Source organism: Mastacembelus armatus, chromosome 6 (genome assembly GCF_900324485.2).
Source record: "Mastacembelus armatus chromosome 6, fMasArm1.2, whole genome shotgun sequence".
NCBI classification, from domain to species: Eukaryota; Metazoa; Chordata; class Actinopteri; order Synbranchiformes; family Mastacembelidae; genus Mastacembelus; species Mastacembelus armatus.
Window position 1 is genome coordinate 24,605,013 of NC_046638.1, and position 118,971 is coordinate 24,723,983.

At 40.9% G+C, this 118,971-nt stretch overlaps 2 protein-coding genes across 3 annotated transcripts; both read right to left on the reverse strand.

Moving 5' to 3' along the window:
* Positions 1–13,967: 13,967 nt before the first annotated feature.
* On the reverse strand, positions 13,968–33,322 carry sema3e (sema domain, immunoglobulin domain (Ig), short basic domain, secreted, (semaphorin) 3E). 2 transcript variants are annotated; one of them, XM_026312209.1, is made up of 17 exons: positions 32,499–33,322; positions 23,019–23,179; positions 22,649–22,708; positions 22,219–22,338; positions 20,682–20,775; positions 20,315–20,431; positions 19,707–19,849; positions 19,495–19,609; positions 18,871–18,940; positions 18,648–18,792; positions 18,080–18,305; positions 17,829–17,920; positions 17,394–17,435; positions 16,984–17,150; positions 16,593–16,660; positions 16,117–16,250; positions 13,968–16,034 (listed from the first exon to the last, which is right to left on the reverse strand). In XM_026312209.1, the coding sequence occupies exons 1-17, from the start codon at positions 32,617–32,619 to the stop codon at positions 15,534–15,536; spliced, it is 2,376 nt and encodes a 791-aa protein (XP_026167994.1). In that variant the 5' UTR covers positions 32,620–33,322; the 3' UTR covers positions 13,968–15,533. The 2 variants fall into 2 exon arrangements, with proteins under 2 accessions (XP_026167994.1, XP_026167993.1); XM_026312208.1 differs by having other exon boundaries at positions 16,593–16,663.
* Positions 33,323–52,699: 19,377 nt separating this feature from the next.
* On the reverse strand, positions 52,700–75,327 carry sema3ab (sema domain, immunoglobulin domain (Ig), short basic domain, secreted, (semaphorin) 3Ab). Its single transcript, XM_026310570.1, has 17 exons — positions 75,210–75,327; positions 67,611–67,771; positions 67,123–67,185; positions 65,350–65,469; positions 60,853–60,943; positions 60,049–60,168; positions 59,396–59,538; positions 58,071–58,185; positions 57,913–57,982; positions 57,672–57,816; positions 57,315–57,534; positions 57,085–57,176; positions 56,941–56,982; positions 56,134–56,291; positions 54,903–54,967; positions 54,175–54,320; positions 52,700–53,887 (listed from the first exon to the last, which is right to left on the reverse strand). The coding sequence occupies exons 1-17, from the start codon at positions 75,325–75,327 to the stop codon at positions 53,360–53,362; spliced, it is 2,397 nt and encodes a 798-aa protein (XP_026166355.1). The 3' UTR covers positions 52,700–53,359.
* Between the last annotated feature and the right edge of the window lie 43,644 nt (positions 75,328–118,971).

Below are 118,971 nucleotides of genomic sequence, written 5' to 3' on the forward strand. Positions count from 1 at the left end.
GAAATCCTTTAAGTAGTTTTGGATTGCTTATATCTACCTCACCTCAAATGAGGCTAAATAATTTAAATATTTTATTCCCATGTAAGTTGTATTTTATTTTATATATATATATATTGATATATATTATATATCAATCATATATATACATCAATATATATTTTATGTATTGTCTTGTGCAGTAGTCTCACATTGGTTTGAAATAGATCTTTTTACATATTGTGTGCCATTTGAATTGCATTAAGTTGTACAAAAGGTGCTATACAAATAAAATTAGATGTCCTAACATGTACATACTTACTAAGCCACAAACAATCACCACTATAGCTCAGTACATGCTGTGATGTGAGAAGAATAAATACAGTGGGTACAGAAAGTATTCAGACCCCTTTAAATTTTTCACTCTTTGTGTCATTGCAGCCATTTGCCAAAATCAAAAAAGTTCATTTTATTTCTCATTAATGTACACTCAGCACCCCATCTTGACAGAAAAAAACAGAAATGTAGAAATTTTTGCAAATTTATTAAAAAAGAAAAACTGAAATATCACATGGTCATAAAGTATTCAGACCCTGTGCTCAGTATTGAGTAGAAGCACCCTTTTGAGCTAGTACAGCCATGTGTCTTCTTGGGAATGATGCAACAAGTTTTTCACACCTGGATTTGGGGATCCTCTGCCATTCTTCCTTGCAGATCCTCTGCAGTTCTGTCAGGATGGATGGTGAACGTTGGTGGACAGCCATTTTCAGGTCTCTCCAGAGATGCTCAATTGGGTTTAGGTCAGGGCTCTGGCTGGGCCAGTCAAGAACGGACACAGAGCTGTTCCGAAGCCACTCCTTTGTTATTTTAGCAGTGTGCTTAGGGTCATTGTCCTGTTGAAAGGTGAACCTTCGGCCCAGTCTGAGGTCCTGAGCACTCTGGAAGAGGTTTTCTTCCAGGATATCTCTGTACTTGGCCGCATTCATCTTTCCTTCAATTGCAACCAGTCGTCCTGTCCCTGCAGCTGAAAAACACCCCCACAACATGATGCTCCCACCACCATGTTTCACTGTAGGGATTGTATTGGGCAGGTGATGAGCAGTGCCTGGTTTTCTCCACACATACCGCTTAGAATTAACGCCAAAAAGTTCAATCTTGGTCTCATCAGACCAGAGAATCTTATTTCTCATAGTCTGGGAGTCCTCATGTGTTTTTTTGGCAAACTCTATGCAGGCTTTCATGTGTCTTGCACTGAGGAGAGGCTTCCGTCGGGCCCCTCTGCCATAAAGCCCCGACTGGTGGAGGGCTGCAGTGATAGTTGACTTTGTGGAACTTTCTCCCATCTCCCTACTGCATCTCTGGAGCTCAGCCACAGTGATCTTTGGGTTCTTCTTTACCTCGCTCACCAAGGCTCTTCTCCCACGACTGCTCAGTTTGGCTGGACGGCCAGGTCTAGGAAGAGTTCTGGTCGTCCCAAACTTTTTCCATTTGAGGATTATGGAGGTCTCTGTTCTCTTAGGAACCTTGAGTGCTGCAGAAATTCTTTTGTAACCTTGGCCAGATCTGTGCCTTGCCACAATTCTGTCTCTGAGCTCCTTGGGCAGTTCCTTCAACCTCATGATTCTCATTTGCTCTGACATGCACTGTGAGCTGTAAGGTCTTATATAGACAGGTGTGTGCCTTTCCTAATCAAGTCCAATCAGTTTAATTAAACACAGCTGGACTCCAATGAAGGAGCAGAACCATCTCAAGGAGGATCAGAAGAAATGGACAGCATGTGAGTTAAATATGAGTGTCACTGCAAAGGGTCTGAATACTTATGACCATGTGATATTTCAGTTTTTCTTTTTTAATAAATTTGCAAAAATTTCTACATTTCTGGTTTTTTCTGTCAAGATGGGGTGCTGAGTGTACATTAATGAGAAATAAAATGAACTTTTTTGATTTTGGCAAATGGCTGAAATGACACAAAGAGTGAAAAATTTAAAGGGGTCTGAATACTTTCCGTACCCACTGTAACTGCAGGTAACTGGCACAAGGCAACAATCAAACAACTGTCTAAAAAAATCACAGTTTATCATTAAGGACTTTGATGTTGTTAAATTGTTTAGATCCTGCTCCACATGTTTGCCAGTCAACAATATTATGTAATATTGAAGGCAACAGGCAATCACCAGATGTGATACCATCATGTTCTTTTCATTTGAGCGCTCCCTGCCTGTCACTTTAAATGCACTGACTAGAATCACCACTGTCACCATGTTTTTCCTGCCATGTACTCAGCACTCAAACAGCTAAAGCATCGTAGCTTTAAAAGCATCACTCATTCTAATAGATACAGACCCCGAAATGAATTGTTTGCTCCCATGTGTATTGAGGAGTAAAAAGAATTCAAGCTGCTCATGGGGAACAGTTTGAAAAGCTTGAATATTAAAACATGTTTCGCCTGCGGGCTCCTTTCTCTGGCTTCAGTAAAATTCCAACACAGAAATGAGATACAATTGCTTTCAAAGATGTTTTTAATGTCATCTTTTATTATTCCTTCTCATTTAAGGAAACGTTGAGCAAGAATTTTGAGAGATGGGTGTATGTATATTTGCTGTAGAAGTCCTAACAGAGAAACAAATCCTGTGTTCGTTTACCAGGCGCGTGTGGTAATATTTTCTGCCCACAGTCAGCTCTTCAAATCACATGATTTCTTCAGTTTAGCAATGAACAGTTCTAAGAAAGAGCGTTACCATGTGAAATGACAATCCTCGGGGTGTGTGCGAAACATCTTGGTGCTTCCAGGTTACTCTTTACAGCAAATCAAATGCAAATTCTACCCAATTTATACTGTGGAGGTTAAACTGACACATGATCTCTATGTGAAGAAACCAATACTGTTTAAGGTTTGGAAAACAGGGTTCCCATGTGTTCTGGACAGGTCATCAATCTACCACCCATACAGATACAGATACAGTCACACATACGGGCCAGTTCATAAAGAGTTTAGTGCCTCTAACTTGTAAAGAGAACCACTCAGGTTTGAACCAAGGACCTACTTGTTTAGAAGCAGCAGTGTAAGCTTTCAATCCACCTATCCATACTTGGAGAAGCCCAGAGTTCATAAATGTTAACAATAACTGATTTCCATTAGCCAAATGTTAACAAAGACATTAGGTTATGTCCCATCTGACAGCTGATGAGACGCCTCTGTGGTTCCCTTTTCTGCAGGACTGCTTTCTGCTCACTCAGGCATATACCATAAGAAAGACATCATATTCATACACCATTTGTATTCTTCTCTGCACAGTTGTGCCTGATCTGTGCACCCACACAGCAATTTTTCTCTCACACTCTCTCTCTTTCTCTGTCTGGGTCTCTGGTACACAAACACCCTCAAACAAACAGAGCTCAGAAGCAGTACTTATCTCGCCCTCATTTTAATTAAACCGACACACTGGAGCATAATGCTGCATAGCAGTTTCAAGCTCCCTCAGCTGTAATTCTCACAGATGAGACAGCAGCTTTCACAACAGCAGTCACTTCCAATTGCTTTTTTAAAAAAGAAACTAGTTTGTAAAAACTCACACCTCTGGCGTTGACCCTTGAGGAAGGCAAAACAGTTTTTTCCCGGCATGGTTTTCAGTGGAGCAGAGCTGGAGTGCTATGGAGCAGTAACCTGCATGGAGCTGTATTGCTAACCACATAGGGCTCTAGGTCTCTGTGCCTGGGTTTGTTTGCCAGGATCACCATGTAACCTATACAGTAACCTGATCACACACTTTGCCAGTGTCATTAAATTTACATATCTGCCCAGAGGAGGAAAAATATGGACCGGCAATGTGGAACCAAAAGACTAGTGGAAAGCACCAAACAACAAACAGACAATGAACGTCGTCATTTCAGTTCGATAAACTGGACTGACTGTTAGCAAAGATGTTAGCCTGCATTTATCATAGGTCCTGTTCTTTATGCAGACAGACCCAAGGCAAACCTTTGTCACAGTTTCTAAACATTTCAGCACTGTAGTTGATGGGCAGATAACTTGACTGTGCTAAAGTGTGCATGTACACAGGTAGAGTTACCAAGACTTGCCAGTCTGCTGTGTGTATCTAGGTTTGTGCTTGTTTTCTCTCTTCCTTACTTAGCATTATGTTATACCACTGCACAAGTGAAGCCACCCTGCCTGTGTTCCTGACCACTGGCCACTGCTATCTGCCTCATTACAAATGTTCTTAAAGAGACAGCATCCATAACGCACAAGTACATCCTTATCATTATTTCTCCTGTTTGTATTTTGTTTTTTTACCACCAGACCTTTCTTGCTGCCATGTCATGGGAGAATTACTGGATAACAGTTCATACGCCCTAATCCTGCAAATCAATTAGCAGGAAATCACTGCTGATCAAGGACAGCTTGGCAGTGGAAAGAAGAATGGCAGAGAATAAATATGAGAGTGGGTAGGATGAAAAAACATCTACTGTAGTCTGCTAATGGAAATGAGGTCACTAAATTAATAAATACTATAAACATAAGAGAAATAAAGATTTGAGGACAGGAATAAAAGTTTCAGTGATGCTCAAAAAGAAGGAAATAAACACAGCAGAGCTGAGCATTTACTACAAGTGGTAAATGCCTTAAGTCAGAATTATTTTTTTACACATTCCCTGCAGCATATTTCCTTCATAGCGAAACAGTGGCTGTACCGCAAATACAGGTGATGGGGTTTTAGACTACCTGAGGACTCCCTCCTCACCAGTGTACAGTGTCAGAGGAAAACTTGACATTGTTTCTAAATCTTTAATATCAATACTGTTGTGCTGCACTATTTTCATGCCAGGTATAATTTTTATTTCAGTTCATTTAGGCTCTTCATGTATGAGTGTTCACACCACTCAAGTTAGCATATACAATTCAGAAATCCTTTTTGTTACTGCAAAATCAATACTTTTAAAGAAACATGAACAGAAACAAAGTTTGCTTTAGAGCCAGAATTTGTATTGGTGTTTCATGTTAGTGCTTTTAAATTTTGCCACTGCATTTATGTAGGTTTGGGCTCCATCATTTGAAAAGTCTGCAGTACCATACAACAAAAACAAAATCACGTTTTGGAAAGATGATAAAAAATCATAATAACCTGGCTAAATCTAAAATAGTGCACTTGTAATTGCTCAGTTTCTAGATGTCTTTGACTGTCTCTTCACACTCCTCTCTTGGCACTTGAAGCCTCCCAGTGTAAAAGAAATTATGACCTTGCATGTGTGAGTGTGGGTCTCAGTGATATGGAAGATGGGGATCACGGAGGATGATAGGTATCACTTTCTGGTGTGTTTTTCATCAGGCAAGTTATGCAGTATACTCTAATATCACCTTCACTGGCACCTGCTTGGCCTGGGGATGTGGATCAGCAAAGCAACTGTACCACCTGGTGTGTGTGTCGGTGTGTGCTCGTGTGTGTACACTGTACGCAACCTGCCCAGGGATAGTATCCATTCTCTCATCAAATATTCACCAGCAACCACAGGCTCCCAGCTGCCTGCTGCTATAATGGACACACATTGCAGTGTTGCTGCTGCATTCACTGAAAAAAGTGGCTCATAAAATGTTTGAACACTCGATTTTGTGCATCATTTTTTAGGTTTATGTAGTTTAGCTCCAAGTGGAACTGAACTGCACATACACCTGCACAGAACCAACGTCCCTCTTCAGTAATCGTCAGCTGGTTTAAGTAAACAAGTTAAAAAATCAGTTCCAACTCAGATACATGTAGTTGTCTGAACTGCATCCACAGTATCCTGCAGCTGTTTGTATAATATCCTGTCCTAAAGAGCAGCCGATGTTTGTTCATCATCATCTCATTGTTCACATATGCTTATAAAAAACATTTCCTTTTTACTAACAGGTATAATAGCTTGTACCCAGTGTTCAAACATGTAATTTGGTCATTTTAAGCTGCAGATGAATCAGTATTTTAAAATAGTAGAATTGAATGACCAGACATGGATTCATGTAAGATGTGTTGATAGTGCTGCTGAGACTACATGACTGGCGTGATGTTAACTGTTAATACCAAAAACCTACAAAACCTACATAATCTTTGACATAAAAACAGTCATGGCAGTAAAGAACAATGTAAAGGGAAGTCAAGACACAGCCTCACCTAAAGACATTGAAGCATTATTAATTCATATAAATATGGACAGGCTGCCTGAACGTCTGTTCATCTTCAGTGTCAAAGAACTTTACAGTGTAAAGAATCTACTGCCCTTGTAATAGTAATTTCACTGTAAGAATTAATTTCAGACATGTTCATCATGAAATGCTGTTAGACCTGACTCTGTGTTTTGTTTGAGGGACAGTGGGAGACTTTAATTTATGCAAACCTCCTTCACTACATAAAAACATAACCAATTTACAGTGATATTATTTGTAAATATGGCTATTTGATAAAGTCTACTATTCCCTGTTGAGGCTAATTCGGAAAATTTGTGTGCATTTGACAGACAGTCCTACCTCCTGTAGCAATTCATGTAGCAAGAAGAGCAGGGTGGTAATAGTGAAGGTGAGAGTTAATCAGTGATGTCTTACATTTGAGACAAATCTATTTTAATCACTTACAAAGCATTAGCTGACTTCAAGATGCTTTGGAGAACACTGCTGAAAGTGTCATAAAGGTCACACAATCTTCTTAATGCTTTTAATTAGATCATTTATATAAATCCCTGCTTTTCCTGTGGAAAAAAGACTTTCTTAGCTTTTGCAACATCTGTTGGCAAGTTACAGCCATAAGCAGTGTCTCTCATCTGTAACCCACAGCTGACTCAGCATTGGCTAAAATGTTTTCCTCATCTCTTACCCACTCTCTTCAGTGGGAAGCCTCCATATGTTTAATCTTAATCAAAATAAAATATCACTGGCATTATCTGGTTATTTTTTATTTCTTGTGACTAAGGTACAGTATTTGCCATTTATGAAATATTCAGTGATTATATCAAAATTTGAATAAAAGCAGATGAATTTTTAGTGCAGTACATGATTTTCCTTTTATAATTAATTTTGATTTTATAGATCCTCAGTGTATTTTCTAAGGAATTACCTTCCTGCAGACAGTAATATAAAGTATATAAAAACATCCAAACATTTTGAATATTTTACTATATTATATTATTATACTATATATTTTAACTATATTTCACATAAAGACAAAGTAAGAGATAAAATCAGAGTAGGTATATTTATTAGACAAGAAGAGGAAGGTAGTCCACTGCAACTGCCAAACACACCTACAGTATGTACTTAAAAATTCAAGGCATTGCATATTTAAGCACATTTCTTAAGCTATCTCCAGCTAAACAGTAGGTGCAGAGCACCCCTTGCTACTCCATTGCATATCTGAGAATAGAGCTTCAAATTTCATGCCTACGTTTATACAAGATTAAGCTCTTCCTATAACTTCTAGAGTCATTGCTGACTGCCAGAGCTTGTTGAACAGACTTGTCCAGCTGTTGGGGCTGCTACAATCCAAAGGTCAGAGTGATGTAATGAAAGAAATGCAGGGATAAAGAGATGGATTAGAGTGTACTTTAATGCATGCAAACACAGACAAATTTGCACGGATGGGTTTATTTTCAGATATTCTGCTGTAAATGCATTTCAAAAATAAAAACACATGACACTGATTTTTTTTTTAAGCTGGGATAAACAGCATTATTCATTTATAGCTGTCTGACATTGTTCACTTTCAACATATTTTAGGGCATCTGTGTTTGTCACTTGCATCATCAGGTACCTGTCCCACTTCTCCTGGCAGACGTAGAGTCCTACATTAGGCAACATATTTCAGAGGCCTGTTTGTATACATGAATATTCCACCAATGAATGTCACTAACCTTGTGCTCTCTCTCTCCCCTAGTTTGTGCTCTCTCCCTCTCTCTGTTCTCTCTGTACCTTCTGCAGGTGTCCCTGGTCCTGGAGCTGTATATTACTGATGTGCAGTTACTGGCCCCACCAACCTGCAGTGTCTATTTGTTGTTTATTGTTGCTGTTCTTTTCTCTCTGCTCTATCCACTCACCTCAACCGGTCGAGGCAGATGGCCGCCCAAACTGAGCCCGGTTCTGCTGGAGGTTTTTTCTTCCATTAAAGGGAGTTTTTCCTCTCCACTGTCATCAAGTGCTTTGTGGGATTTGTTGGGTTTTTAGTTTTAGTTTTGTAAAGTGCCTTGAGATGATTTGTATTGTGATTTGGCACTATACAAATAAAATTGAATTGAAATGAATTGAATTGAAATTGAAATCTCTGTTAGTAAATGATTTGATAACTGATCACCAAATTGACTTACTCTGTCTTACTGAAACCTGGTTACAGCAGGATGAATATGTCAGTCTGAATGAATCAACCACCCTCAGTTATAAAAATGATCATGTTCCTCGAAGCACAGGTCGAGGTGGAGGAGTAGTTGCAATCTTCCACTCAAACTTATTATTAAACTTTCATCCTCAGAACAATTATAACTCATTTGAGAGCCTCACTCTTAGTCTCTCACATCCAAACTGGAAAACACAAAAACCAGTTCTACTTGTCATTGTGTACCGTCCACCTGTTCCTTACTCAGAGTTTTTAACTGAATTCCCTGACTTCCTGTCTGATTTAGTGCTTAGATCAGATAAAGTCATTATAGTGGGAGATTTTAACATTCATGTAGATGTTGAAAATAACGGCCTCAGCATTGCATTTAATTCTATATTAGATTCAATTGGTTTCATTCAAAATGTTAATAAACCCACCCACTGTTTTAATCACACCCTTGATCTTGTTCTGACCTATGGCATCGAAATTGAACATCTAATAGTTTTCCCCCAAAATCCTGTTTTGTCAGATCATTCTTTAATAACTTTTGAATTTAAAATGATGGATCATGCAGCGTTTGGAAGAAAATTCCACTACAGCAGATGTTTATCCGACAACGCTGTTAATAAATTTAAGAAAATGATTCCATCTTTATTTACATCTATACCAAGTATAAACATAGTGGAGGGCAGCTGCTTCAATCCTACTCCCTACCAAATTGATCATGTTGTTGACAGCGCTGTAACCTCACTGCGTGAAATGCTTGATTCTGTAGCCCCTCTGAAAAAGAAGTTAGTGAATCAGAGAAGACTAGCCCCATGGTATAATTTACATATTCGTACCTTAAAGCAGGCATCACAAAGGCTGGAAAGGAAGTGGTGTTCCACAAACTTAGAGGAAATTTTTCTAGCCTGGAAAAACAGTCTACTAACATATAAAAAAGCTCTCCGTAAAGCCAGAACTGCATACTATTCATCACTAATAGAGGAAAATAAGAACAATCCCAGGTTTCTTTTCAGCACTGTAGCCATACTGACAAAAAGTCACAGCTCCGTTGAGCCCAGTGTTCCCTTAGCTCTCAGCAGTGATGAATTTATGAGTTTCTTTACAAATAAAATCACAACTATTAGAGATAAAATTCAGCAGATGCTTCCTATACCTGCAATAAATGAATCTTCTACTACAGTAGCTCTTGACTCATCTGTAGGACCTCAGTTATGTTCAGACTGCTTCTCTCCCATAGATCTCTCTGAATTTACATCAGTAGTTGCTTCATCTAAATCATCAACGTGTCTCTTAGACCCCATCCCGACTAGACTGCTTAAAGGCACCCTGCCATTAATGAACTCATCTTTATTAGCCTTTATCTCTAGTATCAGGCTACGTACCACAGGCCTTTAAGACTGCAGTAATCAACCCCTTACTCAAAAAGCCTAGTCTTGATCCAGGAGTCTTGGCTAATTATAGACCAATATCCAACCTGCCATTTTTTTCTAAAATCCTAGAAAAAGCTGTTGCTAAGCAGCTATCAGACCACTTACACAAGAATGTGTTAGGATTTTGCCAAGATCGTTCGGAGCTCATAAATACTGACAACGAGTGAGGTAGAGAACAATTAACGTTTATTGAAAATAACGAAGGATGGAATCTGGTGGAAGAGCTGGGAATAACTCCGACGGGATCTAGGCTGCTCCCTAGATTCCTCGGGAGCTAGTGTAATCATCTACCACAGCAAAAACTAAGGCGATCAGGGACACAGATGAATGGGGAGAACTAAAACACTTAACTTCCTTTAGCTGTGGTCTTCTTATTTTCGGACTCCTCGTCGCGGCGATCCAGGAGGTTCCCTGATTGTCCCTCATTCATAATAGTATAAACTCAAATCTTCAAGTCCAAACAGAACAGCTTCCTCAAATTCCAGCAGAACAACTCCACTGTCAAAAATCACAGTCACTGTCTCAGGTACAAAAATGACTTCCTCAATGTTTATTATTGCGGGGAGCGTTAATCCTCCTCTTCAGCATCCACATAAGGGAAGAATGGATATTAAGCTACTTATCTCCTTCTCCGGTCAGGAAACGGCACCCACAGCTACGTCGTAGTAATCCGTACTGAATTCCGGTGAGGTAGTTCCTCTCATCACACAGTTTGTACAGGTCAAAGGCAGATCTCTAGAAGAGACACATCTGTACTAGTGCAAACAGGGCTAACAGCACTTCGGGTTTTAAGGCGAGTTCAAAAATCTCAGAGCTTGAGTTCTATCAAGTGGCAGGAGAGTGTCAACACGAGGTTTAACCACAATCTGGCAAGGAGAACAGTGTCCTGGTCTGCTTAAAACATGCAGCGGGCAAGTGCAGTGAATCAACTAATTATTTAAGAATAGCAAACAGTCTAAAGTCAGCAGGGGGCAGTGTTGGACAAGTCACCTCCCGGAATCCTGACAGGAATGAACTATTTGAAGATTTCCAATCAGGATTTAGAGCACATCATAGTACAGAAACAGCACTGTTAAAAGTTACTAACGATCTTCTCTTAGCCTCGGATAATGGACTTGTTTCAATACTTGTCCTCCTAGACCTTAGTGCTGCATTCGACACCACTGACCACAACATCTTATACAGAGAGCATGTGACTGGTATCAGAGGAGCAGCGTTAAAATGATTTCAATCTTATTTATCGGTCAGATTGCAGTTTGTTCATGTCCATGATGAACCTTCCACACGAACAAAAGTTAGTTATGGAGTTCCACAAGGTTCTGTGCTAAGACCAATTCTGTTCATCCTGTACATGCTTCCTTTAGGCTATGTCATTAGGAAGCACTCTATTAATTACCACTGCTATGCAGATAACACTCAGTTGTATCTATCTATTAAACCTGTTAACACAAACCAGTTAACCAGACTTCAAGCCTGTCTAACTGACATAAAGGCCTGGATGACCAGTAACTTTTTACTTTTAAATTCAGAGAAAACAGAAGTCATTGTATTTGGGCCAAAAAAATCTCAGAAATATCTTTTCTAAAATTATAGCTACCTTGGAGTTATTTTTGACCAGGACATGTCCTTTAACTCTACAAATCTCTACAACTGCCTTCTTTCACCTGCGCAACATTTCCAAAATTAGGAACATCCTGTCTCAAAATGATGCAGAAAAACTAGTCCATGCATTTGTTACCTCAAGGCTAGATTACTGTAACTCATTACTATCTGGATGTCCCAATATCTTCGTAAAAAGCCTCCAGTTAATCCAGAATGCCGCAGCCAGAGTCCTGACAGGAACTAGCAAGAGAGATCATATTTCTACTATATTGGCTTCTCTTCATTGGCTCCCTGTAAAATACAGAATAGAATTTGAAATCCTTCTTCTCACATACAAATCCCTTCATAATCAAGCTCCTTCATACCTTAAAGGCGTCATAGTACCATATTATCTCAATAGACCACTTCGCTCTCAGAGTGCAGGTCTACTTGTGGTTCCCAGAGTTTCCAAAAGCAGAATGGGAGGCAGAGCCTTAGTTATCAAGCTCATTAGGGAATTGTTGGGTTTTTAGTTTTAGTTTTTGTAAAGTGCCTTGAGATGATTTGTATTGTGATTTGGCACTATACAAATATAATTGAATTGAATTTTACTTTTACTTTTCCTTCTCACTGCCTTACTCCCTTCAGACTTTCTCTCTCACTTTTCTTGCTGTCATTCTACCTTTCTCTGCATGCACACGCAGCCAAGGGAATAATGCTGAATGTATGAATTCATTTTTTTTTTCCATTGCATGGGTGTAACATATGGTTTTACCATATTAGGGACAAAAAACAAATAGACACATGCACAAAATGACATTCTGCAGTGGTCAGTCCAGCCTCTCTTGGTGCTGGTGGTTATTCTACTGAATAATGTACCTCAGTGACAGCTGTGTCAGCGAGATAACACATAATACATGTTGACATGCTGCTTGTGTGTACACTGTCATTGTGCCTTTATTATATCAAGCTCCTTTATGTATTTAGTATTGGTATTGTTTATTATGTGTACGTTGTCCCGATGTTTATTGGTAACAAATATAAATCTTACTTCAAAGCTGGAGTCCCTTTTGTCCTAAGCTGATATGGAACGTACAGCCTGTCCTGCCACTGATGATAGTTCCCCTTTGCTTATCAGTTTCCTTATCGATGTGGAGAGGATTGTATTTGATGTTTAACCTTCACTTTGTGCACTTTCATGTTGAGAATATCTAGATAAAAACAAAGGCCTATTTTGTCTGAACACATTAAAAATGATTATAAAATGGTCGTAGATTTAAATTGTATGGAAATATTAAAGCAGCCCAGCAGAGCAATATTAAGAGAGCCTAAATGAAGGCAATAATTTTTTTCTCAGACTTAATCTTTAGTGTACAGGTCAGGAAGAAAGAAAATATCAAGACGACATTCATGAAGCAAATACCTTAGCTTTGTATTTCACTGATAACACTAAATTAAAGTAGAAACCTAGGCACCCGCCTGGCCATATCTACAGGTTACCTTTCCACCTTTACACAGATCTAGTGATTAAAACAAATTAAAGACACATACATACAGTATAGCTTGATGTTGACACTGACAACATGTGCTACTATCAGTCAAAGCTTGTTTACTGTTTGCCCTTCAACACTCATTTTCCACTGCCTTAGAAACTGTCACTGTCTCTCTGACATTTCCACTTGTAATAAAGCATTCAGGTGCACTGAGTCCTGGTACAGCACTATGACGACAAGAAGGAGCCCTGTCGACTTCACACAGAGACAGAACCATGTGCAGCAGCATGATCATTGCAACATCATTTGGCTTTTTGATCCCCTTCTAGATCAGTGAATGGATTTATGGTGATTAATTTCATTATATCGACCATTTGAGCACTGAAATGCACCCTAACCCAGACTTAAGCTCTATTGTTGCATCTGTCCCAAAAGCTGCTTGGATGGCATCTATCTATGGAGTCAGAAGCTTCATCTACGAGAAACAACAGCCAGCTTTGGTTCCCAAAGTAAAAATAGCATTTGTGAGCTCAACTAACAGGACCAGTCCCATAGACTGGATTGTAATGTTTGAGCAGAGGGGTTCAGGGCAAAGTAACAGTGTTAAACCCTGACAGAGACAGGGAAGAGGGAGCTGTGATGAGGAGGGGAGCTGGATGGAGCCTGTTGCTATGGTAGCCATGTGGAATAAATCAGCAGCATGAATTCCTCTCTCAAATGCCTTCAGCACCCCACTGACTCAGGTGGACCTAGACAGAATATGAATGATTGTGGTGCACCAGTGAGCAGCTTACTGTACAGAAAGAATTATGGTTCATTTCATCAAGATTTAACTTCAGTTGGTCCATATAACATTTATTGTAAAAGCAGCATATCAACATTGGATATATGGTCTATATACAGTAACATACTGTAATGTAGTTGTAAGCAGATATATGTGTGTACTGTACATGTTAATTTTCACTCTTCAGAAACAAACTGTAATATAGTAAAATGTGTCTGTAACAAGACAAAATATCTCTGTTATTATTGCCATCAGATATAATACTTTACTACTATTGTAGCTACCTCAATTCACCAGCAATTCACACATTCCAGAGTTTTAGGAGACAACACAATTGTTTTTAATATTATATTTACTTGGCAGATTAAATAACAACAGGGCATTCAGAAATATGAAACTAGTTTATTTCGTTTTTTCTATGTATATTTGGTTTAATCTACATGACTGCATAAGGTTTTTATCTCTATCTTTCTTTTTACTATATTAGCTCAGACTCTAATATCAGTGTGTGTCTACACACAAAGTTTACACCAAGGAAGGATGGCAGGTATTTGTAAGCACAATAGCAGATACAACATTTTTAAAATCCTAGTTGATGAATCCTCAAGCAGAATTATGAGTGATGATGTAATAGGCAGAGACAGAAAGAAAAAAGAGACGAGATAAATAAGGCATAGCATGACAAAAGACATAATCCTTCACACTCTATTATTAATGTAACCACTACACTGATTTCACTGTAGCATCAGATTGCTTGATGTTTCTGTCAGGATTGACAGAATATTCATTAGGCGGACTCATCACTTTTGCTAGTGGCTTGCTTGGATGGTCAGCTGACATTTATCTTTCCTTTCTCTTCAGTGGGAAATGTGGTTACTGCATTGGCAGTAATTATGACTAACACTGGTCTGAACCATCCAAAGGGCTGGTTGGTGATGATGGGGGAATAGAAGGTGATAAACGAAGGGGACAAACACTAAGAGAAAGAGGAAGGAGTGGCCAGAAGTGAACAGTGAATAATGACTTTCTGAATACACAGTTATACTTACCAAATGTTCACACAAAGACCACTTTGAATATATAATACAATATACACTACATAGAATACTGTTAGAAAATTTATTCACAACCATAGATGTAAATGTAGACACGATAACATTAATATCCGCTGATATGACCACTTTTTATCTACTCCAACAAGTGCTTAAATTATGTTCAGAGGGCATAAATATAATTAAATGCAATCATATGTATGGTGGGTATAAGCACACACTGTATCATAAAGTTCCAAACACTTGTCACTGTACAAAAACAACACTGCATTTTCCAGTTTATGACATCTAAGTAACCAGAGAACTCAAAGTAGAAACCAAGAAAATAAGTTATCATTGTACCAATAAAATCCTATCAACATGGATATTTTCTCTCGTAACAGATACAATAAGAGTTTGTCATATTTTGCCATTTAGCCAGAAAGGTGGAGCAGAGGTTGAGTGCAGCTGATTTGGGCTGGGTCAGTCTACAGCAGCTTATATTTTATGTTCTGCCTCTTCAGATCAGAGGCAATGTCGCTTATTTAGTCCATCTCGACTCTGCTCTGCACAGACACTGACGTTTATCTGCACTACATAATCAGTTTATACCACATAAAGCCAAAACATTGCCTTTTCAAAATAAATGGAAACAAGTATTGAGTCATAAACTTTTATGACTCAATACTTGTACAACACTACAACAGTTTGACATTCTGCTACTGTTGTTCTTCTGTTGCTGCTCTTGTTGAAAGCAAAGTGAAAACCTTTTACATCTGAGTGAATCTGACCTTTATATATGTGTGTCTGTGTGTGTGTGTGTGTGTGTGTGCGTGTGTGTGTGTGTGTGCGTGTGGGTGTGTGTGTGTGTGTGTCTGTGTAGTAAATCTCTGTTCTCCTCAGGTGTCCAAGGTGTGCCTGGGTGCTCGGTGGGAGTTCTCCTCTGCCCTTCCTTTCACTCTCTTCTCGCCTACCGAAGGAACATACTTTCTTTTGGCCTTTTTACGTTTTTTATCAGAGCACCACACTCTCTCACAATACTCCTCAAATGTCTGGGCATCTCCATAGCCAATCAGCTGGAGAAACTCCTTATACCACAGCCTGGGTTGAGGCCCTGGAACAGAGGAGGGCACCAGAGACCTGGGGCTAATGCTGGGGCCTGGTGGGGAGCCCACAGAAGAGTGGCATAGAGCTATACTTTTCTCATCCTCCCCATCATTAGCTTTGTGGATCACTGAGTCCACCCTCTTCCCTGCAAGCACGTGTAGAGTGATGCGTAGTAATGTGTGCACATAACCATGTTCCACAGTCTGGCACACATACACACCAGCATCTGAGCTTCTCACACGTAAGAACAACAGCCCATGGGAGGTCATGATCACACGCTCATCACCCCGAACCTACATGGAAAGAAAAAAAAAGTGAAAGTGTATATATAGTTTTAGTTGAGAACATTTGCATGTATTTGTGCATCAGACTCACTTCATGTTTGTCTCTTTCTCTTTGTACGAACCAGACAACTTTGGCATGAAGTGATCGAGGCACACATTCCAGTAAAGTGCTGTTGCTCTCAACACCATAGACCAGCTTCTCCTCAGCTTTGTGCCACTGGTCACCTATGCACAAATACATCCATATCATAAAAGATAGTGAGACAGGAGAGAAACGGCTATGACCTTACATTGGCTGGAAAACACACTGTGCTACTACTATTTATTGCCACATTAGAGAGATATTAACCTTAACATTAACACTAACACTCAGAATGCAATTACACATGAACAAGAGTTTTTTCATATTTTATCTTGTGTGTGCATTTCTTGTATAAAGTGTTGACATACACCAGTATACAGACCCACAGTAGTACGTCTCACAACATATTGTGGTACCAGTAAATACACATTAGCATGTCCGTTCACACACATGCATCACATACAGTAGTCATTTAATACACTAACCTTCAATTTGAAACCCATTACACAGCTGGACGGCGTTGCCATGGCGAACATCCTGCCGCCTGAATCGTCTGCTGCAATGGGAGACAAGGAAGCAAAGAGAGAGTAATTTTGAACATGTGATGAACATGTAAGAGATGGCTGAAAGGAAAGGAAGCAAAGATAAGAAAGAGGAGAGGAGGTGATTACATGCAGGAATGTAGGCATTACATAACACCTAGTTGTCATGTCTCTTTGTGCCTGAGATAATGACTTCGGAAGTCTCAGAGCACTGTGACATTCAGGGTAAGATGCTGTGATGGTGCAGAAGTGGCGCAGGTGTGAACACCTGATATCACACATACACATCTGCAGGGGAAAGATGGGGTCTTCTCTCAAACGTGTGCGCTGTTACCTCTTCGTGTAGACTCCAGCTGGGTAGTATCTGGAGCAGGTGAGACCATCCCAGGCACAGTAGGGGTCTCTGGCCAGACAACAATCAGCACATTCAGAGCCATAGAGGTCACAGTGATGTAGTCTGACCTGGGCCACACCCATTTCCGACCCAACATACAACTGTTGCTGTTGTGCCAAAAACACAGACCGTTAATATCAAGATACTGTTTCATTGGAGTCACATTTCAAATGTATCCTTGATGTCTTTATCTCATCCAGCTCAGTCAGATATCCACAACTACAGTTCACCACAGTACATCTCAATTTGTCAGCACAAACTAATGCAAAGTGTTGCAATGTTATCATCTTGTGGTTAAACTACAGAACTGCAGGAATGAACAATAGTATGGGTTCAGATGCTCCACTTACCCTTTTAGATGATATTATGATCTCTCTTATTGGTACTGCCACCTGCAAACATGAAAAAAGTTTATTATTTTTCATAAATGACACTGAATTGGTGATTTATCATACGGTGTAAAAATAAAGTAAAAAGAGATGATTAAAATTCATGACTTCATGCTTCTATCCCTCCCTTAATTACAATAGCTGCCACTTTCAGACTAGTTGGAAATGTGACTGATCAAAATAAACTGATACAGAAAATCATAACTGTGCCCATGTGATGATTACACAGAAACAAATCAGCAAGCTGTGTTTTTGAAACAGTCCTTTTCATTGTGTTACAGCAGCAGTAATAGTCTACAGCATGAAGTGTACAGCAGAATTTTTGAATTTACAGATTTGTGCCTTACGTAGAGTAGTGTCCTTTGCTTTCACATTTTGTAGCTAAAATTGGACTACCTTGAATACTTGCAGCTCTTCCAGCAGCACCTCCTCCATAGTGTCTGTGTCTTTGTTGTAGATGGTGATAACTTTCAACACCACTGCGTCGTCTAGTGAAAAAAAAGCATTGATGTTACACATTTGCCTACACAAAGGTTTGTGCAGTAAAATACCTTATTTCTTTGAACTGGCTCGCTTGTTTGGTTACTACAATAAAGGGGGACTTTGTTTGGATGTTTTACAGTCTGTAGCCTATACTATGTGTCTACCTGTGCCAATGTACAGGACATGGTAGTGTCCATCCTGGGCTTGGACTCTGTCCACAGCGATCTGGGTTAGTTTTCTCCTGCCCGGCTCTGTCTGCAGCAGTACGGGTCTGTGGTGTTGGGGAAGGACTGGACGATACATTACAGGATGAGAACGCACAAACCGTAAAACCTCATCAGGAAACTCCTTAGAGCTTGAGAGGCCACCATCATTCACTTTACTGGCACACTGTTAGAGAGAGGGTGTGACACAAAAACAGAGAGAAGGAAGGAGCAGGGGCAGATACAGAACAGGCCCATTAATTGTGTAGCGGCACTATCTGCAGTGCTGCTACACAGTGTGCATACGTTAGTCTGGCTCACACTGTCCCCCATATGACCTGCTAAGGTAGCTACAACGGTGCTAACGCAGACCAGAGTTGCCTTACATGCTTTCAACAAAGCAAAACTGTAGGGCATGTAGGGCAACTCAAAGGACATCTGTTGTGGACACAGTCTAATGGGGAGTGATGTGAATGCATAATGTTGGTTCCTTCCATAAACATTACTTTACTGAGGCTTAAAGACTCACAGATCCAGGTCGAGGGTATGGGACTCTGTCCTCATAAGGTGTCCAGTGATGCTCGGGTCTCTCTCGGAAAGCAAATGGACCGTTAAAGGCCGCTCGAATGTCATCCATATTATAGACACACACAGCATAGCCTTTAAACACCGCACTGCAAGGGAAGGTTTGATTAAAGTGTTGATGGATAACAAAAGTGACTGAACAGTGAAATGCTGATGCCATTTCCCACCTTGTCGTGCTAAAGAGCCCAAAGATTTCTGGATTTTTCCCATCCCTGTTCTTGAGCACAAACACATCCTCTGAAACACAAAATGTAGAATTTAGCCTAAGTAAATAGAACATCCTAAACATCAGCATGTTGGTATTGTTACTGTCAGAAAATTAACATGCTCCATGTAGGTCTGGGCACTGTTGGACTGAAAATACAGGTAATTGTTTTGGAGCCCTGCTATTACTCCTGTAAGGTTGGAAAACTGGTTAAAAGGTTCATGATTGTGCAGCAGATGGTAGATCTTTTCCCAGCTGGTTAGAGGAGGGAATATCTTAGTACTGAGTGGTAAATAAGATATTCTGGTAGGGCCTGGGATGTACACACAGTGATTTCAGCCATTCTGTGCTCACTGGATGTGCATCCGAATTATGGTTTTGGTTTTTGCAGCTTTCTCAAATACAGTCTTCTATTTGCTGTAGGTGCCTGCCTTAGTTCGCTGGCTGCAACTATAAAAAGATTTTTTTATGTTGTCAGTGCATTTCTAGAAATAGGGTTGTAGCTGCAGATGTGCACTTCTGTCAAGCATAAAAACTAAAAGTTTAACAATAAATAATTACAAAAAAAATGTGCTTGTAATTCTACCGAGATCATCAAAGTGTGTATCAATGCCATTTTGTCCAGCCACAGAGCAGATCAGACGAGTTTTCAGGAAGGAGCTCCATCTGTTCACCAGCATCCTCTGTCCTCCTTGGTCATTCTGCGAGATGAAGGCACATATAGATCGTGACTTCACTGCCAGTACTTTGACTATATCATGAAGATATTAGACATTGCTAAAGCATTTGCTGTCTCACTGCGCAGACTCGTCCAATGCGGGTATAGATGGCCTTGTTCACTCCCTCTACATCCATTTCCCGCTCAGTGAAGAAGAAATAAACTTTGTCATCATCCCTGTCATCATTGTCAGGAATAACTGCTGACCCCACAAATTTAGGTTCTGTTGGAAGAAACATTTTTAATAAAGGGTCTGGAGTGAAACATAAAAAACAGTGATAGCAGGTAATGGAGGTAATGTAGTGATTAGGTCTGGCACAAGGAGTATCTCTGTTATAAATCCTTAATTTTAATTCTGTGAGCATTGTATATGTTGTATTCTGTTAAAAAGAAAGATGGAAAATACCTATGGATGTGAAGATATTGTATAAAGATTTTAAAAAATCTAAACAACACCAGGTGAGAGAAGTTACGTCTTGGCCATCGATGCATTTTCTTTAACTTTTAAGACCTAACTGAGCATCAGTCAACCTACTAGGTTTGGGAAGGAACATATGTACAAACCTTCATAAACCTTTAGAAATATATTTTTTAAAAACACATTAGGTGGTTTTGCTGGATATACTCTGTTTGATTGTCTTAATATTTAAAATGAGATATGAGATATTTTCCTGCAATGGGCACCAACCACTGAGTTGCTGCCTGTCGTCTCTTTCAGTGCGTGTGTAGCTCCGGTTGTTGAGTCGGCACAAAGCACCATCATTTTCCCAGTAGTCGGTAAACAGGCCAATGTATAGCTCTCCCCCTTGTGTACACACACAAAAAAAGCATAAATTCACTTTAAAACAATGCATATATTATTAAAGCTTCAACCCCTTTTTACTACGACTTTAATACTGACACGAGGCCACAAGATGGCGGTATTGACTCAACAAACTTAGCAAACCTCTGAGGCGTGGAATTGCATAGTATATATTCAGCCAACTGAAATAAAAAACATACAGCTGTGCTTTTGGCTCAGCTGGTGGTCAGGTAATAAATGAGCGGTGTCTTACTGGAGAGTGTGGAAGTGCAGGGACTGTTGGGGTCAAATGGACAGCGCCCTTTGCCACTCATAATACTGTCTTCTTGAAGAGCAAACAGCCTGTCCTGAGAACAACACCCACAGACATGCAGAATTATCTACACATAAATATGCATGAATATAAATGCCAGACACCTTCTTAAACTCTGTACTATTGCAAAGGTTTTAACAACATCCAGACAAACTCCAGGAGAGAGAGGATGAGGATAGAGGGATCGAGGGAAATGAAAGAGAGGGGGATAGAAATTGATGTATGAGAAGGAAAAAGGAAAAGAGATGAAACAAGGAGTGATGGATGGCCAGATGACAGAGTAGTGTCTGAATGTGTATCACCAAATCTATATTTTGCTCTTACATCTTAGTGAGTCCACTGTTGGTAGTTTTCTGAACTTGCAGGTGATCGTTATACATGTTATACATTCAAACATACTTAGTGCTGAGCTGCCTACAGAACCACGGCTCATATGTTATGGATCACCACACTGTTCATGGCTGTCACTGGCCGATCAGTGAGGATGTCATCTATTGATTGATGAGTAGCCATGTAACGCTGCTGTGCTGTGACTAGCACTCTGACTATATGCATATGACTATATCAAAATTCAATTTCTAGGTCAAACTCATCCATCATATAATGTGTTATATTATAACCAAATGGAAATGGGTGAAACAGGCTGGAACAATATTACTCTATTTGCAGAATGTGGACAGTGTCTATTAAATATGCATATGTGCATAAATATTTGATTTGTCAGATAATGGTTGACATGATAAATAATATTTCCTATCAGAGTTTATTATTATGTAAATATAATAAATGTCAATTGTAGACTTGATGTTAATCTCATACACACCAACTATGAAACTTATGTGAGTCAGACTCATTGAGAGATTGGCTAAAAATGGAGCAGCCAGTTATAGTGAATCCAGCTTTGCTCATTCTTTGCATGGTTTCTGTGTGGAAGGTGTTATTGGCCTGGTGGACCTACTGGACCAGTGTTGAAATACATGGCAGAAACCTTTCCCCCCTTCTCGCTTTTTAACTACATCCAGGACACACACACATCTAGGAATGTTTGACATCTGGGAGATATGTGTCATACTGTAAAAAAAGATGCTCACACTGATGTGTGCAAGCAATTTTGCATGCACACTCTTAGTCACACAAAGCAAACAAATCCCACCAGGGCAGCTGACATATATACATTTGAACTGACCCCACAGTATGAAGACAGAACATTAATCTTCCCTGACTTCGAAGCCCTTCCTGTAGCAAGCAGCACCTGGCATTTTCTCCCCATTTACCTGGACAGTAGTGGCATCATTTTTTAATAAAAACAACTCTGTCCCTCTGAGAATAACAAAACTCCACCCTCTCTTACTCAGTGTTTTTCCCATCACCACCTCACACCCCAACAACCACAGAACTATGATTTCTGGCTAAAGAAAACGTTTTTTTTTTAAAAAATCACTGTAAACCAAGCTCTAATTCAGTCCTTGGCACTCACCTTTCCCGTGTGTCCCACTCTGACCAGGCCACATATGGGATTAAATGCTCCTGTCCCACAGACCAGCAAATGGGTCTGGTTGTACTGCTGCAAAACCTTGATGTAGTTTGCACACTCGAGCTATTGGAGGAGATGCAGGGATGAGGCAAGAGGTTCAGTTAAGTGGGTCAGGGGTGAAGATGGAGGTTTGAGATGATGAAAATATTGTTATTAGCATCAGTGCTTAAGATTAAACAAAGGTTAATGAGATATGTAAAAAACAGTCCATATCTAACAATATCTATTCTGTAATGGATGTATAATCAATGAAGTATACTGTACATATAAGTGGCAAGTTAATCTAGATCTTTATCATCTATTCATTTGTACTTTGCCCTTGAAAATCAGCTCATTCTGTCAATGCCTTATAGAAAATCATATACTCCCTTACATTTCCCCTCCCCTTCATCAAACACTCCTCGATCTGAGATTCTGTACTGGCCCACTGGGTCTGAAAGAAAACATTTACACTCAGATTTACAATAGTGTTGTTTCACTTTAAAGAAATTTTGAATTTTTTTTTGCACATGAATAAAAAGGCTCCCCAACAATCATTTTTTATTCTAATGTAAAAATATGAGTAGTAGTTTACCCTGATCAAATTATCTTACAAGATTATTTTGCTGCTTAGTCAGGTTTGAATTCAAACCAAACCTTTAACTGAAGGTACTGCTTTATATTGAACACAGATGAAGACACACACTCATACCTAGTTTGGCTAAGTTCCCATTTCTGACAGTCAGGCATGAAGACAGGCCTACCTCTCTGTGGTGTGAATTAACATGGTCCAGGCTAAGGGAGAACAGAGTATTCTTAGCCCCAACATAAAGTCTCTCGTGGCCTTCATCTAGCAGCATGGTCTGGGGCTGAAGAGATGCTCCATGTCCCTGGAACACCCAGGTCCTGTTCAGTTGCCAAAGCTCTGCAGAGACAACAAACCATACACAAAAATTAGACAAAAAAATTATGGCAACACAATAGAACTCTGCAAAGCTCGATACAGTAGATAGTTTGGTTTTTATTTTACAATGAATTATCTTGCCTGCACTAACCAGCCCCTTCCTCAATGGATTTCTAACTGTTCCAGTAACCTGGTGTGAGTCACCACTGCTCCCATGACCAAGGGCACATTGCAGCATGTGTTTCTCATTCATGACTTCCCCAAGCAAATGGCAGAGAGCAGCAGCAAGGTTATCTTTCCATCTCATCTCTCCATCCCATGTGGCATCTATGCCTCCTCTCACTCTGTCCAGCTATGCTTATATGTGTCATTAGCTCTGTCATAAACCTACAGTGCATCTTGTTTTTATCGTCACTAAAAGCTCCTGTACTACAACAGAGCTCAAAGCCGATAGCCCAGGTAACAGTCCATACCAATTAACTGCTTTAAGGGATACTGCTAACCCTTGACATAGACAACAGAGAACACATTTGGGAAGCCATAAAGGCACTTGGCAAAAGCATGGATGGGACTATTAGGATATGAGTTCTGGGAAAGACGTTGTGATTAAGGGGAGGAGCATTTGATGTACACAATCTGGCCTATGGTCCTCTTTACTGGCAAGCAATTTTATCTGAGAGGAAACGGAACTGGTCCCTTTATCAGCCATTAGTTTGAGATCAGCTGCAACTCCCTATCAGTCTTGCTTTAGGTGGTTTGAAATGCTGCTTTAAAAAAGAAGCAGTGGACCATGACAGACATGTCATTTAATATAAACACAAACTCATCAGAATAACCACAGAACTTTGAAAATATCTTATTTGAATTCAGAGCCAGTAGTCTGCATGAACACATACATCCACATGTGCAAACACACCCAGTTTTACTTGATCGAACCTGACAGGCTGCTTCTCTATACCTGCTGTCTGTGAGCTTCTGGGAAGCAGGGTTAGGGGTGAAGGATTTAAAGTAAGTGTCGAAACCACAGGGGGGTACACTTCCTCAGGGCTGCACTCGTCTGAAAAACTTCATTAACACATGACTGGGTCGGACTGGGTGTCCTTGTAAAAGAAGAAAGGGGAATCTGTTATGTGTTAGCAAAGCTTTTGAAACCTGAGGCACATTTAAGCAAACAGGTTAAGGTTTGTGATAAAATTTATAACACTAGCCTCGCACTGTATTTTCGCCATTTGTTCTACTGTCATGCATGTTAGGCCATCCATGCCCTACTCTCCAGCAAACTCCCTTCAGACAAAAACAGGGGGAAAATGGCAATGCACACGTCTGTTATACTATGCCAAACTTTCAACTAGCTAAAATAATGCTGAAGTGTCTCTACATGCTGGAGTTGCATTGGGTAACTGTGTGATTTGTTTTTTTTAATCCGAGAATACTTGATCTCCAAGATAGATAGAGAGTGTTTATCTGATTGTTAAAGATTACTCATAGCAGCAGCATACACTCCATGGAAGGTTTAATTTGTTTAAAATAGGATTAGGTATCCATGGGTGATTGTGTCCATTTTGTTGCTATTAAGATTTCTATGTTGTAGACAAGTAACTGTTTAAGTAGGGTTAGATCTTGGGTAGTTAGGTGGTAGAGAGGGGATGTGGCAGTGGTGTTCTGCCAGGGCTCAGACATGCTTCCTGTAATTATCTAATCCACACACACACAGGCACACTGCCTCTCTCCCCCTCTATCTCATTACAATTCCCACTGAGTTAAGTTGAAATTGGATCAAGGACAGTCCCCTAATACATTCCAGTCCAACTTTATTACAAGTGTTAGGCTTGCTCTCAAACAATCAGCTCCTTCTTTGTGCGAAATCAGATCTGCAGCCACTTATTGAGATGACGGACTTAGATGTCTCTTTAAAGTGATGGAGTAAATAGACCATAAGCCAAACCCATTTTTCCATCTACCTTTCAGTCGACTTTGGTAATAATGATGAGTGGCAGCTGATTTATGTGGACAGAAGCACGCACAGAGACGCATTCAACTCTGTACAGATACATTTCACTTTGTAATTCTGTATATGTAGCCATTTAAATATGACATGTATAGTGTTCACCTCTGTACTGGAATGACTCCATGCATCTCATTTGACTGAACCAAACCTGGGAACAGAAACTCAAACCCCCATCCTAACTATAAGGAAGGAAGAACAAAAGAAAGAACCTCTCCTATGTCCAATATACAAATGCAATCAGGTTTATAATAATAGTTGTGGATTAATCCGTTTAACTACTCATGATTACAGGGATAATTGGTAGATCTCCTGATTACACTGACACACTAAGAGACACTCAGCATGCAGATCGGTTTTAAAAGAGTCCGCCTCTGTCATTATGTGCACCAGTCACAGACAGTCAGTCACTGAACACACTCAAGGAGAGAAACTGGGGATTTCTGCATTTTCCCCTTTCCTCCTTCTTTCTCCTCTGTTTTTTCACCGTCTGCAGTCAGTGAGGACTCCTTAGCCTTCAGCAAAAAGAGCTGAGAGAAGGAAGAGGAAGAGGAGGGTATTCCTCCATTAGTATTTGAGCCAGGGAGACACATGGCCCTACTTCAAAAGGAAAACACAGAGAAAAAGGACTCCCTCAAGACAGATACTTTCATCGGCTGTCTGAGGAGTGTTGAGAGATTTGGTGAAGTGAAATCAAGTGGAATGAAGTTTTTCATCTCCTCTTTATCCATGTATAAAAACACTGTTTAGCCATAGTGGGAAAGACAATATGTGTATAGTTTTGAAGTGTGTTCGTGCTTGTGCAGTAGCAGCCTACTTCTGATTATGGGTCTCTTAGCAGCTCACAAAAGATTATATAAAGCATTCCTCAGGAAACTTTAAAAGACATAGTACATTTTGTTATCCTTATTTGATCATTTGCCAGACCCAGATTTTATGTCAGAAATTAAGGTTACTGAGTGTTTGAACCTGTGCGGCAACAGAAAAAACACAATTATAGAAGTGATAGAAGTCAAGAATAAGGAGTTAGTCTCTTCTCCTAGTGCCTGAGAGAGACTGTGGAGTCCATGGGTCATGAGCTGAGAACTGGGGTGTTAGGCCATTATCGAAATATGGCCTCGTGTTCACAAATCTTCTTTTGTGTGAGGGAAATGATATCACAGAGCTAAACAAGAGCCACATGGAGATTATAGGAGGGAGAGAGACAGGGAGAGAGAGAGACAGAGAAAGAGAGAGACAGAGAGACAGACATAGGGGGAGAGAGAGAGAGAGAGAGAGAGAGAGAGCGAGAAACAGAGAGAAAGACAGCGGGACAGAGAGAGACAGAGAAAGAGAGAATGACAGAGAGACAGAGAGAGAGACAGATAGAGAGACAGACCATCCTTCTTTCTAATAACAGTGTATATGCCGATTGATGTTATGAAAATCAGTAGAATATCTGTCATGTTGTTGTCATGTCCGACCACACAAAGCTTTTCATTAAAAATGAAGATATTTCCAAATATAGACTAGTTCTGTGTTTGACTGACATTTAATCAGTCTGTCCCCATTCGTTTGAATAATGCAGCCAAAGTGAATTAGTTATCGATGTGTCTCATTGCCTCAGTAAGAAGCTGTAAAATATAAACTCATTTTCATTTGACCTGCTGTTTGCCAGCATCAGATGAACCAGCGACTTGTATTGTGTTATTCAAGATCAACAGTCTTGCTTCTTTTAACAAAACAATGGAAGAAAAGTAGTTTTTAACCTGCCAGCATACAATAAACAATATCTACTTGGTATTTCTTTGTCTTTGTTAGGCCCGAGATCTCTGTTTCCTGTCTGTCTTTTATTGTGGTCAGTTTCCTGTGTTCCATTTCTGTTCAGTGTTAGTCCCAGGTAGCCTTGTGTTTCGTTGTTCATTAGCCAGATTCCGTTCACCTGTGTTAATTAGTCTTTAGTTCCGTGTATATGTATCCCCTGTCTTCCTTTGTTCCCTGTCGGAGCATTGACAACGTATGCTCGTTGCATGTTCCTTATTTGGTGTGACATATGTACCTGTGTGTATGTGGCGAGTTCCCCAGCCTTTGTATCCCGTTTCTGTCCTGTCTGCCTGCCCACCGTGCAGCGGAGATTACTTTTTTGCCTGAGCCCTGGATGATCCAGGGAGAATAAAGTTTGTGTTCCGCACTTGGGTCCTCACCTCTCCTCCTTCAACACCACCACCGCATCATAACAGTCTTGAAGTGCTCAACCCCTTGTCCTCAGTTTTTCTTTCATTGTATTATTGCAACACACTCTCTGAAGACTCCAACCATCTTTGTGCCTTCTCTCTTTTTCCTGTGTCACAAACCAGCTCATCTCCTCTCCCTGGTCCCTTCACTGGAAAAAGGTCAAAAAGGATTAGAGTTTCACCAGCTGCCTTCCCTTCTGCACAGCTCATTAATGAACTGGAGAGCACACACACACAGACACAATGGAGAGAGAAGGATGGTGTGATGTATGAGAGAGAGAGATGTGTGAGGTGGTCTGGAGAGGGGGCTGAAAAAAACTTTTTTTTTTCCTTTGCTGACATATAAGGTGCGATTTATCTAATCATCACCATACCCTCCATTTTCCACTGGTTTGCTGTGACTGCCCTATGGCCGCAGCCTAATGTGGTAACGTTAATTATAGCTCTATGCACATGTAGGCACATTAGCTTTAAAAAATATAAAGATCTCTCCATTTAATTTCAGGTAGACACAACTTTAGGCTATATCGGTATTCCCCATCTCACCCTCAAAAGAAAGTCACCTACAGCAACATCAGTTCAAGGTTGTAAAATAAAAAGAAAGCTTTTTCTTGTCTGGAGAGGAAAGTCTAAAATTACATCCTAAAAGGGGGTTTCGTGCTGCTGTAATTGCTACCCTGAGTAATCCCTGCATTCTCACATGCATGTCCCTCAGCTCTGTTTGCTTAAATCTCACAAATTTACAGTGATGCAGAAGAAAAGAAAAAAGTTTATTTCTCAAATGCTAAAGGAACAATGGGGAAAGCAATGTGTCTGTTTAAACAGTATGAGCTGAAATATACAGTATGATGTTCAGAACAGCTTAACATCATAGGGTAACTGTATAACTGGATGAGGCAGACCTGAAATATTTATGTCTTTACTGAATGATTATGACTTCTATGTAAACATGCCCTTAACTGGATCGCACAGTGCCCGGTCATCGAATTATTGTGAAGTTCTGTTCCATGTGTTTGTTGTAGCTGCTCTCACGAACTTTTTTCTCAGATATGTTTTCACTAAAGAAAAGCCTTTCTGCAGTAATAACCTGCCAACTCATGTCATTTTTCAGGAATGTGAAAAACAACTTTTAGATTTTTTTCACTCAGCTATTTTTTTTACTATAAGTAGCAGTAACAGTACATCAGCTCTCTGATCAGGACGCAGATAATAGTTTCTGTGACTGCACATTACCACAACAATTCTGCACAGGTAGTGTGGGTGGGTTGAAATGTTAAGCTTCACTAAACCAGGAATGTGTAATTTGTCCAAAAACACTGCTGATGTGAACTGAGCTTGACTAAATCAATATGAACTGAATGTCCAGCTTCACCTTTAGATTTAAGCAGAGTTGGTAATGTGAGGGGGAGTCTATCAGCTCAAAGGGTTAAAAATGTTCCCTCCTCTAGATTGTCTCCAGATCTGTCTCTCCCTCACAGGTAGCTGGATTAAGATATTAGCCAGCAGCTATGCAGAAGGGAAATGACTTTGGTCTGACTAGGGCATCTCTCTTATGAAAACTGCTGCATCACACTCTCTGCACCTCAGGCCAAGAATGGTGACAATACTGTAGAGGCAACAAAAGAAGTGTGGCCACCTACCTCCAACCTGCTGTGACTCTGACACATGCTAGCTCTGTAACAGCTTCATTAGCAGCTGAATTGATGGCTTTTCTACAAGACGAGCCCATTTCACACCACAGGCCTGGAGATCTGAGAAGAGCTGATGCCAAGAGCCTTTGGCAGTGCAGATCCAAATATCATTTATCTGTTTCCAACGGTATAAAAAATAGTACAAAACAAACACTGCTCTAATTTCTGGTCTATAGTGATCATGTCTCCCTAGAGGACATTTCTATCTATAAAACCCAGGACTTATGGAGCTTGATTGGCCAAAAGTCCAGGCAGTTGAAATGTATTGCCATCTGTGCCTCCGTACTTTTAAGGCTAGACTTAAAAACTTCCTCTTTGACAAAGCATATAGTTAGGGCTGGCTTCAGGCAACCCTGAACCATCCCTTAGTTATGCTGCTATAGGCCTAGACTGCCCGAGGACCATCGGTGCACTGAGCTCCCCTACCCTAACCCGACCCACCCCCCCCTCCCTTTCCCTCCCCTCTCTTCCTCTCCTCCCACCTCATGTATATTCCACCATTGAATCTTACTAACCTTGTGCTCTCTCTCTCCCCTAGTTTGTGCTCTCTCCCTCTCTCTCTGTTCTCTCTGTACCTTCTGCAGGTGTCCCTGGTCCTGGAGCTGTATATAGCTGATGTGCAGTTACTGGCCCCACCAACTTGCAGTGTCTATTTGTTGTTTATTGTTGCTGTTCTTTTCTCTCTGCTCTATCCACTCACCCCAACCGGTCGAGGCAGATGGCCGCCCAAACTGAGCCCGGTTCTGCTGGAGGTTTTTTCTTCCGTTAAAGGGAGTTTTTCCTCTCCACTGTCGCCAAGTGCTTGCTCATAAGGGAATTGTTGGGTTTTTAGTTTTAGTTTTTGTAAAGTGCCTTGAGATGATTTGTATTGTGATTTGGCGCTATACAAATAAAATTGAATTGAATTGAATTGAATTGAATCTATGCATAGCCTATGTTTAAGGTCTTTGGAAGCCAGATGACAGGCTGACAGTCTGGAAGACTGGGGTCAGTTGTCTCAGTACAGACTCTGTGATTGTAATGCAATACTCCATGTGATTTGGCTTTTAGAGCTGGAGTTAATTGGGGGTGTAAGGAAATGAAAGGATGACTGGGATGAAAGTGAATCAAATGCATTTGGAAAAATTACTGTCTAGACAAGAAAATGAGACTAGATGTGAAAAAAGTTTAAATGATAATTTTACACGTGTGAAATGTGGCTAACATCAAAGCATGCAGAGATATACAATATACTGCCTGATAGTAACGTTGCCCTTGGTACCTGTGATAATGTGCCCACAGAATTAATTCCCAGAACTTACCAGAAAGTCGATCTGGTATTTTATAGAGATTTCTATTGATTCCATACTTGGTATCAGCTCATATGACCAGGAGCAAGTTAAAAATATTCTAATGCTGATATTATTAACATTTCTTTCCCATAAACATTTTCTTCTCTCAAATCAGAGAATCTAGTTACAGTAATATTTTCTTGTTAAAATTACTTCCCTCTCTGCCTGTGTTTAGGTTTGGCTCTGTGTGCGTGTATGATTGTATAAGTTTGAGTCAACTTAAGAGTGTGTGCAGATTCACTGGTAAAAGCCATGAGGCATATATTAAAGCTGAGATGTTTTTCATTCCATAATGATAGGATCCAACTTCAGCCTTTTCATAGCCAGCCAGAACACGTATCAGACGGGAGAGTGAGAGGTGCAGTGTAATCACTGTAGCAGCTTTGCCCTCAGGTGGCTAATGAATATGGTGAAATAAAAAAGTCATAATTGATGTGGCCTTAATGACTAAAGTAATCAACACCCACCTACTCACTTTTGTTGAAATATGGATTTTATGTTTTCTGAAGTAAATACTTCCAGCTTTTTCAGTTTCCTTCAGTGTCTTCTTTTTTCCAATCAGTTCTCACTGTAAAAGTATTGTACTGTACATAAAGGTCAGAAATAAAGTCATTACATACAATAAAACAGCAAACCCTCCTCACAGACAAAATTGATGACTCAAACCTGTCATCTTTCATAGCAAACTCGCTGCCGCATATTTATGAGTTATTGACCATCCAAATTCCACACCTATATTCAACCATGACTAACAGGCTTATGTAGAATCATCACCTTCTGTTGCTTTGGAGATCAAAGAAGCTGTGAGAAAAGGCAATGTTTACTCAAGAGTTTTGTCTACATAAAACTCTCATTATTGTCTAAGAGATACACAACAATCAGTCTGCATACCAGTGCATGCACATCCAGATCACACACTCCCACACACACATAAACAGGCACACATAAGTGCAGTGTTTTTTTTTAAGACACACACACACACACCTTCATCCATTCCCATGTCCAAAAAAACACTCCATATCTCTCCCACTATCATATGAAAGAAAGCCACATAGTGGATTCTCAGCCACCATGGCCAAGTGACCAAGACAAACTAAAGGAGACTCCTAAAATACCAACAATAAGTGTAGTGATGGAACGTAACTAAGTACATTAACTCAAGTATTGTATAATTTTCTTAGGTATCGCTATTGTACCTGAGTATTTCTGTTTTCTGCTACATCAAAATGCTATAGTTTCATTCACTACATTTATTTAGATTATTTATTAACATTTATTTGATTACTTTTTGGCATCAGATATGTAGTGCAGTATAATCAAAAAACTTTATTGATCCTCAGTAGAAAATACACAAGCTACCCAGCAATATATAAAGTCATTCTGGCAAAAATGTTAGTTAACATTAGGTTCACCTTTACCAGCTGCAACATGAAATACAGTAAATTAATACAATAATGCATGAATAAATCTGATCAAATAATATAAAATAATGTGAGATGTGCCACTGAGTATTTTTTGTTCTGGTGCTTTAAGTATATTTGGCTGCTAATACTTTATACTTGTACTTAAGCAAACATTTGAATGCAGACTTTTATTTGTAACAGAGTATTACTACACTATAGTACTTATACTTTAGGTTAAGTGAGGCAGTGAAAAAGCATGCATTTCAAAAAGCAAGAAGCCACTCTGAGGAATCCAACAGTGCATTGTGGCTTTTTCTCCAGGCCTAAAACATAAATCTTCAGTGACCATCTTATTACATTGTAATGATAACCTGCGGCTTCCTTGACTCACTCGCAGGAGATGGTGCTTCTCACACTTCACTATATTTACAGAACATTTTCTGCATTGTTTCATTCTTGGCTGTGTTATTTTGGACATATTTCTATTCACAGTCTACATGCAGTATATCTTGAGGAGAAATTTTTCTTCTGCAATGAATGTACAAGGCAAGGAATGCTAGTTCTGAATGAGACCATAACCTATAGAATGTCTTTGCTTTTAATTGTTGCAACACAATATCACTGCAAATCACTTTGTGGCCAAAGTAAATTGAAGGTAATAAGAGAAGCACTGACGAACACATTCTGTGTTTCTTACCTTTGTGGGAAAGCCGTATCCTCGGATAGATGCTGTGGGCTGTGTGAGTCATGTGCAGCAGAAGAAGATACAGCAGCATCATTGTCAGAACCACAGTCCTCATACACCTTGCTATCCTCATTGAAAGACATAAACCATGTTTACCGAAACAAAAAAACACGTGAGTCTGGTCACTATGAGCAGCAAAGTCTATGAAAAAGATAAAAAGTCAGATGGTCCTTGCTCTGTTCCTCCAAACACGGTTTCATAGTAATAGTCTCAGGTATAACAATCAAACAAGTATACTTAGAGGCAACAATCCATTTTCTGACAGTCCCTACAGTGTAAATCACCCAGATGTATCTGCAGCGTCTAAGCACTCTCTGCTTTCTACTATAGCAGAAAGCTGCATCCACCCACTGCCTCGGTGGACAGGATAGTGCTCTGGCTATTATCCTTGCTCGGTCTTAGTAACCAGGGAAAAAAGAAGTCCAATTGCTACATTCATGCTGCAGTGCCCGCTGCTTTCTCTCCATATGTCAGTCTGTCTGTTTGTTTGTTTGTCTGTCTGTATGCCCAAGCACACAGATCCAATTGTTATGATCTGATAAAAGAAAAGAAAATGAAAATAAAACAAAAATCAAGTCTATGAATCCCACAAAGGTGTTGGATTAAAAAAACACATAGAAGTCCTGTCCCTGGAGGCAGTTCTGTAGCTACTGTACTATATCTTCAGGCAACGTTCCTCCTGTTGGGTCCACTGGAGCCCGTCACTCTCTGGATGGGAGCCCAGGAAAAGGCAGAGAGAGGGGAGGAGTGGGAAGCCTCGTGCCTAGCGTGCGGTCTCTCTCCACTGGTGAAGAAAGTGAATTTGTAGGTCCCCACTCTGCTCACAGTCAGGGAGGAGCCAAACCTCAGCTCAAACCTCAGCCAGTCAGTTAAGACAGTTTCTAACACAACTACTGATCTGGGCAGAGGCCGCATGGTGTGGTGTGTGAGGGAAAACCTCTGTGTGAGTGGCTGGTAATATGAGTAATATGAGGAGGGGCTATCAGCTCAAAGGGCTGAAAATTACTAATGTTCCTTCCTCCAGATTGTCGAGATCTGTCTCTCCCTCATAGGCAGCTGATTAAAGTGTGCTGTGTCCCCAGACAGGCTCTGTAAAACTCTCCCTGGCTCTGCTCTAAGAAATACTGCCTCTCATGTCACTCTACGGACCACTCCTTGCTCTCCCCTCCTCCTTCACCACTTCCTTTTTGCTCTGTTTTCATGAGACTATTTGCATTCGTGACTGTGCTTGATGACATTTATTCAGCCATTGCCACTATTGTGGAAAATATTCGCTCTGAACTCATTGGCACGCAGATGTGTCTTTCTGCTCTTGTTTTGTCTGAGGGTCTACAATTTTCTGAATCTGATTAACAAACACAAACACACATGCAAGAAAAAAGTGTCCAAGATGGGACAGAGTTCAATATTGAATTTGTAGAAAATCCCACAGGCATCCAGTTACTTGAGCAGAGTGTTGACTGTCCTGTAAATTTCTCTTTACATCTGTTTCTCTGCATCTCTTCCCCATGAGTGTGGCGACACCAAGACGTCTGGGATCTGATGACACCAACTCCCACGCTGCACCTGTTCTTCGCCAGAACAGAAGGACTTTGTGTGAGGAGGTCTTGTAACATATACTGTTATTCCATTGCCTGGTGCAATTATAGCATCTCATCTATTGTTGAGATGGAAACAACTGTTCAACATCAGCCTTTTCAGTCTCTTTAGCCACTATGTCAGATTAATAGCCAATTCAGGGGACTAATGGACGCAGGCCAGTGGGCACAGTTTCCACCTGCTTACACGGGCCCCTCTGTGACTGAATGAGTCTCTACTACCTCACCCAGTCTAATAGCAGTAATCAGTCACAGATCTACCTCAGTCAAAAAACAGCAACAGCACCAATCCCCCATCCCTCCATTCATTTACTATCCCTCCCTCACTCTGTCCTTGCTTGTCTCCCTTTTTCTTGATTTGTGTTATGCTTTCAGCTTTTGATTCTTCCATTAGCATGATTCCAGCTGTGCTTGTACCGAGGACCCTCCCGTGCAGCACTTCTACACATCAGGAGTAACCAAGCAGCTATACATCCACTCTCTTTCCCCTTCCATTGAAATTCTGTCCTCTTATGAGTGCTTCCGGGAATCTACCAATACACTGAATTTTTATTCAGCATGTAATGCACTGCAGAGGTATTGGCTCTGCAGTACCTCAGGTCTGTGAATGCATCAAATTTCAGAGGGTAACATTCATGATCACAAAACTTGACACGTAGCTTCCTTCCTGCTGTTTCAGGAAGCCTGTGTCTGTGAAAAGACTGTTTCATTGAGTGCTGATCTCCAGCGTTTGTTTGAATAGGCCCTGTCCAAACGTCTGGCAGCATTCTTTTCATGTTCTCTGAACACAAAATATTTTCATTCATGTTAATGATGTGTCAATATCCGCCCTGCTCAGCAGAAACCTCTCTGACCTCCTGTTTGACCCACAGAAACAGCCATACATACTGTTACATCCACGCAGATAGCGCCTCTGACGGCAATGTGTTAAAGTGTAAGAGAGGAAGAGAGAAAAGGAAATAAAGAAGTAAAGAGATTAAAAGCAAGATATAATTAACTGGCATACATGCATTTATGCATGAAACTGTGCGTATATGTTAGTGTATGTCTAGCACTGACCACCTGCAGACCTGCTCCTCTAAAGAGAGGTCAGGCCTCTGGTGTCCCACAGCAACAGGAGCCGCGCTCTGAGGACCTGTTTACACAGGTGGCTATAACATGTCCAGGGGATACTGTCTCCATGGCACATGCATATACAGAGACATCAGTCACAATTTAAAGGCAGGTACCAGTGTTTGTTTTCTTGGTTTACAGCAGTGATTACACCATATATTATACCTGAGTGAGTTGGCTAGAAAATGTCACAAGACATACAAATGTTTATCCTGTTTCTGCAGCTTTGGTCACAGAGCTTATATTGCATTGTATGAGACGGGGTCACTGCTAGCCACAGACGATCATAGTGGGAGATGTTAGTACCAGAGGAGACGTAAGTCTACTTTGACTGAGAAGATGGGAATGTTATGGTGGGCTTAGCTGTGCTGCTATATTGGGGTATAGTATATTATTGTAAAAAAAAAAAAAAAAACTCTGTCCACACCTTTACACACACAAATCCACATAAGAGACATATGTCTCTCCATAAGTCTGTATATTATTGTTACACCCCACTATTTCCTAACATCTCTGCTGAGTGCTGCTAATTCTCAGGTGAGGCTCTAAGTAGGTGAATGTCTTGGATGAGTGTCCTTGGCAAAAAGCATAGTAAATACAAGTTCTCTTTGGTAAAATTAATGACAGAAACCCCAACGTGTCATCTCCTTTGGTTACAGAAATGCTTTTAAAGAAGCTATGTGGCCACCAGTTTGGCTCTCTTCACTTCCTGTGATTCAGCTCTCAGAACATATTTCTTTGTTATAGGGTTAGTAATGGGAAACCCAGCCCAGGCCTGCATTCTCCATCCACAGATGGTGAAGAATAGGATTGGGTTATGCCTCTATCTGGGGAAGTGACCATTTGCCCTCATGTGTATTCTCATCTGTCTTCATGGAATCTACAGGTGTGTGAGTGTATACACGCACATGCATGTGTATTATGTACCTGTGCTTACGGGCTTGCAGGTGATTTTTGTTTTTTGGTGCATGCGTGTGTGTGTGTGTGTTTGCATATGTGCAGGAGTTGAAAAAGCAGAAAGAGGAATCACCCGTTTATCCTTCTGTGCCTTATCATTCATCATGCTGGGCTGTTATTTATCTAGAAAAGCTTAAGATTGAAAAACCAAGCCACTTTGTCTTAAACATGCTTAGCTATAATCATTGTTAGCAGACAAAATAGAGCTAGATATAATAATAATGGTGACAAGAATAGACTAAACATCTGCCTTCAATGTCTACTTATGGCATCTTTTTTTCTAACTCACTGGTTTGTGATTTATGCCCACACAAAACTGTCAGACACATTTCATTCTGCACCAGAACCAGAAAACACAGTCACGGTGGGGAACCACAGTGTTGAACATTGCATTTATTCAGACAACATTTTGGAGTTTGCTTGAGGAAAATGTCTCCTCATTAAATTAACCTATCTGGAAAAACAACTATTCTCAGTGTGACTGTGGGTATCCACTACCCCTTGGTGTGTGAGCCCATGACATACACATGTTTATGCATACGCCTCTGGGCTTATGAAAGATGAATAATGACACATAAATTCAATCGGGGTGTTGATATCCTGGTGCAGGGCAGGACCACCATGTGCTGCAAATGCTGCGGTGCTTTCTATCTGCCTCCAGTTTCAGACACGGTGCTTTGAAGTGGCTCAGAAGCGGCACGAGTTCCCCAGAATCAAATATGGAACGATTGTCCGTAATCAATAAGGACCAGCTCTTGTGTTGAAATTCAGACATTAATTGCTCAACTAATCAGATAAATAAATGTCAAACCATACTAAAAAGAAATCCTTGTTTGATGTAGAAAGACATGAGCTAAGGACAAAATGGACTTAATTTAAACCAAATGCTTGAAAAAGTAGCATAAATCCACATGTGTGAAATAAGAGCATGAGTCAGAGTGCTGGGTGTTTCTGCAGTCTATCTTTCTTGGAAAATGATGTGTGTCTTGTTTCCTGCATTTTGTCCTTCTACAAATGTCAGAGACTTTTCAAACCAACACCTTATCCTTGTCTGAATTCAGGTTTTGCTTATCAAGAGGTGTGAGACAACCTTTCATTGCCTGCAGGTTTCGCTGCGCTTGAGTTGTACCCTTTGCTCACACACTGACACGAAGTTTGTGTTCCTCGTTGTCAAACAGGAGTAAGAAAGGGAGTGGAAGGTGAGAATTGGGCAGTAGCTATCAGGGCTAATGCTCTTTCCAGATGTGTTCTTTCTTCTGGCAGATGCATTTCTTAATGCTGTATTTCGGTGACTGCTGTACATGATGCTATCAGTGACCTGTGTCAAAACTGCATTAATCTGCAGATGTCATCAAGTTTCTCAGTAAGATTGATTAATAACTTCTGGCAGTGATTTTTACATCAGAATGAACCATTTTTTAGATATTTGTAGTGTAGACATGTAGACATGCAGTTGTACCCCTTTCACCCAAAGAAAGCTAGGATAGGCTCCAGCAGATCCCTGACCCTGGTTAGGAATAAGCAGGTATAGATAATGAATGGGTCATATACTTTTTAATAATAATCCATTTATATTCTATTTCTGATAAATGAGTATTTGTCATTTGTTAGATGGTGCTTTGTTCACAAAAACCAAATTAACCAATATTTTATTAAGTTTATTTTACACTGCAGCATAAATCCTAAACCCAAATTTGCCCTCAAATTTGAATTTGACTGTAAAATTTCAGGACCAAACATTTCTCCTGTATCACACTGCAGTTTTGCTTCAAGTCTTCTTTGAAGTTATGTTATTATTTCTTTTGCATTGACCATACATTAAATTTGGTAATGATTTCATGACATTTACAGTGTCTGTGTTAAATTAATTGTAAATTGAGTTACATTTAATTAATTTAATTGAGTTACACTATTAATTATAGTTAATTGTAATTAAATTTAGTTGAACTAATCACATTAGGCTGTGTTAAATTGATGAAATTTATTCATTTTATAAAAACAGATTGACTTGATTTAAACTAGTTAAATTCCAATCTTGGAAATATTACATCACAAGGTAAAAGTTAGATACCAAAACCTTGGAGTAGACAAAAAACAATCTTACAAAAAACAGATAAAAAAATTCAAATGTCACTTTAAAAAGTATATTCAGTAGGATGTAACAAATAATATATCATGTATTTATCTGTGTTTACTTTATTTTGGTGAAACTCTGTGGAAGGCTTCTGCTGTCATATGTGAAAACACAATTGATGTGTGAGCTGAGGGCAATGTAGACAGCTGGATTAATAAAAATAGGAACATGGTGGTTATGTGAGACACATCTCAAAAATATGACAAACACTTTCGGTGTGCACGCTGCTCAGGGGTATGAGTATTTACATGGACTTCAGTATGTGCCATAATCCAATTAAAATGTCTCTCCACAATCAATTCTTACCAATAACAGTAAGCTCAGTTACAGTTTCAGTCTGCCACCAATACCACTCAGGATGATGTCTGCATAGTCTGAATGTTTCATGCCTTCATAACCTCCACCGGCTTTGTTTGTCATTTGATGTGTCCATAATTACTGGACTTACTAGGCCACTAAAATCATGGCAAGATCCACTCGGACTCTGTGAAGACACCTGGGTGTAAACACTGGGGTTTTCAAACACTTCATGTCAACTGAGGATCACTTTTCCTAAAACAAAACAAGCTTGTTTTGAGTCATAGACCATAATCTGTGGCATCAGTGAATACTCATCAGCACAGTCTTGCACAACTAGCTTAGAAAATGTCAACCACTAATTGGATAAGCACAAAACAGATGTATTTTCCCGTATTACCCACAGGAAAAGTTAGTTAAAGGTTGAATTTTGACAGGAAAACACATGAACTAACATCAGCAATTTTTAAAAAAACACCTTCACTGCTAAATTCTTTTACATCATGTTTCAATAAATCAAAACACTGTGAGAATAATATGTGTGTGATCGTGAATGACCAAGACCATGGAAAAACTTGTGTTTATGTCTGTAATGTGCCACCTACATTTTAACAACCTGTGTGACGGGACGTGTTTGTGTTTTACTAAACTTTGGGCTATATTCATCTCCTGTTAGTTTTGTTGAGGTTTTATTGTTGTCATGAACTTTGTTTGCTTGAAGACAGACAAAACAAACAAAATAATTCAAATATGAATGTGCATGTGTTATTTGATACCAAGCAGTGCAAGGGCTGATCTGAGGTAAAAAAGATTTATTTTGATGGTGGACTGCAATCTTTATGATTTATAATCCTACATTAGGATGTTAGGAAGGGTTACACAAGTGTGCATATTTCCAAATGCTTTGTGGTAAATTAAAAATGCGGTTACCTATGTAGAAAGATTTGCAAATAGTTGTACTGCCATAGGGGCAGCACAGTGCAGTGTTGCCTCACAACTAGAAGGTTCATGTTTTGAAACCCAGCAGGGGCCTTTCTGTGTGGAGTTTGCATGTTCTCCCTGTGCTTGCGTGGGTTTTCTCCAGGTATTCTGGTTTCCTCCCACAGTCCAAAAACATGTATGTCAGGTTGATTGGTGACTCTAAATTGACCAAAGAGTGAGTGTGAGTGTGTGAGGTTGTTTGTCTCTATATGGCCCTGTGATGGACTGGTGACCTGTCCAGGGTGTACCCCTGCCTTTTGCCCAAAGTGAGCTGGGATAGGCTCCAGCAGATCCCTGTGACCCTGGTTAGGAATAAGCAGGTATAGATAATGGATGAATGCAACCACAGGGGGAATGCAACCACAGGGAGGCACAATCCAGTGTCTTCATGTGTTGGTACCAAGTCCGGGTAAATGCAGAGGGTTGTGTCAGGAAGGGCATCCGACGTAAAATCTAAGCCAAATCAAAAAACATGACTTCCATACGGGCTTGGTCGGGTTAACAATGACCACCACTGGTGCTGTTGACCTATAGGGTGCCAGTGGAAATTGGACTACTGTTGGTCGAAGAAGGAGAAGAGGAAGGCATGTTTGTAGGCAAAGAGAGAAGAGGAAGAGCAGGAGTGTAGGACTTAGAGTAGGGACTTTGAATGTAGGGACTTTGTCAAGTTGGCTGATATGATGGAGAGAAGAAAGGTGGATATCTTGTGTGTTCAGGAGACCAGGTGGAAAGGTAGCAAGGCCTATAGATTAGGAGCAGGGTTCAAGCTGTTTTATCATGGTGTGAATGGAAAGAGGAATGGAGTAGGAATTATCCTGAAGGAGAATTTTGCTAGGAATGTTCTGGAGGTGAAGCGAGTGTCAGATAGGGTGATGAGTCTGAAGCTAGAAGTTGAAGGTATGATGTTGAATGTTGTCAGTGGTTATGCCCCACAGGTAGGATGTGACTTAGAAGAGAAGGAGAAATTCTGGAGGGAGATGGATGAGGTGATCCAGGGTATCCCTAGTGGTGAGAGAGTGGTGATTGGGGCAGACTTCACCTGACATGTTGGTGAGGGAAACAGAGGTGACACGGAAGTGATGAGTAAGTTTGATATGCAGGACAGGAATGCAGAAGGACAGATGGTGGTAAACTTCCCAAAAAGGATAGAAATGGCTGTAGTGAACACATTTTTCCAGAAAAGAGAGGAGCATAGGGTGACATATAAGAGTGGAGACAGGAGCACAGAAGTTGATTACATCTTGTGCAGATGTTCCAACCTGAAAGAGATCACTGACTGCAAAGTAGTGGCTGGGGAGAGTGTAGCCAGACAGCATAGGATGGTGGTGTAGGATGACTCTGGTGGTTAGGAAGATGAAGAGGACAAGGGCAGAGAAGAGGACCAAGTGGTGGAAGTTGAAAAAGGAAGAATGTTGTGTGACTTTCAGGGAGGAGCTGAAACAGGCTCTGGGAGATCAGGATGTTCTTCCAGATGACTGGACAGCTACAGCTAAAGTGATCAGGGAGACAGGTAGGAGGGTACTTGGTGTGTCATCTGGAAAGAGGAAAGCAGATAAGGAGACTTGGTGGTGGAATGAGGAAGTTCAGGAGTGTGTTAAGAGGAAAAGGTTAGCTAAGAAGAAGTGGGACACTGAGAAGATAGAAGAGAACAGGGAGATGCAGTGTAAGGTGAAGGTAGAGGTGGCAAAGGCCAAACAAAGGGCGTATGAGGATTTGTATGATACGTTGGACACTAAGGAGGGAAAGGTGGATTTGTACAGGTTGGTGAGGCAGAGAGATAGAGATGGGAAGGATGTGCAGCAGGTTAGGGTGATTAAGGACAGGGATGGAAATGTGTTGACAGGTGCCACAAGTGTGATGGAAAGATGGAAGGAATACTTTGAAGAGTTGATGAATAAGGAAAATGTCAGAAGGCTGAGGTCAGAAGTGAGCATTTGTGAGCAGCAGTATGGTTTCATGCCAAGAAAGAGCACCACAGATACAATATTTGCATTGAGAATGCTGATGGAGAAGTACAGAGAAGGCCAGAAGGAGCTGCATTGTGTCTTTGTACATTTGGAAAATGCGTATGACAGGTGCTGAGAGAGGAGCTGTGGTTTTGTAAGAGGAAGTCTGGAGTGGCAGAGAAGTATGTTCGAGTGGTGCAGGACATGTATGAGAGTGGTGGTGAGGTGTGCTGTAGGGGTGACAGAGGAGTTGAAGGTGGAGGTGGGACTGCACCAAGGATCGGCTTTGAGCCCCTTCTTGTTTGCTGTGGTGATGGACAGGCTGACAGATGAGGTTAGACAGGAATCTCCATGGACCATGATGTTTGCAGATGACATTGTCATCTGTAGTGACAGCAGAGAGCACGTGGAGGAAAATATAGACAGGTGGAGGTTTGCTCTGGAAAAGGGAGGAATGAAGGTTATCCACAGTAAAACAGAGTACATGTGTGTAAATGAGAGGGACGCAAGTAGAATGGTGAGGTTACAGGGAGTAGAGGTGAAGAAGGTGGAGGATTTTAAGTACCTAGGCTCAACAGTCCAGAGCAACGGAGAGTGTGCAAAAGAAGTGAAGAGACATGTGCAAGCAGGTTGGAATGGGTGGAGGAAAGTGTCAGGGTGTGATGTGTGACAAAAGAGTGTCAGCAAGAATGAAAGGAAAGGTGGATAGGCAGAGCTGGAGGTAGCAGAGCTGAAGATGTTGAGGTTCTCTCTGGGAGTGATGAGGATGGATAGGATCAGGAATGATTACATCAGAGGGATAGCTCATGTTAGATGTTTTGGAGAAAAAGCCAGGGAAGCCAGATTGAGATGGTTTGGACATGTTCAGAGGAGGGACAGTGGTAAAAGGCTGCTGAGGTTGGAGCAGCCAGGAAGGAGGCCTAGAGGAAGACCAAAGAGGAGGTTCTTGGATGTAGTGAAGGAGGACATGAGGATAGTTGGTGTGGGTGAGGAGGATACAGAGGTTTAAATGGAGGAAGATGATTCGCTGTGGCGACCCCTGAAGGGAACAGCCAAAAGGAAAAGAAGAAGGTATAGATAATGGATGAATGGATGTATTGCCATACAAAGCACAGAATCGGGTCTTTCAAATAAATTTTAGTTGAGCTCGATCACCTCCAAATGAGGAGTCACTAATTTTTATTCATTTATTTATCCTTAATAATTTTTTATTATGCTAATATTCAATAAGCAGGGCAAAAGTATACAGAGAACCAAACCTGGACGTTTCAAGAACTGCAGCAAACTCTTGCTTTTCAGCATCACACGTGTAGAAGGAAGCCGTCGGGCAACAATCAGATACAAGAGGCTCCCTCGACATGTTCTCTGGATAAACTGACCTCTGGCCTTTGCTGCACAGGCCTTTGACCCATCTCGGGATCCTCTAAGGTCAAGCCTGAGGCCTCGCTGTCATGATTGCTCGTGAGTCGTGGTGTTGGGTCAGAGCTTTCCTCCACATAGAACACCCAGAGTCAAAACAAAACAGTTTTATTTATGCCAATAAAGATTATGTCTCTGGTTGATCGAAGTGTAGAAGACAGGGTGAAGTCCACAAGGTCGTGCTGAAGTTGGTCTCTATGAGGGTCGGGTTCGGTATCTGTATGGCGACCTTCATGGGAAGCAGGACAGTCCTGTTAACGCCCGCAGAGCAACGCCAGACGGAAAACCTCCTCCGATGTCCCTGATAGCGGCGCTGTCCGTACTGGGAGTAGGAATAGAAGAAACAAAAAGGAAGTAATTAGTCAATCTTTAGCGGGCTGCGGGTGATGCACCTGATCCTCCTTAGCTAGCGGCGGATTGGCGTCCTCGCGGCTCTTCCTGGTGCAGAGATTCGATTCGGTAGTTCTCCTAGTCTCTCCTTTGCTCCTTTTCTCCCTTCTGGTGAAATCCTCTTCTTCTGCTGAGGTGAAAAGATGCGGGGTGATGGCCGTGGTCTCCTGTTGAAAGCGACAGACAACCTGGCAGCTTGTTGCTGCCCAGGGTCCGCTATTTAACCCGTGAAAACTCTCAGGTGTAAAGCATTACCGTAATGAGTCAATTTTCATGAATGCAGTTCATCAACATCCTGTTTATCCCTCCAGAATAAAATTCTGGAGTTCTATTCTGGAACTTCACACTCGCTCACTCATCCGTTGTCTGATCCTATCTCATCAGCTCCTTTCAACTCTTTTGTGCCTTTATTTTCATTATTGTCTCTCATTACTTTAGTCTGATATCTTGTAGACTTTCATTTAAAAGTTAAAAGATAATTAGCCATCATCTAGTCTGAGCCTAATCTTTTGTAGTTTTACTCATACAATAATACTAATACATTCACTATCTACAGTGTCTGACCATGATGTCATGGATAAGCACTAACATTAATATTTAGATTCACTGAGACTCAGATGTGCTAATACAGGACTGCCTAGACGATTGCATGACACTGTATATAGATCACTGCCACAGAAAAAAACAATTCAGTGAGATTACAAACAGACTTTGGATGTTAGGACCACCATGGTGAAGTTTTAATTGGTGTTTGCCAGCGCACTCAATGAGTCAGGTGTGAAAAGTGAAGGAAGAAAAACATTTGATCTGATCTGAACTGTTCCAAAACAACTGAAACCATCCGATGTCTGGAGGGAAAAATGTGATAGACCACCTGACAAAAAAATCGCACAGGAGTGTTATTGCTATCGCTAGTTTGTGCATGTACGTACGCAGGTTTTGTAAGTGCTTCTTAGTTTTCCAGTTTCATTCGGTTCTGCTTTCTGTATTTTTTCCTTTTGCCCAGGTGATCCCAGGAGGAATAAATCCTTTGTGTTCTGCATTTGGGTCTTACCTCTCCTTTTTCTCTCCAGCACCACACCAACACATAACAGAATGCTTCCGCCACAGATGGACCCAGCAGAACCGCCGAGGAAGCTTTCCAGGAGGGGCAGTGTTCACAGTGTGTGTGTGTTCACTACTGTGTGTGTGCACTTCGGGTGGGTTAAATGCAGAGGGAAATTTTGAGTATGGGTCACCATACTTGACAAGAGTAGTCACTTTCACTTCAATTTCACTTTAAGGGAGAGTGTTGCTTTACCTGAGGTTCTCCCCGGACTACACTATAGCGCTCACTGCGTGTGGCAAGCAGCAGCGGTACATGCTGCACCTGTCGGTAGGCTGTCCACATCCTCGGCTCTCCCCGTTTCCCCGGACCGGGATGCCACTTGCCTCTTTCCGAGCTCTGACTCTTCCTTGATCTGGGACGCCAGTTGCCTCGGTTTCTTCCCCCTCAGTCTGACGCCTCTCTACCTCAGCCTGGGTCTCCTTCCTCCCAGCCTGACTACTCTTTCCCTCAGCCTGAACTTCCATTTCCTCAGCTTGAGGCTTCTTTCTCAGTCTGAATCTACTCTCTTTCAGTCCTTTGTGTTCTGCATTTGGGTCCTACCTCTCCTTCTCTCCAGCACCACACCAACACATAACACAGTCTTAGCTGCCATAATGTATGTATGCTGCAATCATGTTTGTTTTATAGCATAAAAAATATTTTTCATATAATTTGAATTTTTTTTTTTAAAATTACATTTTGTAATACATACATATATAGTTTTTTTCTTTTTTTGTGTCTTGAGATGAGTCTCTTTTGATTTGGCACTATACAAATAAATTGGCTATATATATATATATATATATATATATATATATATATATATATATATATATATATGATATTTATGATTTATTGGTGTAGTACTAAAAAAAAAAAAAGTGGTCTACAACATGAATAGCATACACGTAAGTTACACTATAATTACCCTATGCATTCGTGTTGTCATAAAAATACACATCGTAAAGGAGCTGAAGTCTTATATCGCTCATAACTCCAGTCTAAACCTCTTAAGCCATGCTGTCATTCATAGCAGAGGCACTAGAGGTTCCGGCCAACTCTACAGTTCACCACCAGCAGCACAGCTGCCACAGCTAAATACTGTCTTACTCCAGGTGAAGGGATGTGCCCCTGCATGCCAACGCAGCACTAACACACTACCAAAGCATATCTACAATGTTGTAATTTCCCCCCAGCCTTCAAAATTGGGTTTTCCTGACAATATACCCCCCACTCACAACCTTTCACCAGAGACCATGCCATGCATTTAGAGGCCTTTAATGAGTGACAGCTGGAGGGAAAAGAGTGCATCATTATCTCACGGCAATAGTTCTGTGACAGCACATACTCTTCTGTAAGGTGGCAGGATCAAGCTGTGGCACGAGTGTTATTTCTTGCTTGGTTAATAGACTGGATGCTGTCATGGGTCATTCTTTAGAGGAGTTTAGATGACTGGGTTATGTTGGGCTCCACTGTGGCTCTTAGGGTGATGCAGTTCTCTACCATCTCCAAGCTGGGTGGTTTGTCCTCTCAAAATATATAAAGTGCAGGGAAACTGTTTCTGTGGTTAGCATTATAATCAAAATAAATACACTCATAATATACTAAATATGTTTTTTGAAATGGCTGATAAGCCAATGTGTTGTCTCTCTAGGTGATCCAGAACAGACCAGTGATCTGTGCATGTGTGCCTTGAGCAGAACCCCGCTGGGGTTGGTGTAAGATAAATGACTATCTGTCATTTTATCTCTGCTCATATGTCAGTTTTTCCATCGAAGTGTAGTGTGGTGGTCTGGTCCTTTGGTTCAGTGTAGTGGTCCTTTGGTTCAGTGTAGTGGTCTGGTCCTGTTCATTCATCCATGGCCTGCCTGGAAGTCAACCGGGGTACGGGGGGGGCTGCTAATTTCCAGCAGGCTGACTGGGATGTTGAAACTGAACTGTGATTGAGGCCATCAGCCACTGGAGGGCACTAACTCTCTGCATTACAGAAATGGCTGCATTTCCAAAGAGCAATCCTGTCAAAGAGCTTTGTGCTGAAAAGGTCTGAAACCTTTACTTCATTTCATTGAGACTTTGTAATGACTTTAAAAAGTGTGTATTGTATGATGTAATTTTGTATGCATGAGTGTACCTATAAAAGTCTGACACTGTACTTACTGTAGTTTTATACACTGACATGTTAATAATAAAATTTATCAATGTGACATCGAGCTCAGGAGCAGGATCCCAAAACAAGGCGACAACTGGTGTTTTTTCATGTCTGTCTGGAGTAAGGCAGGGTTAGGGTAAGGAACAGACAGGCTTCTCTTTTTCCTTCTCAGCCACACACACATGCCCAGAAATAAAGTAAGCCCTCTCATACATATATAGGTGTTTATTTTCATAACAACTTTGGCTCATAACAAATGTCAGGAAGGGCACCTGCAACTTAATACTGTCCATATTCTTCTCTTCATACTAATATATCGACACAGTCTCATGTCTTGTTACGATGGTCTCAGTGAACATGAAAATAACATAATTATATAATTATATATAAATAATATTTTTATCAAAATTGCGCAATCACCCAGCCAAGTTACTCTCATATTGTGGGACGGGGTGGCTGGAGGCTGAAGTGGAACAGCTGCGGCACCTGTGTCGTGCTGACTATGCCAACAGGTTTGGACTGACATGTATGGACTACATTCAAAATGATGAATTGTTTCGGCATTGTTACAGCTGACACCTTGTGATACAACTTTTATTAACATACAGCACAAGCATAAACCCATATGCTTGTATAATATTCCATTATACTTGAGACTTATGTCCTATGTCCCCTCCCTTCCCCCCATTGTCAAAAGACCAGATCAGGTGCTGTTGCCTGACAGTATTAAAAAAAGTAGTAGTAGTAAAAAATTATCCTTTTCAGTCTTATAATTTGCTCTCCAGTGTAGAATATTAAGAAGTACACAGCAGTTAGAAGGAATGCATTTCAATAAGCTATGGGTGTGTTGTGTAGGTGAAATATGATGAGCTGTGATGCCACCAAGCAACAGATGAACTCCACCATAAAGCCGTTCAGACATCCAACAGTCCCTTTGCAAGTATCCAGACCTGCCCACGTCTCTCCAGCTCAGCTGCTCTGTCCAGTCTGAGAGTGGTTCTGGAAGATGGCCAGCAGCCTGAGTACAAAGCCCTCTTCATGGAGATGTTCACCTGCATTCCCAAAACCAAAGAGGACCTCAGTAAGAAAAGGCAGCCAGTTGGGCAGTGATTCACAGGGTTCTACCAAAGGATTACATTATTCTTCATCTTGGGACTTTTGTTCATTTGTGTTTGTGAAAGATGTTGAGGAGACACTTTGAGGTTGCTTTGCTATAAAATTATCCATGGGCTGCAGATGAAACAGGCACACTCTGTCCCTGTGTGTCTACTGCAGTCGTCTTATCTGCTGTCGTGTTCATGCACCTATGTTTCTGTCAGTCAGCACCTTTTATTATGTCCTTATCCAAAAGTTAGTGTGTATATAGCCTATTATAAACAGCTAAATCATTGCATTCGAAGGTTTACCAACATCATCTCGGGCCAGATCAGGCCCGCAAACGGGTTTAATCCGGCCCGCGAGATGATTTGAAGTTTAAATTAGCTGCAATGAAATGAAAGAAGAAATGAAAGAAATGACAGAAACTGCTGTTCTAAATGTGTCCACTGGGTGTCGCAATAGCAATTATGTTAAGCAGGCAAACTGTTTATACCGGGGCTGAGCAAGTAGGCATATACCTTTTAACTGGCCTGGAGCTAGCTGCCTTGTTGGTCCAGTCCGGCGCACTTGGGAATAGATTTTCCTCCATATGGCCCCTGACCTAAAATGAGTTTGACACCCCTGATCTAAACAGATGGTTTCTATCTGCTCTATCCACTCACCCCAACCGGTCGAAGCAGATGGCCGCCCAAACTGAGCCCGGTTATGCTGGAGGTTTTTTCTTCCGTTAAAGGGAGTTTTTCCTCTCCACTGTCGCCAAGTGCTTGCTCATAAGGGAATTGTTGGGTTTTTAGTTTTTAGTTTTAGTTTTTGTAAAGTGCCTTGAGATGAATTGTATTGTGATTTGGCGCTACACAAATAAAATTGAATTGTTTTGAATTGAAACTGAAAGATTGTGGACATAATTCAGATTTTTGTTACAAACAGTTGCATACAAATGTTTATACTGTGGCCTTGTGTCAGAAACGTGGCTAAAGTAGGAGTGGTTTACAATTTTTTCAATTCAATTCAATTTTATTTGTACAGCGCCAAATCACAATACAAATGGTCTCAAGGCACTTTACAAAGACAAAAAACCCAACAATTCCCTTATGAGCAAGCACTTGGCGACACTGGAGAGGAAAAACTCCCTTTAACGGAAGACAAAACCTCCAGCAGAACCTGGCAATGGGACATTTTTTTCATTTTACATTTCAGTTATGTGTAAGTCCATATCCAAATAATTAAAGGTCTTTATCAGGGGATTTTTTTTTTTTCTAAAAAATTGCATTTTGGAAACACTTTCTGATGCATTGGAAATACTGTACATCATACACTTGTAATTGGTAGAAAAGTCCTCAATTTTTTTCATTCTTCAATAAAACAACTTCTGGCAGGATCATTTGATAAACCAGTATTCAATTTTGAAACAATTTCATTTAAAATATACATACATGCATACACATACAACCAAATTAAGAATAACAAATATAAGAGTAAAGCAACAGCAAATAAATATTCAAAATAAAAAATCAATTTAAATTTACATTATATAGTCAAATTATATTTCGGAAATAATGTTAAACATGTCTCAACTAAGAATCTTATCCAATATAGAGGTCAGAGAAGTCAACCATTATTTTTATTACCTTTTTAATTTTTTTTTGCCCAACATTAATGTAATACTATATAGAACCAGTTGTATTTTGGACAGAAGATTAATGCTGGTAGTTTGGATCAGGTGACTCAGTGCTAATACAATGCATTATTAACCTTTCAATCCAACATAGGTTATGTAGATGCTTTTCATGAGAAATGTGGTCCTGAATACATACATACATAACATGTCTGGTCCTCTGCAGGGGCCAAAAGTCAGATATGGTACCCATGGGACAGCAGAAGTCAGGTCAAAAATTTGTGGTGAGTGTTTCCATTTTTTAAGTCATTTTTATCGTGGAAAAAATTAAACCAGAATTTAGCAGTTAAAATCACACTTCTAAGCCATTCAGAAAGGGTCGAGCCCACGAGGACTGTCCCAGTCATGGGGCCCCATCATGTATTAAAAACAGGTATATATGTGTGTGCGTTTTCCCAGCTGACTCTATCAACATTAGAACTTATAAATAATGTCTCCTTTGAGGCATCTGAGGCTGTTTGGACTTCAGCTCAGGAGCTCCCACAGCAGCAGCTCAACTGACTACACAGGACAAGGTCAAAGCACCCGTGAGACACATGCTGATTGACCTTTGACCTCAGATCAAAAATGACCAAATGTGAAAACAGAAGCTCTTTTGTGATAAAAAATCAGTTGTGATTTAAACTGCAGCTTCAGGACTGATGTACAGTATATATACAGTATCTCACAGAAGTGAGTACACCCCTCACATTTTAATAACCCTAATGCTCTTGGCCACCATGCTGCAGCTCAGTTTCTGGGCTTTGGCAGTCTTCTTATAGCCTAGGCCATCTTTATATAGAGCAACAATTCTATGTTTCAGATCCTCTGAGAGTTCTTTGCCTTGAGGTGCCATGTTGAACTTCCGGTGACCAGTATGAGAGACTGAGAGCAATAACACCAAATTTAACACACCTGCTCCACATTCACACCTGAGACCTTGTAACACTAACGAGTCACATGACACCAGGGAGGGCAAATGGCTAATTGGGCCCAATTTGGACATTTTCACTTAGGGGTGTACTCACTTTTGTTGCCAGTGGATTAGACATCAATGGCTGTGTGTTGAGTTATTTTGATGGGACAGCAGATTTATATTTTTATACAAGCTGTACACTCACTACTTTACATTGTAGCAAAGTGTCATGTCTTCAGTGTTGTCACATGAAAATATATAATAAACTATTTACACAAATGTGAGGGTGTACTCACTTTTGTGAGATACTGTATATCAGACAAAATGTTGATCATACAGAAACATGGAAAATGTGGAATTGTTTTATTAAACACATTTATTACGTGTCCATGGAAATGTGCTTATTTTTATTTCACCCACCAGAGGGAAGTAGCACAACACTTCATATTCTGTTGCAGGATCAAGTGAAACTAAGCTGTGTCACACTGATTTCTGATTGCAATTTGTTCGTTTCTGTTTTGTAGGTTCAGTTGGAGCACAGAAAGTTATTCTGTATATGCAAATACATTAGCACGATGTCAGTTATAACACATCATGTGCTATTCAGATCAGTGTCCTAAACACAACTTAGCTCCTTTGCAGCCTGATGCCCACCACAGTGCACTGCTTTGCATTTTACAAATTAAATGTGACCAACCCACTGTGATTATTTAATTATGCTCAGTTATGTTAATGACATCAGTTAATTAGATCATTAGTCCGTTTTTGATGTCAGTATGCAGCACTTACAGCATTAAATGAATCCCAGTGTTAAGGATAGGTCATATGAGTTCATTAATATGAAAATGTGCGCAGCAAAGTTCTCCAAAATTTAATCTCATCAACCTTTTTGTCCTCACCACACACTGTGATAGCAGCACATTCAAATAGATTAAATGAAACCAGTATTTTATGAAGAAACATTTATTAGATGAGCAGAATACATCACCACCATCATCATCAGGCCAGAAAGCAGCAGCACTTTCTTTCTTTACTTTCACCATATGTCCAAGACAGATACAGTGAGGCACTCTATTTTTCCTCTTTGTCATGGTGATCTTACACCCATCTCCAGTTTCTGCAAGCTCCACATCTCTGGTGTTCAACTTGTCTTGTTAGACTGAAATCTCTTCTTGATGCTAGCTCCAGCTGTTTCTCATCTTACTCAGTTATTACTTCCAAAAGCAGATGAAGCTTGCAAACTCACTAGACAAGGTTGTCTGACATGCAGATTTACACTGATGTTCTTGTTCTGGCCTGTGAGCACTGTAGTCCACAGTGAGACCCTGTTGGATCTTATTTATATCTTTTATGAATACCTAATTCTGGAATCATCAGTTATACCATTTAGAGTCCTAACAGAATTATGTTTATTATTATTATGTACATCCATGAAATAGATAGTATTGTGTACTGCATTAGCAAATAACATAGTAACAGTGATAACATCAGACTAGTATATCATCGCTATAGGAAAACAAGAACACCTTGATAGTATTCACATGCACTAGTACAGTGTCTTACTTGTCAAACATAGACCATAACATTTATATTTACATGATGTTCACAGTTACATTCCAGGTTTGTGTTTGTGTTCCCATAAGGTAATGATGGACAGATACATCGTGAAAATGAAGTTTTTACACAGCCTGTGAAGAATATGGATGTGAGGCAGTAAATGAAGAAGAATACAGTATGGGTACTGGGTTATTGCTCAGTGCATTTGATATATAATGCAATATTGACCAATATTAATAAATAACTTCTAGTCATATTACAGTATTTGTCATAATACAGTTATTTTAAAAAATTGGTCCTGTATTGTAGGTGAAATTATTCAAACCAAATGATGAAGTGTAAGAAAAAAAGCCTGCACATTAAAAAATATTTTCACAAAGCACATAACTATATATTAATAAATACACGTGGTGGAAACAAAGTACAGTATACAACACATAATTAAATCAGCATGGAAGAGCATTTTGTGCAATTAGATGTTGGCAGACATCCCTATAAAGTGACAGATGATGTTGGAAGGAATCTGATGATTCAAAACAGTTAAAAACAACACAGTAATAAAACCTTTGTTCAGGAAGCTTATCTAGGGCATAGACACGCAGACTAGTACAAAATCTCCATTTACAACTGCTATTGAATGACATTTTCTTAAATAAATTTTTTATCTGCAGAAAATAATGTAAAGCAACAAGGCAACTGTAACCATTCCCTTTAGTATGAGGAGATAAAACAGTTTACACATTTTAGCTACATAATTATCTTTATTGAGAAATTAAGTGTTACTCCCAGTTTCTTGCAATGCTCAGACATTGTTCTGTCTCTTGGTGACTTCTTTAATCATCTATAAGCCCCAAAAATGACCAAGCATCCCTTCCTATGCTCTTAATGAGCTTCACTCTTTCACTGCCAGTCCATTTATTCTCCAGTCTGTTTTATTACAATCCCATAGCATGTGAGAAATTATTGGATATTTTAGGTCTCTATTTAGTTTCACACTGACAAAGACACCTGACTAGCATGCCATGAGACAATCTCAACCAGGAGTCTGTCATGTCTATAGAGTGGGCATATATACATATATCCAGTATTTGTAGTGGCTGATGCTGCCCCTCTGCAGTGTTCAGGGCACAGAGGCCAGCTGAGATGAGATGCTCCAACAGTCTGGCTTGATATAACATCCTGTTTCCTGCCATCCTCTGTACAGGTGTACTGTAAACATGTTGCCCACTCACAGAGAATACTATCCATCTGTCCATTTTCTATACCCGCTTATTCCTTAACCAGGGTCACGGGGATCTGCTGGTCCCAGCTCTGTTTCGGGTGGAAGGCAGGGGTAGACCCTGGACAGGTCAGAGAATACCAGTTGGAGTCAAAACCTTTTTCCATTTTAAATTTTCTATCCAGTGAAAATGGATGAAATCTGTATCTCAGTATGAAGGAGAAAACTGGGTAAATTAATCAGGATTACAGAGAGGATGTGGTTTGAGGCTTGAGTGATAAAAGCCGAGCTTTATAGGTCAGACACTGCGGGGGGCCCTCTCCAGTTCATGGGTCCTGCGGTTGCGTCCCTTCTGCCTCTCTTGCAGGTGCTTCCACTTGGCTGCCGCCCCTTGACCATGCATGTGGGTGTGAGGGTTCGCCACAGTCTTCTGCTGCTGCTGGTGTATTTGTACTTGCTGCAGCAGGTGAGCTTTCTGCTTCCTGTGCTTCCTCTCCCTTTTCCATACCTGCTCGCAGAACTCGTCCATGCTGTTCAGAGTCGGGTGATTGACCAAAGACAGGAAGTCTCTGTACCACAGCTTGTGATTTGGAGATTCTCGGGGTAAAGAACGATCCTGGGCAGGGGGAATGGCAGCAACCTCTTCATTGCGATGTAGCAGATCCTCCAGACGCCCCGTGTCAATGACTTCTAAGTTCACTCTGAGGAGTGTCTGCATGAAGCCATGCTCAACTGACTGGCACAGATAGATCCCCGAATCCTTCTTGCTAAGTGTACGGATCAGCAGACCCTGGTCTGTGTGGATGAAATGCTCCTCTGGTTTGATCTACAGTGAGAAAATTCAAGGTGACAGAGAGACAGTGCAGGACACAGAGAGGAAGACAGAAAAGAAATTAGAAAATAAACTATTATGGTCTCAAGTATCCCAAAATTTTAATCAACTTTGCCTAATGGCTGTTTTAATAACATAAAACCCATTTTACTTGGGTCAAGTGTGGCATTAAATATTATGTTATCTAAAATAATTTTCATTATGAAACACCATATCATTATTTGCCTGCTGATTGTATATTTCAACAGAATAGATGACGTGTGTGCAGAGGTGGTGCCGACCTCCTGTTTGCGATCACCAGCTGAATGCTGATACTGCCAGTACGTCAGGGCTCTCTGGGACTTGGGACTACACTCAAGGAAAGTGCTGCTGTTCTCCACACCATACACGGTTTTATCCGTGAGAGTTGTCTGACCATTTAGTTCATCTAAATAAGAAATCAGAGAATTTAAACAGACATTAGTTAGCGTTTTCCATGCAGATATAGTTTTTGAGAAAATGTATTTTGCTGTTTGCCAGTTAAATAAAAAAGAAAAGAATAATTAAGTGAGCAAGACCAGTCCTGTTTTTTGACTCAATCAATTAACAGGGCAATAGAGTGCAGATAGAGTGTAGGGTTTGGCGACATAGAGGAGGCTTAGAGGAATCCTGGCCATGTTAATTATAAACTTCATTTGGATTTACTCTAATCTTCGCACCACCAGAAACAGATAAAGTACACAACACCACAACTAGCTTCTTTGATCTTTTGATAGCTTCACAAAGGCCAGCTTTGGGATATTTTCTATTTTGAGAGTAGAACTAAATCCTCAAAACAAAAGCTTCTTTTGTTGTTCAGTTGAAAATGGACAAAAATGAATGAAATCAAAATTCTAAATAAAAAAAAATATCAAACTGTGTAACAATTATGAAACATTAATATAAATCTGTTTCTACACATTGCCTCAATTATTATATGTAAGTTTGTAAAATGCTTTTTTAATCACACAAACAAATTATTTTGGTATACCATGATGTAGATCAGAACATTGTGTGAGTGGGTCTCCATTCCTGATATCTTGTCTCCTTGTTCTTCTGCAGAAATACAAATATGAAAATTTTCATGAGTCAGCACAGACACCAGCTTCTTTGTGTGTGTGTCTGTGTGTGTGAGAGAGAAATATGTGTGTACTGAGAGTTTGTGTGTGTGTAGATGTGTATTTCAATGTGGTGCAGTCAAAGTAGAGGCCACTACTGCATTGGCTGCCCATAGCATTGTGGAAAAGCTTTAATTACAGGGTGTACACCAAAGAGGTATTCAAACTTAATCAGTCACTCCAGCTTGTCATCTCTCTGGGTTGCAGATACAAAAGAGATTTTTGAGCCTCATGCTCAGTGTCAAACATAACCCTGAGAATATTTTCTGTAAACAGCAATTGAAAAAACTATGAAGACACCAAAGAAAACTGGTAGCTTTACCCCCTGTCCTCCCTGTTGCTCCAACGTCGTTGTGTTAATTAGAGGTAAGAGTTTGCTCTGGTTACCTTATTTTTGAATGTAAGACTCCAACTAACAACATGAACGTGATACTGTGCAGCCAGCATTCAAATCAATAAGCCCCATGGAGCTATGAGTGGGAGGTAGCACACAAAGCATACTGTTCAGTTCAGACCACTACCACACTACTCTCCAATCTCTAGCACCCCACTTCACCAAGACAGCCTCCAGACATCACTGGCATTGGTTCTTTATTTACAGTAAACATATGAGGCAGGTTATATTTCTAGCTTTCTACCCAACAGTATAGCTTTACTGTTTTTTGGCAAATATGCAAAGCCTGCACTAAAAGCATGCCCCTGGCCCAGCCCTAAGTTGAAGCCTGATTGCATATGTCCACCAAATAAATATGATTTGATTGTGTTCTGTATTTGCTGTGTCTTGCTACGTGGCTGTTAATCAAAACACAAATGTGCTTTTCTGTTAATATGTGCCAGCTGCAACTTGTTTTACCTTCCTACATATGAGATGTACTAACTGTGTTTCAGTTAGTACATCTCAATTCATTGAGCATCCAATTCAATGTATATACCTGGACAGGTAAATATAAATGTAAATATCTATTGCATTGTAGGCAAAACCTGTTCATTGTGTTTGAGATGCTGAATTGTTGCCATGCACTTGTATTGCTATGCACTAGCTTGTAAAACACAGTGGCAGGATGGCAGCAGGTCAAGTATGAAAGTGGAGTATGCATTAAGTACCTCTTAGCCATGGGAAAGTATCTGGAGCACTCAGTGCCATCCCAGGCACAATATGGATCCCTTGCCAGGCAGCATTCAGCACAGGCCTTCCCATAGACCTCACACCGATGCAAAGGCATCTGGGAAACACCAATGTCTGAGCCCAGGTACAGCTGTTGCTGTAGAGGAAGAAGAAAAGAAAATATTTAGTTTTCAAAACTAAGTACTTTATATCTTAGGAGGCACAGTTTAGATTTTAAGTCTGGATTGGTGGTGTGCTTTATGTAAAAAACTGCCTCAGTATTTGTTTGTCAGTGAAGCAAGAAATGTAAGTATAGCTTGGACAGACCCTCTTTCTACAGATGCTCAGCACCTTTCTACCTGTCAATTACCTCATTTAGTCTCTCCCTGTTATTTAGGCTGATGAGCTAACATTTGCTGAAAAGCAACAATTGGGATCTTTGTGTGATAACACATAGGCTCATCCCAAAGTGTTTAAAATGTGCAGACAAGGGTCTCTTTTTTCTGTCTTTCAGCCCTGCAGCAAAGTATGTCACCTCTCCCTTTCTGAGAGACAGGCTTTCCAAACACACACATGCAGAAAAAGAATGGTCATTTGTAACATATATCCACATTTCTCTGCACTAGAAACCAATGGGCTCATCTACTGCCTTCACAGCAATCATTCACCGCAGTATTATCATTATTCAGAATTATCTAGGTATAAGTTAGAGGTCTTTAGCTACAGTACTTTGTAGTTTTACAGCACCTGTGGTGTTGTTATAGTTCTATGTTATTTGTTCATGCAGTAAGAATTACAGTCAATACCTGTTTTGTTGAAAGCTCCATGGCTGTAATTGCTGTTGGATTCTGTAAAAAATAAAAACATCAGAAATAAGTGATTACAAGTGATAATGCCACTGATCTTAAACCTGGCCTTTCAAGTCATACAAAGATGAGAGAACAACATACTCTGAAGACAGTAATTTCCTCCAACAGGACTTCTTCGAGGTCATGCCAGGAGCCTCTGGGGATGGATACCACTTTCAAAATTGTCCCCATGTCTAGCACAATGGAAGCACACATTTCTTGAGTTATCGACACTAACATTTTCCTCATCTATTACTTCATAAAACACAAGTACAGTTGTTCAGTTTACTGTATAAATTGCTGGTGCCAGTGTATCATATGCTATTGTATACCTGTGCCTATGAATATGACATCATATTGGCCATCTTCTGCTTCTACTTTATCCACTACTATCTGGGTGAACTGGTAGTCCACATCTGTCTTGACTATGATTGGTTGATTGTTAATGGGGTAGACAGGGTTGAACATGGCCGGATGGCTTCTGGCAAAGGTAACCACTTCATCAGGAAGGTCCTTTGTTGTATCAAATCCTCCAAATGTCTTGCTTGGGCACTGCAGAAACAAAAAGAAAGATGTGTTGTAACAGTCACATTGTATGACATTGTACTGTAAGAATGTTTTAAGACCCCCCTGACTCATCCCAGTTCATCCCACACTACCAATACATTTTAAAGGCACAATGTACTCACTGTTCCAGATCGAGGGTAGGGTACACGTCCCTGGAATGGGACCCACTGATAATTGGGCCCATCTCTATGAGCATAAGGACCCAGAAAGACTCTCCTGATGTCTGTCATGCTGTACATGCACACAGCTGAACCTTTGAAGATGTTGCTAATGGGCAGAGATAATGAGTCACATAAGAAAAGAGCAAGTTCTAATTGTAAAAATACAATTAGGGCCAAACTATTTAATTATCATCCGGGATACCTGGAAGTGGTAAAAACTGCGTAGATGATTGGGCTCTTGGGATCCTTTGTGCTCATAAGAAAAACATCCTCTAAAAACAAACGTATTGTAAAAATATTGTTCATTGAAAAGGGAGAATTCCATCTTCACAAAACATAATTTAGAGAGGAATCACTCACGCAGTTCATCAAAGTGTGTCTCTATTCCATTACTGCCTGGCACAGAACAAATAAGTCGAGCCTTCAAGAAGGTGGTCCACTTATTTACCAGACTCCTGTGACCTCCCAGGTCATTCTGTTGGACAGAGAGATTCAGCAGAGAAGCTCATTTATCAGGAAATTACAGGCATATGGGACATTGGACTTGTAGGTCTTGTAAATTAAGAAGCGTTAATGGGAGAACTGCATTGCCTAATTCAATACTCTACTGTTGAGGTGAAGAGCTTTCTTTCTGGTTAGATGTAGAACATGAAAGCTCCATACCCTCTGCATGCTAATAGATGTGAAAAGTGAGTCCTTCATAGTTCTGCTAATACCCCTTTAGTGAATGAGAAGAAACAGCCATACATAGTTTATGGAGACAGATTAAGAGTTATGTAAAATACATAGTTTCTATGGTGAAATGGTGTGGTGAAATGTTCAATTTGGGAATCTTTCGCTCTTAATCATTAAACAACCCTCTTGATTAATCAATACATATGTATTCTAAAATCCATTTTCCATTGCGAATACCAAGTTTAAGATGTTGTGACAGGACTTTGTGTCTCCAAAATACTGTATGGTCCAGTAAACATCCTGTGTTTTTCCGTGTGGCTCATAAAAACTTATTTCATTTGGTGTTGATTTATGACAGTAAATTACAATGTGTCCAAATATGCACAGGCTCAAATTAATGCTGTATCTTGCATAATAAATGGTTTGTTTTGTGTTGATGATAGCATATTCCTGACATTCTGGGTAATCAGGCTGTCATGAAGGAGCCATGATGTCCAGCTAAACGGGTGGTTAAGGCTTGACATCAGTCACTGATCTGCAGTCAGTTTGGTGAATTCCTGCTTAATTAATATGAATAGGATATGAAAGCTGATACCAGGCCAATGGTTTAATATAACCATCCCAGGGAGCTGGAGTTTATTGCCAATCCAATCAGTGCCAAAGCCTGGCATTAGGATAACAGTGCTGCCATTGACAGTGTCTGTGCCTCTCAGGTTGTGGTGACATTTAGGATTTCTCTCAGGTTTCTGTCTTTGGGGGCGATTGTACCGTGAACAACAAAGCCTACTCCTCACTGGGCTAAAAATAATCAGAGATAGTTAGAGATAACAGCACCAGAAAGCTGCCATTATGAAAGCCACTCAGACACTCGTCAAGTGCTTCTCCACATAGGGATTCTATATCACATAATGTCACTGTAAAAGTGTGCATGTCACTGTGTCACTCCTTTAGTGTGTTCCTTTATGGGATCTGGTTTGTGTGACTTTATGTTCATGTGTGTGTATGCATACTTTGCAGAGCTGTCCAATGCGAGCATGTGTGGCTTTCCCAACATGCTCTCCATCTATAGCACTCTCTCTGAAGAACAGGTAGATTTTATCATCTTCTGGGTTGTCACTCTCAGGAATCAGATGAACACCCACAAACCTTGGATCTGCAGAACATACAGAGACATAAAGGGAAAGTCTTACACAGTATATACCAGGGCAGCTGATAAGGGAAATGTAAACAGACCAAACAGGCCAGAACTAGCTTTATGATAATGATTTTGATATGAACGTTAACTGGAGACGAGTAAAATGTGACAATTAAATTCTAATATATAAAGTATGAAACCAAAAGATAAAAGTGAACAGTTTTATCTTAATTTAAACTGGGAAAAGCTTTAGGTTACTGTTACTCATTGAGTCAAAGCAGATAGATTAGCTAGCTTGTTGAGTTTATTGTTTGACAGACAAGAACAGTTGTATGTTATCTGTGTAAAAGTTAAAAGCTATGTTCCAACTACTAATTAAAAGCTAGAGTATTCAAACTGAGGTTAGATTTCAGTATAAACTAAATTGAGATTTATGAGTCAACTTTCAAAAATCTTTTGAGCCACTTCTGTATTTTTTAAAACTATTCATAAATATGAGCAAAGAGTTATTTCCTTCTTCTCTCTCACCATTTAGCCACCTGGAGTCATGTTGCTCCGTCCTGATTGGGTGATGCAGGCCCAGAGTTCGAAAAATGGCAAAGTCCCTGCCCATGAAGTCAGCTGATGTTCCAGCATACAGTTCTCCATCTGTGAGTACAAGGAATAAACTGCATTAGCATACTAATGTAGTAACACTGGAATAGTCTGCTGTATTTTTTCCTGGCCATGCAGGTGTGAAGGTCTAAGGAATTGAGCCTTAGTAGTACAAGTAGCCCTGGAGTCCTGAGAGAACATCAGGGGTGTGAAATTGACATTTACACAGTAGGTAGGACTAAGAAGGGAGGAATGAATGGACAGAACAGAGGTGTGAGACAGGGGGAGTACATGTAAAGAGGTGAAAAGGGGAAAGGAGATGGGGGGTGATGGGCTGGAAAATAGCCATCTGCTAGGTTAAACGATGTGATCTAACACAATGGGACTAGCAATAATTGGGGGCAGAAAGGATAGACAAGTTCAGTCATGCTTTATTTGGCAAACATTTGGAAATGCAGTGCAAAAAAAAAAAAACTCAAAGGGTCATCTGTCATGCCATTTAAAAGAGGTGTATTCAGATTGAAATAGATTTTACAGTCTTGCCAATGAGGGGTTCTCTATGTGTAAATACAAACTGCAGAGCGGATCCACTTGTAATGACTAACAAGAATGTCCTGTTCTGTTATTCGCATTTACTTTCTACCCTATATATTTACTGAAATGAAAGAGCAAGGCATAGGGTGTTTCAGGGCTCTAACTAACAGAAGAACAGCACAGTGTCTCTGGTTGTGTACTCACCAAATAGCATGGAGGCAGTGAGCAACTTGGGATCATATGGACTCTTCCCCCGACCATTTTCTATGTGAGGCTCCAGTCTGAACACACTGTCCTGAATGTAGACAGTCAACAAAAAGGAGTTGTAGATTGTTGCGACCCACAGTATTGTATTTACTAGTATTGTATTCTCCTTTGTTAAGGGGACACAGAAATGAGAAATAGTTGTTTTATTAAGCACATAAAACTGCAGAGAGTATGTTGACACTCAGGAAATCTATTAAATTAAATTAGTCATCTAATGAAAGAAAAACATTTATACATGGAGAAAAATGCCATTTGCTTCTCTTTTACTCAGATGGACACAAACACACTACGGTGTGTAGAGTAGCAGTACATATAGCACTTGCATATTAGACCAATCTGCAGTTCCTGAAGAAAATGAGTGACTGCTGGGAACTGCTGCTGTTCGTTCTTAGACCTTATGATACATGAATTAAGCCCCATGATTTCACCCAAACACCCCCCCCCCCCACCCATCTTTTGTACCCGCTTGTTCCTGAAAGCCAGGGTCACGGGGATCTGCTGGAGCCTATCCCAGCTCTCTCTCGGGTGAAAGGCAGGGGTACACCCTGGACAGGTCACCAATCCATCACAGGGCCGATTTCACCCAAACACTTCAAATGTAAAACTATGATCTTTAAAAAGCTCCTGTAACATAAATTTACAGAAATTTGCAACTAATACCATAAACAATAGCAGCCATCCCTTAGGAAGATGCACAGTTTAATGTTTAAATAATCTGTATAGATTTGAGACAAGTTACATGCTATAATAATGAAGATAGTGGCACCACATGGATCTATCTCATAGAGTTCATTCTGCCAGTACTCACTCACTTCTTCTTCTTCTTTTCCTTTTGGCTGCTCCCTTCAGAGGTCACCTCAGCGAATCATCTGCCTCTATTTAAACCTATCCTCTGTATCCTTCACACCCACAACAACTATCCTCATGTCCTCCTTCACTACATCCAAGAACCTCTTCTTTGGTCTTCCTCTATGCCTCCTTCCTGGCAGCTCTAACCTCAGCATCCTTTTACCAATGTATTTTCTGTCCCTCCTCTGAACATGTCCAAACCATCCCATTCTGGCTGCCCTGGCTTTTTCTCCAAAACATCTAACATGAGCTGTCCCTCTGATGGACTCATTCCTGATCCTATCCATCCTCATCACTCCCAAAGAGAACCTCAACATCTTCAGCTCTGCTACCTCCAGCTCTGCCTCCTGTCTTTTTCTCAGTGCCACTGTCTCCAAACCATACAACATTGCTGGTCTCACCACTGTCTTGTACACCTTTCCTTTCATTCTTGCTGACACTCTTTTGTCACACATCACACCTGACACTTTCCTCCACCCATTCCAACCTGATTGCACACGTCTCTTCATTTCTTTTCCACACACTCCATTGCTCTGGACTGTTGAGCCTAGGTCCTTAAAATCCTCCACCTTCTTCACCTCTGCTCCCTGTAATCTCACCATTCTACTTGAGCCCCTCTCATTTACACACATGTACTCTGTTTTACTGTGGATAACCTTCATTCCTCTCCTTTCCAGAGCAAACCTCCACCTCCACTTGAGCCCTGCTCTCACTACAGATGACAATGTCATCTGCAAACTTCCACATAGAGTTCCTGTCTGACCTCATCTGTCAGCCTGTCCATCACCACAGCAAACAAGAAGGGGCTCAAAGCCGATCCTTGGTGCAGTCCCATCTCCACCTTGAACTCCTCTGTCACCCCTACAGCACACCTCACCACTGTCTTACAACTCTCATACATGTCCTGCACCACTCGAACATACTTCTCTGCCACTCCAGACTTCTTCATACAAAACCACAGCTCCTCTCTCTGCACCTGTCATACGCTTTTTCCAAATCTACAAAGACACAATGCAGCTCCTTCTGGCCTTCTCTGTACTTCTCCATCAGTATTCTCAAAGCAAATATTGCATCTGTGGTACTCTTTCTTGGTATGAAACCATATTGCTGCTCACAAATGCTCACTTCTGACCTTCTGGCCCTTGTTCTTAAAAATGGGCACCAGTACACTTCTCCTCCATTTCCCAGGCATCCTCTCACTCTCCAAGATCTTGTTAAGTAGCCCAGTCAAAAACTCTAATGCCACCTCTCCTAAACACTTTCCAGACCTCCACAGGTATGTCGTCAGGACCAACTGCCTTTCCACTCTTCATCCTCTTCAACACCTTCCTCACTTCATCCTTACTGATCTTTGCTACTTCCTGCTCCACAACAGTCACCTCTTCTACCCTGTGCTCTCTAACATTTTCCTTATTCATCAACTCGTCAAAGTATTCCTTCCATATTTCCATCACAATTGTGGCACCTGTCATCGCATTTCCATCCGTCCTTAATCACCCTAATCTGTTGCACATTGTTAGAATAAGGGCATTGTAAATCGCTGACTGTGTTATGAGAATTGTCATTTTGCAGACAGATTTATGTAAAGGGTGCAACCAGGCATGTCACAGTTAACGATGTTCCCTGTTTCTCTGTGCAAATCACCAAGACATGTGAATATATGGATGTGAACTCTGTATGAACTTTGAAGATAGCCTATGTTTCAACTCTCCCCTATTGTGTAAAGTGAGACAGTGCCTGGAAGTCATGTAACCACCTCCAGATATAAATTAAAGTGTCCTGGGTGAGACTCGCGCTGCAGCCGGGGATAGCACCGAGTGTGCATCTCCTAAAGTCACGAGCTCAACCTAGAACAAAGAAAAGATCTCTGTGTAGATGTTTGATTAGAACCAACACACATCCTTCCCATCTCTGTCTCGCCAACCTGTACAAGTCCACCTCTCCCTCCTTAGTGTCCAACCTATCATACAAATCCTCATATGCCCTTTGTTTGGCCTTTGCCACCTCAACCTTGACCTTACGCTGCATCTCCCTGTACTCCTCTCTGTTCTCTTCTGTCCTCTCAGTGTCCCACTTCTTCTTAGCTAACCTTTTCCTCTTAACACACTCCTGAACTTCCTCATTCCTCCTTATCTGCTTTCCTCTTTCCAGATGACACACCAAGTACCTGTCTCCCTGATCACTTTAGCTGTAGCTGTCCAGTCATCTGGAAGAACCTCCTGACCTCCCTGAGCCTGTTTCAGCTCCTCCCTGAAAACCACACAGCACTCTTCCTTTTTTAACTTCCACCACTTGGCCCCCTGCTCTGCCCTTGCCCTCTTCATCTTCTTCACCACCAGAGTCATCCTACACACCACCATCCTATGCTGTCTGGCTACACTCTCCCCGACCACTACTTTGCAGTCACTGACCTCTTTCAGGTTGGAACGTCTGCACAAGATGTAATCAACTTCTGTGCTCCTGTCTCCACTCTTATATGTCACCCTATGCTCCTCTCTTTTCTGGAAAAATGTGTTCACTACAGCCATTTCCATCCTTTTTGCGAAGTCTACCACCATCTGTCCTTCTGCATTCCTGTCCTGCATAGCAAATTTACCAATCACTTCCTCGTCATCTCTGTTTCCCTCACCAACATGTCCATTAAAGTCTGTCCCAATCACCACTCTCTCACCACTAGGCTCTCACCACTACCCTGGATCACCTCATCCATCTCCCTCCAGAATTTCTCCTTCTCTTCTAACTCACATCTTACCTGTGGGGCATAACCACTAACAACATTCAACATCACACTTTCAACTTTCAGCTTCAGACACATCACCCTATTCCTCTTTCCATCCACACCATGATAAAACAGCTTGAACCCTGCTCCTAATCTATAGGCCTTGCTACCTTTCCACCTGGTCTCCTGAACACACAAGATATCCACCTTTCTACTCTCCATCATATGAGCCAACTCTCTAGTTTGCCCTGACAAAGTCCCTACATTCAAAGTCCCTACTCTAAGTCCTACACTCCTGCCCTTCCTCTTCTCTCTTTGCCTACAAACACGACTTCCTCCTCTCCTTCTTGGACCAACAGTAGTCCAATTTCCACTGGCACCCTGTAGGTCAACAGCACCAGTGGTGGTCATTGTTAACCCAAGCCGCGACCAATCCCGTATGGAAGTCATATTTGTGATTTGCATGTTTGATTTGACTTAAATTTTACGTCGGGTGCCCTTCCTGACACAACCCTCTGCATTTACCCGGACTTGGGACCAGCACATGAAGACATGAAGGATTGTGCCCCCCTGTGGTTGCATTTCAGGTATCACTCACTACAGTTTAAATTTGAAATCCTGTGCTCTATAAACTCTTATGTTTATTTTGCACTTCATTTCTTTAACTAAAACCATTTTTTTTCTTTGGGCTGCTTAACAACTCGCTTTTTAGGAAGTGAATACACTCACACCTGAATGGACCCTTCACATCTATAAATACTTTCATAATGATATGAAACTTAGTACAACTTTTAACTCGCAATGTAAACATGCATTACAGTGCAAAAGCAAGTGGAGGCGAAAAATAAATGAGTATGTGCCTATACCTCTGGTTTCTTGCCCACCTCCAGGTAGGAACACACAGGGTGGAAGGCTCCGGTCCCACACACATAGAGATGGGTCTGGTTGAAGGGCTGCAACACCTTGATGAAATTGGAGCATTCCCTCTGATAGAAAAAGATGACCCAGAATGAGCAACTCACCCACACAAAACCATTTTAAACCATTGGTGTGGTTGTGCACAAACGTCTGAGTCAGTAAAAATAAAATAAACAGGTTTAATCACTCAGGGCACAGAGGAACATGAAATTTGTGAGTAGCAAAGTTCTGTGATGATAACAGAAAGCAATGCTTTGTTTTCTGCTGTATGTCTCCAGGGAATGTCCAAGCAGTGTGCTGTGTAATAATTCTGGAAATAATAATAACCAGGCCATGCATAGGAGGAAATAACAGAAGAGTCAACAAAAGTCAACTATAATGAGCATATAACAGCAACAATGCATCACAAAAAGTGATGTTCTTGTTTCTGTCCTATTTGGTAAACGTGTGTGTGGCAACACACACCATCATATGGTATATTTCTATATGTTCTAAACAGATGAGACCTCAAATAAAGCTGAATGTGTTTACAACAGGAAAAAAAATCTGAAAAATATAATGCCAACAAAATTTACTGATTAGCTAAGTTAGTTTGGTTTTACTAAATCATTAGCAGAGACACCAGCCTCTGTTTGTGTCAGCCGTTATTTGAGCAGCTCTTTGTCCTTGGACCTACATGGTCTGTACCAGCAGGTTTCTCTGAGTGGTGAATAATATTGTTACAAGCAGTAACACATTATTATTTGTGTCTGATCTCTGTGGTGCCTGGTCGTATGCAGATGTCTTTAAAATAGCAGCCATGCTTATAATTCAGGCATCAAATATTACTCACATTGCTTGTTACAAGAACAAAAACATCTGTATGACAACAACAGCTGCAATTTATTTTTTTCTAGTGGATAGATGGTCAGACCTTTTACACTCATCTATTTCCTTTTCTCAGCTTCATCTCTTTAAATGTGTGCTCACGGTACATCAGGGGGCATTAATGGACTTCTTCTTCATCTCTATATACCGCTATTTAATTATATCTTCTCACATCCATGCCACAGTGTTTACAAAAAAAAAGCCTTCATGAGGACTTCACGGTGCTTCCAAAGAAAAGTAGATAGGGAGAAGAGCTTGTCCAGACATGAACTTGCTCTTGTCTACTTGAGCTTGTCTACTTTCAATGAGGTAAATTAGTCTTTATACTTAAAATACTGCAAACTGAAGGTGTCAGTTTTACAGTTTGAAAATACCTGAAAAGTATGGGGGAAATAGGAATGCATGGACAAGCAAAAATAGAGAAGCAAAAAGTACAGCCATGACATGGGAAAACTGTCTATGATTCCTGAAAATATAATTATTCATAGAGTACTGTAAATTTGTAAATATTTATATAACACAACTTATTGGAAGCTCTTGTTTTGCAGAATACATTTATTATTATCTATCTATCTGTCTATCTATCTATCTGTCTATCTATCTGTCTATCTATCTATCTATCTATCTATCTATCTATCTATCTATCTATCTATCTATCTATCTATCTATCTATCTATCTATCTATCTGTGTGTGTGTGTGTGTGTGTGTGTGTGTGTGTGTGTGGCATACAACAGCAAGTGCAAAGGCGAAGCTGAGACCTGTAGTTTATAGTACAAGAGAACAAATCCATCTGTGGGAGTGCAGGGTTATGATGCTGACACCCACTAGCAAGGTGGATGGTTTTAGCTCTTACCGAAAGATCTTTTCCTGCCCATTTGCATTCATCTATTCTGGTGGGAGAAGCAGGCCAAGTGATCTGTAGCACAAACACAGATTCCTGTGCATGTTAGAAAACAATCACCCCCTCTTAAAATCAATTTTACAGCATGGGTCAGTGGGGCTACAGCCTGTGTGTCTGCATGTGTATATATGAGGGTTGCAGGGGTCACAATGCAATTTGTTATCCAGTTTGTTTTGGTTTACTACATTTTTCAGGCAGGTGTGCAGAGAGCAGCTAACATGCTTGGCACAGCGTGTGATAGTGTGTGACAGCCCGGGTTTGAAACATTCATGAAGCACTCTTCAGCAGAAATAGAAAAGAGAGTCCTGAGATACTTGTGCCCCTGACTAGAGCTCTGAATGGAAATGCATTTTCAAAATAGATACTGAATCTGTCAGAGAAGCAAACAGGCATTCAGTCAAGAATGGATGAAGCCACCAGACAGACTGCCTATGGTTTACCTGTGCATAGTCTTTGCTAATGTTGAGGAGGTTAAAGGAGAAGATGTGGTCTTTGGCTCCCACTACTAGTCTTCCTCTCTCCTCATCCAACAGGAAGATGTGGTAAGCTGAACTGTTGGCCAGGCCTTCAAACGTCACAAGATTGTTAGACTCCAACATCTCTGCAGAGACATGGCAAGAAAACCATAAGAAGTCAGTTTGTAAAAATCACAATGAATTGTTAATAAACAATAACAACAATAACAACATTTCCAAACATATACACTGCTCTATTCCTCAAGGCCATATGGAATAAATTATAATCTTACATTGGGTCATCTTGTCCATATCTTCTGATAAACTGTTTCATTTTACAGTTTTATTTTTGCATAAATGTTATTAGTTCCTTTTCCAAGCTGTTCTCAGGACTGTGAATTGCACAGCTTGGCTGAGCAAAGCAACTGACAGATAGTGAAGAGGCACTGCCAAACAAAACTGGACTGGGCAGGTAATGCCAGCACTGGGAGCCAGTGATCAAACTGCATGGGGAAGTGACCTTGACCAGAGCAGCCAAGCAGAACTTGGTACACTCACAGTGGAAAACAGGGAGGAATATGTACTTTAATGTCATATTACTCTGTTAACATTTCATGACAGATTACACTAAACCACATCAGCTACAGGTTATATGGGCTAACAGTGCATGTTTTGCAGTGTAATGCAATGTTCTGCCAAGCCTGGAAAAGACACATTGGCTTTCACAGTGGAAAGTCCAATTTGTCACGAACAGACATTAAAGATCTCATTTCCACAACCTCTAAAGATGGCATTATGACTATGGCATTATAGTACCTCTTGTGTAATGTGCACACACACACACACACACACACACACACACACACACACACACACACACGCACGCACACACGCGCGCGCACACACACACACACACACACACACACACACACTCATTCACTGTGGGTCAGAAGAAAACGTGAGCAGGACAAAGTCTCAGCACTTTATGACCCCCTCCCATTGGCCAGCCACACAAAGGGGTGGAGAGTTATGGAAGTACTTGTTCCTTCAGTTCCCTCTCACTCTCTTTCCTACTATGTTTTGAAGAGTAAATAACAAATCACTCATGAATGTTTTAGCAGGGTGAATGCCCCCTTTCTGGAGTGTGCCAGGGCCCAAGAGAATAAGACACAAGCTAAAGCAAAGTAAGTATAAAAGGAAAAAAAGAAGAAAGGGCATCACCCTGGATGCTTTTACTCATTTTTAAACTCTCTGTTTTAATGAGTTAACAAAACTCAACTCAGCTGTACTCTTGGCATGTTTAAACACTGAAATGGGCTTTAAATTTGCACATTTTGAGCAGTTATTGGTATATATTTTACTGAGGAGAATAAAAAGAATGATAGGATAAATAATAAAATAAATAAAATAAGATAAAAAAGGGAAAATATTAAAAGGTGAGAAAACAGACAAAGAACCTATTGGATACAGTTACAAATTTCCTCATCTTCATGTCAACATTTTGGCACCTGGCATTCAGTCAAAACATTATTTCACTCAGAAAAGTGTGCACAATGCCCCACCCACATGTACCCACACATGTACACTGCTGTCCACACAGAATGGTAACATACAATGGGTTAACACTGTGTCTTTAGTGTTATTGTCTTGGCGATTTATTTGGTTTCCTGTGCCTCAGCGTTGATGGGGAGAGATTTAGACGGTTTCCTAAATATAAACTCATATTACAGTGTGACCCAGCCTTCAGGGTCAATGACTCACCACTCCCATGTCTTCGAAGAACTGGACATCTAAACCTCACTTAACAAGTCCACAAGGATTTAAATGTATTCTTGAAGTTGTAAAGAACAGAAATAGTTTGTAGTCCATCCATCCATCCATCCATTTTCTACCGCTTATTCGGGGCCGGGTCGCGGGGGCAGTAGCCGAATCAGGGATACCCAGACTTCCTTCTCCCTGGACACGTCCTCCAGCTCTTCCAAGGGGGGACACCGAGGCGTTCCCAGGCCAGCCGGGAGACATAGTCCCTCCAGCGTGTCCTGGGTCTTCCCCGGGGCCTCCTCCCGGTGGGACATGCCCGGAACACCTCCCCAGGAAGGCGCCCAGTAGGCATCCGAAACAGATGCCCGAGCCACCCCAACTGACTCCTCTCGATGTGGAGGAGCAGCGGCTCTACTCCGAGCTCCTCCGGGGTGACCGAGCTCCTCACCCTATCTCTAAGGGAGCGCCCGGCCACCCTGCGGAGGAAGCTCATTTCAGCCGCTTGTATCCGCGATCTCGTTCTTTCGGTCATGACCCAAAGCTCATGACCATAGGTGAGAGTAGGAACGTAGATTGACCGGTAAATCGAGAGCTTCGCCTTCCGGCTCAGCTCCTTCTTCACCACAACGGGACCGGTACACCGACCGCATTACTGCTGCCGATGCCCCGATCCGTCTGTCAATCTCATGTTCCGTCCTTCCCTCACTCGTGAACAAGACCCCGAGATACTTAAACTCCTCCACTTGAGGCAGGATCTCTCCCCTGGCCTGGAGATGGCAAACCACCTTTTTCCGGTTGAGTACCATGGCCTCGGACTTGGAGGTGCTGATTCTCATCCCAGCCGCTTCACACTCTGTTGCAAACCGCCCCAGTGAACGCTGGAGATCCTGGCTCGATGGAACCAACAGGACAACATCATCTGCAAAAAGCAGAGATGAAATCCTGTGGTCCCCGAACTGGACTCCCTCCGGCCCCTGGCTGCGCCTAGAAATTCTGTCCATAAAAGTATTGAACAGAACCGGTGACAAAGGGCAGCCCTGCCGGAGTCCAACGTGTACTGGGAACAGGTCTGACTTACTACCGGCAATGCGAACCAAGCTCCTGCTCCGTTTGTACAGAGACCGGATAGCCCCCAGCAAAGAGCCCCGGACCCCATACTCCTGGAGCACCTCCCACAGGATGTCACGAGGGACCTGGTCGAATGCCTTCTCCAAGTCCACAAAACACATGTGGACTGGTTGGGCAAACTCCCATGAACCCTCGAGCACCCTCGAGAGTGTGTAGAGCTGGTCCAGTGTTCCACGCCCAGGACGGAAACCGCATTGTTCCTCCTGAATCCGAGGTTCGACCACCGGCCGGATCCTCCTCTCCAGCACCCTGGCATAGACCTTCCCCGGGAGGCTGAGGAGTGTGATCCCTCTGTAGTTGGAACACACCCTCTGGTCCCCCTTCTTAAAAAGAGGAACCACCACCCCGGTCTGCCAATCCAGGGATACTGTCCCCGAACGCTACGCGATTTTGCACAGGTGTGTCAGCCATGACAGCCCAACAACATCCAGAGACTTGAGGTACTCGGGACGGATCTCATCCACCCCCGGTGCTTTGCCACCGAGGAGCTTAGTTTGTAGTCTCGGCTGCATAATGAAGACTGGGTCCAAACCAAGGAGCCAGTTAAGACATACAGTGACACTCTAAGCCAAAACGATTTTATCCACGAATACTTTTTCCAAATAATTTAATTCAGTCATGATTCATAAAATGCTTCCATATAGCTACAGTATTAACATTTGTTTCTAAATCATACACAGTGTTTTGCTTCCTTTGGGTTACAGTTTCTAACTCTATTTGCATTTTATTTTATGATGATTTTATTTTAATAAGGAATTTTTGGGCACCATAAAATGAAGCCACTGTCCCAAGAATGGAAAGAAGCTCAAGGTCATAAAAAGTTACTGTAATAGTATTTCTCAGCCAGGCCAGAGCTGTGTCCCAGATATATGTTCCTCTCTCCAGCCAGAGTCATCAATCCTTCGTGCATGCACTGTAAGTCCTTCACTGACAGCACAGTGACCTCCACCTGCTACCTCTGATCTTTGTTCACCTGCACCAAGGTTGTGCATGTGTGTGTGGTTCCTTCCTGCTACCTGAAAGATAATTACACACAGATTCACACCTAGAAATACACACTAACCCATCACCCAGAAAGAAAACGAAATATCCCTCCTGGTCCATAAAATAAAGTTGTGTTTAAATTGTTTATCTAAAGTAAATAAAGTAATTGCCCACAGAATAATACAGTTGTTTCATTAACAGCACCTGTGTCAAAGAGCAGCAGGGAAATTGCACAGTCATGATGATGCCACCTCACTTCTATTCAAACCAGACCCCAGCGTGAGAGAATAAAGACACACAACCACCACATGCACATACCACAAACAAACACACATCTCGGGTTTGTGAAAACTACAACTGGGACTAGTATCCATGGCAACAGCGCATTCAACAGTGACTACTATAAAGTTATTAAAAGCCAATCATCCAGAGACAGATTCTCTATGGGTATTGTGTGTGGATCTTTGTGTGTATATGTGTGTTTGGAGCGTGATGTATGTTATTGGAAAGAAACAGGATGTTTCCAAGCTAAGCCAGAGGTGGTAGCCTATACATGTCTAAACTGGTGTCCCCTCCAGTTAACTATAGCAGGTGGGTATGCAGGAATAAAGCAGCACTTCTTTTGTGTCTGTTCAACCTGCAACCTCTGCTAAATGGTGTTATAAATTCCTAGCCATTTCAGACTTTCAGAGTTTTAATAATGATTGCTGTAGAGAAATGTTTAGCTGAGTTCATTGACCAGGAGACACTGACACTCATGCCGACAGACAGGTGGATGGACAAATGTGCGGCCTGTAACAGCTGTCAGCTGCTGCTCTCGTGTATTTGACTAATTTTCCCATTTACTCTACAATTCTTGAGGCAGGTCCATCAAGAATCCTGTAAATGTGCAGGCCAGATAGAAATGGAAAGTGAGAGAGCAGGAGACAGGCAGATTATGGATGCAAAGAAACAACAGTCCCAGACTGACAAAAATAAACTCTTTCACCGTACCTTCTACATGCTTGAAGGAGAATACCACAAAGTTTCATCACTTAAGTAATTTAGTGTCAGCAGAAATGCAGGCAAACACTGTTTCAAACTAACTCACACTGTTTTGCAAGATGTTCTGCAAACTAGTCGGGTGTGAAGTGACTGCTTTTATTTGACAGGATATGAAAGGGTACACTAGATTAAACAGTTTTGTCTGATGCAGTGCATTACAGTGGAACTACCTTCATTGTATTTTACACTATTCATAAATGCATGCGTCATTTTACATACATTATAGATAGGGTGATATGTGGCAGTATTCATACTGTAATACTGGTTTCAACCATATCATCCTGGCCTACATGACCGCTGGATATGATGTAAGAAGAAAGTGGATTTCTTATGTATTGTACATACTTAGCTGATACACATGAGAATAAAGTCAAAACACTACAAAGACACTTCTGAGAGATACTGAACAAAGAAGTCAAACAAAACCTGAACAAAACCATACAAATCCTGAGAATGCCAACATTTCAGAACTGAAGAAGAGTGTTTAGAATACCTTCCCATGCCCATTAAGGGCCATTCAGAGCTAATATCCCAAGAAAGCCGATAGTACAGTGAAGATTGTTAATGTGCCTATGGAGGTCTTTAAGAGACTTCTCCATTCTTCAACTCTGATTAAAACTCATTTTTTGCCACAATGGAAACAGGAACAATACAAAAACAGCTGTCCTATGCAGTATCTATGGATCTCAGAAGAAGTTCATGAATAGTAAAACCAAAGTTTCCACGAATAGTTTCTACGTTTTCCTTTTTGACATTCGATTAAGAAGTTAGTTGTGCTGCTCTGAATGTATTAGCCTGTGGTGTACGTATGAAACTCCATCTCTGTAGAACCTTGGCCTCCTACTAGTTCATCATCACCCATTCACTAGTTGTTGATACAGTTGGACCTCAGCTCATACTTAGGTAGCCATGGGGTACCATTGTTATTATCTTTCCCCCTACTCCAATGCCCTTCTGCCCCTCAACCCTCACATTCAAAGATGTGCTGGAATCTCCTGGGGTTTAGCAGGGACGTTGGGTGTGTGTGTGTGTGTGTGTATGTGTGGTTGTTAAAGGAAGTTGGTATGTATGCCTCTGAGAGCCTAACTGGGCCTCATACCGTGGAGGAGCATGCTGCTGTCCAGCTTCACACTTTCAAGATAAACATATCCCTGCTGTGTTCATGTGAGTTAAGCATCAGAAATGCGCAGGTGTGTGAAGGTCTGTACCCACACAGGCACATTAATCTGGGCACACACACATTTTCTTGTTATTCCCAGTGACCTGTAGGGGTCAGAGTTCCTTCACTTCACAGTCGTGTCATTGATCAGACGTTCTGTCCTAGGACTCTACAACTTCTCAGCCTGTCTGTAATTCATCATAGTGGATCATCTGATGTCCTCCTCCCTCTGAGTCTGCTTCACCCAACACAGTGGTAATAAATCATTTATATGATGACATAAATGATTCATAATGCAATAATCCAGTGTTATTGCCTAATGGTAGATGTCCGCTGATTATATGAATAATTATATTATATGAATAATATTTCCACGACAGTAGGATCATGGAAATTATACCTGCTCACTGTCCTCTGGCTAGAACTATTCAGCCAGGGATGGTGCCAAGTATTATCCTCACCAGCCAAAATGCAAATGAGGTCTAATAGTAATACCGAATGTAGAAATGGCAGCCAAATAATCAGGCTGGCACGGCTGCTACCTGAAGGCCTGACATGAAATAGAGATATTACTACATGGGCGTGTTTCTCCAAACTGACAGCATGTGGTTTTAAATGACTGATACACTCACAGGTATCATTAGCTATCTACAGATGGCCATGCATTTATTTGTGTGTGAGTATTCAAATGCTTGTGTGTGTAATTATGGAGCGCCCAGTGCTTAGCAAGAAACATTTCTCTTTGGGAAAGCCATCTGCTGAAACAGACCTGCACCATTCATCCTGAGTATAATTACCATGCAGGGAAGAACGGAGCGGAAAAATGACATCCAGGGAAAGAAAGACAGAGGGATAAATGATGCTCAACTGCCAGGGAGTTTATGTCTGGCAGTTTCATCATGAAACTGACAACAGCACTTGATCATAAAAGGGACAGAGACAGTCAGAGAGAGTCCATCACAGACTTCAGTAATTAGGATTTCACTTGTACCATAGAGATTCTTCTGATTTGGCAAGTGAAGTTAATTTCCTGGTTCACACCAAACTGCTCACTTCTTGTCATAATAGTGAAAAAAAAAGTTGCTCCAAGACCTTACTAATAAGAACTTTATTATTATTATATTATTTAATGCAAATACAAGATTTCCATATTAAAGCACATTTGATAAATTGAATGTAATTATATGTTAAATTACATTTGCAAGAATTATCTGCATGACTGAATAAACATTAAATGGGAACTTGCTTCAGTTTGTCTGCAAATTTTCTAAGCCGATATGAAACATTTTGACAGTTTCAAACTGAACCTAAACTGACTGAATGAAATCATATCCAGCACACACACTACTCTGTCACATAACAAGAGTATTTCCTTGATAAGCCATAATGTTTGACCAGTTTTGAAAATAATTTTATTATTTTCAACTCACTTTGCTGGACATGTCCTGTATCTACTGTATCTCAGACAATTAATGAGGAACTGAATCATTTAGAGATGTGTCACTCACCTTTGTAGGACAGTTTTAATCGGGGGATGTTGTTCTTGGTCTGTTGTGCTCCACTGCACTCTGTCCCGACCAGAACCATCCCAAACAGCAGCATAATGCTGCCCCAAAGACAGCCCATGGTCCTGGGGCAAGAAAGGCCAGCAGTCTCCTTTGAATAGACAATTCCAGTGCGTTCAATCTCTGTTCCTGCGTAGATGAAGAGTGGTAAAAGAAATGTTCCTGTTGTCCAGTGATTAAGAATAAAATGCTGGCAGATCACTCCAGACTGGTTCTCACCAGGTCTCACGCCCTGAAAAATCAAAAAAACTGTTCCTTTCCAGAGATCAGAAGACAAGATTAGAGTCTAATTCCAGGGAGAGGGAACCTGCAAAGTAGAGTTGGGGGTTATAGGTCAGTGTCACTGCAAGTGAGCCTCCAACATCAGTGAATCAAAGAACCTGAACCCAGCTAACTACAAAAAATACATTTTTCCCATATTAAGTGCTATTCCCATAGTGAAAGAGTCTGGATACAACTGCCATATTACTAGCCCTGGTACCGAACTAGTAAGTACCTCTGTCTAAACAAACGTTTGCGTTATTGCTGAGTCTCTGGCTAAGAAAGAAAACTGGTCCAGTTTGTTTCATCAGTTAATCTAATTTGCTTGATAAACACAATCTGCACTGACTCTCTCTGTCCCCCTTTTTTTCTATCTGCCTCTCTCTCTTCTCAACACTAACATGCACTATTCAACGTCACTGAGCGCAGCTCTGTCCCCACAGCACGAGACCCACCAACTGAGAACAGCTGAAGTACCGTCGGAGTGAGGTAGAGAGAAAGAGCATGGGGGGAGGATTGAGAAAAGAAGAGAGTGCACTGTAGGCGGGAGAAAGGGTGAGAGAGAGAAGAGAAAAGAAAAGAAAACTGTGAAAGGAAAGTAGTGGGAGAAGAAAGGTTAGGACAAGGCAAGAGGTTAGAAATAGTGTGAAAACAGTGGAACATTTTAAGGAAATGCTTAGCTGTTTTGTAGCTAAGACTTTTAGATCCAACTAAATGTTTTAAAGAAATTCGATCACTTTTATTGATTTCTTCATTGTTCAACAGTGTTTTTCACATACTTTAATGTAGTTTTACAGTTTTTATACATTATAAAATTATGATTAGCTTCTATATGAGTTGAATCCTAGTTGTATTTAATTTGTATTACTTGTGCAAATGTATAACTATTAAGACAATTGTGTTAACAATTAATGTTTCATGTGGTCAAATTTACCAGGAGAGTGACTTCATTACAAAAAATAAAAAGTTTTTCTCTCGACTGCGAAGATACTACACTAGTTGTGTGCTATTTAAATGGCTCCTTTGCAATGTCAGTGTTCTTGGGTCTATCTTACCTGAGGCCCATCTGTCTGAAAACATCATGGCAAACCATGTGAAAGCAGAACCTCCTCGAATGAAGTTATTTTCAAGCTTGACAGAATTGACATGCTAGAGTCTATCTTCTCAGGAAATGTTTGATATGATTTTTACATAAATTTTAAACATATTTCTAGATTAAAAACTTTAGTCACTTTGACAAAAAGGCACGTTTAATGGGAATTTACTGGCTACTCCATCATAGTCTGAAGGGGAGTTCCCTGTTTTTTTTCTTCAACCAAATGAGGTGTCAGTCCCGCTCTAAACAGCAGACCCCCAGCTTATTCCGTCTCGTGGTGAATGATAATGACTTCATTTCCAGCGGTGTGGTTAAGACGTCTAACAGCCTGTATCGGTCTAGATTAATAGCCAACAGACAGTGGGTGGAGAGCTGAACTAATCGTATAGTGCGTCAATGGGCCTCACGGTTGTGCTAATGCAGACTGGAGCTCGGCGTGTCACGCCACAGTCTCTGTTTCCTTTACAGACTGGATTAGGGGCTGTAACTGACAGATCCTTTTATTTTCTCTGTGGCCTTTTCAGTGTTGATGCTCCAGTTCATTATTCTGCGGATCATGTAATGCAATCTGCCTTAACTAAGGCGAGACAGACTGATTGTTTGAGGCGTATTAGGAGCCAATGGCCCATTTGAAAATGATACTTCACACTTTTCTGCTCAAACTCATTGTGACCATACTGTCAATAACTATAGCTTCCTTTATTATATATTACAACAAGTATGCCATCTCACCTTTTAGCTGATTCTCCAATTTGATTCTTACCAAAAATGCGTGTACAAACTTAAAAACTGGCTGATTAACTTCTCTTGGCTCCTCTGCAAAGAAAAAATAGTTGGTGGTGAGAACATCCTAGTTGCTGACATAGGGGAGGTACTCAGAGCTTCCAAATCAAGTTCTCCACTTCACCACTGAACCCTCCCAGTTCACCTCTCATTCTAACTAATGCACTCTAATGTCGCCTTAACTTTTTCTGCTGATCTTTTTTATCTCTGCACTTCAGCTCTTTCTTAGTGTTCAAACATATTTTCTGTTTGTGTTCTCTTACAGAATACGACTTTTCTTAAGCTTTACAGTTATGCAAAGTTACTAAGGTTTATCCTCCTCTTCCATCCATCCTCTTTTGCCTCTAATCTCTCAGCCAATCCATGGCTCAAAAGGTTACTGAATAACATTGGGTGATTGGAAAGAGGAACAGGCCCTTGACTATGTGTTGCTTTTTACAAAGCCCAAAGGGAGTTGTGTCTTTCAAGGAGCCCATTTCAGAAGCACCAATTCAGCCTGATGGTCTAGACTCTTCTATTCACTAAGGCAGAGTAGCCAGAGTCCTCTGAGCATCATCAGCTCAATGTGAGTGCAGATGAGGGAGAGGGCCTTCTTTAACTAGTGGACATCCATGGTATGTTTGGACGTGGGGCTGGTGAGCGCGGCAGCATAGGGATGAGAGTGGAGGAAATCTCTCGATACTCTTTGAAAGCTGGAGCCCTCCTTAAACAATGCTCTCCCCACCTCCCCCAACCCTCAGATCTCTCCACACACAAGCTGCTCTCCTCTTTTGCCATCACCTTCCCCCACTCCACACCAGTACGTACATTAACCCCCATCTGCATCTCCGTCACTTTCATCATTGCTCTGTCTATTCTCCATCCTCTCTGACCTCCACCTACTCTCCACAGGCCTGGGAACATAATCCCCTAAATGAGAGGATTTGTCTCAGCAAAATGAACCACAAGCCCAAGACAAGCAAATTAACCACATTTGCCAGCCACCTACACTTTACAATACCAGCCTGCATAGCTCACCCCAGCATCCACCCACCCAGCTGTAGTTAAGATTGGTTTCACTACAACAGTGAGTGATTAGACAAGGAAGCATGTAATAAATAAATGAATGAAGCAGACTTGAATAAATTCAAAGTATTTATGGAATAACATGTTGAGAAGGGGTTTTTTTTAAATTATTTGTCATATTTTATCTGCCTTTGGTCCCTCTGAGTGCGATAAATTACCAAGAGAATTAAAATACCAGCGTATGATATTTTATTCTGAAGCCCAAGAAATAAGAGATATATGATGCAGTGATGCATGTTGCCCAACTGCCCTGGCTATTAGGTTGCTTCATATGACAGGATTGATGTATTGGCACCGTGGTTATTACAGGCATAAAACACACACACTCATACGAACATGCAGTGATGGAAGCCATCTGTGGGAACCTGGCAGGTATGAAGGAAAAAGGGAAGAGCTTTCTTTCTCTTTTGGGAGCTACCTCCAGGCCGTCTGAGAGACAGTACACAAGAAAAACACATCTACAGTAGCATGACCACTGCTCAACACCAGTAATGCTATTTTGAACATCATTATTATTATTATTATTGTATCATTGTATAATTGTGAGTATCTGTCATCAAACAGTGTGGAAAAACTCTTTTCCACTCTGACTCTTCTATATTAGCAGACTCATGAGGGCATGGCATAAATAGACAAAGAATACCATGCACTATTCATGACTGAAAACAACAGTGATTTACTCTTTCTTACTGAAAAATGCATGAAATCTACAGCAAAAACCTCAGAGCTATGAATAAATTACTGAGCACAGTGTTTCGTCTTCCAACACAGAAGCAACCACACTCTCATCGTAGCAATCACAGGGCGTACTATGGTAAATCTAGTGTGTCTAGAGTGTACATTTCATCAGTTCATGTGACCAAAATACAATGTGTAAGCACCATCACAATCTGAAGCACAGTCATGTTGAAATTTCAAATCTGACTCCAAAATCATGAGAATTTCATTCGCATAATCGCTTTTCGAGAGGACAATACCAGTTTACCACAGATGAGCATTAGCCCTAAACTCAGAAAGATCCTGTCTCTGTTTTTTTCACCAGCCACATGAATTTATCATCATCCATCAATATTTCACCCTTCAGGCTACCTGCTTCTCACCTCCACAGGGAACAACAAAAACACACAGCCTCTCTGACTCACATGTTCTACCCAGAGATTATACAAATGGACAGAGGCAGCACCAGTGCCAGTTTATAGGTCATATACTCCTACAAACTAAAGTCAAACAGTATAAAAAATAAGCAGCAGATTCTTTGTAATTCAAGGCTCATTGGTGTATAAAATAAAACATCTTTGCACCATGTGATTGTGGAAAACACAGTAGAGAGCCTTGTGACATTTCTGAAGAGAACATTTGATGCCTTCATGAAAAGCCTAACAACCACAGTGTTGAAGTAATGTAATGTGATGTGAATTTTTTGCCTTTCTTTTGGAAGGTTAAAGTGCAGGGTCAGCTGTAATACACATCTGAGACAGCTACATTCATTATATTTGGAGATAAACAGATATATCCAACACGAAAACTTTTCCACCTGTGGTTCCAAGTTCCATGTGGTTGAACAGAACCATTTGCTAAACACATATAACTTCCTTGACAGCAGTTTTCATGCTTGGGCTTCCAGAACTCCCCTTTAAAATGCTTCAGCATTTCACCCACACACCAGATATACAGTGAAGTCATACACCACATTGTCCTAGTTATCTATTAATGTATTAACCGGAAAATAATATTAGTGCCAGTGCTTCCTCAGGAAGAAACCATCACACTTGTTCTATGATTCTGTAGGACTTTTCCAAATATCTTTTCATAAACTGAGTTTGGAAACTATAAACTGTTGCTGTTACTGAATGGCTTGTTGATTATTATCTGCACTGAAGGCATGTGAAAAATACTTCCATTCCATAAAAAGCTCATGCAGATACATTTTAGACATCTGCTGACAGAAACCCAATGTTATGACACCAAAACAAGCCCCTTATTGTCCTATATATAGGAAATGCATAACAAATATGTGGGCAAGAAGCAACACAACAACAGGACAACCAAATCTGAAACACTGAAAACTCTAATGTCATTTAGGCTACTTTAACACCATAGTTAAATCCGACATCTGTCGCATAAAATGTACATTTTACAAGCTTTGTAAAACTGCTGTAGAGATTTACTTTACAAAAGTAATAAATCAATTGACAATTGCAAAGTTGCTGAGTCAGGACAGAATTTCACTCCATTCTCTTTCAGCAGAGAGGAGCATGGGTAAAGATCAGGTGAGTTACAACATGCTTTGGTCGCTGTTAACACTGGGTATACATGTTAATTTATGTGTGTGTGTGTGTGTGTGTGTGTATGTGTGTGTGGACACAGACAAGCCGTAACTTCTCACTGATGCTGTTTATTGACTCAGCTCAGAGTGACAGCAGTCTAGACCTCGTTAGACCCACACTCCTGAGTTGGTTCCATGTGTTGAAACACATTAAATGTCTTTCAGGGAGGACACAATCTGCAGCCAGTTTACGGATCAGAGGGGTCACATGAGTCCACCATTAGATCCTAACGACCCTCACCTGAGCTTGTGATGCTTCCTTGTGCATTTTATTAAATCCCATTCCTTTCCAAAGCTGACCCCAAAACATACATGTCAGCAAAGTAACCTGAGCCCATGAACATTTAACAATGGATTAACTGACCTTGTCAATAATAGGGAGTCTGAAGGAGGGAGGGGCTTGAGCGATCGATCTGGGGCGTCTTTTTTAATGAAACTTCTGGTGTTAAGCTGAGGTCAAACAGGAGAGATCCACAAGCCTCTATCCTTCAATCCAGATTTATACCTTCAGTCAGAACCTTGACTCTGACATAAACCCAATAATCCTCATTCAGCCTTGGACCGTCCTGTCCTTTCTGAATACAGTCTACTCTAAATCATTGAGAGTCAGAAAACATAAAAGGAGAGAAAAGCAGAATGAAGGACAAAACATGGACAACAAAAAATCAACAGAAGAAGCAATGTCCACATGTGAGCATCAGTCAACATCATAGTCATCATGGGGCTGCTGCTTGGCTTGAAGGCTCAGTCATTGTTTTTAATATTATCTGCAGAGAGAAGCATCTTTCTCATGTCATTGGAGCTACTGTTGATACAACAGCACCAATTCCACATTAATTAGTCAAGAGGAAATTGCACCTCATTTTAGCTCATTGCTGGACAAATAGCAGAAATGTGTCATAATTTGTCTTTCATCCTACCTAGTCAGCCCAGGCGCAGACATTAGATTCACATTGGTACATTACCCTCAACATTTTTAAGAATAAATAAAATAAAATTTAATAAAATACGTGCTTTTTACTAGAACAATTAAAGAGCTACCACTCCCAGTTTCATTTCACTGTTGTGTTCCTGTGTATGTCCATATGTAAGTCTTTAGGTACTGCTATTTTCCAGGGTGTATCTACCTAAATTTTAACGTTCAGCTCATAAATAATCTTTATGATGTGGCAATTAATGTGTCATTCATACAGCAGACATCACAATCAGATCTTTGCCAGGACTAAAATTTTATTACAAACACATAAAAAACATATTTTGAACAGATCAAATTTCAGGTGACTTAAAAAGACATTTATCCACATGAGTTCCCTCTGGAAAAAACAGGTCATCATTAAAGGATGGTGTGTTTAGTTTCAGTTCTAAGTAGAAAGCCTGGATTCCTGTAAGTTAATACAGGGCACTCACTGACTACCAAGAGTTTCTGCTCCAAACTGTTTAGCAAGAGCCGCTGCAACCTGCTGAAAGAGAACAGGGTATTTTTGTATGAACCCCTTGGCTAAAGTATTCAAAATGGCTGGGCTGTCACTGATGAGAGAGAAAGGCTGTTACCTGGAGGGAAGGGAGAAGCAACACATTCATCTCTGATTACAGCATGACACGTATTCTGATTTTACAGAAAATAATGTCAATGCAGGGCACACAAACTGAGAGAAGAATAAGGAGGAAAACAGAAGCTCACAGCATCCTCATTTCTGAAAAAATGTGAGGAAAAGGGTCCAGCTGTCCAATTAAGCAGAAGCTCCAACCCAGAAACCCATGCCCAGGAAGGAATTATTGGCCCTGCTTTCAGCAACCAGTGTATCACGCCACATTAATCAGGTACCAGTCTCTGCCAACGCATCAAACATAACACAACCATTTCTCTCCAGGTCTCTAATTTGTACACCTTTCCTTTCCTTGATCCCTCGGTTTCATTTTCGTCCAAACATCAAGTTTTTCTGCTTGGGTGCCTGATCCCAGCACGTCTGTACGAGATGAAGGCAAACACTGTCACAGTTAATGGACACATTCTGCTAACACTGCTGATTGCATACAAACAAACAAAAGAACCAAGTAAACCATCCCGACACTCACAGCCTATCTATTTTTGCCTGTGCCCCCTTGACTTCGACACTCAATAGCTCTGACCAGCTGCCTGTGATCACAGAGGGCCCAACCTGCCATCACCAATCATGCTGCAGTGTCCTGCTTCTTTTATATGTTGTCCGACTGGCAAGGACTGAATTAACACATAATTTTGTTTTCATATGAATATGAGTATGTTGTAAATATGGGTTTAAATGATTGCAAGTGAAGGCTTAATGTTCTGTACAGTGTTCTCTGTCATCTGCCACAAACTGCAGCCACTGTGCTGAATAAATCTCTCTATAAAACATGGCAGTCTCTCTCCTGTTAATGATATGCCCTTTATTGGAAATGCAATATAGAGTAGCCCAGCACTAAAGTTTCAACCATGAACTGAATATTTTGCTTTGTTTGAGGAAAACAAAAAGGGCAAACTGAACACCACCACTATGAATATGTAATAAAGCATAGTTGAGAACACTGTGTTAGGTACATTGTTACATTGAGTAATTAGCTAGTCCTGCAGCAGTCATTGTCATGCTGTTCTGCCATGCTGCTGCATAAGATATTATAATATACTGTGTTGGAGTATATATAACAGATTATCAATGAACTGTTATCTTTAAGTAGAGTACCATATCACACCACAGAACAACAATAATGGTATAAACAAGCACATTATTTATAGAAGACCATGCCACAGCATCACGACGTTACTCTTCTTGTTCCTTTTATCCTTCCTGACACTGGCTGTATCTGAGTTTGTAATTTCAATGGAAACTGAGCTAATATTGATATTGTCAAGGTATAAGTGACCTTTTGACTGCTGTCATGCACATCTGCACAGAGACATCCTGGCCCAACCCTTCCCCCTTGCACTCCGTAGGGAAGAAGGTCAGCACAATACGGGGGAGGAACAAGAACCACAGGCACACTTAGCAAAGTGAAACTCATTTAGAGTCATTATAACACTCAGCTCTATAAAGTGTGTCACCTCCCCTTCACTAAATAAGATAGAGGGAAAGGAAAGATCCCTCAAGTTCTGTTTATCTGCAATGATTACTCAAGGCATTGTAATGCAAGTCAATCAGTATTATCATTGGAACATGTCATCTCTACCAGGTAAAACAGGTACTCCTAAAAAGACTAAATTCACTGAGTACTTAAACATACTTCAAAGACCAACACATTGTCCACTTACTTTATATTGCACTGCGCTGGAGGAACAGTTGAGCTGGGTTCTCTTTTTTTTTATTTGAGCCATGTGCACAGGAGCCTGCCATTGTGTCACTACAGTAGCTTTAATAAAAAGAATGAGAAGAAATGGAAAAAAAGGGCCCATTGGGAAAATATTACAGTTTCAAATACAAGTACAGCAAAGACATAGAGTGACATATGGTGCTTGATAGTCCAGGGTGAGTAGCGATGCTGCTGATGGGTATACTGACCATCTCATTAGTAATTCTCATCCAGGTGTGTCCTTCTTTTTCTGATTTGAACATCTGGTAACAGCAATTCATATGATTCATATTTTCTATTACAGCTATGTAATGTAGTTAAAGCAACAAGCCATGCAGTACAGTTTCTGCAGGTCTGTTACAGAATAAATAATGAGCTAAAGTACTGAGGTAAGCAAAAGAAAACTAACCTTCCTCTAAGTCCTGCTAATGTAAATCTAAATGATAAACCTGTTGGATAACTTTTTAATGTGCATTCTGCAGTAAAAGCAGATAAGTGTGATAACAGAGCAGCAGTAGATAATGGGTATAACAGACATGTCAATTCATCATGTCTTAATTAGTTTTACCTTCATTAACTTTATCTTAATAATGCTCCACTGAAATTAATGACTCATTTGGCTAATTAAGATATCTGTATGTGACTAAAACAGACTGTGCTTTGTATTTTTGTGCCTTAGAGCAACTTCAGCAAATGCCTAATATTCTCTTAAGTTAATTTAACAAGGCTTTGTCCTTCAGTGACATAGGGTGACTTTTATGCAGAGCAACAGAGTAACCAAAGTGTTTCACTCACCCAGATTTCCTGGAATGTATATTTCATGTGTCTGTGTGCACGCACAGGCATGTCTGCATGGTGTTCACCACAGGGTCAGGTGGGGGTGTGATAGGTAGCATGGAGGCACATTCCCAGATGCCCTGCTCCTCCATGCTGCCTGCACCTGAAGAAAAGGGTAAATCTGAGACTTTGTCACAGTTTGCAAACAGAAGCATCCAGTGGGGCAGAGGACTTCACCTAAATGGGTCAGCTAGCTTGACACAGCGGACCACCCACCTGTGTCAGCACCACGAGGGCCTTGGGTGGGGATGATAGCGTGTGTCTGATGAAAAGCGGTGACTGCCGGAACAAGAAATGGAGAAAGGACGAGGAAATTTAAAAAATAGCATCCAGATCATTTCCTCCTCATTCTTCTCCCTACAATTCTCTACTGCTCTCTTTTACTGAATCCAAAAACAAGGACATATTTGCTCCAATTCCAACTAGAGTTATTTTTGAGAAAAAAGGCTCCTGTGAAGCAGAAATGCTATGTTGCTCACAGTTAAAGCAGATCCTTCACTGGGTGGTGACATGAAGGGAACCTGATCCAGTGTGAAGCTGTGACTTTTCTCAAGATAACCTCAGCAATAGTAACTAGATGACAGCAGGTCAGAGATTCAGATGCAGTTAAGATTCAGTTAAGATGTGTTTCAACAATAACTCTATCATTTGTCACAACAAAATACCTCATTTATATTTGCATAATTATATTTGTACTGCAGTAAAACCCCATGACCTCCTACTAGTCTATGTTAATTTAGCAATTATTGTTCAGATTTACCGCACAATTATTGACCTGCTGTCAAAAATTTGCAATCAAACGCAATTTCTCCTGCTTTACTGCTTTTCTTCCACACAGAGAGTCATAGTTTTGTCCCAGCTCTTAACTGGTCCCCAGTATGGCATAGTAACAATTAGCATAATTTTACTGTTTTCTTTCTCACTTATGACAGAAATATGATTGCTGTAATTTGCACACACATATCAGACTAAAACCTATTAATGCCATCCTACACTGTGTGTGTCTTAAAAACACACTCAGTGATGTTTAGCTATTAATGTTGTTTAGCTATTAATGTTGGCACTGCTATTGGCAACAGAAACATCAGTTCTTGTTCTTGGATAAAAAAAAACATTACTTCAGGACGTGGGTTTTACCCAGTGCACAATGAAAGTGCTCAACTCAGTTACAGGTCTACATCTGGAAATAATTCCTCCAAATATGCCACCTTAATATCTGTGTCATTAAATTTTATTTAGGTGGCATCAAATATTAGCAGTTCATAGATTATAACCAGACTGCAGACTACCCACTAATCAAATGCCGAAAGCTTTTCAGTGCCCCACTATAATTCAATTACATTTGGGTACTTTTCCAGTCTCTGGAAACAATTAATGGCAGTACTGCTCATTCCAAAGAAAACTTTCAGATATTCAGAGTATAATGAAATATGAAATTCATGAAATATTCTTTATCTATCTAATATCTTCTCTTCACCTCTTTTAAAACAGCAGACTATTGACAAAGGACTTATTCTTCCTGGATCTTTAAAACAGAGTCTCTGGTGCTATTTTACCACCAGCAAACATTTAATAGGTTTGCCAATTCATGATAAAACCATAAAATCTACTTAGGATTAGCTGTTCCTGCCCGTGACAGAATGAGGTGGGAGTAAACTAGTAGCACATCTTGTTTGAGTTATCTTAAGGTTGAATTGGCCCTGTGCTCGCTGACCCTAACACGGTGTGAAGAGGGTGTAATGAGAGAAAATAGCATAAGTGGCTCCATGCTTTCTGCCACTCTGCTGCACGACAATGGACACTGGGGGAGCCCATATTTACCTTCTTTTCAACTAAGGTGCCGCATTCAGATTGTGCTCTTTAAACATAAAATGCTTATCTGTTTTCAAAGCATTACATAACTTCACTTACTACATCCATAAGCTGTTTGTCTTGTGCTGCTGCATATTTTTTTAGTCAAACATTAAAATTTTCTTTAAGCCACTTAAAGATCTGGTTAAACAGTACCTGGTTGAACAATAGCATAAAAGCAATGCCATCCAAACCCCTCTTAAGCTCAACTCCATGTGGTCAGCTCCAGTGTCGGAGAGGTATTCTGATGCATTGTGCCCAAAGAAACAAAAGCCATGTGCATGTGCTTTGCAACAGCTGACCATGTGAGAGGGAAAAGACCAAATGTCATGAGACAATGCATTTTCAGTTCAGGCTGGCCCAAATATAATGCCTTCCCAGAGATTCAGCACTCTGTGTATCCCAGAAAGCAGGCTGCAACTCTGTGAAAGCTGGGGCAGTGCTAATAATGAGATTTTATGTGTTTGTTAAAATAAAGTCATACATGTGACTTTGATGAAATAATGGAACTGAAAATATGAGCATGTCACTCTTTTTTCCTGCCAGTGTTGCTGTTAGCTTGTAATTATGTGTAAGGAGGGAGTCGTCTTTTGAGGACAGCTGTCTGTCCTCGATCTCCAGAGACAGGGCAGCTGTGCACTATGTGTTATAATATTTGGACTAGCGTGAGCCACTCTCAGCACTCTCTAACTAGTGCAGCATGGTAGTAAATAACCCTTCACGCCTTCAGCTGCTCAGTTAAGAGAACACATCCCTGAACATAGTTTTTAACTAGAGATCAGTATAAACAAAAATAGACAGGATGACTTACTGTGCTTAAAGTGCTGCATAATAAATACATGTTATTTGTAGCTTGCTCTGGTACATTTGATTCATCTAATTAACTTTTGACAGCTCACCTCATCAATCAGCTCATATCATTAATCACATTTGTCATTGTAGACAATGTTTGATTGATGAAAATATTTAGAAGTTTGGGAAATCTCTTCTGTGGGGGCAGATGGTCAAGTACAGATAAACTGTGCATTATCAACTTACAGAACAGTATATCTGATCAAAGTCCCTCAGAATATGCAGCAGCTTGAACATACAATAAGTCAGACCTGTGCTCTGTGTCTTGTTACACTGGGTGGAATTACTACTTCGAAAATGAATACTCCAAATTTGAACTATGGCTACTACTAATATATAAAATACAAAACATTGTCACATTGAAGAGATTTTCCTCGGTGAGTTTATTACTGAACATAGAATGCTTCATAATTCCATAAACTGTTCTGCCAGTACAAACCACACACAAGGGCACACCGTTGTTTTCCTCGTTACTACAACTGATGTGGCGTCCACACAGAGGAAAACACCAGGATGTGTTATGAGATGACATGGCATGTTTGTTATGCCCAGCAACAAACTGTAAATGAGACTCTTTTTACTGCCATGACAAAAGCTGTGATGACTGAACTCCTTACCCTGCCTGTATGATATCAGCAATGACATGACAACAGTCCTCACTATGGGTAACTAACAACAACTGCCCTGTGTCTCGCCCAACACACAAATATCAAATCTCCTGTAATGATAGCCGCTGAAACAAACAAAAGGGTGTACACTTACAATTATTAATCCAGATCGCTGTCTGTATAGAGTCCCATGTGTCTGAAACAATGTGTATTAGAGCAAGTGCCTTTTGCATGCATGAGAAAGAGAGCATGTGGATGAATCTGTACAGTCCAGTCTTGCTGTACTTTGGAGGTTGGAGTCACAGCAGATAAGTTTAGGTGGGCAGTAATATCGTTCCTCGGCACATCACTCTACCATCTGCCATCTACATTTCATTAGCGTCTTTCTCTCTCTCTCTCTCTAGCTCCATCTGTCTTCCAAACCTAAACACAGTGGTGTGTTTGCGCTTATGATCACAGTTCCCTCCTTAGTTACTAGTTTGACATGAAAAGCCATACTGAAAGTGTTGATGTGTCTAATAGAATCACCTGGGAGAAGGGTGGTGATGTCAGTTGCTCTCAGAGGAGGATGGGCCTGGCACTGGGCATGCCTGCCTTCTGCCAGCCTCTATGGGAAACCTTGGATTGTACAGTATTTGACAAAGAGTGAAAGCAAGATAGAGAGAGAGATGAGTAGGCTGCTACATAGAGTGAATGAAGATGTAGATGCGGAATCATGAATGCAAATATCTCCCAGTGGAGAAACAATGTGCTGGAATACAAAAGTGATTCGGCAGAGATTCCTGGTAACCATTTAGATTATTCCACTGGAGTAGCAAATCTTTCCTTTGCAGCAATCCAACACATGACTTCATATGATCCAGTTCTGTCTCCACATTGAGAAAACCCGCACATGTTTAGACATATCAGTGACTATTAATTTGGAGACATGTGTCACTGCATCAAATTAATGTAGTCCTCTTTCCGAGCCCATTAATGTAATGTCCACTGAGCCCAGACCACAATCCACTTAGCTTGAGCTTCCATAAAAACACACACAGACAAATGGTTTTCATCAACACACTGCCACCACTGTGCAGCAATGAAACAGTGACACCTAAAGAGCAAGTACTTTCAAAACTGTCCACAGATCCCCACAAGGCAATGTCATCTATAAAGAGAATCAAAACATGTGGCGTTTCTATCAACCTATATGCAGTTGTTGCATGTTTATGTTTGTGGCCCTCTGTCTGTGTGCCCATCTGAAAGTGCATATGTGCTGGTATATATTATCTTATCTTACATTAAGCAGTTCTATGTGTAGATTAGAGTACTTTCAAAACCCTAAAGTGTAAAAAAGAAAGCTCCATCAAATCAGGATTAGTTGCAGAATAGGCTGAACACTGTATCTTCTCCTGGTTTGACAAGAACAGGACTGCATTGAAACAAACAAATGGTGTTGGTGTTTATACCGAGTCAAAGCTTTGTTTAAATAAAACATCAGGTATTCTGGATTCAGATGCCACAGAGCTGCACATTGATTTATAATGCCATAAGACAGGCTTTCATAACTCTGTAAAACTACCACAGTGGCAATTACTTCCTCATTATTCTCATTTTGACTCAAAGTTCTGCAATTATACTGCTGCTGTATCTCTGGGCACATTTTTGGCAGGGTCGTCAAGTGTTGGCACTTCTGCTGTGCTAAACACAGTGACATCCTTACTGTCTTCATCAGTCTTGACATAGCGTGAAGATTGAATTCTTCTTTAATGCTTCTGTGAAGATAATGGCAAACCTCTGCAAAGATGTGTGCTGAGAATCTCCACAATTTGTGAGGATCTGAATGTCAAGCATATTAGTTGATCCAACTCAACTGCGTTATTTAGTTTACACTTCCAAGGTCATATACTAAGTACAGCCCAACAGCAATGAGACAATTGATAGCCAATTCACAAGCTACTGTAAAACCTAGCTCCCTGCAGACTACCCATTTCAAATACTAAGCAGTATAGTACAATGGTCCCAACAAATATATACACATGTGGCTGGTATTAATATGGTTAATGGTCTTATGCCTGTATAGCACTATTCTTCACTTAAGCGTACTCAAAGTACGTTTACACTAGTTGTCCATTCACCCACTCATACACCTCTGGAACAGCCACTGGGGACAACTTGGGGTTCAATGTCTTGCCCAAGGACACTTCAGCCTGTGGACCACAGGGAAGCCAAGGATCAAACCACCTCAACTTGCTCTACCTCCTGAGCCACCCCAGGGAAAGTCTATAGTTGGTCTAAAATATGCAACTACAGTGACCACATCAACAAATATACAGTTGATATACTGCAACTGTTCAAATTTGGATTGATTGACATTCACTTCTCTGTGCTAAAATCTTCAGTGAAGCATGTTTGTAAAGGTAGGTAAAGCTGAAGTGGGTGTCTGTACTGGTCCCTGTCCCAGGCTGCACTCACCAGGGCTGTAAAGTTATCCAGTGTCACCGCAGGACTGTTGGATGGCTGTCAGCATGCTAAATTAAAAACCACAAGCACGCAGCACTTCATTTCTGTGATTTCACCCCTAATGAAGTGGGGACTGCATGCCGCCATGATGCTGGGAAGTGTATGCGTGCGTGCATGTTTGGGGTTACCTTTACAAAGTACAGTGTGTGTTGTATTGTCCATCTGTCCTCCTATGGAGAGAAAGCCAGACAGACTAATTTTAAGAAACTAAACAATTTCTCTGTACTGAAAATACTTTTTTGATAACAGAATAAAGTACATGATGAATGACTGAACTGAGACATGACCCATTCCATCAGCAAAATCTCATTTTAAACCAAATAGACCAAATGACATGATAATTTAGCCTGGCTAGAAAGTTGTGAATTGACTGAAACTCCAGCAGCAAAAGAGCCAAGAGACAGTGAGAAGTCTTTAGAGATAATTATGTGTCTATACAGATTAGCATACTGTTGGTGAGCTTGGTAAAAAACAGTATTCAAGGCTCCAGTGTGATTAGTGGCTTAACAACAGAAAGGCAACAGGCCAAGTTATACCATTTACAAACTGGAAATTAAACATAATTAATAGCCTAAATTGGACACTGTTGAGCAGTCAAATTTATAAGTACTGTTTTTCATTAAAACTCAGTGAAGCTTGATTGAAGAACTAAAACTTTTATAAATTCAGCAGATTTGACTGAATGAGTTGAGTGTTCTCTTTAATACAGAACTGTTATGTACTCTGCTGTAGCTACATTCATGGACTATAATAGACCTCTCAGCAGTAATCAACCATATCAGCGTTCAGCCATTTCAAATGCATGACATTTGTCTGACCTCCACTGTAAAGAGCAGAGTGCAGTGGACACTGTACAGATGCCCTTTATCCACCTACACTGAGGTAATAGAGATGTGAAGAGAGAGAGTTAATGTGACCAGACAGTTATTAAAAAGAGGGAATAACAGTATGTTAACAAAAAGTCTGACCTTGTCCCAGATTGAAACAAGATAAGTGTGGTATACCCCAAAATGATGTGACCACTTTTGTATTATTTACCTAATTTGTTTTTCTTGTATTTTATGAATAGACAGTAATGCACCCGTATGTACAGCGTGTTACAACACCCCGGGCAGATGGTTGGTGAATATACCAAATTGTTTGGTAACAATTAATAAGTAACATTAACGTAATCAAAGAAAGCAGCATTAGGTAGGAACCATTGGGATGGGAGCATTTGCGCCAGGAATGTCTTAGAGGGGGACCTCCCGCTCCGGCCTCATAGACAATCTGGAAAGTGAACTGGACGCTCCGTTTCCTTATTGCTGCTACATTTTACCTGTGTTTTCCAGGTTAGTACATAATATAAAACTATCAAAACCAAAACCATAGACCATATCTAATGTAGAATGAGTGTTGGTAAGCTGTCCTAAGAGTAACGTTAAACTTTTATGTAGAACGGTAAAAGTTAGCAAAACCGTTGCAGCGCGTGTCAGTCAGAGCGTGCTGGGCAACATGTGCCGCAACAGTAGGGTGTAGGCACTATAAACGAGCATGCGTCACCCCGTGGCTTTGTGTTTGTGCGTGTGCGTGATTTGTAACTAGATGTGTGTATTCTGATAGACAATTCGTTGAAATTGGTTATGGTGCATTGTATTAGTATTTTTTGGCATTCTTGAAAACAATTGTACAAATAATCACAATGTTAAGTACTTCATGGTTGAAATTAAAGAGAGACAATCTGGAAAGTGAACTGGACGCTCCGTTTCCTTATTGCTGCTACATTTTACCTGTGTTTTCCAGTGTTTTCCAGACTCAGAATTTTGTTGCGTCGTCACCATATTGGGACCCGTAACAAACTGTGGGGGCTCGTCCGGGATCCGCTTCCATCAGACCCGTTGGAGGGAGCAGATCCAGTTACCAGAACCATAAGGCCAACGAGCAACGACAGGCTTGCAATCAAGACAGTAGCCAGTGGGTGTCTGCAAGGGGAGATCGGGATTTGACAAGATCCTTTACTCCACCAAGAGAACTGCACAGCTACCTCTTTATACCAAGCACAACATGTCCACCACACGCAAAGAACTGTTATGGTGTATTAAAAAGAACTTGTACAAGCTCTCGGGCAATGAGGCCTACCAGCTTGCAAGAGACATTGCTACTGACAGTCAACATACAGATGATTTAGAGTCCACTGACGAAGAAGGTTGTGTGGACTACATCCTTAAATACATGCAATCTGACACATTACTGAAATCTGAAGATGAAGGGATCAGCCAGCTGTTGATGTTGAATGACCTGGTGTATAGGGTGATTGAAAACCGTGATATAGTTACTGTTGTAGATGGGGTAACACAGGCACAAGAAGCGTCCACTTACATCCCACCAACAAAGAGAGCAGACCTTGATACACATTCAGTAACTAGACCATCCACATCAGTGATTGGTTAGTCACTACCACCCCAGAACATATCACACAACAACATAACCGCTTCAGTGCAGACAACACTGACACCCAAGCTATAGGGAAGTTCCACACGGTGCACAATGAGCTAATTACGTCAAAGGGCTGGAAGGGTGTAACTAGCTCAGCAGCAGAAATGCATTACCAGTCACCAGAGTCAACTTTACACTCACCACTACAGCAGGCTCAGTCACAAGTAGCTTCAGAGAGGGTGGTCTCCCTAAAGGACCTCTCCTATCTTCAGAGGAAGGAATTTAAGATACATGGGGGGCAAATTGGAGACCAGAGCTCAGACGTAACATATAGTAGTATTTCTAAGCAGATAGATGAGGGACTCAAGGAGGGTATCACAAAGGCAGAAGTATCAAACCAGGCACCTTCAAGGACATGCTTATCCACAAGGATGAAATCTCAATCAGAGAGCTTAAAGGATTTCTCAGATCTCATCTTGGGGAAAAGGTCAGTACAGAGCTGTTCCAGGAACTCATGTGCAACACCCTTCATAATCAAGCTCCTTCATACCTTAAAGACCTCATAGTACCATATTATCCCAATCGACCACTTCGCTCTCAGAGTGCAGGTCTACTTGTGGTTCCCAGAGTTTCCAAAAGCAGAATGGGAGGCAGAGCCTTTAGTTATCAAGCTCCTCTCCTATGGAACCAGCTCCCAGCCTGGGTTCAGGAGGCAGACACTCTCTATATTTTTAAGGATAGACTTAAAACCTTCCTCTTTGACAAAGCGTATAGTTAGGGCTGGCTTCAGGCAACCCTGAACCATCCCTTAGTTATGCTGCTATAGGCCTAGACTGCCCGAGGACCATCGGTGCACTGAGCTCCCCTACCCTAACCCCCCCTTTCCCTTCCCCTCCCCTCTCTTCTCTCCTCCCACCTCATGTATATTCCACCATTGAATCTTACTAACCTTGTGTTCTCTCTCTCCCCTAGTTTGTGCTCTCTCCCTTTCTCTCTATTCTCTCTGTACCTTCTGCAGGTGTCCCTGGTCCTGGAGCTGTATATCGCTGATGTGCAGTTACTGGTCCCACCAACCTGCAGTGTCTATTTGTTGTTTATTGTTGCTGTTCTTTTCTCTCTGCTCTATCCACTCACCCCAACCGGTCGAGGCAGATGGCCGCCCAAACTGAGCCCGGTTCTGCTGGAGGTTTTTTTTCTTCCGTTAAAGGGAGTTTTTTCCTCTCCACTGTCGCCAAGTGCTTGCTCATAAGGGAATTGTTGGGTTTTTAGTTTTAGTTTTTGTGAAGTGCCTTGAGATGATTTGTATTGTGATTTGGCGCTATACAAATAAAATTGAATTGAATTAAAAAATTGAATGTGTGCCAAGCAAAATGAACACGCACCTCCTCAGCAGTTCCTGTACCGTATGATAGGACTTAAACAAAAGATCCTGTTTCAGTCAAAACAGGGCAACATGGACATTTGCTATGACCCCAGGACTGTCCAGGAGGTGTTCCTCCACACCATCTACCAGGGCCTAGGGTCAAAACACACCAACATCAGATAGCAATTGAGACCCTTCCTCTCAAACAGTGATGTCACAGATGAAGAAATTCTCAGCCAAGTTGGGAAAATAATTAGCGATGAAAATGAACATCAGCGTAGACTAGGCTATTGTTCCAAACAGAAAATAACATGCACATTATGTCCAGGTGGGTGATGGGGAGCAGGCTGTTAACAAAATAGAAAGCCAAACAATCCAGCAACTCAGTGCCCAAGTAGAGACTCTGACGAACATGGTGGCAGCTCTAATGGATCAACAGACGACAGCCACCCACTCAAAAACTGTGTATGCTGGGTCACCAAAACACTCTCAGGTCCAGACCCCTCAGCCACTTCCCTCCAGTTCAGTCCAATTCCCACCTAACCAGCTCCCTATCGTGAGGAAAAGTCAAAGGTCCAGTTGTGCTAACTGTGCCCAGCAAGGACTTGGGAACTGTGATCACTGCTTTGTATGTGGGGAAGCAGGTCATCGAGCAGGGGGCTGCTTAAAAAGATCCCAACAGCCGAGAAACGGGAAACGGCCTCTGTTGAGGGACGACCAGAGACCGTTCCACAAGCCCAGTCCCGCACAATAAACCCAAAACACAAGCAACAACACCCACGGTGTAAGAATCAAGGTAACAAAGACAAATGTTCACAATCTCAAGAGACAAAAGTCACCTCTGAATATTCCCCTTGTACAGCACCTTTGATTGGCAAGAAGAGTCTGCTCAAATGTTTTATTGGAGGCTACGCAGCAACAGTCCTGTTCGATACTGGCTCGCAAGTCAGCATCATTGACAAATCATGGAGAGAGACTTTCATCCCCAGTCACATGGTGAGGCCCCTGGATGAGCTCTTAGACCCGGGAGAAAGCCTAGACCTCTGTGCTGCAAACGGACAGCCTATCCCGTATGATGGGTGGGTCGAGTTGACAGTCAATCTGGCAGGAAATGACAACCCCAATCTTACCATCCAGGCTCCCTTTTTGGTCAGTCAACTTCCGCTCCCTCAGCCCTTACTGGGGGCTAATGTGCTCCAAGAGATGATTAGTCGACAAGAGTCTGTTGGGGAAGCACATGCCATTGTGATCAGTCTCCTCCATAGGGCTCTTGGCGTGGACGAAGAACAGGCAAGGACTATAGTGGGTCTCATTGAGACCCGGAAGACAACAAACTATAATATGGCGACAGTAAGAGTGGGCAAAGAAAATGTTAGCATTCCAGCGGGAGAAAAGAGATACATACGGTGCAGAGTTCCACCTACCTTTAATGTGTCCAACAGGGATGTCTTATATGAACCTCAGGAAGAGAATACAACTGTGGAACAGCTTGGTGTCGGGGAGGGTCTCCTAGAGATAAACAACACTAGGTGACCGTATGTCCGGATACCTGTTTCAAACCACACCAGACATGAAGTCACCCTGCCAAAGAGAACTCCTTTGGGCACCATTCAACACATTGTCAAAGTCCTCGAGTTAGGTAAACCAGAGACACAACAAACATCACGGACTATGGCCGCAGCGGTTGAAGTCAATAAGACCACCGTCTTTAGCAACACCCCTCCTGAGTCCTGGCAACCCCTGGTGGACCTCAACCACCTCAACTCGGAACAACAGCAGATAGTTGGGGACCTGCTACGGGAAGAGTCAGCAGCCTTTGCCCAGGATAGCCATGACATTGGATGTATCACTTCTCTTCAAATGTCAGTCCAGCTCAAAGACGACATCCCTGTTCAAAAGGCTTATGCGTCCATCCCAAAGCCATTGTACAAAGAAGTTAAAGAGTACATCCAGGAATTGCTAGTGAAGGGATGGATTGTGAAGTCACGGTCACCCTATGCTGCACCAGTTGTTTGTGTGCGGAAGAAAGATGGGTCACTCCGACTGTGTATCGACTACCGACTCCTCAACCAAAAGACTGTACCTGACCGCCATCCGCTGCCCCGTATACAGGACCTAATTGACTCATTAGGAGGATACAGCTGGTTTTCCATTTTAGATCAGGGGAAAGCCTATCATCAAGGCTTCATTGCTGAAGGGTCCAGACATCTGACTGCCTTTACCACCCCCTGAGGCTTATATGAATGGGTTAGGATACCCTTCGGGCTGTCCAATGCGCCAGCTGCCTTTCAAAGAAGATGGAGGAAATGCTTGACACACTCAGGGATGAATGCTGCATTCCTTACCTGGATGATATCCTCTGCTTCTCCAGGACCTTTGAAGAGCATGTGGAAGTGCTGCGCAGGGTGTTTCAAGCTTTGCAATGTCATGGAGTTAAATTGAGGCCAGAGAAGTGCGAATTATTTCGTAAGGAAGTCAGGTATGTGGGTCGGCTGGTCTCTGCAGAAGGAGTACGAGTGGATCCGAAAGACATCGAGGCAGTGCAAGCACTGAGGAAGAAAACTCCACAGACGGTAGGGGATGTCAGGAAGCTACTGGGTTTCCTGAGTTATTACAGGGCATATGTACAGGGTTTCTCAGGTATTGCAGGGCCACTGTACGAATTACTCCAAATAAAACCAAGCTCACATTCACCAAAGCTTTCCAAGGGGAAGACCAAAGGCCCACAGCTCCCCTCACGCACCCCAGTGGACTGGAATAGTGAGCATCAACAAATCCTTGAACGTTTGATAGACATCCTCACTAAACCACCAGTGTTAGCTTATCCCGACTTTGACCAACCCTTCATACTTCACACCGACGCCTCCCAACAGGGCCTCGGGGCAGTACTGTACCAGAACCAGAGTGGTATCATGAGAGTGATCAGCTATGGGTCCTGCACGTTGACACAAGCTGAGTGAAACTACCATCTACACAGCGGCAAGCTTGAGTTTTTAGCATTGAAGTGGGCAGTCTGTGACAAATTTGGCGATTATCTCTTTTATGCTCCCCATTTCATCGTTTATACAGACAACAACCCGCTGACTTATGTGATGAGCACTGGGAAGCTTAATGCAGTGGGCCATCGTTGGGTGGGTCAGCTTGCAGACTTCCACTTCGAAATCAGATATCGACCAGGCAAACTGAACATTGATGCCGACACCCTCTCTCGTTGTCCCCTTTATATCGATGCCTACATGACTCAGTGTTCGGAGAGACTCCCAGAGGAGGCAGTGTGAGCCACGTGGGAAGGGAGTAAAGCTGCCCAGCGGGAGGATGTAGCATGGGTGGCAGCCCTGAACATAATGACACAACAAAACACGCACACCAAGCCCATTTCACACATCAACCACAAGGAATTAGCGGACGAACAGCGGAGAGACCCAGCAATTGGAAAAATCTTGGAGTTAAAAGAGAACAATATTGAATTAACAGAGGACAGATGCAGAATGTTCGACAGGCCTACAAGAAAATTGTCGAGAGAGTGGAGCAAGTTACATTTGGATAATGGTCTCCTATATAGGAAAACCCTTGCTCGCAAACAGTTAGTTCTACCTACCATCTACAGACAGACTGCTATCACCTACCTGCATGACGACATGGGGCATGTTGGTGTTGAGAGAGTATTGGGCCTGGCAAGAGATCGGTTTTACTGGCCATCTATGAAAAAGGATATTGAGGAGTATGTCACTAGAAAGTGCCGATGTATAAAACAGAAAAAAACAGCATCACATGACAAAGCACCCATGGGGAGTATGACATCAAGCGCACCCCTTGATCTTGTGTGCATAGATTTCCTCCACCTTGAAGCCAGTCGTGGTGGTTATGAGTACATCCTGGTGGTGGTTGACCATTTCACCAGATTCGCACAAGCATATCCTACCCGAAACAAGGCAGGCAAAACTGCAGCTGATAGGATCTTTAATGATTATATTCCCCGTTTTGGATATCCAGCTAGACTCCACCACGACTTCCTTCTCCCTGGACACTTCCTCCAGCTCTTCCAAGGGGGGACACCGAGGCGTTCCCAGGCCAGCCAGGAGACATAGTCCCTCCAGCGTGTCCTGGGTCTTCCCCGGGGCCTCCTCCCGGTGGGATATGACCGGAACACCTCCCCAGGAAGGCACCCAGAGGCATCCGAAACAGATGCCCGAGCCACCTCAACTGACTCCTCTCGATGTGGAGGAGCAGCGGCTCTACTCCGAGCTCCTCCCGGGTGACCGAGCTCCTCACCCTATCTCTAAGGGAGCGCCCAGCCACCCTGCGGAGGAAGCTCATTTCAGCCACTTGTCTCGTTCTTTCGGTCATGACCCAGAGCTCATGACCATAGGTGAGAGTAGGAACGTAGATTGACCGGTAAATCGAGAGCTTCGCCTTCCGGCTCAGCTCCTTCTTCACCACAACGGGACCGGTACACCGACCGCATTTAATTTCACCGACTGAAATTAAAGAATCTGGAAAGTGAACTGGACGCTCCGTTTCCTTATTGCTGCTACATTTTACCTGTGTTTTCCAGTGTTTTCCAGACTCCGAATTTTGTTGCGTCGTCACCATATTGGGACCCGTAACATAAGTTTATCAAAGCAAAAGAAAGAAAATACTAAAATTATTATGACTGTGATTTTCAGGTCATTAATCTTACAATATCTCACACTAACTGAAACTAACTGAAAGTAAAATATGCTAATCTAAAAGAAAGATTCAGGCTATGGTTATATTTAAAATACAGGGCAAACAGTTCCACCTATATATCATCCGAATGTCCACATTAACATGGCAGTGCAATCAAGTACTAACTTGTGGTTCCCTTAACAAAGTGGTTCCATACCTGTGGGTTAGGACCTTTTCAATGATTAATTGGATCAATACATATCAATTTTTCATGAGTTTTATCTAATATTTGCTTATGGAACACAGGAAACACTGCATGTATTTTTACTAAAGTTTACTAAATTTTAAGAGTTTTTTAAATTTAATTACTTGAACTATAAATAAGGCCAAGTAATTCACGCAGTTAGAGCTGACCATTAAAGATTAAAACTAAAGACTGACATTGTTTCTGGGAGTTTAGGACATAACTTTGTCAACATCAGGCTGAGAGTTAAAAAGTTCGGCACAGTGCAGAAGAAGTCTTGGAACATGGAGCAGAGCTAGGCTGGAGCAGGGTCACCATGAAGCAGACATGAAGCAGGAGCATGGATTTAAAGCATAGCAGGCTTGATGTGAAGCACAGGTTGAGGAGAATGGAGGCTTGGCATGGGACATTGTAAAAGAGCCGGAGGGTCAACATGTGTCAGCAGCAAAGACAATCTGGCAGCTGATGAAGGTGAGTAGCTGTCTTTTGTACAGTCGCAGATAAAGCTAATGGGAAGCAGGTGAGGCCTGGTAATGAGTGTGGTAAAATCTGGGAACAGGGAACACCACATAAACAAACGTATCAAAATAAAATCCTCAAACTGAAAACTAGGAACTTTCAAAGCTGTGTTTAATTTTATATCTAGATTCTCCAAAATCAGCGTGTCTAACTGTATTGAAGTTTCTGCCGTTATTTGTCTTTTCCTGATATTTAGTCCGACACATGGCTGTATGTTAGGTAAAGGTGTTAGAAAGTGCAATGTATTATGTGCACATTGTATGACAGGCAGATTATTAGACAAATTACTGTATAAACTATCTGCACTAATAATGTCCACAATAACATTGTCAGAGGGCTGGTCAGAATATCAGAAAGCCAGATGCAGAGAAAGAGAATGGCAAATGGGACGCATATGCTCCCAGGTCATTGCTTGTACAAAGAACACAAGCTACAAAAAGACTGGGCTTCAAACCATATCAAATCAAATCAACTTTATTGTCATTACACTATGAACAATGAAATTATGTGTGGCCTCTCTCCTAACAGAATACAAAGAGTGTGTTTATTTTGGATGGATTTCTGTCTCTGCGACTGTTAAATGTCAACACTCAGTCTAGAAAGTAAATCAGGTTATTGTGGCATTCAACTTTGTATAAAGGTTGTTTTCTCCTGTAACACTTTTGTTGACTGAAAAGATCATAAGATTGGTTCTTTCTTACGTTAATGATGTTTGTTAAGAAAGGGTTTCCTAAAATGTAACTCTGCATGTGTCAGTGGGTAATTATTTCTGTTGGTTTCTCACCAAAATGAATCAGTAAGAAACATAGATCGCATGTTGTACACTATTAGAGGATGATTGTTATCAGACAAGGTAAATCCTTGATGAATTCCTCTATAGTCTATTGTCCTACTAAGCATATGCAGATATCAGACGTCTGGTGAAGCCTAAACATATCAAATAGCCAAGATGGAGAGAGGGAACATCCTGTAGGTGACTACAGTGAGTGGAACCATCTGCAGCGCTTTAGTATGCACCCCTTGTGTTCAGCTGTATGAAAATATACACCGCTCTCTCTAATCTGACCTGCCCAGGCAGACTATTTATTATTTCAACCAGAGACAGAAATGTTTGGTAACTGGAACTGCACTGGACTGTTGACGGCATGGGCTGTAGGGGACTGTAGATGATAGGTGTGTCCAGGAACGCTTGTAGTAATCATGGAAATTATTTAAAACATTCTGGTTGATTGGTTAATAGTTGGGATGAATTATGGTTTTCATGTAATCAAAGGAATAAGGTATGTGTGCTTGCACTTTTTTGACTGGCCAGCACAGCTCTGCTTAAGCATAGTCAGCTTTTTCCTGGACCACCTTGTATTTTTTTTTCACCCGCGGGGTTGCCAGCATGGGCATGCAGAGAGGGCTGTGCTGGAACTCGACACCGCACTAATAGAGTAGGGACCATTGAAATGAGTGATTGGGTTTGTAATTTGATTTCACTCAAGATAAAAATCAGCCTGAATCAATCTGTTTGTGATTGATATCGGGATATTGTGGAGAAAGCTGTAGCTGATATGGGATGTTGTGAACCCCAGCAGACTAAAGGTGATTGACAAGGAGTGTGTTCAGCTGTTCCATAATGGAAAAAGCAGCTGGACCACAGAGAGAATGTGAGAAAGAGTGTGTCTGTGATTTGTAGTAGTGCTACTGAGGCCATGTCTACACCAAGTCTACTCAAATCTGACCAAAAAAAAAAATCTTCCATCCTTTGTTTTGCTCTTTCAGCCACACAAAGACTAAAACCTCATCTTTATGAACACCCTTCAAAGCTGATAATCTGTTAAACTATCTCCCATAACTTCCACCCTTATGTTGTTTTCAGCCTTCCTCAACTTTTTTTGTTTAAAGGGTGGTGGGGAAGCAGCTGTTTGTGACACTGCAGGCTAGTGTCAGCACATGTTTGTCAGAACATCTCAGGGACACGGAAAGTAAGAGAGTGGAAAGTGTCTGTTGTGTTGCTTTTGTTATTTAGCCACTGATGTATCACATGATAAGTAAACAGAAAAACAAATAGAAGAGCGAGAGAAGAATAAGCACCACTAAAATCTTTAACTGTCACAGGTGGCATGTGTGTTGATTTACACACATACAGCAGGAACTCCATGTGGTAACCTAGAAACAGCAATAAAAGCAACACCTTGTGGGTGGTTGAGGGAGGGTGGTGGTGATTGGCACTCAGTGGGAATCTTTGGGCACACAAACACACATACACACCCACATGGTCCTCTCATACAGTGTGCTATTGATGGTGTTGCCCAAGTAAAGGTGCTGTTTTACTGCTGTCATTTTTCACTAATATTGCCAGAAGCTGAATCCTCAAGTACTGACCTGACACCATAATGGTATTCACTTTTTTCTCTTCTTCACAAAAAGCTTTATTAACACCTAACCTATTTACCAATAAAATGTTTATTATTAGCAAAAGGAGCACACTTGCTCACATACACACGCCAACAAACCCACTACAGGTTATGCCGACTCCTAGCAGGTCATTCATCTGGACACAGCACCTAGTCAGCCATCTAAGGACAATGGTCACATTGTCCATCCAGCTCTGACCTCTCACACACTCAGCTAGAACACTAAAACACTCACGGCACCATGGGAGGCCTGGACCAATTGCATGATGCAGTGGCCTCTGTGAAACTCTCCATGCATCCTGTTGCTGTCAGCACTAACTCTCTCTCTCTCACTGTAACTCATCCCTGCTTTTTATCTGAATTATAAACATTTGTATTGTTTCCTTTCAGTGGATTTCCTAACTTTCCTCTTTTTGGACTTAAGCACAGAACCATTTAAACCCTCCACGAACAAATCAGCACAATGAAAAGTCTTCCAGAAAAATAAATCACCACAGGAGATAAATGCATGCTGGTTATAGTGGCATCATTAAACATGCAGGTTATTTCATTGTGCATTTGAAAAGGAAATGATATGTTTGCATATAGAGACAGAAATTCACATTAGGGCAGTATTCATGACAGGGGTGAACTGACATGTTTCACTAATAGCTGTCCATTGGGCTGCTTTGAGCTTTGTACTTTCTCTTGAATCACAAACTGCAGCACTCTGCCAACCTACCAACTAAAGATAAAGATAAAGAGACTTTATTGTCATTGTAGTTATAAAACGAAATTTGTTTGGTAGCTCACCGAGGCAAGCAGCAATAAAACAAGAAGCAGCATAGTAACATAGTAAACATGGTAAAAGTATAAAATATATAAAATAAAATAAAAAGGCACTTAGTATAGTAAATAGACAAAAGGAATTTAAGGATAGAAATATAGCAGTATTTACAATATGGTAGTTGAGTGCAAACAGTATAATATAATATAACAATATTTACAATGTGGTAGTTGAGTGCAAACAGTATAATATAATATAACAATATTTACAATATGGTAGTTGAGTGCAAACAGTATAATACAATATAACAATATTTACAATGTGGTAGTTGAGTGCAAACATGAATGTCCCATAAAGTGTCTAGGATAATAAATATAACAGTATTTATAGTGTGGTAATTTAGTGCAAACATTAATGCCCAGTAAATGACTTTGCGCATTAGTAGCAGACATGACATGGGGTAGAGGAGAGAGAGGGAGAGTTAACTATTGTGTGTTGGGGGGGTGACACAGGCTACAGCTCTGGGGAAAAAGCTGTTCTTTAGTCTATTTGTGCGCGTTCTGATTGCCCTATATCTTTTCCCTGATGGGAGGGGTACAAAAAGTCTGTGTCCTGGATGAGTTGGGTCCCTGATGATGTTGCTAGCTCGCTTCTGTAGACGGCTAGCATAGACCGTGTTGAGGTTCAGGAGTTTGGTTCCTATGATCCTCTGGGCAGTTTTGACGGTCCGGGTCAGAGCTCGACGGTTTTCTGCAGTGCAGCTGGAGTACCACACTGTGATGCAGTGACAGAGGATGCTCTCTATTGTGCTCCTGTAAAAATTTACTAAGAGCTGGGTTGGCACATTTGCTTTTTTTAGTTTTCTTAGGTAGAAAAGTCTCTGTTGTGCTTTCTTCACTAAGTGAGATGTGTTAATGGTCCATGTGAGATCTTTTGTTATGTGTAGACCCAGGAATTTGATGTCATTCACCCTCTCAACTTCCTCACCATTTATGTGGAGGGGTGATGTTGTTGTTTTCTTGACTCTCCTGTAGTCTACAATGATCTCCTTTGTTTTGGCAGTGTTCAGAACCAGATCGTTGTTTACACGCCATTTGATTAGGTGTTGAAAGTCCTCTCTGTAGTGAGACTACACACAGTGTATGTAAGGGATATGAAAATGGGCAGAGGAAATGAAGGAACTGAGGAGGTGAGTGTGAAAACAGGTCATGTAAGCTGTAGAATGTATTGCATACAGACTGTTCACCTCCAGTGCAAGGTGTGGGAGAACAGGCTCTATATATAACTGCAGTGAGGGTGCTTTGGTGTGGCTGCTCATCTCCCTGCCCTGTCTCTAATTCTATAGACTGCAGAGGCATTAAAGTACAACCACAGCTTCCTGTTAGCTTTAATCAAAGCCCAAGCTAAACATATAACCAGAGACAGAGACATATAACCTGTTCAGACAGAGTTTTTTCACTTTATTCAAAGACATGACATTTCCATGTGTTGGTGTTCTCATTACAGTGCTTCATTAAAAGTTCATCATATCAGGTGAAATATGTAATATTAATATTATATTTAGCTGCACTGAGAGGTGGAATTTGAATGTTTATATGCCTTGTACATCGTTTTCTAAACATTTTGCAAAACTTTTGAGGCAGCACTTGTCTGAAAACATTTATCATTATGGACCCACAAAATGGTCCTCACAGCTGAAGAGATGTACAGTGCATTCAGAATACGTTTTTTTAAATAGATTTGGAGGCGAGGATCACTGATTTCGCAGCTCCGCACCTTTGAACAAAAGCCAGCTAGCCTAGCCCCGTTAGCTGGTGTGGAGCCACCGAGCTCAGGGTCTGTCGGTCCAAGGGCAGCTCCGGAGCAGCCCGGAGAATTAGCCTGGGTGACGGTCCGACGGAAACATACTCCTAAGCAGAAGCCCACGGCTCATCACCTGCCTGTTCACGTTTCTAATAGATTTTCCCCGCTAAGCGACACACCCGCTGAAAATCCGACTCTGATAATTGGTGATTCCATTGTCAGAAACGTGAAAACAGAGACACCAGCGACCATAGTCAAATGTTTCCTGGGGCCAGAGTGGGCGACATCGAGTCAAATCTGAAGCTGCTGGCTAAGGCTAATCGGAAATATGGAAAAATTATTATTCACGTCGGCAGCAACGACACCCGATTACGCCAATCGGAGGTCACTAAAATTAATGTTGAGTCGGTGTGTAACTTTGCTAAATTAATGTCGGACTCCGTAGTTTTCTCTGGACCCCTCCCCAATCTGACCAGCGATGACATGTTTAGCCGCATGTCGTCGTTCCGTCGCTGGCTGTCTAGGTGGTGTCCAGCAAACGATGTGGGCTTCATAGACAATTGGGCCACTTTCTGGGGAAAACCTGGTCTGGTAGCGAGAGACGGCATCCATCCCACTTTGAATGGTGCAGCTTATTAGCCGACCTAAAGCCTGACAATCCAGAGTGGGGACCGGGATGCAGAGACTCAGTCTAAAACGCTTCTCTGCAGTTTCCTTAGAGCCGCCGCCCCCCTCAAACCACATAAAGATTGTGTCTGCCCCTCGAACATATAAATCAAATAAATCAGAAGTTAACACAACAGGAGTTATTCATAAAAACCTCATAAAAATTAAGACCACTCCTCTTATTGAACAGAAAAACAGAACAGTCGGATGTGGATTATTAAATATTAGGTCTCTTTCTGTCAGTAAATGATTTGATAACTGATCACCAAATTGACTTACTCTGTCTCACTGAAACCTGGTTACAGCAGGATGAATATGTCAGTCTTAATGAATCAACCCCCCTCAGTCATAAAAATTATCATGTTCCTCGAAGCACAGATCAAGGTGGAGGAGTAGCTGCAATCTTCCACTCAAACTTGTTATTAAACTTTCATCCTCAGAACAGTTATAACTCATTTGAGAGCCTCACTCTTAGTCTCTCACATCCAAACTGGAAAACACAAAAACCAGTTCGACTTGTCATTGTGTACCCTCCACCTGTCCCTTACTCAGAGTTTTTAACTGAATTTCCAGACTTCCTGTCTGATTTAGTGCTTAGTTCAGATAAAGTCATTATAGTGGGAGATTTTAACATTCATGTAGATGTTGAAAATAACAGTCTCAGCACTGCATTTAATTCTATATTAGATTCAATTGGTTTCACTCAAAATCTTAATAAACCCACCCACTGTTTTAATCACACCCTTGTTCTGACCTATGGCATCAAAATTGAACATTTAATAGTTTTTCCACAAAATCCTGTTTTGTCAGATCATTCTTTAAAAACTTTTGAATTTAAGATGATGGATCATGCAGCGTTTGGAAGAAAATTCCACTACAGCAGATATTTATCTGACTATGCTATTAATAAATTTAAGAAAATAATTCCATCTTTATTTACATCTATATCAAGTATGAACACAGTGGAGGGCAGCCAGGCTGACAAAAAGTCACAGCTCTGTTGAGCCCAGTGTTCCCTTAGCTCTCAGCAGTGATGAATTTATGAGTTTCTTTACAAATAAAATCACAACTATTAGAGATAAAATTCACCAGATGCTTGCTATACCTGCAATAAATGATTCTTCTACTACAGTAGCTCCTGAATCATCTGTAAGACCTCAGTTATGTCTAGACTGCTTCTCTCTCATAGATCTCTCTGAATTTACATCAGTAGTTGCTTCATCGGAATCATCAACGTGTCTCTTAGACCCCATCCCAACTAGACTGCTTAAAGACACCCTGCCATTAATGAACTCATCTTTATTAGACTTGGTAAATTTATCTCTAGTATCAGGCTACGTACCACAGGCCTTTAAGACTGCAGTAATCAAACCCTTACTCAAAAAGCCTAGTCTTGATCCAAGAGTCTTGGCTAATTATAGACCAATAACCAACCTACCATTTATTTCTAAAATCCTAGAAAAAGCTGTTGCTAAGCAGCTATCAGGACCACTTACACGGAAATGAACTATTTGAAGATTTTCAATCAGGATTTAGGGTACATCATAGTACAGAAACAGCACTGTTAAAAGTCACAAACAATCTTCTCTTGGCCTCAGACAATGGACTTGTTTCTATACTTGTCCTCCTAGACCTTAGTGCTGCATTCGACACTATTGACCACAACATCTTATTAGAGAGAATGGAGCATGTGAAAGGTATCAGAGGAACAGCATTAAAATGGTTCTAATCCTATCTATCAGACAGATTCCAGTTTGGAGTTCCACAAGGCTCTGCGCTAGGTCCGATTCTGTTCACCCTGTACATGCCTCCTTTATGCTATGTCATTAGGAAGCACTCTATTAATTACCACTGCTATGCAGATGACACTCAGTTGTATCTATCTATTAAACCTGTTAACACAAACCAGTTAACCAGACTTCAAGACTTCAAAATTATAGCTACTTTAGATGGCATAGTCTTCAGCACTACTGTGAAAACCTTGGAGTTATTTTTGACCAGGACATGTCCTTTAACTCACACATAAAACAAATCTCTAGAACTGCATTCTTTCACCTGCGCAACATTGCCAAAATTAGGAACATCCTGTCTCAAAATGATGCAGAAAAACTAGTCCATGCATTTGTTACCTCAAGGCTAGATTACTGTAACTCAATTACTATCTGGATGTCCCAGTATCTCCATAAAAAGCCTACAATTAATCCAGAATGCCGCAGCCAGAGTCCTGACAGGAACTAGCAAGAGAGATCATATTTCTCCTATATTAGCTTCTCTTCACTGGCTCCCTGTAAAATACAGAATAGAATTTAAAATCCTTCTCCTCACATACAAATCCCTTCATGATCAAGGTCCTCCCACCTCACATGTATATTCCACCATTGAATGTCACTAACCTTTGTGCTCTCTCTCTCTCCCCTAGTTTGTGCTCTCTCCCTCTATCTCTGTTCTCTCTCTCTGTACCTTCTGTAGGTGTCCCTGGTCCTGGAGTTGTATATCGCTGATGTGCAGTTACTGGTCCCACCAACCTGCAGTGTCTATTTGTTGTTTATTGTTGCTGTTCTTTTCTCTCTCCTCTATCCACTCACCCCAACCGGTCGAGGCAGATGGCCGCCCAAACTGAGCCCGGTTCTGCTGGAGGTTTTTTCTTCCGTTAAAGGGAGTTTTTCCTCTCCACTGTCGCCAAGTGCTTGCTCATAAGGGATTTGTTGGGTTTTTAATTTTAGTTTTTGTAAAGTGCCTTGAGATGATTTGTATTGTGATTTGGTGCTATACAAATAAAACTGAATTGAATTGAATTGAAATTTAACCCATAAAGGGTTAACTAAAACCTCAGCTTGACACAGTATCTACACAGTATCTTAGACCCTTGTCTGTGATTAATGGGTGTGAATGTGGTCCTGAGCCTGATGGAGGATATTTGTACACTAGAGGCAAAATACAGAAAGCAGTAAAGCACACATACTGAAACTCAGGTAAATACATAGCTCATGTCAGATGGTGGTAATAGACACCCCCCCCCCCAACACACACACACACAGACTGGGCAGTAAAACAGAAGCGGGCTCATGGGCCATTAACCACCAGAAACGAGGCATTAGAGCTGTGCTGCAGACCAAACGATTGCAGACTCTTTTACACAACCCCTGAACCAAGTATGGTAAGACCAGCATTGCCCAACAAATGGGGCTCCTGGCCTGACAGCGATACACTGTGAACAGTAATGAGCTTATTTTAAACTACATATTTCAATAATGACAGTAGAACTTACACATTCTTATTTAATTTGAATGTCTCAGCTATTTAGTTCCTTTTTAATCTACAATACACAGAATACAGCAAAATATTTCTGTTTGCTAATTAACATTTGACTGATTACAACTGAGCCAATATCAGAATGACTAACCCATGTCTCATGATCTCAACATTGCACAGAGGAAGACTACAGAAGTTAACTTGCTTCTTGCACACAATTAACCATTGGAGCTCTGAATCTGCCTTTTTGGGATGTAATTATGTTCCTTGGGTTTACATACAGCAAGGCTGCTCTAAACTAACTGAAGTGTTTTAAAATATCTTATTAGGACCAATGAGAGTCATTCATATGGGTGACGTTGCCTGAATGACTGAAGAATTACTCAGCTCATGGCAGGACTAAGGACTGAGGTCTAAACCCAACCTTCCTCCAAATACCCTCTCGCCCATCCAGATTTTGTACCCTCTGAGAGGTAACTAGGTGATGATTTTGTGTGTGGTCTGTAAGGCAATGCTCTTGTTATGAAGTGCTACATGCTCGAGACACTTACCTTAGGATTTGCACGAGAGCAAAGTCTCAACTATACTTCTGAATCAGACGTGCACACACACGTCTAATACACAACTGCCACTAGAAGCCAGGTGGTACAGTCTCACTAGCTAACACAGCAGAGTTATTTTCACTTAGTGTGTGAAAGGAATAATACATTTGTCATAGAAATTGGATTAAAGCCACACACATGCCTCCTAAAAGGGAAGATTGAGTTACAGTCATCGAGCTAAGGAGAGGACAGAATTACCAAGGTTGAAAAAGGGCAAACGCATCCATTTTGATGTTTATATCTCACATTAACGCAAACAGCACAGAGCAGTTTCCATGAAGAATTTAATCTGTACATGCTGACAGGCATTTACAAATTTACATCCCCACAACCCTTTACCACCAGCAATACCACTAACAATGGATCTATATCCATTGTTAGGGGTTAAATTAAATTAAATTTTTACTGCTTCTATAAGACATCTTTAGTTAAATATGTATTTCATGCAGAAATATAGAAAATAAATACTGTTTGCTGTAGGATAAAATTAATTTGGTTTTCAATTGTGGTGGAACCTGATCTTGTACTTAAAGGATTGTTCTTCAAAATGGTTTTTAGTTATGGTGCTTGATACAGAGCAAATAGCAAAAAGAGCTGTATGGAGACATTTGTGTGTGTGTGTGTGTGTGTGTGTGTGTGTGTGTGTGTGTGTTCGTTCAATGTAATGGAGATACCTCAACTGGTCCCCAGACACAGGCCTGACACAGTAGCTAAGAATAGCCCTGGCTCTATTACCACCATTTAGGTGGTAGAGATGGGGTGAATGGGAAGAAGAGGCAAGAAAAGGGGCAACTGACACTATGTCGCATGGGAGACGACAGGAAACACAGGAGCCTTCGTCCTTCATTGGATATCTCTTTTACCTGGCATAGATATAGATGCATGACCCTAACTGACCCCAACACAAACTGCTGTTACTTACGTGTTGGGCAGGTTATGTCTTATTATTAGCCTCAGTAAACAGTGGTGCTCGAGTGCTTGAGATGTCTGTCATCACTGGGTGTGATGCTGTTAATTGTAGGAGGTAGATGAAATGATAGAGTGAAGGAGGAGGGGAAAGAAGGAGTCAGGAGGTGGGAAAAGGAGGAGCAGATGGACAATCATCAGGAAGTAGGATTGCTGGAGCACTCAAGCACATTCTTGAACTTAGATTCATGAAGACCTAGGGCTATTATCACTGATTAAAGGACAGTGATGCAATCCCTATTACTGTTTGGTCACTGGTGTCATCTCAAAAGCATTTTATTCCTCTGACAGGCTAACAGAACTCTATTTGCTGGGACTTGTGGAGCATGCATTCACAAACATATGGATGAACACAGGTAGACATAGAGCAGCTACAAAAACAACATATCAGTGGATACCAAGCAGTGTGACCAGTGCTACTTATGTCACACACACACTGAAACAGTCTTCTCACATGTCAGTAAAAGGTTATGACCTTGCACTACCAGATTAGTTTCCACTGCCAAATGCAAGCGCTTCATGCAGGATTCCTGTATAGTTCAGAAACTGAAACACTGCACTGAATGACCTGTCAGAATAAGCAAATAACAGGGGGCCAAGGACTAAATTTGTGTGTGTGTCAGTGTTGACACTAAGAAAATAGAGACATGAATAGCTATACTCAGAGCAGCCAAACAGCAGCTCTAGAGCTGCTGCTACAGTAACACTGGTGATGTCTGATAATCACCTGTCATTTGAGATAATTGGGTAATTGGGGTAATGGGTTTCACTGTGGTCCTTGGAGCTCGTCATTACAAACCGGTAAGGACTACTATGTTTATGCCATCGACACTAGCTGTCCTGTGGAATAATAGGATGACCCAGAGGTAAATGGGTATTTGGGGTTTGAATACAAGACACAGAGAGAGAGAACCCTAATGCAGACAAAGACAAATCAGAATGAGGGAGAAAAGCAAAAAAAGGGAATGAGCTAAACATGGTAAGCAGCGAAATATATATATATATATAAATAACAGAGCAACCAGGTGGTTAATGGTGGTTCAGTGTTGTTCATGTACACCAGGGGGAAAGACAGAGCACATTATAATTGCAGCCTAACATTAAGGTCCCACAGCTATTACAGATTTAATGACATGCTGGGTGGTGTCCAACTATGTTTAACCCACTTATTTGCATAATAGTGCTTCCTTTACAACACTCACAGGAGTAATACCTCTCTGTGATCAATCTCCCTCTCTTTATCTCTCTCTTGCACCCTTTCATTTGCACACACACACAATTACACAAGAACAAATGACCATTAGCATACACTTTGCATAAATAATGCCAGCGAAAAAGGGTATTGAGGACATTTATCTATGTTAAATATGATACAGCCAAATTACCAGTTGTTTAAAATGATCCTGCTGCCATTAAATAGCTTGTCTTTTATATTACACGTTAATTTCACTGCATTTACACTACATTTCCTTTTACACTACTGGTGAGCAAAATACATAACATTTAGATTTTATTATTGAAAAATGCTACATTGCTTAAGAGAGAAATGTTGACAGTCTATTAATAGGGCAAAAGCTAAATTAAGTCCATAGTCTTTGGAAATGTCTAGCTCTCCCTGTGTTGGTATCAGACCAAGTGACAGCATAAGTTGAGCCTTGAATCCAGTGAGCAGACCTGAAAAGCTGCGCCATGAATCTTATGAAATGTCACTTTCCACTGAGAATGTTAGACCATTTATCAAGTTGATTGTGACTTTTATTTCATCTCTCTCTCTCTTTCTCCCTTTCTCCCTGTCTTGATAATGCTCATACACATGCATGCCCACACATATGAGTAGGGATCTGAACCCCCATAAAATTGATAGCAGGTTGGATGTGACCTCCATGTCTGGTGTGAAATATGTTCTCTGCTTATTCTCTCACATATTTCAGTTTTAACCATGGCTGAAGGAGCCATAAAATAGCTGTGAGTGCAGTCATCTGTCACATGCAGAAGGCTACCGAATATCCTCTGCCCCCAATGGTAGTAATGCCCTTCACGCTTGCCAAAACTGTGACTTGGTACCTCTCACTATGCGAGCACTGTTGCTTCTTGTAAAATCTTGTATTCACTCACTAAATATAGTTGTAAAAATGTGGTTAGCACCAAGACAAGGCTTAAGATAGACATCAGACTGCTGTCTTAAAGAAAATTGAAAATCTAATGTGTGGGGCTGGACTGAAATACATGAAAGTATAACACAGTGGTAATTTTTGTACAAATGCCACTTGTCCTATGCAGACTTAATAATGATGTGCTGTGATGTGATATATGGTGAAGAATATTTCCATTTTGTGTGTTATGTGTGTTGGAAGGCCCTCACACTGGAATACAGGGACATGCTGAAAATTAAGCAACATGATAACCAACATGCACGTGGATTTGGGAAAGACTTCAAAGACAGAGCCATATGGGTAGGGTCACCAAAACCACAGTAAGGAAGAGTGAGGGAAGCAAGAAGGAACACAAGATAGACAAATATAAAGAAACTAAAAATATTAAAAATCATTTTTATAGTCTAGCATAAATAAAAGTGATTATAGACTTGTGTCTGGTGATGATTAAGGAAGGTAATTATCTAGCAATGAAAGCAGTATGAGCTCATTTAGACCAATGCTAAGAGACAGGAACTTATCACATTTGAGAAACCCAGGCAGCTTCTCCTTTATGAAGGCACTGAATCATCTATCATAAAACTATATAAAATACAATAAAGCTGTGTGAAGATCTGCTGTGATCACCAGCTCATGACGTCAGTATTATGAAAGATGAATCAATGTATGTGATGTAGAGCCACGGATGTCATTTTTCATTTCCCATTGTACACAAAGACCTCTTTGCTAACTGGAATGTTCCTCGTCTGATGGGTGCCATTTATTACTAGGACATCTGAAGGACCCTGAATCTGAAATGGAGTTTGACTCCATCACAGCATGACCCTTTACATTCAAACAGATTAATACTGTTATAATAATATAATATAGCACCAATACTCAGAGCTTTTGCAGTGCTATGCAGTGAGTTTTTGCTGAGGTGCTGTCATTGAACCTTGTTAGCAATAGTAAATAGAAATGTGACATGTCAAACAACCATCTATATATATCTTAGTCCTATGATGATATTGCATTTTGCATGCAGTGGGGTTAGTGGCACTTAATATCACTATGAAGCTTCCTGCTGGTTTTACTAGTCTGAGTCGTATTATTATTTCACCAATTACTGTATTTTCTCGTTTTATTGCTTCTCCTGCAAACAAACTCTGTTTTACAACATTACATAAGATTTTCTCTTATGTAATGTTGTTGTGAATTTGGCTTGGCATCTGGGGATTTAAATCAAATACCACTTGCTCTCAATAAAACAGCCCTGTTTGGAACTTATCCACAGAAAAACAGAAAGGAACATTGTGTGTGTTATTGCAAAAGAACAACAGATAGTTTGTAAAATAGCCAGTGTGGACCTTGTAAACTGACGTGACTAACCAAACTAAACATGCAGAAATGTCTTAATGGGTTTGTGCAGTCCTGCAGCTGTGACAAACATTTTATCCATTTTTTTGATCTCCTCACACTGGCAGCTCATCACCATTTGCTCCTCTGGAAAATACTTAGAAAATGCCAAGCGTGCACACACTCAGTTACACACATTCAGTAACAACGCTAAACAGGACCTTTCCAGGTTTACACAACTAACCTTCCTTCACACACCTTCCTTCTTTCTGAGTAACCAACATTTGGGCGGTGTCACATGTAATTGTTTATATAAGTGTTAATAGTGTCAAAAGGTAGATATTAGATATTATGGTAGATAGATATTATAATTTGTCTATCTATCTATCTATCTATCTATCTATCTATCTATCTATCTAGATAGATAGATAGATAGATAGATAGACTGATAGACTGATAGACTGACTGATAGATAGATGTCAAAAGGTAGATATTAGATATTATGGTAGATAGATATTATAATTTGTCTATCTATCTATCTATCTATCTATCTATCTATCTATCTAGATAGATAGATAGATAGATAGATAGATAGATAGATAGATAGATAGATAGATAGATAGATAGATAGATAGATAGATAGACAGACAAATTATAATAATAATGTCAAAGCAAGGACAAATATGTGACTAATTGGCCTCTGGGATCTGTGGATGCCAGCAGCAATATGAGACACAGACAGATACGCACGATGAAAACACACACACACATAAGAAAACACATAGGAATATGGTCTGTTTGTTGCATATTCACACACTCTCCTATATCAACACAATGTAATGCAGTAACATTCATGTTGACACTGACATTCTTATTATTCTGTGAATTACCTGTGTAATTTCATTGTCTGCACATGCAGTTGGTTTACAAACATTTCTGCTCAATTTTTAGGGCATATCTAGAATGAGTGTAAAGCTGATATTTCTCAAAAGTGTCCAAATTGGGTCCACTTATATCTTTTAGCAGAACTTGTATACATTGTTTGTTGTTTTGGTTTTATAGAAATATTGTAGAGTAATGACTAACATAAGCTGGAAATGTAAACTGTCAAACCTCATCATGTACAGCTATCATTACAGTTTGTAGTACTTTCTTACTGTAGTACTACTTTGTCCTCAGGACTGTATGAACAGGAACAACTATTTAATATATAGACAGTAACCTCCAAACACTCATAAAATAACCAAACACAATCCTTTAGATTATTTGGCTGGTAATAAAATATTAATCTAGATGTGGTTAAGACTCTCTTGGTGCTGACACTGTGGGTCAAAGTTAGACCAACACAGCGTTAAAGTAAATTAAAACATAACGCAGCAATGTGTTAATTCACATCAAGCTGGTGCAGTGTATCTATATTCTGATAGAGCTGAATTTATTGTGAGACAAAAAGTCTGGAAGTCAAGATAACCTGAAGTTATTTGACAGTGAAATTCTGAGGGGCACCATTTATTTGCTGATCTACAAAATAAAGCTTGAATAATGAGTGTTTTTTTTTTTTCACACCCAGGAATGAAAATAGCTGAAAATCCTCCCTGGCTCACAATGTTCTGGAAGATTTCCATGTTTACTGAGCTCATTAATTGAAGGTACTCTCTTGTGGGTTTGGGTTTCCACTGAACAGAGCAGACAGAGGACAGACACATATTGTTGTTGTTGCAAAAGACTGGCCTGACTTCATTAAAAACTGGTGGGAAATTAATAATTAATATTTTTCTTTAAAATTCAAATTATTAAATGTATATATTTATGAATTCATTCATTTTGCTATTATGTTGTCTATAAATGCACATCAACAAGCTGTAGCTGTGCCAAATTAAAGAGATTATTATTCTTGATCTCTGAGGGAATTAAATATCATGGAGACAAACGTCCCAGCTGTAGCCAACACAGCAACACTGGCCGAAGTTGAATGAATGAAATAATGCATTTACAGAACAGACGGTGTATTCGGTGGTTACATAATCAGAAAGTTTGAGTAGAGAAGAGCAGAGTCTGAAAATGTCTCACTAGGGTTGTTTGATTGACACTTCTATGCCACATGAAAGAAGAAATATTCCTAGACCTCAGGAGGGAAAGACTAAATTTATTTATACAATGACAGGCCAGACAAACTGTCTGTAGCTGCCACAGAGACGTAAATGTACATATCTTTTCATGATCGAGACGGCTGTAAGTTTAGTGAGTATGCTTCCTGCACTTCACAGTCTTTCTGATCAAATCTGAATATTCCCTTAACTCTTGTGCCTTGATATCAGTTGGGCAGTTGGGCAGTTGTGGCCTAATAGATGGGGAGTTGGAAGGTTGCGGGTTTGAGTCTCAGGACCTGCAGGAATTGTCAGTGGGGCGGATGAAAAGCCAGCGCTCTCTCCACCTTCAATACCACAACTGAGGAGGGACCCCTTGAGCAAGCACCGAACCCTCAACTGCTCCCTGGGCGCTGCAGCAATGGCTGCTCACTGCTCCCGGTGTGTGTTCACTTTGGGTAGGTTAAATGCAGAGCACAAATTCCGAGTATGGGTCACCATACTTGGCCACGAAGTCACTTTCACTTTCACTTCACTCATCAGAGGCCTCTAAGTCTGTTGCCCTCTCTCATGACCCCTAACCTGTGATGAAAAGAACTAGGAAATGATCAAATCCTCTATGAAAGGAGATAAACATCAATACCAAATGCAGACTGACCCAATATCCAATCAGCAGCAATGATTCCATGGCCAGAAAAATATGTATCCTGACTGAGTCCTATGCTGCATTTACAAAGCATGTCAGGGGAGAACATCAGGACAGGGAGTATCCAGGGGAGTCATCTTCAGACTCTCACTTTGCACCCCAAATGAAAACATCTATCATAGGGTGTGTTTAGGATGTTCACTGCATCCTTCCTGTCCTGCCACAAATCCTGAAGTTAGGAGAGATAAGGTGCATCTGTAGATCAGGCTGAAGGGGCAAAGGTAGTCATTAGTCTAAAGGAACAACTGTTTCTAGCTCATATACACATACCACTCGCCTTCCAATAACCCCAGGCGACCATCTATACCACCCAGCCCGACAGCTCCCATACAACACTTGGCTGTCTCCACCCGAGTCCAGAAGTTCACTGTCAACGCCTGACAAACACATACATCTGCACAGCATCTAAATACCTTGTTATAAAAGCAGAAACACGTCTGTGGTCTGATGGCTCAGTTCCCCTCTGTTCTCTCTCTATCTAGTCTACCTGTCACGTTGTTTGATATCTTGATTTGATGGAAGTTTGCAAGTGGGACAGTGTTTATTGTCAAAACCTTTGCTTTGAATTTGTGCACCTGGACACACTTGCATAAACTGCCAAGAATATGTGCTCACTGGTGTCAAGGGAAGCGGGGACAGATTCAAGGCATCGTTTGGTCATTTGTACTAACCAATGCATTTTGTTTAACGGACATATTTTGAATTTGGGGTCTCTGTCTAACCCCCTTAAATGTGCTATTCATAAATATATGAAGATTTATTTTGATAAAAATAAGAAAAAGATATACAGGTTGTGACCGTACTCACTAACCAGTCTAATGGTTCTCCAGGAATGTAATGATTCCTGATACACCAATAAATGATATAATCTAATTAGAGAGCTTCCAGTTCACATGTTTTTCCTTCTTAACTCCAAACTGTGCTTTGGTCTCGGTTGCCTATGTGGGTCACTGGACACAGACAAGCACTTTGTCTTAACCAGTATCCTACATGCATGTGCCTTTGTCTGTGTGTGAGTATTCTGTCAGACCACTACAGGGGTCCTGAATAGACCTGTTTGCAAATTACCCCAATCACATCAAATTAAGCACTTCTTTCCCTAAAATCTGGCTTCTTTCCCTGAATTTGGTTACTTTGAGCCAAGCTGCTTCTGTCTGTCTACCACAGCAAGCTATCTTTAATCACTGGGTCTTCACTAGCCAGGGGCCACAGCCACGTTAACTCTGAGTAGTGTCCTGACAAACTACGTGCTGCACAGCTACCATATATCAAGAGCTCCTTATGTCAAATGACAATAGATCTTTATTATCTTAAGAACGGTTACAAAGCAAATCATCCCTACAAATAAAACATTATATATATGAAGCATAATTTGTTAACCTTATTGTCCAAATTAAAACGGACCTGTGGCATCTTGGATCTTCACTGGACAAAGACCACATCAGCATTTTCAGCTCTTTTTGTATTTCTCCCTCTAAATTATCAAATTTTTGTGTATTATTTTAATATACAAAAGAGACATTAAGCATTTGATCTAAATTTCTGTAACAATGCTGTCTTAAAGCCTGTTCTGTTCATTTCCTGGTGTCACTTTGCTGTTTCCTTTTTGGGGAAATGTAGTTTCGTCTGACTGATAAATAAACTATAGACAAGGAGGAAGTGTTTGAAATATTTATTGTCTTTGTTAAAAGAAACATGGGGAAATCACTGTGGAAAAACACAAAATAAGAGACTCAAATGTTTGTATGTATGTAAAGGACAAGCAAACTCAATGAAATGAAAGTTTACAAAGCAATAAAAAAATAAAATTCCAAGATTAGGATCAGTAATATTTTTCTGTGTTTCTAGTAAAATAAAGAAACTGATAAATATTGAGGTTAATATACAGGTTTGGTAAACATCTTCTGATTCTAACAGTATTTGCACAACTTAACAAACATAAACTAACAAACAGTTGAAACAGACTCCCAGGACTTGTCTTCCACAAAAAGATCCTTGTTACAATTTGGTCAGCATTATATCCAAGCATGTTTTATGATATTATCTTCATCTTCTACGTCTGTTAAGATCAGATGCATTGGTTTGCATAATGCTTGCTTTCATGCTTGTACCACTGATAATGATGCCTTTAGGGGTTTATCGGTTTGTTCTTTCTGTAACTTGTTTAGTTTGATCACATACTCATATATCTCATGGTTTCTCCAGAAGGAGACCCAGTTTCAAGTTCTCTCTTTCAAACAAACTTTTTCTTTCCATTCCTCATGGGGACGTTGCCTGGCCCTAACC

Coding starts and splice junctions, on each gene's coding strand:
- sema3e (XM_026312208.1), bottom strand. CDS start 32,619: ATGAGGATAGCAAGGTGTATGAGGACTGTGGTTCTGACAATGATGCTG. Junction 17,921..18,079: donor TGTCCTGTACATTGGCACAG/GTAGACACATAG, acceptor TTTTTTCACTAG/ACGACGCAGTGGTGTTGAAA. Junction 16,664..16,983: donor GCTGGAGTCTACACGAAGAG/GTAACAGCGCAC, acceptor CTCCCATTGCAG/CAGACGATTCAGGCGGCAGG.
- sema3ab (XM_026310570.1), bottom strand. CDS start 75,327: ATGGGCTGTCTTTGGGGCAGCATTATGCTGCTGTTTGGGATGGTTCTG. Junction 58,186..59,395: donor GCATTGGACAGCTCTGCAAA/GTATGCATACAC, acceptor TCTGTCCAACAG/AATGACCTGGGAGGTCACAG. Junction 56,292..56,940: donor TGGAGCTTTCAACAAAACAG/GTATTGACTGTA, acceptor CTTCCTCTACAG/CAACAGCTGTACCTGGGCTC.